We start from the raw sequence: 122,839 nt of genomic DNA, 5'->3' as shown, positions 1-122,839 counted from the left end.
AAATTAACTTTTTCTAAGCCCTACTAGAGAGGTAAAAATTATTTAAAATCTATATTTTTCAAAATTCTTATATAAGAAATAAAAGGCCATATATATATATATATATATATATATATATATATATTAGAAAAAAGTGACTAAGAAAATAAATGAAAAATACTAAAAAAATTACCTTCTCACTTTCCTTAAATAAATGTGAAAAAATGTAGAAAAAAAAATGCATTCTTTGATAATTTAATTTTTTTTTCTCCTTGATTTTTAATGAAAAATCAAATAACAAAAAAAATTATAATTTTTTTCTTTTATTTTCTTTTTCCTAAATCTTGAAGGAAACAAATATAGCATTAAAACTTTTTAAATTCTAAACTATAACTTGATACCCTTACATTTACTTAAGAATGAATATATCAGTAATTATGAATATATCAGTACTTCGATTTTACGAATATATTATAAATATATTGATGGGTATTTTGACACAAAATATTGGTAACATAAAAATTAATGAAAATTCTAAAAATCTTAAGAAAAACTCTAAAAAAATATAAGAAGTAATAATAGATATTTTAAAGTTTTTTTATTATAAAAAATTGATATATATATATATATATATATATATATATATATATTGATAATAATATCCGTGAATAAAAATATAATTTTATAAGTGAATATTTATTATTAAGTTGCATTATATATTATTTTATAATAATATTATAATAACATATCTAATTTTAAAATATATTTAATATTAAATTTATGATCCATTTTAATTTAAAATATTCAATGATATCAAATCAATTATAATTTTTTTATATTTATATTTAATAAATATATAGATTATACAAAAAACCTACTAAGAAAATTATATTTTTATATTTTTGATAATAAATTAAATCAAATGTAAAAATAAAATAATTATAATTAATTAATTTAATAATTTTTTTTGAAAAATCGATGAAATATTGGTGAAATATTGGTAAAATATATGAAAATATCAGTTAAATATCTATTGAAATGCGAAAAAAAAAAAAAAAAAATCGGTGAAATATTGGTAAAATATCCAAAAATATTGATTGATGGAAATATCTTTCCTAATTTCATATCAAGATCCATGTATATTGGATATATTGTGGATAAATCGACGCATTACGGATTATGCATTTGTTCAAATTCCATACATCATACCTATGAAAATTTAATGTGAATGTTAGAAAGTCTTCTTATCTTGATTCACGCAGTCATCTAAGGGGGTTCAATGATTTTTCTTTTTTCATCTTTTTTAGTTTTGTTAATCAATTCACAATATCCATGATAATATGAATAAATTAAAATCTAACCACACCATGCTATACGTACAAAATCACCTACAAAAATTCACAAAAACCCCCATACATATAAATATTAAAAACAAGAACACAATTGTATTTGAAACCAGATGCTACCTTCTCCAATGGAACTCGCACTGACCAAGTCTAACATATCTAGATTACTGACAGACATAATTAGGTTTTAAAACTTCAAATCTTAAATCTAACGATGAGCAATGTTGTAAGGGTGGTAATGGTTCCTGCTAAAATTAATGCTGTGGTTTGTTCTCCCTCCCTCAAAGTCTTTGTTGGAAACTAAACTTAATTTAAGAAAATTTTAAAAACTAGAATTAGATTTAGTTTAATTTAAAGAAAATATTTTATTTTGACGGGTTAATTTAGTTTTGTGGGGTACTCTATGGGCATATATATGGGCCAATTTTCATGCTCATGAACTTCCAACTTTTCCTTTCCATCTATTGGACCATATATTTTACCTTTCATCTGACCACAACATTTCTTTGTAATTTCTTATCCCATCTTGTCTTATTTATTTATTTATTTTAACATATATATATATATATATATATATATATATATATATATATATATATATATATATATATATATATATATATGTTGCATAAGCCAATATATACCTTGATGCAATTAGTAATTTCCTCCCAACAACGGTTTCTTTATCCATTTTTTAATGAAAAAAGAATAAGTTATTTGACAATATTTATGTATAATTTAGGATTGATGTTACTTAAAAAAAAAGTTTATAGTTGAATTAAAACATAAATGAAGGTATATCAATAGTTTTTATAATTTGCCCAAATATATGTAAACTTGTAAATAAATTTGATTTCAATGGAAATTTCTATTTTCCACATTCTTTTTCCTATCTCTTTTAATGAGCATATCAAAATTAACTTTTTCTAAGCCCTACTAGAGAGGTAAAAATTATTTAAAATCTATATTTTTCAAAATTCTTATATAAGAAATAAAAGGCCAAATATATATATATATATTAGGAAAAAGTGACAAAGAAAATACTAAGAAAATAAAGGAAAAATACTAAAAAAATTACCTTCTCACTTTTCCTTAAATAAATGTGAAAATATGTACAAAAAATGCATTCTTTGATAATTTATTTATTTTTTTCTCCTTGATTTTTAATGAAAAATAAAAAAAACTAAAAAAATTTATAATTTTTTTTCTTTTTTTTTCTTTTTCCTAAATCTTGAAGGAAACAAATATAGCCCTAAAACTTTTTAAATTCTAAACTATGGCTTGATATCCTTAAATATGCTGCTTAAGGATGAATATATCTGTAATCATGAATATATCAATACTTTAACTTTACAAATACATCGGATATATCAGAGATATATCGATGGGTATTTTGACACAAAATATTGGTGACGTAAAAATTAATGAAAATTCTGAAAATATTAAGAAAAACTCTAAAAATATATATATAAGAGGTAAAAATAGATATTTTAAAGTTTTTTTATTATAAAAAATTGATATATATATATAATTTGTCTTATTTGATAATAATATCTGCTACGTGAATAAAAAAAAATAATTTTATAAATGTATATTTATTATTAAGTTGCATTATATATTATTTTACAATAATATTATGATAACATGTCTAATTTTAATATTAAAATTATGATCCATTCTAATTTAAAGAATTCAATGATATCAAATCAATTATAATTTTTTTTATATTTATATTTATATTTTTTTTTATATTTAATAAATATATAGATTATATAAAAAAACCTACTTAGAAAATTATGTTTTTATATTTTTGGTAATAAATTAAATCAAATGTAAAAATAAAATAATTATAATTAATTAATTTAATAAGAATTTTTTTTTTTGAAAAATCGATGAAATATCGGTGAAATATTAGTAAAATATATGAAAATATCAATTAAATATCTATTGAAACAAAAAAAAGGTGAAATATAAGTAAAATATTAAAAAATATTGATTGATGGAAATATCTTTCATAATTTCATATTAGGATTCATGTATATTGGATATATTGACGATATATCCAGATAATTTATGCCTTGTATATACTATGACTATTCATCCACAATTCCAATTTATGCGTAACGTCTTATGGATTATGCCTTCATTCAAATTCCATACATACCTATAAAAATTTAAATATCAATGAAAATTTAATGTGAATGTTAGAAAGTCTTCTTATCTTGATTCTCGTCATCTAAGGAGGTTCAATGATTTTTATTTTATTTTATTTTATTTTATTTGTTAATCAATTCACAATATCCATGATAATATGAATAAATTAAAATATAACCACACCATGCTATACGTAGAAAATCACCTACAAAAATTCACAAGAACCCCATACATATAAATATCATGAGTCTAGCTAGTCAATTATGAAGCAAATGAACTAAATATTAAAAACAAGTAGACAATTGTATTTGAAACTAGATGCTACCTTCTCCAATGGAACTCGCACAGACCAAGTCTAACTTATCTAGATTACTGACAGACATAATTAGGTTTTAAAACTTCAAATCTTAAATCTAACGATGAGCAATGTTGTAAGGGTGGTAATGGTTCCTGCTAAAATTAATGCTGTGGTTTGTTCTCCCTCCCTCAGTCTTTGTTGGAAACTAAACTTAATTTAAGAAAATTTTAAAAACTAGACTTAGATTTAGTTTAATTTAAAGAAAATATTTTATTTTGACTGGTTAATTTAGTTTTTATATTTAAATAGTTAAAGTTTTCATACTTTAATAATTAGAAGTTTTTATATTTTTATTATTAGAAGTATTTACTTATACGAGAGTATCTATAAGTAAGAGATTATGTAATACTTAAACAAAGAGTAATTCTTAATTCTTCTTAATTATTTAAATTTCTTGATGTAATTATTTGTATGTTTCTTTCGACACCCATTACTCCAACAAACTTGTATCAAAATTGGGGAAAAAGATGAAAAATGGGATGTATTTGTTTTAAGTCCCTAAACTCTATAACGACAATTATGATAATCGGAGTATCAAGATGAAAGTTGTTTAGTTCATAAAATGCATTATAGGTTATAGAGAAAGATTATAAAAAGTTAGCAAAATAAAATCACTTGATTCAAAATCGAAAGGATTTTTTAAAAGATGCGAGGAAGAAAGACGAAAAAACTCATACTATGGTCTATCAAGAAATAATAAAACTACCTTTGAAAAGATTTCAAGTGCAACTACCTTCCAAAATTCTTCCTCTTGGTAAACGTTTTCAATATTTGCATTTTTCTTTCAACTCTATCACTCTCAGAATTCTCTACCTAGGAATTAGCCAAGAGCATTTTTCAGTGATTTTGGATAAATATTACTGCAAAAGTATTATTACTGTCATTCTTATTAAAGAGCAAAACCTCAACTCTCATTGTACATCATGCGGTACAAAATAAGCCAAGCATTATGACCTCTTATTATTCTCCGATACCAATGCAACGACCAAACCAAACACACATGATGCATTAAGCAGAAGCCCTATACTCTGACCTAGAACTTCCCGGAGGTGCTATAGTGCTCTCCTGCCTGTTATGCTTCAGTTGCCTAGCCTGGTTATTGGACACCTGGTAGGCGCTGGATATGACTTGCAATGGCATGGCCCGCAGAAGAGAAAGATTGCCTGCTAGAGTGTTAATCATGGCATTTTCATGAGTCTTGATTGCCACATACTCAAAGCCTGAATCCCTTGCTTTTATCAACGCGGCGAAGTTTTGTGGAATAATCAACACCTGACCCTGCTGGATTTCCTCATTGAACACGTTCTGGCCCTGCTGTTGGACTACCTGAATCCTGGCACTGCCTCTTATAGCGTAGAGTATACTGTGGGCATTCACGTTGTAGTATGGTAGCACCATTGCGCCCTACACATTTGGCACCGATATTTAAGATGAATCCTTTCTAATTTTCTAATTCGTCACCCGATATAATTTTTTCCCTTATTTAGAAAATCATACCTGATGAAGACGTCCCTGATGAGCACTTAATCTAACAACCTTTCTGAGAATTGGAAGATCATAGCCCGTGACGCTGCTCCTGTGTCCACCTCTAGGTGTGTAGACATCTGCTCTCCATGGATCACCGATGTTTTGTTTGAGCCTCAAGCTGCATATGGTCTCTTCATAGCCATTTCCGCGTGCATGGAGGTGATCTTGCTGTTGCTCTCCTCGCTCCTGTTGTCCCCTTGGTGGCAACACTGCCTGTAGGCCTCCCTCCACTCTCACTATGTTGCCCCTCCTGTCATTTTGGCCCTGAAGCTTCCTTATGATCTGGACATCCACGTTAAATGCCTCAGCCAACTGCTGTGCATCGAAACCACTGAAGATGTTGTTGCCGGAACTCTCTTGCCCTCTGCCCTCACTGCCGCCCCCTTCTTGCTGTTGCTGCTGGCCCTCACTTCCTTGTTGTTCTTGCTGTTGTTGCTGGAATTCATTTTGTGGGTTGCCTGCAAGATAGAACCTCTACAATACACATAATTAATCCCATCAGTCAGTATTCTGATCATTCACATGTGTTTTGATATTAATTTGTGTTAGTATTACTCTAGGTACATACTCTAGGCTGGAAATCAAGCTGGTTGGCGTCATTGCTGGTGTCGAGGACAGAAACTACAATAAGCCGTCTGTCACCGTTGTTGTAGATAAAATGCCCAGTTCCGACGGGCACTACAAAAACATCACCCTCTTCGACCTCTCGGATCTTCTGATGCTGGTCTCCACGGAATTGCTGGCCTTGTTGTCCTTGTTGTCCTTGCTGGCCTTGTTGTCCCTGTTGTCCTTGCTGGCCTTGTTCTCCTTGTTGTCCTTGTTCTTGACCTTGCTGAGATTCTTGGAATGACTGGAAAGTTTCGGGACAACCAGTGATCATGATTCCCTGCATACCTCTACCTGTATGATAACACCCCCATTCCAAATAAATGATCCCACATCAAAACAAAGTAGCACCCTAGATAAGTTCTCCGAAATAACTTAACAATTACTATGTTGCTAGTTAAGGGCTTTACCTTGGACGAAGTACATGAGTTGAGGCGCGTTGACGTAGGAGGGCAAAAGCAAGCCTCTGGGTTCAATAGTATAGCGAACAACAGCCACACCCGCGCACTGGAATTGCTCATTGTTATGATCAAAGACCTCGGTTACACCGGCTTCTGACTGGATGCGGTTGGACGGTCTCTGAGCATTGAGTCTGGAGATCCTACACTCCTTTTGCTGCCTAGACGTTTGCTGCCGGCCCATGCAGCACTGAAAGAGAACAAGAAAGCAAAGCAAAAGGCAGAGCCTCTTAGCCATTGTAACACTAATACTACTGATATGTAAGACTAGCGAAGCTGTTGTGGAGAAGCGGCGACTGGGAATGGTGGGTATAAATAGTAGAGGAAGTGTGCTTAGAGCTTGACACGCAGGTGATAGTTGGAGAAGCAGGCTTCAAACACTCTTCAATTTGCATGGCTACTATACCCTGTTTGCTTACACGTAATCCATTCAAATAGAGCATGCAGGTAGGCCTTTTGCTTTTACAGAAGGATACAAGTAGAGGATTTGTTTGTACACGAGACCCTTTTGGGGGGTTTTCAGGGTGGGCCACCAACCCAAACAGACACAATTAATGATGGGGAGTCGGGTTGGAAGCATTATGACAAGAAAGATGTTGTGGGTGTAGATTCAGCCCACAGTTTTGTGGAGCCTGTGGGCGGCTTTGTTTGTTCAAAATCTCCTCCCCAGATCAGTAGTACCATGACCATCTACTTGTTAATTTTTTCAAAAAATTATTTAGATAACAAATTACTTTAATATAATAAGCATCTATGCATGGTGATTTAAGAAAGACCTCCATAAAATTCAGTTAGGAAGCATAGATAGAACCTTTACTATGATTCATCGGCCTCTTAAAAGGAGTTATATTAGGAGAGCAATTAAGCTACTTTTTTACAAAGCAAAAAACTTTTTATTGAATTTCTAGTTTAAATATCCGTAGTTCTATGAAAAGAATTGAAGGGTTGCATGAATGTAATGTACATGTGGGGAAATTATTGGAAGGGTAAAGTATTAGAAGTACGTAGTTATTAGAGATGTTGAACAAGAGGATTGAAGAATTAAAACCAGGAGAAGGAAAATCCCGAGTAACGACAATATGAAAATTCTCTTACATATAGTCATATTAGCCCTCTTTCTCATATTAATTGCAATTTTTTCACGGCAATATGAAAATTTTCATCCATGTATAGAGTAGTCAACTTGAAATTTTCATCTACGTATAGAGTCTCCAAGTTCATCTACGTACAAAGTCTTCAAGTTCTCTTACAAATTTTCAATTATGCCTATGAACAACGCTGATTTGTTGTTCATATGATGTATGTTTCATTGTTTCTTGTAATGTCTAGTCATTAATCTTGCTTTATTTCTTTATTTCTTTTTACTTTTTCTTTTACAGCTTTCATAGTCTTATCTACATGTATTATTCTATTTACCTTTTTTTTTTTTCTTTTGGAAGAAATCTATGTTCTCATGTGTTATTTAGAATGACAATAAGGTGTGTTTTTTTTTTAATACTAATCCCGTCCTATCACTATTCATGAGACAAATTTGAAATTAAAATAAATAGGTTAAGAGTGAATTTGAGATTTTCTTTAAAACTTGAGATGGGTTCGAGTATTACTTTCCAGTTTCCCCCTTCTATTATATATAAAATTAATTTTTAAAAAATAACTTAATTTAATTTTTTATTTTCCCATTTTAGTACACATAAAACACAAAATAATAATTTTCAATTAAATAAGTTATAAAAAATTATAGTATTTTAATTATTTATAAAATATGTTTCTTTTAATGCATTTAAAAATAAATAAATTATTATTTTTTTTAAAAAAATTCAATTGTTTTTTTTTTATAAAAAAATAAATGGAATGGGGTAAAAGGAGTATGAGAAATTTGTATATTCAACCCATCCTACCTTGTCACACCTTGTTTAATTTTTTTATAAGAATGATGATGATAATTATTTTGAATAAATGAGATTGGGTAAGGATGGTGCAACCCTTCTTGAAAGTCCTATTATCATTCCTAATCCTTATTGCTTTTATTTACTCATCCACAACATTTTTCCATTTTTTTTAATCTTGAATTGCTTCTTCAAAACCAACTGGTTCGTAATTTATATATATAAAGCAAGGATAAGGAATATCATAATTACCTTTTTTGGGCACTTCAATCTCATGTTTCTTCTTCATTAAAACTGATATATCAATTAATAATAATATTTCTATTGATTGGATTGTATAATTTATGGTTTTTGAAGCTTGAGTTATAACCAATCAAAATATATTTTCTACTCTTATCATCTAACTTTGATTGCTTTTGATTTGGTACATGAACATATGTAATACTTCTAAATATTATTAAATGTAAAATACCCAACTTGCTTCCATTCCAAACTTATTATGATGTTTTATTTCATATACTTTGATTAGGAGAATGATTTGATAAATAAATTACAAAATTAATTGTTTCAACCCAAAATTCTCTAGGCATCTTCTTACTTTTCAACATACTTCATGTCATGTTAAGAATTGCTCTATTTTTTTTTCAACTATATCTTTTGGTTATAGATAATATAGAAATATTAAAACTGACAAATCCTATGACTTTTACAATATTCTTGAAATACTTTTTATGTGAATTTGTCTCCTCTATCGGATCTTGTTTCCTTTGTATTATAGTCACTTTCTTTTTCAATAGGTGATCTAAATTTCTTAAAAGTACAAAATACTTCATAATTTTCTTTAAAAAAAACTCATGTTTTTCTACTAAAATCATCAATAAAAAGCAAAAAAAAAAAAAAAATGAGCTCTAAAGATTTCTTTGCTCTTGTAATTTCTTCATTTGGAAAACTTTTTCTCACATGTTTTTCAAATAAGTATCTTTCACATAATTGATTCAACTGATTTATAGAAAGTAATCATTTTTAGAATTTTCTTCTTACTCAACAACTTTAATCCTCCAAAATTAGGACGTTCAAAGCTTAAGTGTCAAATTTAAAGGAATTATTGATACAAGATTTTAGACATTTCATAGCATCATTTTGAATACTCAACAAAAACATTCTATTTCTTGTTATGGACACATTAGCAATTAAATTGGCATGTCAATATTTTATTAAGAGACTTTGATTTTTAATATGAATATTGTAGTCTTTTTTTCGAGGCACATAGTAGATATTCGAGATAGATTGATGCCTTCTACTTTTCAAACAAATTAACATTGTACCTTTACCTTTTATTGAAATTTTAGGTGCAAGTGACCACTTTTTTATTTATCAAACTTCATAAACATATTTTTGAATCCATACATATGGATGATTGTCCTGGTCTTAAGATAACATGTATTTTTATCCTTATTTTCTCTTTCATCGCAAACAATAAAGTAGGTTTTTCTTTATCTTTCCTTTAACATAATTGGTTTATCTTTTTATATTGCTAGTGACACATTTGTATTCATAAACATAATACTTTTTATAATTATAACATTGAATTCGAGATTTATATTATATTTTCCCCTTGGCCTTGCGTTGATCCATCTTCCATATCCTCTTGGGAAATACGAGTTTTAGCTTGTTCCTTCATTGTTTAATTAATTAAAACCACTTTTCTCGATCATTATCCGTTGCTATCTCCACAAATTATTTTGATTTCTTTCCTTATTAAATTTTTTTATATTCTCCTTTAATGTAAGCTTTGTTTGAAAAACTTGTTCTAATTTTTTCCTTGTTTCTTCTTTTTTAATCTCTTCATGAGCTTGCAATGATCCTATAATTTGATTAATAGTCATAAAATCTAAATTTTTAGATTTTTCAATAGTCATAACAATATGATCAAATTTCAAATTTAAAAATTGAAATATTTTTTTCAATCAAACAAGTATCATTTAAACTTTTAGTAAATTCACAATAGCCAATACTTAAAATAAATAAATAAATAATTGAATATTGATTTTAATTCTTTCATATTCAAACTTTTAAATTCTTCTCCAAAAGTTTGAAGACATTTTTTATACTCTATCAACTTCGTTGTATATGTTTTGTAATATCTCCTAAGTTTCCTTGGTAATGTTTGTATTTAAAACCTTCTCAAAAGTACCTTTATCCATTGTTTGAAACACAAGACGGAAAAACTTTTTTTGTCTCTTTTCCTTATTCATTATATATTTCAAAAAATCTATTCAATTCAAGGACATAATAGTTTTATCTTCCAACTCTTTATAGCCTTTTTCTATAGGCTCTCATGTTGTAGCCTTTTTCTGTAACTTTTCATATCTGCATCTTGTAAATCAACAAAAACATTGATCTTGATCCTCCAATTATCATAATTGTTTTTATTGAATTATGAGATTTTAAATAAAAACATACTGCTTGTCATTTTTTCGTATGGTAATAGGATTGAAAGAAATATACAAATATTTGTATAAAGAAAGATATATAATGAAGAGAAAAAGAAAAATTATTGTCTTCCATGACTCTTATTCAAATATTACATAATTTTTTATTCATACACGCTCACATTTAATAAAATAAAAACTCTTAATAATAAAATATATAAACCTTTTAAGACTTAACCACTTAAATATATGGATGTTTGATAAATCAACTTACTGATTTAATAAAACTTAATGTCTAAATTTAAGTTTTCAAGCATATTAAGTATGTGTAAAACAACTTAATATTGTAACTTAAAACTAAAAATGACTTTTCTAAATCAACTTAATAACTTAATATTACTTAATAACATAATCATAAATAAATTTAAAGTCACAAGCCTCAAATATTAGGTTTTACCAAATGCCTATGAATCAATCCCTCAAAATAAAAAATTGTCTCTAACTTTTAGCTTCTGAATCAAGCAGATCGAACATTAAACATAAAAGAAAAAAGAAATGCATATATTTGTGAAGGAAAAGAAGCAATCACTTGAAATAGACATACATGGGAACAGTGGGTTTGCTTCTAAATCTATAGAGAACCCTCTTCCTCTTGTAGGTACCATTCTCAATGGTTATTACTATCTTTCCTGGTTCACTAATGTAAAATGAATTTCTCATACTTTGTCCCATTTTCTTATCCTTTTCAAGCAAAATTTTGTATGATCCTTCATCTTCTGGGATAAACTCCTCCTTGTAGTTCACGTCCCACCCCACTATAGTCATGTCCCAGACAACCGTCACCCCAGCCTATAACCATCTCAAAACAAGAACCAAATTAAGAATATTAGTACCATGAGTGTTTATAAATGAAGTAAAACATTCAATAATTTTATTTGTAAACATGTTTTATTTTATTACCTTTCAAGTAAAAAATTAGATAAGTTTGAAAGTCAATAAAAAAAAATTAAATACTACTTTCAATAATTTTTAGATAAAATTTTATATAATATATTTTATTTAAAATTTAATTTATAAAGTTTAACTAAAAAATTTTATTGACATTTTTCTTGTTGTGAGTCAAAATACTTTGCATTATTCTATCTAGATAAGAAAAATTATTAATATAATATTAAAACTTCATATCTTAGTTATTTTTTTCAATAAATTTATCTGTTTAAAAATTTAAAATAGTAACATTAAAAATTAAAAATTTAAAAGGATATATATATAATTATAATAAAGTAAAGTGATAGTCAATTTTAAAATTTTTTAAAATATGGTTAATGTAGAAAATATAAAATAATTAAAAATAAGAGAAAAATATAAATGAAAAGGTAATATAAATTTAAAATAAAAAATGAAAATTAAATTAAAAGATAAATACAAAAAGATAAAAAATATTTGGATGAAAAATGCCAAAAATTTTATCATTGCTTATAATAAGAGAAAAAAGATTCAATATCTTTAAAAATGAAAAATAAAAAAACATTATTGTTTTTTATTTGACATAAAATAGAAATACCGATTGGAAGAAAAAGAAAAAAAAAAGTTAGAAATGAGTAATACTTAATAGGGAATATAAAATGGAAAAAAAACACAAAAAAAATTGAAATTTACACTCACTTATGCCTGTGTAATGGGTTAAAGGTATTTTAAGGATTAATGAAAAATAATAATATCATTCATCTTAATTTTCATACCTTGTTTGGATCTTGGGCTTAAATATGCATGATATATGAACCAAATGTTAATTTTTGGGCTCTGCTATGCCCAAAACACAATTCTCCCGATTCTCCTATATATATATATATATATTAGGAAAAAGTGACAAAGAAAATGAAGCAAAAATACTAAAAAAAATTACCTTCTCACTTTCCTTAAATAAATGTGAAAAAAATGTACAAAAAATGCATTCTTTGATATTTATTTATTTTTTTCTCCTTGATTTTTAATGAAAAATCAAAATAACAAAAAAAATTTATAATTTTTTTTTTCCTTTTTCCTAAATCTTGAAGAAAACAAATATAGCCCTAAAACTTTTTAAATTCTAAACTATAGCTTGATATCCTTACATATGTTTAAGGATGAATATATCAGTACTTCAATTTTACGAATATATCGGATATATAAAAGATATATCAGCGGGTATTTTGACACAAAATATCGGTGACATAAAAATTAATGAAAATTATGAAAATATTAAGAAAAACTCTAAAAAAATATATAAGTAGTAAAAATAGATATTTTAAAGTTTTTTTATTATAAAAAATTGATATATATATATTATTTTACAATAATATTATGATAAAATGTCTAATTTTAAAATATATTTAATATTAAAATTATGATTCATTCTAATTTAAAGTATTCAATGATATCAAATCAATTATAATTTTTTTATATTTATATTTATATTTTTTATATTTAATAAATATATAGATTATATAAAAAAACCTACTTAGAAAATTATGTTTTTATATTTTTGGTAATAAATTAAATCAAATGTAAAAATAAAATAATTATAATTAATTAATTTAATAATATATATATATATATATATTTTTAAATCGATGAAATATCGGTGAAATATTAGTAAAATATATGAAAATATCAGTTAAATATCTATTGAAACGGGAAAAAAATAAAAATAAAAATCGTTGAAATATCAGTAAAATATTCAAAAATATTGATTGATGGAAATATCTTTCCTAATTTCATATCAGAATTCATGTATATTGAATATATTAACGATATATCCGGATATTTTAATCCTTACATATGCTATGACTATTCATCCACAATTTCAATTTATGTGTAACGCCTTATGGATTATGCCTTTGTTCAAATTCCATACATACCTGTGGAAATTTAAATATCGATGAAAATTTAATGTGAATGTTAGAAAGTCTTCTTATCTTGATTCCCGTCATCTAAGGGGGTTCAATGATTTTTATTTTATTTTATTTTATTTGTTAATCAATTCACAATATCCATGATAATATGAATAAATTAAAATCTAACCACACCATGCTATACGTAGAAAATCACCTACAAAAATTCACAAAAAAGCCCATACATATAAATATCACCAGTCTAGCTAGTCAATTATAATGAAGCAAATGAACTAAATATTAAAAACAAGTAGACAATTGTATTTGAAACCAGATGCTACCTTCTCCGATGGAACTCGCACTGACCAAGTCTAACTTATCTAGATTACTGACAGACATAATTAGGTTTTAAAACTTCAAATCTTAAATCTCACCATGAGCAATGTTGTAAGGGTGGTAATGGGTTCCTGCTAAAATTAATGCTGTGGTTTGTTCTCCCTCCCTCAAAGTCTTTGTTGGAAACTAAACTTAATTTAAGAAAATTTTAAAAACTAGAATTAGATTTAGTTTAATTTAAAGAAAATATTTTATTTTGACGGGTTAATTTAGTTTTTATATTTAAGTAGTTAAATTTTTCGTACTTTAATAATTAGAAGTTTTTATATTTTTATTATTAGAAGTATTTATTTATACGAGAGTATCTATAAATAAGAGGTTATGTAATATTTAAACAAGAGTAATTCTTAATTCTTCTTAATTATTTAAATTTCTTGATGAAATTATTTGTATGTTTCTTTCCACGCCCGTTACTCCAACAAACTTGTATCAAAATTGGGGAAAAAGATGAAAAATGGGATGTATTTGTTTTTTAAGTCCCTAAACTCTATAATGACAATTATGATAATTGAAGTATCAAGATGAAAGCTGTTTAGTTCATAAAATGCATTATAGGTTACAGAGAAAGATTATAAAAAGTCAGCAAAATAAAATCACTCAATTCAAAATCGAAAGGATTTCTTAAAAGATGCAAGGAAGAAAGACGAGAAAACTCATATTATGATCTATCAAGAAATAATAAAACTACCTTTGAAAAGATTTCAAGTGCAACTACCTTCCAAAATTCTTCCTCTTGGTAAACGTTTTCAATATTTGCATTTTTCTTTCAACTCTATCACTCTCAGAAATCTCTACCTAGGAATTAGCCAAGAGCATTTTCCAGTGGTTTTGGATAAATATTACTGCAAAAGTATTATTACTGTCATTCTTATTAAAGAGCAAAGCCTCAACTCTCATTGTACATCATGCGGTACAAAAAAAGCCAAGCATTATGACCTCTTATTATTCTCCGATACCAATGCAACAACCAAACCAAACACACGTGATGCATTAAGCAGAAGCCCTATACTCTGACCTAGAACTTCCCGGAGCTGCTATAGTGCTCTCCTGCCTGTTATGCTTCAGTTGCCTAGCCTGGTTATTGGACACCTGGTAGGCGCTGGATATGACTTGCAATGGCATGGCCCGCAGAAGAGAAAGATTGCCTGCTAGAGTGTTAATCATGGCATTTTCATGAGTCTTGATTGCCACATACTCAAAGCCTGAATCCCTTGCTTTTATGAACGCGGCGAAGTTCTGTGGAATAACCAACACCTGACCCTGCTGGACTTCCTCATTGAACACGTTCTGGCCCTGCTGTTGGACTACCTGAATCCTGGCACTGCCTCTTATAGCGTAGAGTATACTGTGGGCATTCACGTTGTAGTATGGTAGCACCATTGCGCCCTACACATTTAGGCACCGATATTTAAGATGAATCCTTTCTAATTTTCTAATTCGTCACCCGATATAATTTTTTCCCTTATTTAGAAAATCATACCTGATGAAGACGTCCCTGATGAGCACTTAATCTAACAACCTTTCTGAGAATTGGAAGATCATAGCCCGTGACGCTGCTCCTGTGTCCACCTCTAGGTGTGTAGACATCTGCTCTCCATGGATCACCGATGTTTTGTTTGAGCCTCAAGCTGCATATGGTCTCTTCATAGCCATTTCCGCGTGCATGGAGGTGATCTTGCTGTTGCTCTCCTCGCTCCTGTTGTCCCCTTGGTGGCAACACTGCCTGTAGGCCTCCCTCCACTCTCACTATGTTGCCCCTCCTGTCATTTTGGCCCTGAAGCTTCCTTATGAGCTGGACATCCACGTTAAATGCCTCAGCCAACTGCTGTGCATCGAAACCACTGAAGATGTTGTTGCCGGAACTCTCTTGCCCTTTGCCCTCACTGCCGCCCCCTTCTTGCTGTTGCTGCTGGCCCTCACTTCCTTGTTGTTGTTGCTGCTGTTGCTGGAATTCATTTTGTGGGTTGCCTGCAAGATAGAACCTCTACAATACACATAATTAATTCCATCAGTCAGTATTCTGATCATTCACATGTGTTTTGATATTACTTTGTGTTAGTATTACTCTAGGTACATACTCTAGGCTGGAAATCAAGCTGGTTGGCGTCATTGCTGGTGTCGAGGACAGAAACTACAATAAGCCGTCTGTCACCGTTGTTGTAGATAAAATGCCCAGTTCCGACGGGCACTGCAAAAACATCACCCTCTTCGACCTCTCGGATCTTCTGATGTTGGTCTCCACGGAATTGCTGGCCTTGTTGTCCTTGTTGTCCTTGCTGGCCTTGTTGTCCCTGTTGTCCTTGCTGGCCTTGTTGTCCCTGTCGTCCTTGCTGGCCTTGTTCTCCTTGTTGTCCTTGTTCTTGACCTTGCTGAGATTCTTGGAATGACTGGAAAGTTTCGGGACAACCAGTGATCATGATTCCCTGCAAACCTCTACCTGTATGATAACACCCCCATTCCAAATAAATGATCCCACATCAAAACAAAGTAGCACCCTAGATAAGTTCTCCAAATTATAACTTAACAATTACTATGTTGCTAGTTAAGGGCTTTACCTTGGACGAAGTACATGAGTTGAGGCGCGTTGACGTAGGAAGGCAAAAGCAAGCCTCTGGGTTCAATAGTATAGCGAACAACAGCCACACCCGCGCACTGGAATTGCTCATTGTTATGATCAAAGACCTCGGTTACACCGGCTTCTGACTGGATGCGGTTGGACGGTCTCTGAGCATTGAGTCTGGAGATCCTACACTCCTTCTGCTGCCTAGACGTTTGCTGCCGGCCCATGCAGCACTGAAAGAGAACAAGAAAGCAAAGCAAAAGGCAGAGCCTCTTAGCCATTGTAACACTAATTCTACTGATATGTAAGACTAGCGAAGCTGTTGTGGAGAAGCGGCGACTGGGAATGGTGGGTATAAATAGTAGAGGAAGTGTGCTTAGAGCTTGACACGCAGGTGATAGTTGGAGAAGCAGGCTTCAAACACTCTTCAATTTGCATGGCTACTATACCCTGTTTGCTTACACGTAATCCATTCAAATAGAGCATGCAGGTGGGCCTTTTGCTTTTACAGAAGGATACAAGTAGAGGATTTGTTTGTACACGAGACCCTTTTGGGGGGTTTTCAGGGTGGGCCACCAACCCAAACAGACACAATTAATGATGGGGAGTGGGGTTGGAAGCATTATGACAAGAAAGATGTTGTGGGTGTAGATTCAGCCCACAGTTTTGTGGAGCCTGTGGGCGGCTTTGTTTGTTCAAAATCTCCGCCCCAGATCTGTAGTACCATGACCATCTACTTGTTAATTTTTTCAAAAAATTCTTTAGATAACAAATTACTTTAATATAATAAGCATCTATGCATGGTGATTTAAGAAAGACCTCCATAAAATTCAGTCAGGAAGCATAGATAGAACCTTTACTATGATTCATCGGCCTCTTAAAAGGAGTTATATTAGGAGCAATTAAGCTACTTTTTTACAATGCAAAAAACTTTTTATTGAATTTCTAGTATAAATATCCGTAGTTCTATGAAAAGAATTGAAGGGTTGCATGAATGTAATGTACATGTGGGGAAATTATTGGAAGGGTAAAGTATTAGAAGTACGTAGTTATTAGAGACGTTGAACAAGAGGATTGAAGAATTAAAACCAGGAGAAGGAAAATCCTGAGTAACGACAATATGAAAATTTTCTTATATATAGTCATATTAGCCTTCTTTCTCTGCCGCATGCAAGAGATTTCTCATATTAATTGCAAATTTTTCATGACAATATGAAAATTTTCATCCATGTATAGAGTAGTCAACTTGAAATTTTCATCTACGTATAGAGTCTTCAAGTTCATCTACGTACAGAGTCTTCAAGTTCTCTTACAAATTTTCAGTTATGCCTATGAACAACGCTGATTTGTTGTTCATATGATGTATGTTTTATTTTTCCTTGTAACATCTAGTCATTAATCTTGCTTTATTTCTTTTTACTTTTTCTTTTACAGTTTTCATTGTCTTATCTACATATATTATTCTATTTACTTTTTTTTTTCTTTTGGAAGAAAACTATGTTTTCATGTGTTATTTATCCTTATTAGGAATGCTAAAGAGGTGTGTTTTTTTTTTCTAATACTAATCCCACCCTATCCCTATTAATGAGACAAATTTGAAATTAAAATAAATAAGTTAAGAATGAATTTGAGATTTTCTACTCTTATCATCTAACTTTGATTGTTTTTTATTCGGCACATGAACATATGTAATACTTCTAAACATTATTAAATGTAAAATACCCAACTTGCTTCCATTCCAAACTTATTATGATGTTTTATTTTATATACTTTGATTAGGAGAATGATTTGATAAATAAATTACAAAATTAATTGTTTCAACCCAAAATTCTCTAAGCATCTTCTTACTTTTCAACATACTTCATGTCATGTCAAGAATTGCCCAATTTTTTCTTTCAACTATATCATTTTGTTATAGATAATATAGAAATATTAAAACTAACAAATCTCATGATTTTTGCAATATTCTTGAAATACTTTTTATGTGAATTTGTCTCCTCTATCGGATCTTGTTTCCTTTGTATTATAGTCACTTTCTTTTTCAATAGGTGATCTAAATTTCTTAAAAGTATGAAATACTTCATAATTTTCTTTCAAAAAAACTCATGTTTTTCTACTAAAATCATCAATAAAAAGCAAAATAAAATATGAGCTCTAAAGATTTCTTTGCTCTTGTAATTTATTCATTTGGAAAACTTTTTCTCACATGTTTTTCAAATAAATATCTTTCACATAATTGATTCAACTAATTTATAGAAAGTAATCCTTTTTAGAATTTTCTTCTTGCTCAACAACTTTAATCCTCCAAAATTAGGTCGGTCAAAGCTTTTAAAGGAATTATTGATACAAGATTTTAGACATTTCATAGCATCATTTTGAATACTCAACAAAAACATTCTATTTCTTGTTATGGACACATTAGCAATTAAATTGGCATGTCAATATTTTATTAAGAGACTTTGATTTTTAATATGAATACTATAGTCTTTTTTTCTAGGCACATAGTAGATATTCGAGATAGATTGATGTCTTCTACTTTTCAAACAAATTAACATTGTACCTTTACCTTTTATTGAAATTTTAGGTGCAAGTGACCACTTTTTGATTTATCAAACTTCATAAACATATTTTTGAATCCATATATATGATTGATTGTCTTGGTTTTAAGACAACATGTATTTTTCTCCTAATTTTCTCTTTTATTGAAAACAATAAAGTAGGTTTTTCTTTATCTTTCCTTTAACATAGTTGGTTTGTCTTTTTATAGTGTTAGTGACACTTTTGTATTCATAAACATAATACTTTTTATAATTATAACATTGAATACGAGATTTATTATATTTTCCCCTTGGCCTTGCGTTGATCCATCTTCCATGTCCTCTTGGGAAATATGAGTTTTAGTTTGTTTCATCATTGTTTATTTAATTAAAACCACTTTTCTCGATCATATTTGTTGTTATCTCCACAGATTATATTGACTTCTTTTCTTACTAATTTTTTTTTTATATTCTCCTTTAATGTAAGCTTTGTTTGAAAAACTTGTTCTAATTTTTCTTGTTTCTTCTTTTTTGATCTCTTCATGAGCTTGCAATGATCCTATAATTTGATTAATAGTCATAAAATCTAAATTTTTAGATTTTTCAATAGTCATAGCAATATAATCAAATTTCAAATTTAAAAATTGAAATATTTTTTTCAATCACACAAGTATCATTTAAACTTTTAGTAAATTCATAATAGCCAATACTTAAAATAAATAAATAAGTAATTGAATATTGATTTTAATTCTTTCATATTCAAACTTTTAAATTCTTCTCTAAAAGTTTGAAGACATTTTATATACTCTATCAATTTTGTTGTATACGTTTTGTAATATCTCCTAAGTTTCCTTGGTGACGTTTGTATTTAAAACCTTCTCAAAAGTACCTTTATCCATTGTTTGAAACACAAGATGGAAAAACTTTTTGTCTCTTCTCCTTATTCCTTACATATTTCAAAAAATCTCTTCAATTCAAGGACATAATAGTTTTATCTTCCGACTCTTTATAGCCTTTTTCTGTAGGCTCTCACGTTGTAGCCTTTTTCTATAACTTTTCATGTCTGCATCTTGTAAATCAAGAAAAACATTGATCTTAATCCTCTAATTATCATAATTATCTTTATTGAATTATGAGACTTTAAATAAAAACATACTACTTGTCATTTTTTCGTATGGTAATAGGATTGAAAGAAATATACAAATAATTGTATAAAGAAAGATATATAATAAAGAGAAAAAGAAAAATTATTGTCTTCCGTGACTCTTATTCAAATATTACATAATTTTTTATTCATAGACACCCACATTTAATAAAATAAAAACTCTTAATAACAAAATATATAAACTTTTTAAGATTTAACCACTTAAATATATGGATGTTTGATAAATCAACTTATTGATTTAATAAAACTTAATGTCTAAATTTAAGTTTTCAAGCATATTAAGTATGTGTAAAGCAACTTAATATTGTAACTTAAAAGTAAAAATGATTTTGCTAAATCAACTTAATAACTTAATATTACTTAATAACTTAAATATAAATAAACTTAAAGTCACAAGCCTCAAATATTAGGTTTTACCAAATGGCAAATACCTATGAATCAATCCCTCAAAATAAAAAATTGTCTCTAACTTTTAGCTTCTGAATCAAGCAGACCGAATATTAAACACAATGAATAGTGAAAGTTACACAAAAGAAAAAAAGAAATGCATATATTTTTGAAGGAAAAGAGGCAATCACTTGAAATAGACATACATGGGAACAGTGGGTTTGCTTCTAAATCTATAGAGAACCCTCTTCCTCTTGTAGGTACCATTCTCAATGGTTATTACTATCTTTCCTGGTTCACTAATGTAAAATGAATTTCTCATACTTTGTCCCATTTTCTTATCCTTTTCAAGCAAAATTTTGTATGATCCTTCATCTTCTGGGATAAACTCCTCCTTGTAGTTCACGTCCCACCCCACTATAGTCATGTCCCAGACAACCGTCACCCCAGCCTATAATCATCTCAAAACAAGAACCAAATTAAGAATATCAGTACCATGAGTGTTTATAAATGAAGTAAAACATTCAGCTTTTAAATTTAGGACATTAGTTAATGTTTTGAACGTACCTCAGTGGCTGGAATTTCGATGCTTTCAATGGTACCTGCTTTGACAATTAGGTCTAGAGCTTTGTCTGCAGGCGAAAATTCAATGTCGTTCTCTCTTTTGAGGCCACCATATTGAACGGGAAGGTTTTCTGGGGCGATAAACCTTTGGGTTTTGAAGCAAATTTTGATCAAATTGGAGGGTTTAAAATCAACAGAACTCAGATAATGAAACTACAGTAAGTATTCTTACTTGAGAAGTGTGTCCGCAACTCCAGATGGTCTCGCCAAGATGAACTTGCTCTTTGTTCTTTGGCTTATGAATTTGGAAATTAGCGTATGGCTAGCATAGTACCAAAATGGAACATTTATGACGATCTACACGCATAAACTATCAAAGCTTTTCAGTACTAATTCATGATCATCATGGTGAGTTGTCATAATTATATGCTTACATGTCTGAAGATGAGCTCAGGATAATTGTCTTGAAGCAACGTTATGGCTTTCTTGGTAACCAAACGAAGCTCCTTGTTGCTTGGTCGCGGGGAGTTCTTCAAGTCCAGGATCTGAACCATGGAGTCCACTCCACCAGTCGTGAAGTTAAGATTCTGGATAACCTTTTCCATGGACTGAACCCTCCACCTCAAGAACTCTTCACATTTGGCTTCTGAACCAAATGTTTTCTTGTAAAAGTCTCTGTCCTTGAAAGCCCCACACACATTGTAACACAAAGGGTGACCTTCTTTATCAGTGCTGTTTATGTACACAACATTTTCAAGCTCAGGGCCGAAGTTTTCTTCGAGAATTCCTTCGGTTTTGAACTCTCTCCGCCATATCAAGGTTCTTCGGAGCATGTTGAAGGCCTCGCTGACCTTAAAATCTCTAGCTTTCAAGAACTTCAAGAGGATAATGTCCGTGCCTTCGTGGCCTTTACTAGGAAGTAAGGGCACACCCCAGAGGGAGATATCATGAAGATTTTCTTGAGTTTTCTTGCTTTCAGGGTCTTTTCCACGGGGTTTTCCGAGCATATAATTCCCAATAATAGCATCTTCCACTCTGCATCGGAGCTCTAACAAGGCTTTCTTCTTCGACTTTTTCATTTGGATGGAGGCCTTGTACTCCTGTTCAGGGCTCATGGGTATCTTCATTTCAGTATGGGAATTGCTTTCATCATCTGGGCTCATGGATTCAGCATCTTCTAGATGAATTTCTTGGTGTTTATGGGTGTTTTCATTCTCATTTGTCTCGTCAGAGATCTGGCTGCACTCTGCCATATTGGGGCTCTTTCCGGTGAGAATTCCGGCTGCCAAAGGGAGGTGTTGCCGGAAACCTGATGCCTGGAGAAAGTTTAGGGGTTCTATGATTTATTTAGAGACTGAGCGTGTGGAAGGAGAGGAGGAGAGAATTGGGTAAAAAGGAGCTCGGTTGGGGGGTGTCGCTAAGATTGAGATTTGAAATAGTGACCGTTAGTTGATAGCCAAATAAGGGGTTTTGATGAGGTGTTACCAACAAACTGTTGGACAAGAAAGAAAAATTTGTGGTTGCTAGGGGTTGGATTAAAAGGTGAAAGTTCATCCAAACCAACCCTTTTCCTTGAGATAATCCCACCGACCGCCTCCATAAGGGAGAGTTAAAGATAGATTACAAGACTAACAGATAAACTACTCAAAATTCAAATTTTGAAATAATATTTTAATTTAATATTTATGTCAATCATCCTCTTGAGGAAAGAAAAAGAAAATGGGTGGTTAAAAAAGAAATAAAATAAATTCTCTTAAATAAATGGCCCATTAATAAGAAATTGAAATTAGAAAAAAAACCATTTCATATCTCATTTATTACATGTTTGAATTACTAGTTAGTAATACAACAAAGAATAGGAAATTCATTTTTATGATGGTATTGTAGCTCACCTTTAGTTCCCTTCCTATTTCTGCCTTTGAATTGGAATAGAAAATCAACTGAGTGAAGGCATCCTTGGACGTATTTGGCATTGAGGGTTCAAGCCTCAATCCCTCACCAATACCCACCTTTAAGAAATGTGTATATAGCATATACTACCAACCATCATAGCATTTTGACAGACAGTTGAGGCATGATCATGGGGCTACAATAATGTTCATTTTAATGGTGAAGTGCATCAAATCTTACCAGCTCAGTTCGGCCATTATCATTCATTTTAGGAGTTGATGATTAGAGAGTGAACCCACTATGATTCTCTTGAGTATGACTTGAGGTTTTCAGCATCATCCCTATCACACAAATCTGTAGGCTCCACAGAGAAAGGCATAAAATGCAAGTTTCATTATTGCACTATTGTATTGCATATTGAGAGGATGGTGAGGTAGAATCAGTTCAATACAAATAAATCTAACATGTATTGCAAGAGAAACAGTATCCACTGCCCTACTGCTATAAGGATTATCTACTCATATTTACAGTAAAGCAATGTTAAGGGTACAAGCATCCTACCTATTAACATGACAAATAGTTTTAACCTGAAGCCCAGCCTCCAGCGAGGAGGCGTTCATGCTTCTCTATAATTGGTCAGGTCAAATGTCAGAGTTCTCGAGCAGCTGCAATTAAATATAGGTATTAGCATTGTCTCCGCTTAGCAGGTTAATTTGGTGGACATACTGGAAAACAACCCAGAAAGTAGCACCAAAATGAAAACGCATTAACTAAATATAATATCATGAAGAAACTTACCCCCTATCAGAGTCCCTGTAAACCCCAACCAGAGCTTCAGCCTTGTCATAAAAGCTATCCTTCAGTGATATCACGATACTCTGAAAACCACTGCCTCCCTCACCATCCTGATTACCCCTTGCTCCTTCACATGATTTTGATCGGATGAATCCAGCAACCTTAGCAACATTCAGATTGTCCAATGCAGCATCGACTTCATCCAATATAAAAAAAGGAGAAGGCCTATAACTGAAACCACCCATGGATAAAAATAATAATCCCATTAGCCAGTTATTGAACTTTTGCAGATCAAAAGAGCAATCTTTTTTTGAAGGCAAAAGGAAATATAAATTAATAGCATCTAAGCAAAAGGCTCATAAAGCACACAAATGTATACATTTGTCACCAAAACAGGCAAGCAAGAGGGAGAGAAAAAAACAAAAAACAAACCCCCTCTACTTTGAGCTAAGTTAATCTACAAAGTCTACCATAGTCAAAAGAGCAATCTTGTTCACTCCTCACATAAATATGCCAGCTTTTTCCTCCAAAATTTTATGCCACCATTAAAATTATCTTCACGAGCAAATAAACTTGTTCAAGTAAGCAACTTAAGTGTATGCCTAAAGAGCAATCTTTTTTACTCCTCACATAAATATGCCAGCTTTTTCCTCCAAAATTTTATGCCGCCATTAAAATAATCTTCGCAAGCAAATAAACTTATTCAAGTAAACTTAAATGTAAGCCTTTTATGATGCTCATAACAGCAAAAACACATTTGAGAGAATTAGCAAGTAAAGGGAAGTTAGAAAAGGTGTTAGATTGAATTGAGTGAGTTAATGATTATAGGCCCAAATCTAACCCCACTAGGTTATTAAACATGTTTTAGATAACCCTCACCCAGACCCAAGGACATGGATGGCAGCTTCTAAGAATTCTTCACAGAAATTCCCAGCCTTCTTTAGAAATTAAAATGAAACAAAAAAAGTGAAAAGGACAAAATATTTCAAGACATGTTATTCCTGCATCCAGTAAGGTTTGTCCAAAACATACAGAAAAAATGTTTCTTGTATTCCTTGACATACCTATGGATAGAGAAGAGCAATGCAAGTGCTGCAACAGTTTTCTCACCACCAGACAGCTGTTCCATATCACGGAAGCGCTTTGTTGGGGGCATAGCAGTGTACTTGATGCCATGTAAGAAAGGATCATCCTCATTTTCTAAGTTCAAATATGCCGTTCCGCCCAATGGGTGTGTGTTGCTTTTTGTTAGCTGTTTGTAGATCTTATCAATATTACCAGAAATATGACTAAATGCTTCCATAAAGAGTTCATACCTGTATTCACCACAAATAAATTCAGCAGTTTCATTGTTCAGAAACCATATAACACACATGCACAAAGATGCAAGACAATGAATGTCAGATTTCAAGGATGATTTGTTAAACAGGTAAAAATGATTGCCTTCACATGTATTGAACACATTAGTCTGTTTGAATGGAATAATAATAAACATGTAAAGACTAAATCTTGAACTATTGAGAAGCTAATAACCCAACTATAAGGTTTTTTCCTCACCAATCTACATATTTTTCCAGCTTGACATGCTAGAATTGGAAGATTCACTTGACAAATAATTTTTTACAAGAAATTTTTTATCAATCATTTCATGTATCTCTTGCTTTTGTCTTACAGTTTTAAGAAATAACAAGATGCATTCCCACTTTATTTGTTATTCACTAAGGGCGTGTTTTGAATGATGGAATAGATGATGGAATGAAACATCCATTCCATTCTCATTCATCACTATGGATTATCTATTAGAAATGGCACATGGTATTATGATTCACCTGCATCCTGTTCTAATTTGCATTCCTGTTCCCATATACAAAATGCATCCTAAAGGGTTTTCTGCCAAACAATAATCAGTACCTTCTCTGCTTAACGGAATTGTACTTATCAGTTATTTCCTTCTCTTCCTTTCTGGCTACTTCAAACTCTTCAGTTACATGTCTTTCCTTCTCTTGCAAAGCCTCATACTGGTCCAAGGCCTTCAAATTTGGAGCTGTTCTTTCTATTTCTGATATTAGGGCATCCATTTTTTGCTTAAATTCCACTTCAACCTTCTCTCTTTCAGAAGGTCTCATATCTACCTGATGAGATCTATTTAGCTGACTAAAATCAAAAACTGGACTTGGCATTGAGGATCCGATTTCCATTGCGTCTGAGACAGTAGGTAGGATTATATGCTCTACTTCACACTTCTCCAAGATCTCCTGCTTCTGCAATTTCAGTTGTTCACCCTGTGTTTCCTGTAAGTAACATGAACAAGCATAGCCACATTATAGTTCATCAATACAGCAATGACTAGTTCATAAGAATCTTGTGGTAAAAATAACATTTAATTCTGGAGAACAACCTTCAAACTTATCTGACGATTAAGTTTGCTTATGCTTCCTGCAGCAGTAGAAGCCCGCTTCTTCCACTTCTGGATTTCCTTCTCACACTCTTCGGACTTGGACTTCCACTCTATACAAATAGAAAGAGGAGAAAAAAGTTCCACAAAGATGGCATCAAATTATTTATATTATGAAAAGAAAAAATATTAAGGAAAAATTAACAATGGATCAGTTGCATAGTGCTTTGCTACGCTATGTTATAGATGCATATTTTCATATTTCAGGTACAATTCAGTAATACTAATGATAACATTTTTTTTTTAATGAGAATACTCATGATAACTTTTCCAAGATAGTCTTTTATGTATCAGAGTATAAATTTCAATATGGCCTCAGAAAGGTCAACACGACCAGGCAATGCCAGGTACCTAGCTACAAGCATATTTTCAGCACAAAATACAAGCTAAGAGTTGTTGACTCTCCAACTCCTTGAGTAGGGTCTCACATAGCTTATTTTTTCTACTGTCACAAATATGGTGCTCAATTAATAGTAAAGAAGAATAATCATGTACCTAGATAAGAGCATACTTACGGGACAAAATACAAGCTAAGAGTTATTGACTCTTCAACTCCTTAGAGTAGGGTCTCATATAGCTTTTTTTTTTCTACTGTCTCAAATATGGTGCTTGATCAATAGAAAAGAAGAATAATCATTTCTTCATGATTCGTGGCAATCCTACCCAGATCAATCTTGCCCAGAAGTTGAACAGGATAGCCACAATTAAGCTTTACATGCCTCTGGGAAAGGCTTCCAAAACACAGAACAATGCACACATCTATGAGAAGAAGCTGCACACCAATCCCTATAAATAGGACCCAAGGACCAACCTCCAAAACTTAAAACACTAACATCCAAAGAGAAGCCAAAAGGTTCATCCTATAACACAAAAGTCCCCTCAAGACATCGTCTAATGGCAATCCCTCATTATCAAGCTGAAATTGGATGAGATCGCCTAAATAACACACAGAGCTTGCACCAGAGAGCTTAACAACCTCAGCCCCACAGCAAGGAAAATTGAGTAATGAAGGAAACAACATTCCACTATCTCTTCTATATTATATATATATATATATATATATATGTATGTATATATATATATGTATGTATGTATGTATGTAACTGAAGAAAAAACCAAGGCAACCACAAATCTTCCGTAAACCTAATCCAGAACCCATCTGCCAATAGAAATTTGGTATGAGAAAGGAAAGATAACACATCTAGAGAAATGAACCTCTTGAGGACTGCACTAATTCTCTCTATCCACCACCATAGTATCCCACCCATCCTCTTGAAGGCCATACTTGCTTTTGACTAGTTACTACTGTAAGGAGTTTGGTTCAATAGAAAATCTCCCCAACAAGTTTGAAGTCATGGTGATATTCCTATGAATCAAATCATCAAGACTAAAATCACCTTTTATTCTTGGGACAGGAAACCACCTTCCAACAAATGAAATGATCCTTTCAATCCTCACTATGCCCTGCCAATGAAAACTCTCTAAATCTCTCAATTTTCTAGGTCATTTCATCGGCATCTTGAGTAAGGGCATGCAAGCAATCGTAATTGCAACATGAGTGAACAAAAGTGGATTGCCCCCTTTAGAAATAAAATTCTTTTTTTCCAAATAAAAAACTATATCACATTGGAAAAGCAATCCAATTAAATCAATAACAAGTTATAAAATATATAATCTACACCACAAGTGGATACCCTATACTAATCATTTTTAAATTCTTCAATAGATTACATTTTTCCTTCCTTTTATCTTTTCGAACTGTCTTCCAAATATATGGACGCTAGACCAATAGACCTAGTTAAAATCAACCAGTCTGCAACCAGTGAGTAAGGCAAATCCATGTCTTAAGAATTTCAGTTGCATGGTTATTTAGTTGTACTACTCGACATCTTAAAATAAATAATAAAAAGTAAAATTACAATTAAAAAGATAAAACATAAAATAAAATAAATCAGCACCATCCCAGATGCAAAAATTAGAAAATAGAAGCAAGAACAGATAAAATCAAATGTAGAACAAAGGAACCAAATATAATTTATGTTAAAGAAGTAACTCACACACACATGCTCCAAGATTTATTCTCCGAGCAACCATACAAACTTTGTATAAGAACATGAATTGAAATTGCACCTTGTACTTCATCTTTCAATTGATCAACATCACCAGTAGCTTTCTCCATTGTTAACTTGGCTTCAGCCTCTTTCTTCTGAACCTGTTTTAGATCATTTTCTAAAGAACTGATAGAAGATTCCAGCTTTGTAATTCGTGAGTCCATGTCCCTCCTTTGCTCATACTCCAACCTGGCAGAAAAGGGAAAAATAAAGGTCCAAAATCATATAAATCTGGGACTTAGGCAAACGAATAGTTGTTTACAACTCTGCTATACAGAAAAATAAAAATACAAAAATCATAGGTTGAAAACATTGGAATCCAACATAAAGACTCCTTTTGAAACTTTCAGAGATACATGATACTCTGAAACTGACCAAAGAAATGCAACCAAGAAAGATAACAAATTGAACTTAAAGTTTCAAGAACAAAGAGATTGGAGAAATCAACAAAAATGTTGCAGCAGTAAAGTTTCTCTTATGGAAGTTTTATGTTAAAGAATCTTGACAACAGCATTACAGCTCCTGCTGCTAACTAGAGACTACTGATCATACGGTTTACACTTTTATACTGAGAGTAAGGAAAAAAAACACAATAACACACTGATATTACTACAAATATAGCAGAAGAACTAATTTAAAGGAGAAAACATACTGGTATTTCAACTTTGCCATCTGGTTACTCAAACTAAGCTTTTCTTCAGCCACCTGTTGTGCTGCCATGAGTTGGTTTTCTTCATACTCACGAATGTTTTTCACCCCAACAGACTCACTGAAATCCTTGTAAATTCGGTCAACGATCTCATTGATCCTCTTCTCCAGCTTTCTGATTTCTGTGGCCCTCTTATCAATAACATCTTTCAACTGCAACCAGAACATAACTGTAAAAATCAGTTAAATGTGCATAGTTAGTGCCACAACATAGTAGAAAAATTGCATAGCCATCAAACCACCTTTCGAAGCTCAGGATTGATACGGCTAATTTCTTCTGAAATATTCCGCTTTTCCTGCCTCAGTTTTGCAAGTTTGTCATCTATACTTTTCTGCAAGAAACTTTTACAAGTGAACAACCATATTCCCAGTTGCATTATCAGCAAAAGCAGAGGAAAGAATTATGCAGTAATAAACATAGTAAGTATGACATATCTTGACAGCCAAAAACACTACAACTAAGAGGCATAGAGATGATTGGCAAGTTAATTACCCATTGCCGTCATATTAAAAACTTAAAAGAATGACAACTTATCAATTCAAACAATTAGACAAACTTTAGTTCAATTAAAAGTACAGAATTTAAATTACCTTCTCAATCTCTGCATACTGAATCTTTTTTTCAAGCCCACTAATTTTCCCAGATAATTCAGACACTTTTAGCTGCATCTCTCTTATTGATCCAAGCTGCTCCAACTCAGATTCATACTGTTCTTTTTGTTTTTTAAGTCCTACAGATTAGCAAAAGTTAATAGACTATAACAAGACATACAAACTCAAGGCAACCACTACACAAACCTTCAACTTTTTTATCATCCCACTGTTTTGATCTTGCTTCCATTCCACCACTGGTACCACCAGTCATTGTGCCAGATTTTGTGAGTAGAATCCCATCGACAGTTACAACTATTAAATGCACAAAAAACTCTTCATTAGCAATGATACAGAATATATAAGCTCCACATGAATGACACCAACAACACAAAGAAAATGAAGTAGATAAACATTAATTCACCTTTAAACCTCTCTCCACTCCAGCTAAGAACCTTAGCTTCCTCAAGGTCATCACATACTAAAGTATTGGCAACAGCAAATAGAATAGCCTTCTCCAAGGCTGGATCAAATCTGTGATGGTTAAGTTTACAAACTGAAGGATTTATTTGGATTTTCATGCTAATATATGGTTCTCTAACATACAACATGATGAAGACCAAAGTAAAAGCAACATCAATTCGGGAAAAAAGGATGGCTTAGAAATCATAAGAATGAACAACAATAAAAAATATTGCTGTCACTTTCCACCACACTCCTGGACCTAGTTGCAAGCATTCAACCAAGGACTTAAGTTAAACGCAGAACACTGAAGCTGGTACTGTAGAAGGCAGGACTTGTTGATTAAATTGCAAAGGAGACCTTCTAGTGGAAACTGGATTTGAAATTCATAGTAGCATGACCAAGGAAAATAACACTTTTTGGCATCTTGAAGACATTAAAGTCGATATAAAATATTTGCCTTATTTTGAATGAACTAAGCTAATACTTTTTAAGGACTCAGATCAACTTGAATTTGTCAGCAAACCATCTCAAGTTGATTGAATTTGTCAGCAAACCATCTAAAACCCTGTATAGTACTATGACCAATACTAATTACTGCAGAAGCACTTGATTTGATACCTTCCTTTTTCTTGATTCCACATTTAAGCATCAATGGCACATTAATGTAGTACATAAACATTGCTGTGAATGAACAAATCTAAAATTTGTTTGTTTTGGTGGAAAACTAAATCAGAAAAAGAGATGTCTCCATACTGAACCACTTAGATGCTAAAATTAATAAAATATTTTCAAGAGCTCCTTGTATATGATTGACATTTGCACCCCTTTGTGAGGAGCCAAGTCAACAATTTGGTTATCAAAAAGAATATTGAAGAATTTTTACATAGTATTTTCTTATGTGCAAATAAAATTTTACTAGAAAGGGGCCTACCATGAAAGGTGGGGTTGTGCTCCAAATATACAGAAAATATATAAAGGATGCAAAGGCAAGAGAACAAAACAAGAAAACCCAAAGCGCTAACACCTCACCAAACAATCAACAAAACTAAAAAAGGCATTTTAACATCCCCCAATGAGTTTTTAAACGACTGAAATAAAGAACAAAAAAATACTCTTTGAAAAGATCAAAGTGCTCCAACTCCCCAAAATTTTACAATCCTGCTCTTGCCAAATTGTCAAAAACAAGCATGATAGCACCGTCCTTCACACCTACTCTCGCCTCTTGCCCACAGCATGCCAACCAAACAAAACCTCTGTCACCAACTGAGGAAGCCCCAAAGAGTAGACAATAGGAGAGAGCAGGTAATGTCACAAAATACAAGCTTCTTGGCAATGGAGAAGGATGTGACTGAACGATTGAATAAAGTAGTTAGTTCAGCCTATTTCCAGAAATATGGCATCCCAAACAAGGAAACCATTTTCCATCGTTTTTAAGAAATAGAGTTTGTCATCAACAAAGTAATTAAACTGTTGTGTTGCAAGTACAAAGGTAATTGGGGATTTATTGATACCAGGTATATGCTTTCCCAGCACCAAATGGAGCATCTATAGACAAACACCATACCAAAATTGCAAAACAAAACAGAAAGGAAGAAAAGAAAGGAAAATTGTTTTACGATGGCAAACGAATAATTAGAAGTGCAAAAAATACCAAAAACAGCTATGTACAGTAAACGAAACCAAGGTGAAAAAGAAACAATATCAATTGAATACAAGCATGTCAGTGTAAAATTCTGTTCACAGCAAGCCTAGGTCAGACAATCCCAATCAAACAGGTGCAAAAAATTTACTTCCCTGCTGAAGAAAATGTTCTGCAGCATCTGCTATAAGATATATGGGGCATTTTAGTTTTTCAATGGTCTAGATAAAGCAGCAGGGACATATTAAATAATTAATGGGAGTATGCCAAAGAGAAACACCTAAAGCACTACAAGAAGACAAGTCAAATATCAGGCACCAAAGAAAAAGTAGCATCACCTTAAATAAAAGGCATAGAAAATTTCTTAAAAAATAATGCAAGCAATTAAAGATCCATATAATTGTACAAATGAGTCTTACAAGTTATTACAGATCACAGAAACAATTTGGTGTTCCTAATAATCACATGATCATTACAAGGACATGAATTATCTTCATTTCAAAAAACGCACAGCATGTGAAGCATGATACACAATTAAATTTGCATTAGTTCAATAGGAACAATATGCCCATAGCTAGAAAACTCAGTATGAAAAGTAAGATGCAGAATAAAATGAGTAATTTGAGAATAATTGTAGAAGTCGTCAAGTCATAGTTACGAGTAGAAGCAAAAAAAAATCATCAAGGTACATGCTGCAGACACAGATAACTTACAAAGGAAACAACTTATCACAGACAAGAGTTTTCCAAATTTGCAATTTAGATAACATACTTGAAGGATTTAAGTAAATGAGCATGATTGCCCAACAACATGTTTCACTACCATATTTCTAGGTGAAAAGCAATTAAAAACAATTAGGAAAGGATATTGGATAACATCAAAGACCAGCTTGGCAGTACCACCCAAGGTGCGTAATTTCTCCACAATTGGCTTTACCCGGACTGACTGAAGAGGTATAAATGTCTGAGGAGGAAGCCTTTGCTCTTTTAAATACTGTAAAGAGAAAGCAAGGGAATTAATATCTGCATTGCACTTAACAAAAAAAACTGGCAAGCTTAACTCCATGAAAGTTTCAAAGAGAAAAATCAAAGAAACAAAGATAAGATGGGTAAATCTAAAAGAAAAGGGTTAAAAGAGAAATTCCCTTTTTGGAAGGGACAATTTTTTTCCTTCATCTTGATTTTAGACATGCCGTTTCTTCAAAGAAGGTGAAAACCAGTCAAAAGTTTACAACAATACTTGTTTTGGGCAAGTGAAACATCATCACACAGCCAGGACAGGTTAGTAACTAATGTTGGAAGAAGAAATAAACTGAACTTGATACACCATCTGGTTCCATCAAAATAACATAAAAGCCAGACATCATCTTTCCAGCAAAGCAATAAATGCAACAACATTCAAAAAACCAGCATCCAAAAAGCTTTCAACATCTCAGCATTCCAACAAATATGTGAAATGTTGAACCTGTTATCTGACATTTAAGATGCCCAAAGTTAAATTATTTTTTGATAGGAAAAAATTGAGCAGTCTTTGATCCTTGGTGTTTTCTAGGTTTTTGTGGGTGCTCCCCTGTTTGGTCAAGGAGTAGTTGTTTGGTTCACAGAAGCTTTCTGAGGAAAAGTAGGAAGAGGTTTTGGAGGATTATACCTCTTTGCTTGTTTTGGTTCATCCAGAGAGAGTGAAATAGAGGATTATTTGAGGAAGTGGAGAGCTCAAGAGCGATATTGACAAAATCCCTTTGCCAATACATTCTTTTCTTGGTCTCATGTTGTGCTAGACTGTAACTTCAATTCCCTTTTATTTCTTCAACTGTATAGGAAGAAGTTGAGATGTTCTTTATATTTTGTCGCCTTTGGCATTCTTCATATAATCCTTATGTCTCTATGTCCATGGGATGCTTCTCCTTCTGGCCAGATGCTTTTGAATAAGGTTTTGCTTTGCCTTTTAGAAAAAGAGTGAGTGTATACCAGCAAAGGTGAAGTATATAAGGAACCCGAGAGCCAAAGAAGAAAACTTTATCTCCACCAACCTTAGACTGAAACCATTTAATCTATAAATTCAAAGAGTCTCTACCTACCCACAGATCTACCCGACCACACAAACAGAGAGCTACGGAATAAATCTCTCAGCTACAACTCTGATCAACCTTGACCTTCAAATATTCATCAGTTACATTACTTCCATAAGCACCTAAACACAACAGGTGTATTCTCTGTGTATTCCTCTTATCCTTCTATTTAAAACTTCCGTGCCAACCAGTAAAAATACCCTCTATTGACAAAGGCAACACCAAAGCCCCAAAAGCTGAAAATAACTACAACCTTAAACTCTGAGCCACTCCACATCGGATAAGCGACTAATCGATTCCTAATCCTGTTTACAAAATCAGTTTCATCAGCCCAGAGATATCAAAAGAACAAAAGATGGGTTTGTATATTCTGTAAAAGAATTTAATTCAATTGCATAATCATTAAAATCACTCATAAAGCGTTCACCCATTTTTTCCCTGCCAACAGCCACTTTGTCATATTCATCTTCCTCTTCCCTGTTATCAAGAGCACAGTTCGAGCCGATGGAGGACTAATTTCCCATTCTTCATCGTTGTAGCTATCTGGTTTAAAGATCGACTTGTTGAACCATGTCCTCATGTTTCTCCTTCAAGATCATCATCATCATCATCTAGGTCTTCAATGTCTTGTTCAAGCTGCTTGCAGAATTCTATGGAGCTCCATTGCTTCACGAAGAATCCATCCAATTTCAAAGGATAAGGTCTTACTTTAGTATCCTGGATGTCTTTCTCTTAATTCCATTCTCTCTTCTCCACCTCATCGTCAGTGAGTGACCAATGCTTGAAAGAGTTCCATAGCAACAGTTTTACATTGCATGAATGCAATCTTTGATTATATCTCAATGAAAATTTGATCATAGCAAATAATTAATCAAGGCTACTTTTCATGAGTTCTTTCTTTAATACTGATGCTTTGCAAAGCAAGAACAACATTTTCAAAAAGCACTGCTAAAAACAACCATTAATGCAAGTAAGACAGCCTGTCAAATGTCTAACCTGTTATTTGGAATCTAACAAGCCAGACGTTTAAGGGGCCAATAAAATATTGATTTGAAGTATGAACTACATGCAAACATTAGAATGCATAAAATCATATAAAAACTTATCTCCAGCCTTGTTGTGCCTTTAAGAACCCAACAGGATCTTAAATACAAGGCTGGAGGTCCTCCACTCTCAGCCCAGTACTGTTGAAAACAACTCTTAATGCATGTCAACCATCATCTCAAATGTCTAACCTCTCATTTGGATTCTAACAAGCTATATATTTAAGGTGTCAATATAGCATTGACATGAAACTACATTCAAACATTAAGACATATAAAATGCAGATATAATTTACTTCCAGCCTTGTTGCACCTTAAAGAAACCTACAGGATCCTAAATATAAGGCTAGAAGACCCCAATCTTAGCACAGCACCTTAATATGCTCTCAACACACTCCTCAATGGAGTGGAAAGTTCTAGTGTGAGTTACAATAGTGACCTTGACCATCTACTTTCAAAATTTAGTATCCAGAAGTCCATATGCACCAAATGCCAAGGAAAATGAACCTCCATAAAATCTGGAAAATAAAAAATAAAAAATTAAATAAGTATAAAAGCCCTCACCAATGAAAAAGATAGCTTTCCATCCCCCCTTCCACGTGGAAAATAAACTGTATTACAACTCCCACAAATACAACTAGGTTCCTGGAATCTAATTTTTCAAAGGCAAATCCTTTTCCTCTCCTCTGAAACCCTGTGCCTTCCTGGAAAAAACCCTCATACTAAAACCATCTTTCATGCCCAGACAAGAGACAAATTGAGTGTATTCACAGCACCTCCCTCACCTTCTCCACCATTCCCCTGTTCCCAAGACCAAAATGCCACCCAGTTGCCTCCTCTACTCCAAAACAAACCCATTCCAGAGATCTTCCACTGGTGACACTTTTAACCATCTTTTGCAGAAAGGCATCCATCTTTGTTTCTTGGAAGTACATCACTTCTGTCCTCCACTAATTGACCCCAATTCAACACCCCCTTCTCAGTATTATTAAGCCCATTCACATTCCAAGATAAAATTCTTATACTTCAGGAGGCATGTCTATCCTATAAACCCTGTACTTCAGAAAGGCATCTATCTTTGTTTCTTGGAAGTACATCACTTCCGTCCTCCACTAATTGACCCAATTCAACACCCCCTTCCCAGTATTATTAAGCCCATTCATATTCCAAGATAAAATTCTTATACTTCAAGAGGAATGTCTATCCTATAAACTGTGTACTTCAGGAGGCAAAATTGTGATCAAGTAAAGGAATTGATGCAAACCAAATAGTCTCCACAACCCTTAGGTCCCTATAACTTCTAGCATGTTGTCTCCTAGATAGTGTCAATGGAAAATCAGACAACAATCATCTCCCAGCAAGAAACACGTCTAATTGTTCCCAGACTTTTTTTATCAGAAACAAACATCTTTATTCATCAAGCAACTGATAAATACAAGAAGGACAAGTAATCCTTCAAGATGTACAAAGCTTTGGTTAGAAAGTAACCAAGAAACCTATCCACAAAACTAATCCAAACTCACAGAGAGAAAACCAACATTCATAGAGTAGAGAAACAATAGACCCTCAAGGTGGAAGGAAATCTCCAACAAAGGAGGCCAAATGTCTTGCTCCTTGATCGACAAACTGATCTACAACTTGGTTGGCTGAACAAGGAACCCAAGAGAAGGAACAACCAAACCCATTTGCAATATCTTTGATTTTGTACATCCAATTGTCAAACTTTCATGAACCTCTTTCACTATTAGTCACCCAAGATATTAGAATGGTGTAATCTGGTATAATCTCCCTCTACAAATAGATTGAATAGGCATGAAGCTTTGGCCTACAGAAAACCCTCCAATAATGCCAATATCTCTGCCTTGAAACCCAGCCCCTCTTCTGCATGTTTTGAATAAGCTCTCAACGCTTTACTAGAGTGATCTCTAATCACACCTCCAATACTTATCTGGCCAGGGTTACCCAAAGAGCAACCGTTAAAGTTCAACTTTATTGAACCTACTAGAGGAGGTAACCAATCAATCATAACTTTCTTCTTCTACCTAATAGAGTATCAAAGGACTCCTCCAATCTAGCATTAAGAGATATAGAGGAATATCAGCAAAAGACTTGGTTATTGAGGCCCGCAGGGAGGAGAAAAAGTAAATCCAGTCCAAGATGACATCCACAGATCTCTATCTATCCTAAAAAATATTCACATTCCTCTCCATCCATATAAACCATATCAAGGACAAACAGTCACCTGCCAAAGAATCTTCCCTTTTGTAGGCTTCCAAAGCCCTTAAAGAAGGCTATGCCCCTAGGAGGAACCCATTCAACTTTGGCTATGTAGAACAATCCATGCCAAAGTACTAACCATTTTACAATTTATATGATAGGCCTTTAAATGTATGTACACACAATGTGTCACATTTTTAATCACAACAGTCTTCCCATTTGGACACCAATTCAACCCATATTCTTTTCAAAAGGAACATGCCATCAAGAGACAATATATTTTTTGATGGGTGCCATCAAGAGACAATATATGCCATTTAACTACCAATCAACCAACATTTCCAAACTTTGTCCTAACCTTCCTGGCCAAAAGAACATTCGAAACTTTCTACTGCCTTCAACAAAATTTATTTGAACTTATTTGACTTTTTGATCACCAAATGGTTACCATAATATATGTATTTATACAATGAAGGGTTAAGAATATTAAGTAGAGGGCTAAAAAGGATCTGCCAAATCAGCAGCCAACACAGAACCTTGCAAATATATGATATTCCTTGGGGTGAAGAGGGAGAGCCAATCTTCCTTTTTACTCTAGCATGTCACAAACAAACAGAAAAGATAACTCAGAAAGTGTAGAAAGTTGTGTGGCATCTCCCGAATTAAGAGAGGATACTGGGTGGGCCTCAACTATATTTGGAGACTGTCTGCACAAAGGATGTGATCAAATGGAAATAATATAATAACATGTTATCAATAGTTCAGCAAAGATGGCCCACAGAAATCAATTATTCATGTAAGCAGTACCTTGATGCATTCCTTTCCAGTGTGTTCATCCTCAACTACTACAGCATCCATAAATTTACCCATAGCAACAGTAACAGCAAGGTTATACTTCTTCTGTGTTGGTCTACAAAGTTCAGTCATTCGACCATGGACTCCTGGAAAGAGGCGCTTGAGTGTCTCAACCGCTTGAGACAACCGGGCATCCCTCTCATTTTCATGTCTATCAGCCTTCAATTCCCGTAGTTGGTCTTCTATTTCACTAATTCTCAACTTATATTTTTGATGTTTTTTCCTGTATAAAAAAAATACTTCTCTTATTTGTACAGAAAATCTTAAATAGAAAACATCAATCTAATCAATATAAATGAAGCAGATAGCTCACAGATTAACCTACAAAAAAGAATATATCAGCTTTTAAGAAAGCAATAGTTAATCTACAATGCCAATAAGATGATTTACCTAGAAGCCCCAAGTTTATCTTGCATCTCACGTAGATCCTTTTTCTCTTGTGTGAGATCTTTCTTATGTTTGACAGATGCATCAAGAATATTTTTCAGTCTTGTTTGCATTTGTTCCTCCTGTGAATCTAGTTCTTCCTTCCTATTTGTCAGCTCTTGAAGATTTTCTTCCAAATTCTTTCGTGCTTCAGTATCAGCATGCTGTTGTCTATCTAGAAGCTCTTTCTCATCTCTGAGCTTTGCAGTTTTCATTCCAGCATCCTCCTTACTGCAACATCAAGAACAAATGACAATTTCAAGGCATTTTTTAGCCCACAAGCTTTAAATTTAAGTAATTTGATTAAGTCAAGAAATCCAGGAATATGATAAATGGATCAAAAGATGGGAGAGAGAGAGGTGGGTGGGCTGTTGTAGAACAAGCACATTGCACACATGTAACATATAGTTTAATAGAATATTATGTTTCTTTTTTACAAGACAAGCCCATTTTGAATTTTTTTTTTTTAGAAAAATGATTCCATGCATGTACTTTATGGTTAAACAGAATATTAATGTTCTCTACAACATAAGCCCATTTCAGTTTTTAGATAGCATAAATATTTGAATAATTTTTTGACTTCCCATGTGGAACAACCAAGCAACCCATGAAATTACAAATATCAAATTCCAGAGACATCAAATCTGTAATTTTGCATAATTTATTCACACAGGCATGCACGCATATATACAAATGAAAAGGTTGATATAGAAGCAACAAATAATAAATAAAAAAATAAACCAACACTCAGATTTTATCATTATCAGATAAGTAACACTAAATTATATGGTTTATACATGACAATGGATAGAACAGCCATGGACACCAGCACAATTACTAACTAATTGCTACCACTATTATAACCTCATTTACAATTATACGCAGTACAAATTATATGTAAATACAGACACATGAAAGTAGGCAAGGATGTATGACAATCAACAAGCAAACTGTCATACTTTGAAGACTCTACTTTCTCCAGAGTGTGAAAACCTTCCAGGAGGGAAAAGGAAGTATGAGAACAAATAAAAATTCTGAACAGGAAAAAGCCTCCCATAATAGTAGTAAAAAACGGAGCTGAAAGGTGAAAGAAATTCATCTAACCAACCCCAAGTAGCTGAAATTAAGGCTTTATCAAGCTGAATAAAAAGGAGATGATTTTAAAATCTAAGATACTAAAATTTCAAGGTTAACATTCGGCAGAAAAATAAGAAATAGAAAAATCCTCATCTTTGCACATCCAAGATGGAAATGGTAGAAGCATGCACCAGTCAACTGTCCATCATGCCAAAAAAAATGCCACAAGACATGTCATTATAGTTCATAAGAAAATTCATATAGCCCACCCCATTTAGGTTATGTTTGGTTCACGGAAAGTACCAAGGGAAGAAAAAAATGCTAAAGAAAATTATTTTCTCATGTTTGGTTATACTATGGAAAATACAAAGAAAATCAAATATAATTAAAATTATTTACAAACTTATACATTTTCAAATTATTTAATCTTTATAGTAAAGAGTTAAAATAAGTGAAAGAAGTTTGAAATAGCATATAAAAATAATTTATTGACTTTAAATCTATGTTTTATTTTCTTCACATTTTCTTTCCTTCTACTTTCCCTCTCTATTTTCTTTCCCTTGCATTTTCTCTCAAATTTTCCGAGAAACAAACATAGCCTTAAGATTCTGATGATGCATGCTGCCCATTTATCAGCCAGTTAAAACTTTTGTCATGAGCACAACAATTCTGAGTCAGACACAACTCTTTAATAGATACAGGCTTCACAATTAACCTCATGTTTTTCTCTTTCTATTGCATTATAATCCATATAATCAGATAAACTTTCAGATTATAGAGATGCACAATAGCCTTTTATAGCTAATAAGACTTAGGTGGTATTTGTTTTTTTTTTTACTTAATTCTAAATAAAACTTAAGACTAAATACTACTTAATAGTGTTAAGCATTAAGTTGTTTGTTTTTTTTTAATATTATATTTCTATTAAGTATTAAGAAGTAACAAAAAAAATCAATTGGTTCACTGTAGTTATGGTGATTTTTAGCATTTAAAAAATTTAAGAAAAAGTAAAAAGTAAAAAATAAAAAATAAACTACCTAAAGTCTAAAAGCAAGTTACTTTCAGCAAAAAGTTAAAAAAACAAACACCCTCTTAGCTTTTTCTTGCTAATAAGGCATAATTCTTATAAGGCCCACATCACATCCTTCATGAGGTCTTTGATAGATCCTCCAACACCCACCTGACCCAAGTTTCATAAGGACATTAAGGAGCATCTGTCAACATAAAGCTTAATGATGCCCATATTTAATGAGAGCCTTCACAGACAGAACAATCTCCTTTCCTCCCCCAGATGAACAAACCACCACTCAATCTCCGATATTGAGGCCCAGGAGGATGCCCCTGAATTATTTAAAAAGCAAAATTCAAATTCAAGTTGAGAAACAGACACGATCCTTCTACCAAAAGTCATGTTTTACACATCATGACAGAAAACTCAAGTATTTCTCTTCAACCAAATCACCCAAACAAACACTGAAAGTGCATAACCAGTACACAACACTATGGATGCTTTCCCAGTGCAGAATATCTTTCAGGACAACCCACAGAATGTCCTCCAGAAAATACAACCACAGCCAAAAGACCTATGAAAATTACAACAAAAAACACATGATCAGCTGTCTCCTGTATCAGAAAACACTAAAGACAGTCTAGACCAAGGGTTTTCTGATGCCTAATCCTTGAAGCAAACATTTCACTAATTACTACTATTCTAGATACATTGAGGTACGGGATTATTAGGGAACAAGATTTTTTCTCTGACTTTTGTTGGCAGTAGCTCCTTGGCATCAAAATTTAATTGGAAAAGACAAAATAATTGACTTCCTTAGAAACACATGCGAAGGACATGGATGTGTTTGCAATCAAAATACAAAAAATCTCATTGGAAGAGAAGCAAGCTCCAAATTTCAAGTGCTGTAAAGGTTTGTAAAGAATACCAACAGAAATGAGGGCATTCCAACTTCTTGAGAGTCTAAAAAGACATGGACAGAAAATATTAAAAAATTGGTTATCAAACTAAAGATCTTCCTAAAATCTAATATTTGGTTCATGGCTAACACTTACTCTCTCATGGCCTAAAAAATCCAGATAACCCTGAGAAATAGGCTTCCATGAACAACAGCGAGAGCACCTTCCAACATAATCAGCATCCCAACCACAATCCTACAAACTATACTTGTTTATAAAAATAAAGCAAGGAGCTGAATTACGCCCATTCCATGGAAACCACAAACATATATTGGTGATGGCTACACTTCTTAAAGATGCCATGAAAAGACTACCTTCTACTTAATCAAATGATCTAGAAACCTCCCAAACATCAGATCAGAGGATCGACATGAAATCCTACTATTCTAGCAAGTACACTAATTGGGACTGTAAAGATTGACATAAGGTAGGTAGATATGAGCTAAACAAGCTTTGGATCACAAGTCTTTCCCCCTCCCAAAGAAAGAAACACATTTTCACTTATCCAGCCCTTAGAAACTTTCTCAAGGGCCCCATGGTGTTGGGCTTCTGGGATGAGAGCCTAGGGAAAGATCTAAGTATTTCAAAGACAAATCGCAACACACACACCCCAAATGATCCAAGAATAAGCTTAACATCAGGAGTTTTGATTTCTTCTCCAGATGAGGAATAGAGGGAGTTATCAGCAAACTAGAGATAAAGACAAATTCTCTCTCCTAACTCCTGAACTTTTTACAATACCTAATCCTGGCACTCTGCTAAGTTCTAACAAAACCTACTAAGGACTTCCACAAACAAAAAAAGAAATGAAAAAAAGGACAGGATCCCCTTGCCTAATCCCCATATTGGCATCAATTAATCCTTTAGCTTCCTTAAAGAAAGAGAAGCCACCACTAATCTAACCATACTATCTCAATCCAGTAGCCTTTCTGACATATGGTATGGTCTAGAAATCTCAACCAACTCTGCCACCTAGAAGTCAGAACATGTGAGAGTACACAGGCTCAGGGGATATGAAAGCATACCAAGTCCACAATCATAAGACAAGTTAATGCATATATAAAATATTATGTCTTTAGGAGAACATGTTAAAACAATTTGGCTCTCAGTTAAATAGTCAACTTGTCATGCAATGGGACTTATTTGCAGAAAGGGTTTAACTTAACAATGGTCCAAATCATCAACTGTAACTGAAAACTTCTTGCAGGAAAGCAGTTCACCTCACAGAGCTCCAAATCTTAACTCAGTGTTGGAAAATACCTTAGTGTTTAAGCCCCAAAAAATTGATATCCCAGAAACAATGCAAATAGAGGAACATGTAATAGCATCATAGAAAAATTCAATGCTTCATAAATTGACAAAAACGAACTTACAGAAATTACTTACATTCGGTTATATTCCTTTAGTTGACTGTCAGCTAATTGAAGCTTTACCCCGCCATCTTGAACTTTTTCATTCACATCATCCAGGCTTTTAGCCACATCTTGCAAGTCATTCCGTAGCTTTTCAATATCATAGGCATGCTTCCTCCTTTCTTCTCTCTTTTTGTCAAGCTCCTTACGGCTGCTTTTGATTTTTGAATTTATGCGTGACATTTCCTCCTTTAATTTCAGAAGTTCTGGTTGCTGTGAAAAGGGATATACCAGGCAAATCATAAATAGAATTGCCACATTAGTTGCAATACGCCTCAATAATAATCTTGCACACTCCATGTAAAAGTTCAACAAAAAGAACACAAAACACACCTAGGGGCCTATTTGGCAAAAGCTTAAGCTTAGTCTATCATGGTATAAGAGCTCTGGTTCAGAGAGGTTTTGGGTTCAACACTCTCAGATGGTTTGTCCATTTGTCCTTGGGCTAGAGTTGCATGTGAGAAGGTTGTAAGCTTATACGTATTGTTGAACACATTTTTTAAGCTTTTGGAGCAAGTAGCAGTTCAACAAAAACAATTCATGAATAACAGTAATAGAGGCAAGATCTTTGTATACACCTTGTATACTTTTGTGCACTCTTTTGTTAGGCGCTTTTAATAGATTCAATCTTTGCCTATCAAAAAATTATTAATAGAGGCAAGATGTTAGCTTCAGTTTATTACCCATCCTAACACTGATTTGGAGCATAGGGAGAAGGAAAAAAGAATCCCTATTCTTGACTATGTAACAGAGAGTAGTGAAAGTCTTTCATTCAAACACAATATATGCACAGATAATAATTCAAATTTTTGCATATCAAATTGTGGCCTAAAATTATATGATATTCTGTAATGGATTAAAAAAATAAAGAAAAACAAATTAAAAAGAAGAATCCTGCTCTAAGAAACTACTGAATATCAACAATTATCATGCTATATATTTTATGAGGTGTCTGTCAAGATAACAAATTCTTCTTGTCATATCACATTTCCACAGAAATTATAGAAATTCATGCAAAACATTTTGAATAACAACCCTTTTTTTTTAGTCAGTGAAAGAACAAGGCTACTAAGGGAGTGCCCTCTAAAATACCTACTATGTAGATCCCACCACAAACATTTCAGCACCAATTTGAAATTAAACATGTCTCAATAAGTACTTCATCTCAATGAGTACTTCCTCCCCAAATAAAGTTGATCAATATCACAACATTAACCTTTTTTATAGAAAACAAACAATTTAATACCAAGTACCATGAAATAAGTACAAAGAAGGATGAGAAATCCTTCCTTCTTAATACCATCCACTACACACTTATGATCAAAAGTAGGACAAAACTACCTATTTAAAATAAATAAATAAATAAATAAATAAATAAGAGAAACAGGACACTGCTAAGCTAAAAGCGATCGCTAATACAAAATCAATACTCAGGGGTAGAAAATCCCCTACAAAGGGCATCAATTGTTTCGCTACCCACTTTGCTAGCATATCCACCATGTGATTGGCTGAACAAGGAATCCAACAAAAGGGGGCACCTCATCTCTGGAGCAATATCACAACATTAACTTATGCACAAGCAATTGCAAAATCCCAAATAGCAGTGCATCTGATGCAAATATTTTAGTTTTTTGGCCGACATCCTCCCAATCCCACCCCAATTGATATATAAACAAACAAATGAACTAATTTAGAAGGTTCTAGAAATATGTAGCCCTTATGCTATTGGATATACCAAACTATATTCCCAGCTTACAGTTGGTTAGAAGGTACTAGCAATATGTAGCTCTTGTGTAATTGGCTAAATGCATATTCAAGGCAATTTATCAACCATACTCTCTTCCCAGTGGGAGGCTGAATCTGTGTCTACTGGAACAAAGGAAATGGGTTCAAGGTTACAGTTTGTGGTAAGGCTATTACTAGTGGAAGAACAACTTTGTTTTACAACAGAAATTAATTTGATGTGGTGCATCTCATTCAACACATCATATTCCTACCATTTAAAAAGATTAACCACTAAAAAATCTATCGAGGATAGTGGACCATTTTGACTGTCAAATAGTAGATGCCCACCATACCACATGTACAAATTAGAAATGAGAGAGTCCTTAAGAGCTTGGTTACTTCATTGCACCCCTTCAAAGGTTCTTCAAATGCATTCTTTCCAATATTGTCCAAAAAAGACGAGGAGAGACTGTTCTCCAAGCCTTTCTTCTCTTCTTACCCAAAAAGCTCCCATTCCAACTAGTTAATAAATCCATCACCGCAAATAGGAGAACCCATGTAATGTCAAATAAAGAGAATAGCAAGTGTGTGTGTGTATATATATATATATAAGAATAGCTCTCTAGCTATCCCACTGTGGATGAATAGATGGTCTACTAATTTATCTGCATTTTTGCACATACATAATAACCCACCAAAAAACACCCTCTCCTTTTTAGATGGCCAGTGGCTATGATCCTTACCCAAGCCACTTCCCATATAAAAAATAAAAATAAAGCCTCGCTTTGGTAGGAGTTCAAGTGCCCTAAACTATTTTTGATGGGAAATATGCTTCACCCCAAACTAGTTGATCGTTGAGATTTATCTCATAAATTGTACTCAATTGTGCATATATATTTGATAGAATCCATCCCTAACTTTATCACAATGCACATACATAATAACCCACTAAAAACCACCATCTCCTTTTTAGTTGGTCAGTGATTATAATCCTTACCCAAGTCACTTCCCATATAACAAAATATAAATAAAAATAAAAAATAAAACCTCGCTTTGGTAGGAGTTCAAGAGCCCTGAACTATTTTTGAGGGGAAAGACGCTTAGCCCCAAACTAGTTGATCTTTGAGATTTATCTTATAAACTGTACTTAATTGTGCATATATATATATATTTGATCGAATCTATCCCTAAGTTTATCACAATGGCCGAGACTTGAGAGGGTTCGACAAGATACCACTAGATTCAGTGTGCAGAATATATGGGGGACACAATTTCAAATGGTTTACGTACACAAGCCAAGCATGCTTCTATGGTATTATTTCAGGAAGGATGCAGTGGCCCACAGGGCCAAGTACTCTTATCAGGTTAACACTTCAACCACAAATAACTTTGAGTGGTTTAGCATGATTAAATAGTATGGAATTAAAAGATGTACTTCATTTTGTTTGTATAGCTATTTCAAAATTTAATGTGGACCATGATTATATGACATGTTTCAAGACCTAATTCATATTCAACACTTGTTGACCACGAAAAATGCAATTAGTAAAAAAAAAAAACAAAAACAAACAAAAAAACAAAAAACAAAACAAAAAATGCCAAACAAAAAAGAAGAAAAAGGAAAGAAAGAAAAATCTTGACCTACTTGTTAAAAAAATTATATGAATTCATAGGCAGTTTTTATGGCCACCGAAAACTAGATTGTTAGTCTTAGTTGATTCCAATCTTCATTTAAGGCACATCCAAACAAGGTAATAAGAATCCCAGTAAGGCTCCCACTGCCAATCTTGCCATGGGAAGTAGAGTACCATTCTGAAGTTTCAATTCCACAAACCAAAAGCATGCTAATTGTTAGAACTCATGAGAGTTTGCCTCTGAAGTTTGAAAAAGACTTAGTTAGACTTAGTCTTTGTTATTGTTTCATATCAGACTCTTGCTCCATAATTTTCTGTTTTCAGTTAGTAGAAGTAGTGCCAATAAAATCTGAAAGTAGCTGAGATTTTTTTGCAATTTCCGTTTGGTTGTAAGCCTATAAATAGGCATTCTCATTTGTGAAATAGATGTGTGCCTTCCTTCAATTCTTAACTCTCAAATTATTTATTCTTTCTCTGCAAGTTCTAGTTTTTTTACAGATTGTTATTGTTTCATATCAGATTCTTGCTCCATAATTTTCTGTTTTCAGTTAGTAGAAGTAGTGCCAATAAAATTTGAAAGTATCTGAGATTTTTTTTGCAATTTCCGTTTGGTTGTAAGCCTATAAATAGGCATTCTCATTTGTGAAATAGATGTGTGCCTTCCTTCAATTCTCAACTCCCAAATTATTTATTTTTTCTCTGCAAGTTCTAGTTTTTTTACAGATTCTGACACTAATTGTTTCACATCCAATCTAACCAATGAAGTTCAAAGGTCCAAAGGTCCAAAGGTCCAAGCCCATTTTAACTTCCTAATTTCTGATCTAATACACCACGATCTTGGGTAGTCAAAAGTCAAAACTTCAACAAAACTCAACCTCAAACTGTGCATGACATATGAGATTATTTTACTACATACAATGTAGCTGTTCCATAATGAATTTTGTTCATTTAACATTTTGACAAGAAAACCATAGTTTCTATTAGCAATCTAAGCAAGAAACGTAAAGAATAGTTATTTTTTAATCATCTTTGTAGTTTTGGAAGGATTTCTCATCCTTTATTGTATTTAGGCTTTTTTTTTTTAATTATGGATAAAAAGTATATGAGTAAGTCCTCCCCACAATTACAAAAAAACTTGAACAAAAAATGAACGAACTTCTCCACTATACATGGAGACCTATACAAAATAATTAAGTCCACATAAGAAAATTCATAGATGTCATCTCGTCAATCCCATATTAAACTCCTCTCATTGCTATACAAACTTTTTTGATCTACACACTGAATGCTAATTGTCCTAAATAACATTGAGAGGAAGGCGAGAAATAGAATTGCCTTTGAGGGGGAAGAGCTCTCTATCCAAAGGCTAAAAAGTTCATTTATTTCTTATCTTTGGTCAGAAGCGAAGGGGTACTTAGATGATGTTCCTTTAACTCTTTTTTGCTTTCTAGATTGGTTGGGCCATTGGTGAGGGCGGGCTGGTTGTATTTCTTTTTTGCATCTTGGTGCTTTTGTGGTGGAGGCTGGTGGTAGCTGTATACTTTTTGTATACCTTGGGCTGCTTTTTTGGCAGCCCTTTTTAATATATCTTCCTTTTTATCTATCAAAAATAAATAAATAAATAACATTGAGAGTAAGGCCTTTAAAAGTATTAGTACAAGAAGCCCAGAAATATGGATAAAAGTGAAGAAGATCCCACATCATTATTGTATTTGACCTTTCAATGCAATGAAATGGAAAAACCAATTTAAACAAATTAAAAATAAAGAAATATAAACAGTAACCAAAAGGAACTCACATTCTTGTCAAGTTTATTATTTTTGTCTGAGATCTTCTTCTCAAATTGAGTAATCTCTTTCAGATATTTGGCTTGTTCTTTCTTCGCTTTACTTGCTTCACGCTCACAACTTTCTTGTTCTTGAATAACATCTTTACGGCTTTTGTTCTCAGCTTCAAGATCCTCATTTATCTTGGCAATATCCTTTTCTATGTTCAGTAACTTCCATAGAAAGTGTTCTTTCTTCAAGGATTTCTGCAGGAAAAATAATGAAAAAGTCATATCACAAAAGAGAGAGAGAGAGATAGATAGAGAGAGAGAGAGAGAAAGAGATTAATCTCCACACCATGAGCTACAAAGGAAAAAACTAAACCAATGTGCAGAAAATAACAATCGACTGTAATCTTGAGCTTCGATCAACTACTGAATTTTACATAAAAGAGTATGTAACAAGAAATAAATATAGACATATTTATAAATGTACAAAAGTTATATAACACAAGCATAACTCAAACCCTCAAGGAGAGGCGAGAGGGAGAGAAGAAGTGCATGCTCACACACACACACAGAGTGAGAGAGAGAGAGAGTATAAAATGAATCACCTTATTGAATAAATCCAAGATCCTCTAAAAACCCACCCTTGATTTTCTCAAGTTCAGATACACATACACAAAGAGAAAGAGAAGGAGCACGCACACACAGAACATGTGCTCATCCTCACACAGACAGACACACACAGAGATCACATATAAAATGTCTCATATTGTCAAATAAATCCAAGATCCTCTAAAAGTTCATCCCTGATATTCTCAAGTTCTCCAGAAGAGAATACCCTGGTTGCCCCCTCAAAAGTGATTTTTCTTGAAAGGAATCCTAAACATCGATCAACTCATGAAAAGTGGCAAGTTCAACTGGTGGAAGCAACAAGGAAGAGAACACTAACCACTGATCAACTCATAACAAGTGGGAATTTTATTGGAGTTGAATCTGCAAAAGAAAAGAGGAAATGGCCGATTGTTATCCCTTGTATTGCAGTTCATCTGCTATGATCTAGAGTGTTGCTTTTGTTTGGGAGATGTATGGATTATGCCAACGTTAGTGATCAAACCATTAAAAGGATGGCGCAGGAGATTTATTAGCAAGGGTATGAAGAAAGTGTGGAGAACTAGACCTACTCCTGTTATATGCTGAATCTGGAAGAAGAGGAACAAGGGCACACATTTTACAGGGACAATCTGTGACTCCAAACACCTTATTGTAAAGTCTTGACCTGTTGAGTGTCTGAGAAGCACTGATGCTTCCTCCTTACATTTTCATTGGAACTTTATTTTTTATATATATGTATATATTGAAGGATGGTTTTCTTTTTCTCTCCTCTTTTAGGCATAAGTTCTGTAGATCACTCATGATTGGTTGCACCGCCCCTGGTGCCTTCCAATGGATTTGCTTGTCCATAAAAAAGAAAAAGAATCTTTTGAAAAACAGAAATGAATAATGAGATAGTAGATACCAAATAAAACATTTGGTAACAGAAGAGTAAAACCTATGAGGGTACCTTCAACATTTTTAACCCCTTAAGCCACAAGAAAGGATATTAGAAAAGAATCCACCTCCATGCTGTACTACAATTTACATGGTGAATTACCACATAGCAAATGTTAGCAACTTGCAAAATTTAGTTGGTGTTAAAAAACTATAGATATATCAATACCTTCTTCTATTTTACTGAATGGCATGAACTTTGATTAATTGATGGGCTAACAACAATTAATCACATCCAAGAAAAGTCATGTACATGATAACTACTTAGCATATGAGAACAAAAAATTAAATGAACTTTAAGGAATAGATATAAGTATACAAGGAAAGAAATGAGAAAGAATTTGGGTATGTCCACTCCCCAACCGAAAGGCAATAACAAAGAAAAAATTCAAATGCAGTTAATCTTATGAGAAGCATATGGAATATTTTAATATTTAATAGCCATAGATGGCTCACTGCAGTGTAAGGAAGATATATAAGCTATGCTTTATATAATATATGGTCATTGGCATATAAATAAGTTGCAACATGTAGAAAGACATGAAAATAAAAATCTGCAAAAATCCTTATGATGCATACCAGTTGCTCTTGCAAGCGGAGATGTTTTTCAGCCTCTTCTTTCTGTTCTTTCTTCTGCTTTCTTTCCATCACTATTGTTCTTTTTTTCTGATAAACAAGTGCTGACTTTTCTTCAGCCCTGGCCTTTTGCTCTTCAAGATCCTCATAATCTTTCTTGAGATCCTCAGACCCAGAGATCTGCTCAAGAAGTCCTGTAAGTTCTTTGGGATTTTTAGATGCAATTGACTCCACATCACCCTGCATAACAAAGTTGATCAGTTGTCAGGAGTAATCTCCAACTTCCAACAAATTCAATTGTCCAAATTATCATACTAGTAGCAGAATAATGACAAATTAGAAGGCTAATGCAATATAGTAAACATTGTCTCAACAAGCATTATCTGTATTCCATCCCCTTGATAGTGTGACTCCATCAGGCCTTGCACCAAGATTGGTGTGACTCTATTCTCTGATTTAGGAGAAAAAAAAAAAAAAGACCCACATTTTAAGTATTGGTCTCAGTCACAAGTTCAGTTAGATCAATGCAACTCGGTATCAGCTGATACAATGTGATACACAAAAACAATCTATGGAAAAATATGTTATAACAACTTTTCCACTATGAGTTATAAATCTTTCTTCTCAAGCACATAAATTTTGTAGTCACTTTTTATTGGTAGATGTTGGAACCCACCACAGGAAATATTTTTTAACCTTTCCCCTAACTTCCCATTTAGGAGGCTACAGCAGCAAAATCTTATGTGACAATACTTTCTTGGCAGCGGTTTTGATTCTTGGGAAGATAGGAATAATAGGATCTTTGAGAAAAAATTGGCTTCATGGATCTATCCATAAGAAGGTGAAGGAATTTAAATGCTTTTCCATTTCTAACTATATGAAAGAATCGAAAGGAACTTCTTTGTAAAAATGATACCATAGTCAAGCCACTTGCTTTAATCCCAAGTACCTCAACCCACCAAACACATACAATATATAAATATTGGCATGTTTATCAAGATGGTGATGGATGTCTGCATATATGTTTTATCTTCTCTACACCATCTGATATCAAATAAAAGAATTCAAATAACATTTTGTTTTAAAGTGGAATATGAAAGGCAACAGGATTCCTCAAACATTTGTTGGAAGATAGCTAACATTTGTGGTGTTCTGTCTCAATATTCAGCCATAATCCTTTCCCTTTGCCTCTTCCCCTCTTCTTTTCCCCACCTACCACAAAGAGAGGGAGAGAGAGAGAGAGAGAGACAATCACTCAACATAGAAAAATGTTCAATACTTGATGCCCATACCATGATCTTACTGCAGAGAAGACTTCACAGTTTAGAGCAAATGCCAACAAAGAGTACAAAGTAATAAAACGGCATGTTTGTAATGAATAATTTGGTTCAGTTTGAATTGAATTGAATTGAATGCTAGAAAATGCCCACATGCATGTTAGTATACGCTATGCTTCCTTTTGATATCATGCAAGAGAGGATAAGAAAGAGGAAAAAGGGAAAAAAAAATACATGATAAGGAAAATTCTCAAAAAAAAAAAAAAAACTGTGAGCTCAATAATTGTTTTTTTGTTTCAGATAGCATAGGAAAGGTGGGACCTCATTCATGGTATGAGTTTACAAGCCACAGGGGAGGACAATTTAATGTGAAGGAAAAATTTCAAGCGAAAACTTCTAATAACTCCTTATGGAATTCAGAATTGTTTTGTGCTGAAGACGTTTGGGTTACATGAGCACCATTGAAGACCTGCTTTTTTGTCACAGAAACAATGTGGAGAAAGATCATAACCATTGATCTCCTTATGAGGAGAGGTGGATGATGGCGAACAATGTAGTCATTGTAAAGCTAGTGAAAACAAGCAAATCACATTCTAATGGAACCAATGTGTTGGGATGGGAAAGGTAGCTTTCCCACCAAGTAAACTGGGTATATAGTTGGGTGCACAGTTCAAGTCCTCATGAGTGTGGGATTCAGCTGAGGAAAAGTTGAAGAAAAGATTGGCTTCATGGAAATGTCAGCATCTCTCCAAAGGAGGAAAGCTAACATTGTTAAAAATATAAAAAATAAAAGCATACTCTAGCCTGTCAATTTATTTCTTATCAAATTTCTTCATTCCAAGAAAGGCGAGCATTGGATTTTAAAAATTCAGAGATGTTCTACAGGAGATGGGCTATTTGAAAAGAAAATTCATCTACTAAGATTTTTTTTTTTTTTTTTTTTTATAAGTAAACCAGAAATTCATTAAAGAAGAGGCAAAAAGCCACACAGCATACAGGTGGTATACAAGGCGGCTAAGGCCTCTAAAACAAAAAACCAAAAGAGACTCACCACCCCTTAAGTGGATGCTAACCACTCCAAAAAGCCTATAAGGGAGAGAGACTCCTCACCTATATACAATCTAGCCCAGCTTCATAAATCACAAACAAAAAAAATTCTTGAGTTTCTAGATATTCAACACCCCCCCCCCCCCCCCCTCCCCTAAAGGCTAATCTATTCCTCTCCTTCCAAACCGTCCAAAAAATACACAACGGGATGGATTTCCAAACCTTTTTCCTTTTCTTCCCCACAAAAGGGCCCCTCCAGCTAATTAAGACCTCCCTTACAGTTTCTAGAAAGACTCACTTAACATCTACTAACTCAAGAACAATATCCCACAGGACTCTGACCATTATACAGTGTATAAGAATATGATTTACATTTTCTTCTTCACAACCACACAAAAAACAGCAATTTAGGAGTTGTAACCCTCTTTTCTAGAGGCTATCTAGAGTAAGCACCTTCCCCCACGTTGCCTCCCAAGCGAAGAAAGCGACTTTGGGTGGAACTCTATTCACCCAGATACACCTTGAAGGGAAAGCGGTGTCATTAGGATTCGCCAACAAGCTATACGCTTCCTTGATCTTGAACTGTCCATTTCTTCCTCCTTTCCAAAAAACTGAGTCTTCCTCCAAAGAAGGCCTATGACCCCTCAAAACATAGATCAAATCCAACTCCCAATCATTAAAGTCCCTCAAAAAAATTAGATTCCAACCTCCTTGACCAGAATTTTGGTCCCACATTTCCTCCACCGTTGCATTCCCCATGAGCAGCCATGACAAAGAGGTGGGGGAAACAATGGGACGACGTTGTACCAGTACACCAAATATCTGTCCAGAATCTGATTTTGGTACCCTTCCCAGCTAAGAATGTCATATTATCCCAGCACCAAGCAGATTCTTTCAAGATCTCCTTCCAAACCCCTACTCCAACCGCCTCGTTGGCCTTCTTTGTCCTCCATCCAAGACCCTCTTGCCCATACTTCGTCATGATTACTTGTTTCCAAAGACTGTCTTGTTCACAAGCATACCTCCATATCCACTTACTTAGCAAGGCTTTGTTCAACAAGGTTAGCTTCCTTAGGCCTAGCCCCCCCTTATTCTTATCCGTACAAACCACCTCCCATTTAACTAGATGGGTTTTCCCCTCCAAGTTTCCCCTCCCCCACCCCCACCCCAGGAAGTCCCTTTGCACTTTCTCTAACCTTCTAGCAACAATCTTGGGCATCCGAAAAAGAGACATTTGATAGATTAGCATGCTAGCCAAAGTGCTTTTTATGAGGGTAATTCTCCCCCCTTTGGAAATATACTGTCGTTTCCAAAGCGCAAGTCTCCTCCTCACTCTCTCTTCCACCCCATCCCACACAGATGTGGCCCTATTAGGAGCCCCTAAGGGCAGCCCCAAGTATTGAGAGGGCAAGGATCCCACCCTGCATCCTAACTCCACTGCCAACTCTTCAAACTCATCCACCTCACCAACTGGGATGATTTCACTTTTGGCCAAGTTAATCCTTAGACCTGAAGTAGCTTCAAACCAGAATAGGATCCAACTTAAATGAGTTAGGTGCTCTTTGCTAGCCTCACATAACACAATTGTATCATCAGCAAAGAATAAATGGGAGATGTTCATAGGGGATCTTCTACCACCCCGTATGCTACATCCTGACAGGAATCCCCCCTCAACAACTCTCCTAATGAGAACATCCAACACTTCCATTTCCATCACAAAGAGGTAAGGAGATAGGGGATCTCCTTATCTAAGCCCCTTAGAACTTGGGAAAAAGCCAGCTGGAACCCCATTAACCAATACTGAAAATTTGGCTGACAATAAGCAACTCCACATCCACCCCAACCACTTTGACCAAAAGCCCATTTTTTGCAATACCTTCAACAAAAACTGTCAGTTAATGTTGTCATAAGCTTTCTCTATATCCAATTTGCAGATGAGCCCCTTCTCTTTTCTTTTCTGCCATGAGTCTATCACCTCATTTGCAATTAAGGAAGCATCAAGAATTTGTCTTCCCATCACAAAGGCATTCTGGGCAGGGGAAACCACCTTTCCTACCACTTTCTTGAGCCTATTAGATAGCACTTTAGCCAACAATTTATAGAGCCCCCCCAAAAGGCTAATAGGTTTAAAGTCTCCCAGGTCCTCAGCCCCACCTTTCTTAGGAATCAGGACCAGGAAAGTGTTATTGAGACTCTTAAGAAAAGAACTATGCTCGTGGAATTCCTTAAACATTTCCATAATCTCCTCTTTAGCGAAGTCCCAACAGCTTTGCCAAAAGGCCACAGTAAAGCCATCCGGCCTAGGGGCTTTGTCTTCATTCATCTCCATCAAGGCCGAATGGACCTCAGCCTCTGAAAAAGGAATCTCCAGATTCTCCGCTTCTTGCTGACTGATCTGATCTAGCTGAAGCCTCCCAATATCCGCCTTCCATCCCGTATCTTTTGAAAGCGACTACTGGAAAGCATTAACAACTCCTTCCCTAACTTCCTGCTCCTTTGAGAGCCACTCCCCATTAATCTTAACTCTGAACAAGGAGTTGTTTCTACGATGGGCATTTGCCATACGATGGAAAAAAGCCCGTATTTCTGTCCATTTCCCTTAGCCAGACCTCCCTTGAAAGTTGTCTCAAATGAATTTCTTCTAGAAGCACCCACTTTTTATAACTTTCTTTTACTTCCTTTTTTAACTATGTTTCCTCCACTATCAGACTTCTCTCACTTTCCACCCGGTCCCAGAAATCCACTTGTTGTAGAGCTGAAGATTTGTTACAATCCAGCCTCCCAAACACCTCTCTATTCCATACTTTCAAGTTCTGTTTGATTCCTTTCATCTTAACAGCCAGTCTAAAACTAGCACTACCCCTGACCTCCATCCCCCGCCACCAGCTTCGAATAAGGTCTTTGAAGCCCTCAACCTTGAGCCACATGTTTTCGAACCTGAAAGGAGAGGGACCTCTTCTTATCCCACCCCCCACAAAAAGGACAAGGAAGTGATCAGAAACAGGTCAGGGTAGCCTGCTTTGGAACACTCCACTGAAATGATCTAACCAGCTAGAGGACACAAGAAACTTGTCCAGTCTAGCCCAGGACTAGTTATTAGGACCCCCACTCCAGGTGAACTCTCCCCCCTATAACGGAAGATCCACCAGCCCTAATTCATCAACAATCTCAGCAAATCTCCTCATCTCTGAAGTTACTGATTGCTCCTTTCCCTTTGGAGGAAGGTGATGTTAAAATCCCCCCCTATGCACCAGGGGTCTTCCCAAAGACCTCTAATCGCCCCAAATTCTTCCCACAGACATTCCCTTTCCACTTTGGTGAACGGACCATAAACTCCCATGAACACCTAAACAGCCCCATCTTCTACATTCCTGAACCTGCAGGATAAAGAGAATTGGCCCTCCTCCCAGTCCAAAATGTCCAGCGACCTTTTGTCCCAGCAGATCAGGATACCTCCCACAACCCCCTCCACATCCAGAGCTCTCCAATCTAAAAATCTCCCCGAGCCTAAACTTCTCACAACACCCTCCGACATAGGTTGAATTTCTGTCTCCTGGATACATAGTAAATCAACCTTCTGATTCCTTATGGAAGTCTTGATAATTTTCCTTTTGGAGCTATCATTTGCTCCCCTCACATTCCAACTTAGAACCTTTAGCTTCATTGGACTACTGCGATTTGACCCCCTTTGCCCAATGAGAGGCCTTTCTACTTATTTCCCCCCTCATAATTTACAGAGCACTCCAACCTCTTTAACTCCCTTTCAAACTTTGACTTCTCCAGAAGCTCTTTGTTGTGCATCATCTCCCGTCTGTTTCTGATTTTAATCAAGAAGCTCAGGATTTCCTTTTCCAATCCCTCCGTCGAGAACCCCAGAAAGTGGTTGAACTTTGCCAGGCTACTTTCCTCCCATTTTTCCTCATTCTCATTTCTCACAACTTGGGTCTTGGGCATGCCACAATCCCCCTCCACACCCCTGGCCTTATCGCTGATTCTATTAGCTTCTCCCAAGTCCCAGCAACCATTACCATCCTCATTAGACCCCTCCTCCGCTGTCAACCACATTGTGTTCTCACTTCGGAATTCCTCCCCTATAACCCCAGAACGATCATAAAACTCCCTCTCCGGAGCCCGATCAAAAGAAAGAGAATTAAGATGAGAAGCCCCCAAAGCCCTTTTTCCCGTAGAATATAAAACCGACCCATGCCTCAGAGCTTCCTCTTTGAGAGCCCGATCTGTCGCTAAGTAGCTAACTTTCGATTTCTGCTTCCTGAAATCCTCGGTTTCCCAGGCAACTAGGGGCTCCGTCTCTGAGAAGTTCACATTTCTGGTAATATTGCAGTCCAGAAGACGGGCCTTCTCCTGAGGGCCTCTGCTTAATGCCTGGGCTAGGGGTGTGACTGGGTTGGCCCTTTCCAGGCCAACAAACCCAACCAGCTTTAGGCACTCCACCACTTCAGCCCGCCACCTAGTCGATGGGCCTGCCTCTGGCCCATCTGCGACAACCACCACTTCTTTTAACTTTAAGCCCAAAGATGTATTTCGCAAGATAGGCCCACCAGCCCTCCTCGCATCTTTTGAGCCTGCAGTCGGGCCTGATGCAGGAGGCCCAAGCGCCAACGCATCAAGGGAGGCCCGGTCCCGAATCGCAGAGTCTTGGACCCGGATTACAGATGCCTCCCGGCCCAACCCACTCTCCTGTGCACCCATCATTTCAGCTGGCAGAGTCAGCGTCTCAAGCCTCGCGCTCTCCGACTCTTCCTCCACGTGCGTGAATCGGCTTCACCCCTGACCTCACCACTTTTTTGCCCAGACGCTTCACCACAATCCACCAAGTTCTTCCTCAGCACCGGTCTGAGCTCCCACCAAAGAGTAAGGTAGTAGACGACCTCCTCAACTTTGATTTCTAACACACTCGGCATAATATCTCCTTTCGTTTTTACCAAGATTCGAGCCCACTGAAGCTCCCCCAACGTCTCCGTCTGAGGATCGATTGCAACGAAACCCCCACACTCTTCCCCCACTCTTCTCAAAATCGTTGGATTCCACAGCGAGATTGGGAGTCCAACGATTTTGACCCAGACTTCATTTCTTAACTCCTCCTCTACCCAGCAGTAAGTCCTAGGGTTACAGTGTTCCAACCCCAATTGGAGCCCTCCCAACAATCGTTTCCCTGAGGATAGAACACGTCTTGCTTCTTCCAGAGCTTCAAACTCCAGCAAGACACTATTCTTCTCCAGTCTTGCCAGCCCTAATTTTCCTTTCAGCCCCCAAGAGTTTGCCAATAATCTCCCCAGTTTCTCCAAGTCCTCTCCTCCCTTCTAACCTTCACTCTGACTGAATTATTAACCCTCCAACTTGGTCTCTTCACTACTTCCGCATACGATCTCTCCAAGGCAGATTTCTCCACAACCCTTGCTTCCTACTTATTTGCTTTTCTGCCCAAAGCTCCTTCCATTTGTAGTAGTTTCTCCGCCATAGTCACCCATCCCCCTTTGTCCCCTCTGCCTTTCGGAATGAATATACTAAAACTCTTCCTTTTCTGAATCTACAACCCCTAACCGGAGAAACCACTCCGCTCTGTTGATACCTCGCATCAGGGAGTACGATCTCCCCTTTTCCTTCCAACCCCTTCCCCATTTTCCCTCTTTCTCGTCCTTAATGCAATGGTTTAGACCCTCCACGAAGAACCCTAGGCTCTCCGGTCCCAATCGGACCCATGACGAGACCCTTCTCTTCTTCTCCACAATGATTACTTGGAGTTTTCCTTTTCTTTCTTCTAATACGATCTCAAACACCTTGGACTCCACTACGAAACTGCTCTCCTTCCTTCTTCTTCGATTCGCTGCACTATCTTCTCCCTCCTCATAGTCGCGCTCTCTCTCAAGATGGCTGATTGTTTTCAGAAAAGTCCATTGATTACTCTAAACAAATTGTTACGGGTACGTGGCTTGTAGATTTGCTATTGCATGTGATAGTTTTTAGAGAAAGGAGATGGTGGGAAAGTGCGTAAAAATGGAAGGGGAGCATTATAGTGAAGGTAGGAATGCTTACAGCTGAAGCCTATGGAGAGCCATAAGGAAGGGTGGGGTGATTTTCTCTTGAGGACATTTAAATGAATGACAAAAGGTTGTAAAGTTTGTTTGCATGTATTTTTTTGGGTTTTTGGTTCTTATGATGTCACTCTGATTAAACACAATCTTCATGTCACCAAAATAAGTTTCTTCCATCAATCATTTGATCAACCAACTTACACAATATTTTATCACTACTTGAGACAACTCAAATGATACATTGCTTTAATTTTGTATCACACTTCAAATAAGAACTATATACCAACACATGTGCAGTAAAAAATTCAAGTATTCCCCAACACTTCAAACAATGTGAAGATGCAAGTAATTCATCTAATATCAAATTTAGATTTGTTTTTTCTTAATTTTTTTCAGTCTGTATGCTCTTCTCAAACTGCAATGTTTTGATCAATCTAACTGCTAAAACTAGAAGGCTAGAAGCCCCAAACCTAACATTTTTTTTATGGGCAAAATATCAATTATATTAAAAGCACCCAACAAAGGGGCAGACAAAACGCATACACAGTGCATCCAAGATGACCAAAGGGCAAACAAAGCTAAGTAACATTAATGTTCACAAATTCCAGCATTTTTTACAAATAGCAGTTCATTAAAAAAGTCCCAGCAATCTGCATTCCCAAGTAAGACTTATTCATCTTGATATACACTAATGAAATTTGTTCAGGTTTGATGTTAATCAAAGAACTGAACTTTTCCCATCAAAATATCTATCTGACTTCTTTCCAAAATGCCAAGCAAAAGCCAATAGAGTAAACAAATCAGAAACAAACTCAAATGGGTAACAAAATGCTTCCAAAGTTGATTTCCATTCTGCCTCTCCCCAAGCCTTTCTTATTTGAAATTTCAAAATTCCCCCAAAAAAACCAGGCCTTTGCTAGGATGGTGACTAACAGAAAGGTAAAAACAAAACGATCTACTTCAGTTAGGAAGACTATAAATCTATCCAGATCATTGTGTCATGTGATCAAGGAGTGGGGTATTCACAAACCATCTGGTTTGGTAGGTAGGGGGGTTGAGAAGCTATGCTAACAACCCTGAAGTTTATTTGTTAAAAAAGCAATGACAGGATATTGAGGATAGGGAGAAATCAGTCATCAGTGTGAGTTGTGGAAATTCCCACATCTCTTTGGATATTGATTACCGAGGAGTTCCAACATTGTAACATCTATTAACATCTCTTTGGATATTTAGGCCTCCCATTGGGAGCCCCTTACAAGTCCTCTAGGGTTTGGGAAGAGGTGGAAGAACATTTGCAAAAAGGCTTGCTTTGTGAAAGAGATAATATCTATTAAAAGATGGAAGGCAAACACTGATAAAGAGTACCTATTCAGCTTGCCAATATATTGCATGTTCCTTTTGGTCATCCCTAAAAGGGTAGATGTTAGACTAAAAAAGATTCAAAGAGACTTGCTTTGAAAGTAGCTTTGGTTCAAAAGCCACATCGAGCTCTCGGTATGTAAACCTTAGGGTTGGGTTTACCTACTGAGGAGTTGAGCTAAGCTTTTGGAGTTGTATTTTTTATATAGTCAATTTATTCTTTTTGTACAAATCTCCTTCTAAAGCGAATGTTTTCTTGGATGTTTTGATTGGGTTTGTATTTCATGGGAAGGATTTATCATCTTTCTTATGTTTTTTTATCAGTAATTAATACATCTTTTGTTTCTGATCAAAAAAAGAAGCAAAAAAAAACCACATCTGGTGAATTGATTTGTTGTTTACTTGAAAAAACAGAAACAGGGCTTGGGCATCAAAAACTTATCCATCTTTAAGAAGGCTCTTTTGGGAAAATGGTCTTGGAGATTTGTGAGTGAAAGGATCCTCTTTGAAAAAGAGTTATTATAGGCAAATATGGGCAAGAACAAGCGGGATGGTGCACTAAAGAAGTGAGAGAGAGGTAAGGAGTGGGGGTGTGGATGGCAATCAGAGGTAGTTCGGAGGCTTTCAAAGATAAAACAAGCTTTAAGTTTGGTTCCGAGAACAAGGTGAAATTTTGGAAGGACAAGTGGTGTGGGGACATGCCATTGAGGAATTCGTTCCTGGATCCATATTCTATAGGCTCTTCAAAAGAAGTTTGGGTGGTTGGTGCCTAGGACGGTGATAAGTAGGGCCCTAAGTTTATTAGGCAATTACAAAAATTCCATGATTGGAAGTCGAAGGAGGTACATGTCTTTTTTAGGAGGTTGTATGACCACTCCATTTGTTTGGCACTAATGATATTATGGTGTGATTGGATACAAAGAACGGAAACTTTTCGGTTAAGTCTTTTTACTCCCCCTTGGCAAGCAAGAGAGCAGAGTCATTCCTTACAACACGGTATGAAATTCTTAGGTTCTTGTGAGAATTAGTTTCCTTATTTGGAAACCAACTTGAGAACCATGCCAACCCAGAAGGTTCCTTTTCACAGAGGAGTGCATCACCCATTACACCCCAAAAAGGGAGAAAATAAAAAGCCATAACATTTTGGCCTTCTCACAAAACAAAAGAAGGTGATCGATGGTTTCCTCCTCATTTTTACACAAAAAGCACCTGTTGGGAATGCTCCAACCAAATCTCTTCAGACGGTCAGTGGTGAGCATCCTGCTCCAAGCCGCCTCCCAACCAAAAAAGCTAGCTCTAATTGGGACCCAAGGCGTCTAAATAGTTCTGGCCGGGAAGGGGGGTTTGATGCCCCTTGAGAGAGAGCTATAAAATGATTTAACTAAAAAGGTTTCATTCTTGTTCTCTTTCCACCGGAGCGAATCATCCACACCTCTTCTAATGGTCATAGGAAGGAGCTTGCCTAACAAGCTTTCAACTTCTCCCACCTCCCAATCATTAAGGTGTCTATTAAAACGAGGCCCCCAGCTACCCCCAACTCTGTCTTCCTCCCAAGCCTCAGCAACCTAGCTTTCTTTGTTGACGGAGAGATTAAACAAGGTGGGGAAAGCTTCTTCCAAAGAATGATTTTCACACCACAAGTCCTTTCAAAACTTCACTCTAGTGTCATCCCCTACAATGAAGCGGGAGTGAGATCGGAAGTTCTCCCAACCATTTCTGATGACCTTCCAAACCCCCACCCCATAACGATCTCTTACACCTTTGGAGCACCATCCCCCATCTTGAAGGTCATACTTACTAGAGATAATTTGCTTCCATAGGGACTCATTCTCATTAGCAAATCTCCACAACCACTTCCCAAGAAGGGCCTTGTTAAAAATAGCTAGATTGCGAATGCCCAAGCCTCCATCCTTTTTAGCAGCACAAATAACCTTCCAACTTACTAAGTGAGGTTTGTTCTCTAAGGCACCATCGCCCCATAAGAAATCCCTTTGGATCTTTTCAAACCTTGCACACACCCGCTTAGGGATCACAAATAGAGAAAGGAAGTAGGTTGGGAGGCTGGAGAGGGTGCTTTTTAACAAGGTAAGACACCTTTGGAGAGGTATTGCCTTTTCCAGAGAGACAACATTTTCCTGAATCTTTCTTCCACTGCATCCTACACCCTGGTGGATTTGTAGGGGGCTCCAAGGGGGAGACCCAAGTAGTAGGAAAACTCCATATCTTACATCCCAGGACCGAGGCGAGGATCTCCATAGGAATGCCTTCGCCCGTTGGAAAGGCCTCGGTTTTGCTCATATTGACTTTTAATCCTGAAATCGCCTCAAACCACATGAAGGTCCAGCCAAGATATTGCAACTGATCTGCTTCGGCGTCACAGAAAATCAAGGTGTCATCGGCAAACAAGAGATGAGACACGATCAGCCCCTCTCTTCCTCTTCCTCCCACTCTGAAGCCAGAAATAAAGCCCCTGTTTCTTGCACAAGACAACAGTTGGCTAAGGGCTTCCATGGCAAAAAGGAAGAGATAGGGGGAAAGAGGGCCCCCCTGTCTCAATCCCCTAGAGCTACGAAAGAAGCCCGAAGGGCTCCTATTGATGAGGATTGAGAAGGTTGTCGTAGAGCAACACCATTTCATCCAATTAATCCATCTATGCCCAAATCCCATCTTGGCCATCACCTCCATGAGAAAGTCCCAATTGACATGGTCAAAAGCTTTCTCGATGTCCATCTTAAGAAGGAGGCCCGGCTTGTTGTCTTTCAATTTAGAATCAAGGGTTTCGTTAGCAATAAGAACGGCGTCCAGAAACTGTCTCCCTTGGACGAAAGCTTGCTAAGAATCAAAAATCACCTCCCCTATCATTGATTTCAGCCTATTAGCTAAGACTTTGGCCAGCAGTTTGTAGACACTCCCTACCAGGCTGATTGGTTTGAAATCTCTTAGGTCTTCGGCCCCCTCCTTTTTGGGAATGAGCAAGAGGAACGTGGAGTTTAAGCTACTCTGGAAGGTCCCATGGAGGTAAAACTCCCTAAAGAGACCCAAAATTTCTGGTTTAACAACGTCCCAACAAAACAACCAGAATGCCATTATGAAGTTGTCCGAGCCTGGGGCTTTGTCCCCACAGCAACTGCTAAGGGCTGCAAAGATTTCTTCCTCAGAGAACATAACTTCCAGGCTGCTGGCCACTCCTTCTCCCAGCTCCTTGAAATTAAGGCCATTGATACTAGGCCTCCAATCCTCAGATTCTGAGATGAGGGACTGGTAGGTTCTGCAAAACTATCTTTTATATCTTCAATGGAAGAGAGAGTCACCCCATTCACTCTAATTTTAGACAGGAAGTTCCTCCTTGCCCTAGCATTGGTCATTTTGTGAAAATATTTGGTATTTTTGTCGCCTTCTCTTAACCAGATTTCTCTTGACTTCTGCCTCCAAGAAGTTTCTTCCAGAAGGGCCCATTTCTTATAGTCCTCAATAGCCAGATTTTTAGCCTCCATATCTCCAGAAGTAAGAGGGTTCTCATTCTCCTTGGCTTCCCAACACTGCAGGCGGGAGAAGACCTCTGCTCTATTGGAAGAGACGTTGCCTACCACGTCCTTGTTCCAGATTTTCAGGTCCTTCTTAAGCGCTTTGAGTTTCTCAGCAATGTAGTGGTTGCTATAGCCTTTGACAGAATACCCATTCCACCAGCTTCTTACTAGGTCTTTGAAACCATCTATTTTCAGCCACATATTTTCAAAACGGAAGGGGCTTTTTCCTGAAGAGAAACCTCCAGCTTCTAGGACTATGGGGTTGTGATCGGAGACCATACGAGGTAGAGCAGAGTGTGTGATGGCAGAAATGTGGTCCTCCCATTGGTCCAAAATCAGGAAACAGTCTAACCTAGAGGCAGCTTGAGAGTTCAAACCCCCTATCCAAGTGAAAAGACCTCCAGTCAGTGGAGAATCCCTCAACCCCAGCTCCCCTATCACCTTTGAAAATCTCCTCATTTCAGCTGTGAGGCTAGGGGCATTCCTTCTTTTCTCTGGGAATCTTACAGAGTTAAAGTCCCCTCCTAAGCACCAAGGGTCATCCCAAAGGCCACGGATGGCTCCAAGCTCCTCCCAAAAATCTTCCTTTTCGCTGCCAATCACTGGCCCATACACTTCAGAGAAAATCCAAGAGAAGACATCAGCGCAATCTCTAAATCGAACAGAGATGGAGTACCCCTCGCTTTCAACCTCCAAATTCTCCAAGACTCTGTTATCCCAGAAGAGAAGGAGGCCTCCTGCCGCACCCCTAGCGTCCATTGACACCCAATTAAGAAATCTTCCTACACCCACACTTTTTACCATTTGCAGAGACATTTCTTTCACCTTCGTCTCTAAGAGGCAAACCAAATCTGGTTTTTGATTCCTCACCACTCCCTTTATTAGCTTTCTTTCTCAAAATCATTAAGCCCTCAAACATTCCAGCAGAGAATTTTAATTCTCATTAATCAACTGGAATCAAAACCCAGGAGCTCTGGCCTGATTTTTTAGTTATCCCTGATATCCCCCCATAGCTAACAAAGCATTCCAATCTTTTTAACTCTCTTTCGAAGCGAGTGGTGCAAGATTTTTTCTTCTTCCTTCTCTTGCTAAGGGTGTTACTTCCAATCCTCAGCTTCAATTTCTTGAGCAGGGCCAGGATTTCGACTTCATGCCCTTCGACAGGCATTCCCAAGACTTTACTGAAGTGGAATAGTTTGGAAAGCTCCTCTTCTGACATCCTTCTACGCACGGAGGAGCAACCAATAGGTCTCTCTGTTTCGCCACATCTTTTTCCAGATCAGAGTTCAGGACCACTGTCGACCCATCCTTCATCGGCGTCGCTTCCGCCTCTCTAAGCGTCGATTCCAGCAAACCAGGGCAAGATCCCCTTTCCCTCTTAAACCCCGTATCCCATAAAGGAGTAGAAGAAGAGGACTCCCCTCTCGGGGAGATCGGAGGTAAAGAGAGCATACCTTGAGGATTGCGAGCTTCGACCGGGGGGGAAGACTCATTTACAGGCGGCGGCACTTCCAATTGGGGCGACGCTTCCCTCTAGGGGGTCCTGAAGGTGATGGGAGATGGAGCAGGGGCAGGAGAAGGAGCGGGGGCTCCTCTCCTCCGGCGCGGCGAGCAGTTGGGGCTTCCATGCCTTAAGTCTATTGAAGGGGCTGGGCCGAGGAGATTAAAAGCTCCCAAAGTGGCTGAGACTTGGGCCTTCCCAAGCCCAGGCCCAAAAGAGTTAGCACAGGCCAAGCCCGAATGGGCCATGGCGTCCATACGCTGGCCTGTATCCACGTCGTAGGCATGGGAAGGGGGGGTTGCTGCACCAGTTATGTCCAAGGCAGGGGCACGACTTCCCAAGACCAACGGGGGCAGCTTTTCTGGCTGTAGAGAGACTGAGGGGGAGGGCTGGGAGCCTACGCTCCCCTTGGCGCGTAACGGGGCCACCTCGTCTTCCTCGAGCTTCCAAGCATCGGCCCCGTGGGAGGGGAGCACAGTGGAGATGCAGGCCTCGTCTTAGAGCTGCACAGCGAAGCAAAAGGGACCAGCTACTACCTGCAGCGAACTTGGGAGCTTCCACCCTCTGGTTTCGACGAGGATTCTGGCCCACTTGAGGTTCCGATGTTCGACTGTGTTTTCATCCACAGCCACGAACCTCCTGCAAGAGTCTCCAAACTTTCTAAAGAGACTTCTTCCCCAAAGATGCAGAGGGAGGCCTAAAATTCTAACCCAAACAAGGCGCGCGCCCCCTCTATCTCCTTTAAAGCATCCCACAGAAGGCTTCCATTTTTCTAGGCAGAAACTTCTTTCTCTGAAGCGTCTCACTCCTGAATTATACACCCTCTTTGCTTCGTCCGCAAATTCAAACTCCAGAAGCAGCAGATTTTCTCTCACATTTGACAACCAGGGGTTCCCTTCCAAGAACCAGGAGTTTTTTGCCCACGACCCGAAGGAAGCGAGGTCAGGGAGGCGGTCAAAGTCTCCCTCCCAAAAGCCCCCCTCCCAAAAGCCCACAAGACACCTACCCAGCAACTCCTCGTTTCTATCGAGCGTTTCTTTCTCAATTTCTATCCAGACAACATCACGAGGCACAGGACAATCCCATAGAGAAGAAAAGTCTCTGTTTACACTACTGCTAGGGGAAGCTTGAGCGGGAGTGTGGCTTTCCAACAAAGCTCCTTTCCACTGCAGGGGAAAGACTCCCAAGCTTCTCAGCTTACTAGTGAGAATTGTCCAGCCTCCTACAAGCCCTCTTCCTTCAAGAAAAGCCAAGGAGAATCTTTTGTTCTCTGCATCTCTTACAACGCAAAACAAGAATCTTCCTGCTCTATTCCTATGGAGCTCCAAACTGTAGTCTCTATTTCCTTCCGACCAAAACTTCCTAAAAGGAGTTCTTTCCTTTAGCCCACAACATGACTCAACCCCTTCTAATAGTAGGGACGGACCTTTCCCTCCAAATTTGATCCATGAAGAAAACTTAGGGCCTCTTTCACAGATCTTCCCATGCACTTTTCCTTTGTGCTCTTCTATGCTAATCTCAAACGTCTTCAACTTGACACCAAACCAACACCTACCTCCAGGGGAAGAAACCGGCATCTCTAACTGGATTCTTTCCAAATCAATAAATACTCATTTCACAAGATAATGAGGTGGCAGCAATGTAATTTCAGGAATCTAATAGTTTATCAAGAAAATGCGCACTTTGAAACCCTGGAATCATCTAAGTTCTGTTTACTCATTAATAAGATTATTACCATATTTTTTATATTTTGAATAATATATTAAATGGAATTTGAAAAATAAAATAATTTAATTTAGTTTAAAGGGACAAATAAGGTATAAATATAATTATATCCACCTATATCATAAATGGCTAAGTAGCATAATTGGTTAAGCACCCTCATGTGCATTCTAGAGGCCAAGGTTTGAATCCTCATCTTTGCCTTTTCCATTTTAAGCCCAATTTGACCAAATTGACTATTCAAGCTCGCATTGACTAGCCCAAAAAAACCTTCAAAAGGGATAAAATCGCCCAAAATCCCAATAAAATTACCCAAAAATCAAAATATTCGAGTAAATCCTAATAAAATAGGAAAAAAAATTGATCATAAGATATTTCTAACACATATATCCTATCAGTAAACTACGACATGCAATGTTTCTTTGAAAAATTACTAATAAAAATCAACATCTTTGTCCTTGCTCCCAATCATGGAACTGCTTTGAAAAGCATGGACTCCATTTTCCCCCCTTTCCAACCTACTCTCATGCCTCTACCACCCAGTCATCTTTGCCGACAGTTATTGAGAATAACATTACGAAATACTCTTCCAAAGACATGTCTCTACACCATCAACCTGTCCAAAATTTTACCCTTTTGTCATTGCCAACTGTGAAGCGAAACCTACTTGTAAAGGCCTCCACCTGTTTCTATTTGCCTTTCACACCCCTTTACCCATAAGCGCCATCCCTTACATCCCTCGAACACCATCCCCCTTCATCTTTCCCAAACTTTCTCACCATGACATGTTTTCACAAGGACTCTCTCTCAATTGCAAATCTCTAGCTCCATTTGTTAAGGTCTTATTTAAGGCGGATAAATTTCTAATATCAATGCATCCATTCTTTTTGTCCAAGCAAGTAATAAACCAATTACCAGATAAAGCCTTTTTTAAAACACTCCCACACCCATAGGAAGTCTCTTTAGATGTGATCTAGTTTAAAGCTCCTGTGAAATGACAAATTGAAACATGAACTAGATTGAAAGGCTAGGCAACGTGCTTTTAATCAAAGTAAGCTTCCTTCCTTTTGAGAGGTATTGCATCTTCCACACAATAAGTGTTCTCTAAAATATCTTCTCCATAGAGGAATTTGAGAATTAATTTAGACAAAAGTGAGCTTATTCCAGTGGGTAGTGTGGAAAATGCAGAAGAATTGGTTGTAGCTATTGGATGTAAGGTTGGAAGTCTTCCGACCACTTATTTGGGATTACCATTAGGTGCGCCTCATAGATCGTTGGCTGTTTGGGAGGGAGTGGAGGAGAGAATGAGGAAAAAACTGGCTAGATGGAAGAGCCAATACATTTCCAAAGGAGGTAGGATCACTTTGATTCGGAGTACTCTGGTGAGTATGTCCATTTACTATATGTCTATGCTCTCTATGCCCAGAAAAGTCAGATTGAGGTTAAAGCGAATTCAGAGGGATTTTTTGTGGGGAGGTGGGGCTCTTGAGAGGAAGCCTCATCTTGTTATGTGGGGTTTGGTTTGCCTTGAGAAGTGTAATGGGGGGTTGGGGGTAAGAAGTCTTTCTATCCTCAATAAGGCTCTTTTGTATAAATGGAGTTGGAGATTTGCTATTGAGAGAGAGGTTTTTTGGAATCAAGTAATTAGGGGAAAGTATGGGGAGGAGCAAGGGGGTTGGAGTTCAAAGGAAGCAAGGGGGGGTATGGTGTGGGGTTGTGAAAAACTCTTAGGAAGGAATGGGATGTTGTAAGAAGTAGGTTATTTTTTGTTGTGGGGAATGGGCAAAGGGTAAAGTTTTGGAAAGATATTTGGTGTGGGGATGAACCTCTTTGTGTTTCTTTTCCTTCCTTATTTGCTCTGGCTGTTTTCAAGGATGTTTGGGTCAAAGATGTGTGGAGATGCAATGAGGGTGAGGGAAGTTGGAGCCCGCTTTTTTCTAGATTGTTTAATGATTGGGAGTTGGATGAGGTTTGCAGATTTTTTTATGGCCTTAAACGGGAAGCGAATTTAGCAAGCAGTGGATGATAGGGTGATTTGGAGAGAGACTAAATGTGGGAAGTTTTCAGTTAAGTCTCTTTACAAATCATTAGTATCAGGCCATCCAGCCTCCTTCCCTTCGTCGGCTATATGGAAAGTCTCGGTGCAACCTAGAGTGAGTTTTTTTGGGTGGGAAGCAACTTGAGGGAAGGCCCTTACCTTGGATCAACTTCAAAAGAGAGGATGGGCTCTAGCGAACAGATGTTACCTTTGTCAAAGGCACGAAGAATCAATAGATCACATTCTCCTCCACTGTGAAAAGGCAAGAACTCTTTGGGCATTGCTTTACTCTATGTTCGGGGTGCAGTGGGTATTGCCAACCACTATTAAGGAGACGCTTTTGGGGTGGAATGGGACTTTTGTGGGAAAGAAGAGGAAGGGTGTTTGGAGAGCAAGTCATTTGTGTCTTTTTTGGACAGTTTGGAAGGCAAGGAACAAAGTTTCTTTTGAGGAAGAAGAGTTGTCAATTCAAAGGTTTAAGTTTTCTTTTGTTTATTTTCTTTGGTCGGAGACAAAATTGTCTATAAAAGATGGTCCCTCGACCTTAGTTGATTTTGTTGGTTGGGTGGCAACCCATTAAGGGTGTGGGTTGGGTTGCTCCTCTGGCCTTGGCGTTCAGCTAGGGTGTGAGGGGTGTTTTCTTTCTTGTAAATTTAAGCCACTACTTTGGTGGTTTTTTAATACAATCCCTTTACTTGTCAAAAAAAATATATATATATATATATATATATATATATATATATATATTTTCCACATCCCAGGAGGGAGAAGATTCACAGCAAAGAACTCTTGGAGAAGTCCAAATTTGAAAGGGAACTAAAGAGGCTGGAATGCTCTGTCAATTATGAGGGGGGGAATAAGCAGAAAGGTCCTTCACAGGGCATAGGGAATCAGTTGATAGTTGCCCAATGAAGCTGAAGATTATAAGTTGGAATGTGAGGGGAGCTAATGACAGCTCTAAGAGGAAAATTATTAAGAACTATATAAGGAGCCAGAGGGTGGATCTATTGTGTATTCAGGAAACCAAGATTCGGGAGATGTCGGAAGGTATTGTGAGAAGCTTGGGCACGGGGAGATTTATAGATTGGAGAGCCCTAAATGCGGAGGGGGCTGCGGGTGGCATTTTGATATGTTGGGACAAGAGGGTCTTGGATATTTTGGATTGGGAGGAGGGTCATTTTACATTGTCTTGTAGATTCAAGACTATAGAAAATGGGGCTACTTGGGTTTTTACGGGAGTGTATGGTCCTCTTACTAAAGTGGAAAGGGAGGGTATGTGGGAGGAATTTGGGGCGATAAGAGGTCTTTGGGATGATCCCTGGTGCCTTGGTGGGGATTTCAATGTCATTCTGTTTCAACAAGAAAGGAGCAGCCGAAGAAGAATCAGTTCAGCCATGAGGAGATTTGCAGAGACTGTGGATGATCTAGAGCTGGTGGACCTGCCTCTTCAGGGGGGAGAGTTCACCTGGAATGGGGGCTTAACAATCAGGCGTAGGCGAGACTAGACAGATTTTTAGTTTCCCCTAGCTGGTTAGATCAATTTAGTAGAGTCACTCAGATCAGGTTATCTCGACCAATTTCTGATCATTTCCTAATCGTGTTAGAGGGGGTGGAATTAGAAGAGGCCCAACCCCGTTTAGATTCGAAAATATGTGGCTGAAGGTTGAGAGGTTTAAAGACATTGTGAGAACATGGTGGCAGGGGATTGAAGTCAGGGGCAGCGCTAGCTACAGATTGGCTGTTAAAATGAAGGAAATTAAAAAGAAACTGAAAGTTTGAAACAAAGAGGTTTTTAGGAGGCTGGAGACCAATAAAGCTGCAGCCTTAGAACAAGTAGACTTTTGGGATCGGGTGGAAAGTGAGAGAAATTTGACTGTGGAGGAAGCTGATTTAAAAAAGGAAGCTAAAGACTCCTTTAAGAAATGGGTCCTGTTGGAGGAAGCCCATTGGAGACAGCACTCAAGGGAGATTTGGTTAAGGGAGGGGGATAGAAACACGGGGTTCTTCCATAGAATGGCAAGTGCTCACCGAAGAAATAACACTATGGGCAGAATTAAGGTTAATGAGGAGTGGCTGGTAGAGGAGCAGGAGGTGAGAGAAGGAGTTGTGAATTCGTTTCAGCAGATGCTTTCTGAAGATATGGTTTGGCAGGCGGATATTGGTAGCATTCAGGTGGGTTGCATCAGCCAGCAAGAAGCAGAGAGTCTGGAAATCCCATTTGCAGAGATTGAGATTCACTCGGCATTGATGGAGATGAATGGGGATAAAGCCCCAGGCCCGGATGGTTTTACTGTACCTTTTTGGCAAAACGCATGGGATTTTACCAAAGAGGAGATTATGGAGATGTTTAAAGAATTTCATGGGCATAATTCCTTTGTTAGGAGCCTCAACAATACTTTTTTGGTGTTGATACCTAAGAAAAGCGGGGTGGAGGATCTGGGAGACTTTAGACCTATTAGCCTGTTAGGGGGGCTCTATAAACTTTTGGCTAAAGTCTTAGCTAATAGGCTCAAAAAAGTGATTGGTAAGGTGGTCTCTAGTGCTCAAAATGCCTTTGTAATGGGAAGACAAATTCTGGATGCGTCCTTAATTGCTAATGAGGTGATAGATTCGTGGCAAAAGAGAAAAGAAAAGGGCATTATTTGCAAATTGGATATAGAAAAAGCGTATGACAGCATCAATTGGAATTTCTTAATGAAGGTCCTTCAAAAAATGGGCTTTGGGACCAAGTGGGTGGGATGGATGTGGAGTTGTGTGTCTTCTGCTAAATTCTCTATTCTTGTTAATGGAGTGCCAGCTGGGTTTTTCCCTAGCACTAGAGGGCTTCGTCAAGGGGATCCTCTATCCCCTTACCTCTTTGTTATGGGAATGGAGATTCTGGACGTTCTTATCAGGAGAGCGGTGGAGGAGGGATATCTATCAGGGTGCAACATTCGGGGTGGTAGTAGAACTTCATTGAATATCTCCCACCTATTTTTTGTTGATGATACAATTGTGTTTTGTGAGGCGAACAAAGAGCAAGTTTCTCATCTAAGCTGGATTCTCTTTTGGTTTGAAGCGGCTTCAGGTCTTCGAATTAATCTAGCCTAAAGCGAAATCATCCCAGTTGGAGAAATGGAGGAGATTCTTGAGCTGGCAGCTGAGCTTGGGTGCAGGGTGGGATCTCTGCCCTCCCACTATTTGGGTCTCCCTTTAGGGGTCCCCAATAGGGCTTCTACTATGTGGGATGGAGTAGAAGAGAGGGTCAGGAGGAGACTTGCGCTTTGGAAAAGACAGTATATCTCCAAAGGGGGGAGGATCACTCTCATAAAAAGTACCTTGGCTAGTATGCCAATTTACCAAATGTCTATCTTCCGTATGCCCAAGTCCGTTACTAAAAGAGTAGAGAAAACCCAAAGAGATTTCCTATGGGGGGGTGGAAACTTGGAGGGAAAAGTTCATCTAGTTAAATGGGATGTGGTCTGTACAGAAAAACTCAATGGAGGGCTAGGATTAAGGAGAATAGCCACTCTGAATAGAGCCTTGCTGGGCAAGTGGACTTGGAGGTTTGCTTGTGAAAAGGATAACCTTTGGAAACAAGTGATTTCTACGAAATATAGGCAAGAGGAATATGGCTGGAGGTCTAAGAAGGCTAATGGGGCGGCTGGAGTAGGGGTCTGGAAGGAGATTATGAAAGAATCTGAATGGTGCTGGGAGAATTTGGCTTTTCTAGTTGGGAAGGGTTCCAAAATCAAATTTTGGAAAGATAGTTGGTGCACTGATACTCCGTTGTCCCAATGTTTCAACCATCTTTTTGTCCTTGCCGTGCATAGAGACGCCACGATTGAGGAGATGTGGGACCAAGATTCGGGCCAAGGAGATTGGAATCTTGTTTTTGTGAGGGACTTCAATGACTGGGAGATGGATATGGTTGGTGATTTGCTCCATACTTTGAGGGGTCATAAGCCTTCCCTGAAGGATGACTCTATTAAATGGAGGCAAGGAAGAAATGGTCTTTTCAGGGTTAAAGAAGCTTATAGGTTGTTGGACAAGCCTAATGATACAGTGTTTCCCGCAAAGAGAATATGGGTGGATAGGGTGCCAACTAAGTCTGCTTTTTTGCTTGGGAGGCTACGTGGGGGAAGGTGCTCACTCTGGATAGGCTCCAGATAAGAGGGGTGCAACTTCCAAATTGTTGTTTCTTGTGTGGTTGTGAAGAAGAGAATGTAAATCATATTCTTTTACACTGTATAGTGACTAGAGTCCTTTGGGATATTATTTTTGGGTTGATAGATATTAAGTGGATCCTCCCAGAAACTGTAAAGGAGACTTTAATCTCCTGAAGGGGTTCATTTGTAGGGAAGAAAAGGAAAAAGATTTGGAAATCCATTCCGTTGTGTATTTTTTGGACGGTCTGGAAGGAGAGGAATAGGTTAGCCTTTAGGGGGGGTGCGTTGAATATTCAGAGATTAAAGAATTCTTTTGTCTGTAACTTATGGAATTCGGCCAAAGTGTATTTAGGTGAGGAGTCTTTCTCCCTTATAGGTTTCTTGGAGTGGATAGCTTCCACTTGAGGGGAGGTAGTTCTTTTTGGTCCTTTTTCTCTTTTTGAGGCTGTAGCCGTCTTGTATACTCCTGTATGCTTTGTAAAGTTTAGCCTTTTCTAATGCATATCCTGTTTACTTATCCAAACAAAAAAAAAATCCCACATCCTTGATGTTTGGTGAAGAGCTTCCAAAGGGAGGCATACATAGTGAGTAGATTCTCCACCCTAGAACTCAACACAAAAGTAAACCCCTCCAAATTAGCAACTCCCCCAATCAATATCAACTCAATTTTCTCAAATTTTATTTTTAATCCAGAAATTGCCTCAAACAACATGAAAGCCAACCCTTCTAACCTCTGTTTCTCCACCTAAAAGGATTGCTTCTCTCTCCTCAAAATCCCAAACGCTGATAGAATTTAAGACCTTAGAATTTTTTGTTGCAACTTTCCTAAAAATCTCTTCATTCCCCAATTTTAGATCATTTTTAAGGCCTTTAACTTCATTGCTAGAGCTAGAATAAGACTATATGAACCACTAACATTATAACCCAACCACTAGCCCCTTACTAATCAATCACACAAATTTTAGATGAAGTTGTTCATTCTCATGGAAGCCTAGATCAAATGATCAAGACACAAATATGTTCACCAAGAGAGAAGCCTCCTCTGTTGTTGATTTTGTTGGGGATCTGATGCCCCTGAGTCTTTTGATGCTTTGTTTCCTTAGGGAGTAGGAAGCCAAAGGCTTTCTATTGCAAGAACTTTAGTCTTGCTTTTTCTCATTTTACACTGTTGCACATGTTTTCATTTTTCTTAAGGATTTCTTATCCTTCTTTCTATAGGAAATTTACTTAATTTCTTCTAATACAACACAAGCTGTATTAACAACAACACAAAAACAGTAATAATAATAACAACAACAACAACAACAATAATAATAATAATAATAATAAATATTAGTGAGGATAAGTGCTAATCAGTCTCATTTATTTGTTATTTTAACCATAGAACAATGCTTTAACACCCCTAAACCTGGTGCTACCTTCCACCTTCATTTTTTTTTTTTTTTAATAGACAAAGATAAAAGGAGCTCCAGGCTAATGCCAAAAATAAAAGGAGAGATTTTCAAATTCCATATGGTGGGAATTCCAACCCAAATCCAATTTGGCACAACAGGACACAACCCTCGGTTCATGTATTCATCTTATCCATAATCAATCCTCACTTTCCCTCCATTTTTCTCACCAACCAAAAACTACAAACAAAATTACCTGAAAAACAAGAAAATTCCGCGCTTTGACGAGAATCCCCAGCGACTTCAGTTTCCCATTATACTCATCCCACGAAACCATTTTTCCATCGATTCGGTACTCACTGCCGCCGGAACTGGTGATGGCCCGTGTGAATTGGAGCTCCGACCCATTACCCAGCTGGTACACAAGCCTCACAAAAGCCCTTCGACCCTTTTGTTCCTTCTCTTTGTCGTCAAAGGCGTAGATCAAGTCCTTCAATTGTGCTCCGCGAAGCTGGCCCGTACGAACACCGAGAACAAAGCTTATGGCGTCCATGAGATTGGACTTTCCCGCGCCGTTTGGACCAATAATCGCCGTGAAGTCATAGAATGGACCGATGGTCTGGAATCCCTTGTAGGACTTGAAATTTTCCAGCTCTAAGCGGTGGATTTTGCCCTGGGAGATTAGTGACGGCATTTTTTATGCCTTTACTGGGAATGTGCAGGTGGAATTTTCTCGAGAAAGTGGGAGCTAGGGTTCAAGGAGTGTGGTTTTGACATTCATTTTTCCAAACGAGAAAGGAAGAAAGAGCTTCATGGTCTCTCAAAGTGCGAATTTCTGGATTATATCTAATGAAAACGACGACGTTTTAAGGATGCCGTGCAGGGTACGCTGTACGCACAAAAAAAATTTAAAATGTATCTTTCCGATCAAAACGCAGCGTTTCACTTAAACGTCGCCGTTTCGATAACCGGTAACCCACGAATTTAGGTGATGTATTAGCCTTTTTTTTTTTCTTTTTTTTTTTTGCTTTTTTATACTTTTTATTTGTTCTTTTAATAAAAATAATAATAATTACATTTAAAACATGAAAAATAATGTTTCAAAAGAGCAAATTTTATGACAACCATCACAAATATATTTATTTCTCATCCTTAAACATGAAAGAAAATTTAAAATGTAATATATATATTTTAATAATTTAAAAATGTAATATATATTATTTCTAACAGTTATATTAAATATATATAACACATTTTTTTATCTCGATCTTCTTGTCTTTCCAATTATTCTTCCTTTTTGTAAATACACAAAATAACAAAAATAAAATTAAAAGGGAAATGGAAAAAAAATCATAATATCGTGTAAATCTCTTTTTCCCTCTCTTTATTATCTCTATTTTGATTGATTCACTTCTTTCTTCATGCAAGCACCTGGTTTGCCCCTTGTCGTGTTGCATTTTGCGATCCTCTACTTACATTTGCGTTTTTCAAATAGTCGAAATCCAATGTTGATTTCCAATTGAAACGCTAGTTCCAAGATTTGGACAACCCATCTATTTAATTCAACTATCACTACTAGAAGTCCCAACCTCACTCTATTTAAGTATACATATTATATCGGTGAAAACTTTATGTGAAGTATTGAAGATAAATTTTCTTATTTTAAAATTTTTATTGAACAATCACTTTAAAAAACAATTCAAATACATCAATAAATAAGAATTAAATTAAATTCTCATTTTTTATTCCAACATCGCAATATGAACATCGGTGATATTCTTGTCCAAAAACATATTTTGATATTTGTAAATTTTAAATCTTTCACACATGCATGCAATTCTAAATTTTCATCCATGTTTGACTAACCCAATAATTATCATTTTATTTTTCTTGGCTAGCTTTAGAGACTCAATCAATATTTCTCAACATGCAAATGGAATGGATGGCATAATTAAATCATCTTAAGAAATAATAGTATTTAAAATTACTTTTAAAATATATTTAGTAGGGGTTTGGTAAACCAACTTAATAATTTAATTTAAATCATTAAGTAAATTAAATATGTTTAATAAAACAACTTAATAATATGACTTAAAGTAAAAAAACAACTTTAAGTTATAAGTAAAAATAATAATAATTTATTCTTAAATCCATATATTCATTTTACTTTTTTTTACCTCAATGTACCCTAGTTACTTACATGAATTTTTTTGTTATTCCACAACCTTCATTATTACTCGATCTCATTTACCCTAATAATAATTTACGAGGATAAATATGTCAATGTGATGGTTTAGAATAAATTTTAAGTTACTTATATCAAACAAAGTAAAAATCAAGTAATAAGTTTTAAGTTAATATTTTTAAGTATAATTTGATTTAAAGTCCACTTAAAGTATTAAGTAATAAGTGTTAAGTTTTATTAAACACCTCTTTAAAAAAATATTTAAAAAAAGTAAAAAAAAATGTAAAAAAAAATTATTAAAAAATTATAACATAATTAAAATTAGTTATAAATTCATTCACTTTTAAATGGTTTAGTTTTCAAGTATAAGTGGAAAAATAAATTAAATGAGTTTGTAGTAACATATAAACATAATTTATTAATTTTAAATTTTTTGTAACCTTTTTTTTTACTTGGGCCTTTTCTTTTTATTTTTTTCTTTCTATTTTTATTGAAAATTTTTAAGAATCAAATTAGCTGATTAAGGTTTTGTTTGGCTTAACTTTTAAGAAATCAAAAACTCTTTTTTAAAACTCAATAAAAGATTTTATGTTTGTTCAGCTGATTTTGGTTCAAAAAGTTTAATATAAAAGTTAGAAAAATATTAATTCTTATAAAAGCTCTATCTTACTTTATATATATATATAATAAAATATTTATAATATTAATATTATTATTTAAGAATTATAATTTTGACTTTAACTTTAATTTATAACTAACACAAAACAACGTAAAGTTATCCCGAACAAGATTGAAATAAAATAAGGGTTGTGCAAATTATGAACTGTATAACCTTTAGTTTGGGATTATTGATATTTATTGGTTTGGGCTCTAAACACGACTTAACTTAATTGGGCAAGTTCAAAAATGGTTGTCTTTGACGGGCTTTTATTAATTTTCTGCATAGGCCTATGTATGCTAATTAAACAATTCTTTTTGGGAGTCAAAATAAGTTCATACAAAACGATGAGCAAGACAACAATCATATCCATATCAATAAAGGTTTTTTCTTTCTCAAAATAGTAACCGTTTTTCGAAAATAATTTTAAAAAATGGCTTTTAAAAAAAGTTTTTGAAAATTGTTTTATGATATTTTATAAAACAAAAATTTGTTTGGAAATTAAATTTTTTTTTAACCTATTTAAATTTTTTTAAATATATTTAAAAATTATTTTTTATTTATTATGTTTTATTTTTAATCATTCTACATGTTTGTATAATTATTTTTTAAAATAGTCTTTATAAAATAAATAAAAATAACATAAAATAATTAAAAGATGTTATAAAAAAAATCATAAAGAATTTTGTTCTTACAAACAAAAAACAGAAAACAATTTTTAGTTAGGAAACAAGTTTTCATGTTTTTTTTGTTATAAAGAATAGAAAACTATTTTCGAAAACAATTAATAAATAGACCCTTTATGCTTTGGTCCATCTTAAATCAATTCTTACATTTTTTACCTTCTAAGAATTTTGGATATAAGTTTTAATCTTTACTTTATAGGAAAGGACGTTTAAATTTCAATAAAAGCATTAGATTGAATCTTGAAAATAAGACAATTAATTAAAACTCCAACAATGATGAAACATACATAAAGATACAAAATTACTATATTTTAATTATAATCTTGATATAAAAGATTCACTAAAGTCCATATGCTTTTAGACTAGACTATAATTGTGGATTTATGAAAATATAAGACAATAATTTTATAAAACTACATGAAAGCGTGATATTGTTGAATAGTATCTTAAATTTTATTTTAATCTATTGGTGAGTTATTAATACTTTCCTAATAGGATTAATTATTGTACAAGGTTTCTTGTTAATATAAGGGGAACATCAAAGATCTTATTTCCCCTCTCTCTCTCTCTCTCTCCCTCTCTCTCTCTCTCTATATATATATATATATTGATATAGAGAGAGTCCCTTTTTTTTTTGGGTGTAATTGGAACTTTGGGATTTGAAAATTCTAAAATTATAATATCCTTTAGGCTACGTTTGATTCCCAAAAAGTACAAAAGAAAGAAAAAAAATGCTAAGGAAAATTATTTTCTCATGTTTAGTTGTCCTATAAAAAATATCAAAGAAAATAAAATATAATTAAAACTAATTAAAAACTTATGTATTTTTAAATTATTTAATCTTTATATTGATAAGTTAAAATAAATAAAATGAGTTCGAAGTAACAAAAAAAATAATTTATCAACTTTTAATCTATTTTTTTTATTTTCCTTCACTTTTTCTTTCCTTCTACTTTTCCTTTGTATTTTCTTTCCCTCGCATTTTCCCTCAAATTTTTCGGGAACCAAACATAACCTTAACAAAAGTAGAAGTTCTTCGCATCTATAGATTTTGATGTAGAGAGAATCTTTTTTTTTTTTGGTGTAGTTGGGACTTTGGGATTTGAGAACTCTAAGATTATAATCTCCTTCAACAATAGTAGTTCTTTATCTTTGTTCGTAGATGTAGGCTTAAGGCTAAACCACAAAAATTATTGCGTGTTTTGTGTATTTTTTATTGTCATTCTATCATTTTCTTTCCCTGTTATCATTCTTTGTCATGGTTTTTTTACAACAATTCGGTATCAAAACTTTGATTATTAGACCCCAAATCATACGGTTAGAACCCAGAATTTTTCCCATTTATATTTGTTGCCTTAAGAGGGTGAGACAAAAGGAGGAGCTGGTTGTGCCCATAACACATGCCAATTACCAGGTCTCCAAAAAGATTATATTACAATAAAAGGATTGTATGTTGGCTTAACCCCCCTAACCAAATGTAGGTAAACCCCTGTTAACTAATTACAAGAGCATGATAGTAAAATTATTGAACCATAAGTGGCAAAGGATTCAGATATTCCACGAAACATACATACGGTACTGTGCCCATTTACCTGCATCAAGTGCTTTTCTGATCATTGCTGGCTTCACCGCTTTCTCCCTTGGGAGATTCTGCTGATTTTGCTTCATTAAGCTCGACTGGCTCAGCTGAATTGCCCCCTGCTGTATTAGGGTTTTCAGGCAGTTGTGCAGTGGACTTGGCTTCCATTTCTTCATATTTGGAAATGACTTGTTGGAGTTCATCATGAAGATATAGAGCCTCAAAGAGCATCCCCTCGTCGTTAATCGTGCTTTCTACAATCCTCTGTACAACAGGTTGTGACTGCTTGCACTTCTCAACCATGCTCACTGTCAGATCATCCTGCAACCAAATAACCTTTTTGATTGATAAACTTTTTTCTGCTGAGTCTATATATGCTTTGATTTCAAATGAGAAGCCATGGACCAACTAGAAAAGCAGGAAAATATTCAACACTTTGCAGCACAGCTATGATCATGCATTCCAATTGGTTCATATGGACTTGACAATAACTGATTTTGGGGGTTTTGTGGCAGATTGGGGCACAGCAGGTAGGCGGAGGTGGGTCTGCTGGAAGGGTGGCTGATGATCCCATGTATAGTGGCATAGCTCCAACAAAATTAGCAGCATATTTATTTATAAATATTATCTCCATGGTAGAAGTAAATGAATTACCTTGATGGGTTTTGGTTCTGTTTCAGAGTCCAAAATGCTGGAGAGCAGTTCAAGGCTATTTCTAGTGATAAGAAGAAATTCTTTCTTTTCTTTCATTGATAGGATGCCATAGTTATAGGAAAAAGCAGTGCTATCCGCACGATGCAAACCTGCATCAGGGATAGGATATGATCCAGGGGGAGACAGCGGCTGTTGATGGACATATGATTCCAGGGAGTATGGAATGGAGGGAGAACTCCCGTCTTGTACTGGTGGAGGTGTGCCGCTTCTCTTCACACCCTGTCGACGACAATTAAATAGTACATGCGTGAGGTTTAATTAACATTTTTAAGTGCCAGGGCACCCAGTATTTGAAGTTCTTTTAGGCAACAATGATAAAAATTGGCACCAACAACAAATTAATTTATAAATGAGGATTAGATTCTTATGATAGCATCAAATGAAACAATATAACATACAAAATAGGGAGCAAATCAGTGCATGCATGTATGATAGGGACCAAGTTATAAACAGGAAAGGATTACAACAAACACATTGACAACTGAACAAACAAAACAGAGAAAATAATGAAGAAAACTTACAAGCTATTACAAAAACTGTACTGACAGAATGTTATTACACAAGATTTTCTTTTTGTTATTTTATTTTGGTAAAATGTAAATCCACTACCCATGCTTTGCATGGAAAACCATGGATACATAACTCCTCCCCCTAGAACCATCTATTAAGTAGGCCCATCACTTGAACCTGAGACCTCTCAACGGAGTGAGAGCATCTACTAACCCAGCTGCCTGAGGGGGCTTCAGGTAAATCTCCACTACTTCTCACTAAACCACATTAGTCATAAAAATTTTGCAGTTCAAAAAACAAAAAGAACAGAGAGACACATGGTTGAACACCAGCCCTCATGGACACAAGCCACTGCAAGATCACAGGTACTAGAAACAGACAAGATTTACTTTTGGCCAAGTTGGAGTGTCAGTGATTTTCAATTCATGAAACCAAGCATGCAATTAGCTCAAAAGACTCTAGACAGCCTTAAATGTTCCAAACTTGGAGCCACCTTAACTAGGTAAGGGCTAACCTTCAACATAACATAGAAACATGAATGCAACAAAAAGAGAGAAAATATTCCTTCCAGAATCTTCCCTTGCTATTTCTGGATTGCTAACTCAACACCCAAACAAGTTTATTACTTGATTCATTCAAGTTTAGGTAAAATGCAAGTTTTAAGAACTCAATTCATGGAACATATAGCATCTAACTCCTTCACTTACGAAAAATAAACCATTAATTAAATATGAGAAAAATCTGGAGCTAATTCAAAAAAGAAAAAAATCAATAGAAGACACAAAAATTAATGAAAAAACACAAAGACATAAAAGTAATTAAACAGGTGTATATTTATCAAAAAAATTATAGACATAATCCAATCAACAAGGCCATAGGCATGCCCACATAAGAGTAAGAGAAAGAGACCCTCAGGTCATTTTCATAGTTACATAAAGGGAAATAAATAATTATCAGTTATCAAGTTATAAAAGTGCATATTAGAAATCATGGTATCAATTCTCATAAAATGATCAAACAGAAGCAAGAATAAAACTAACCGTGATTGATGGATACCAACCTTTAGGATGTTTATCAGCTAAACAGTCAATGATAGATAAGAGGTGGGAGTCACAAAAACTGAGCTATGAAAAGTGGCTTCCAAACCACTGGATGTTTATCAGAGATATCATCAATGACAAAGGGAGGTTCATCATATATATGCTCAAATTTCATGAAAAGCTTATCTGTAGTTAATGCATGAAGAATGTGCCTTCAACATATGATAAACCTCAGGGTGGAATGCATAAGCCACAAGGGGTTTGACAGTACTAGCACCTAATATCCTGTCAAGAGATAGCTAAGAAATGTAAATGTGAATATTACCTATAATGTCATCCAATCTGGTAAATACCCCATAGTATTAGGAATTCGATAACCATCCTCAGAAGTTTACATAGATCTGCCATATGTCCTGGCAAAATCCTACTCTTCTCTTACAACTTCCCTTTTAACCATCCTGAGAATTTCTTTTCCTTCCATCTCCATTCAAAAGTTGTTCCCATCCTCTCCTTCCACACCCACCCGCCACACACACACATAAAATGCTCCAAAGGGACCATAATATGTCAAGCAATGAGCTCCTCCAAAGCATGTGGCTTTTTGCATTCCAAAAACTAAACACCCCCCTGTCCATAAGGGTTTGAAGAGTTTGATGCAACTTTTGGACTGGCTAAAAGCTAAAGCATTTTCTAGTTTATTTGGTTATACACTAAGGCCAGTGTGGTTTGGCTTCTTGGAAATCAAAAGCTCTTCCTTAAGCTGAAGAGTTTCCATCCATGTTTAGATGATATTAGTGAAAATGCTTCTGACTTTAAAATGAACTTAGTAGGGAAGCAATACCAATGTTACTCCACATGAAAGCCCTTTTCTTAACTTATGTAAGAAGGTTTTTTTTTTTTTTGATAAGTATGTAAGAAGTTATTTTATGTTTAACAAATTTTTATAATATCAAAATTACCCTCTTCAAATCATGGCTTTAGCTTCAGCTTTAACTTTTAGCTAAAGCCAAAAGTAAAAGGCTTTCCCAAACCAGGCCTAAAGAAATTCAAAGAAGGAAAAGGTTTGGGCTCAAAGGCTCTTTCTAATGAAGCTAGGGACTAGATGCTTTTTCAGAAGAGCTTAAATTGAAAGGTTTTATGATTTTTTATTTTTTTTTTCAAATATTAAACAACACTCTTCTTTGCACAGAAATTTCTAGTGAAGCAGACCACTAGAAGCCACAACCATGCCAAACAAGACCCAAGGTAATTCCTGAAAGATTCCATATAGAGGAACAAAATGGAGAAAGGATGAAATATTTATTCACATATTATTAATTTGACCTAAATAGTGAACGATGGTTTGGAATTGCAAAGTTTCAAGTGCTCAACTTCAGAATGCAGAGATGTTTATATTATGAATTTCATCAAGATGGGCATCTCTTTGATTTTGCAATGAGGGGTGTTCATAATTGCAACGAGGGGTTCATAAAGCATCATTTCCATTTTTTTGTTGTTTTTGTCTTCTACATGATATTTTCATAAAAAATTAAAGTAAAATTGTCTTTTAGATTTTCCCATTTGAACTAGTGTAATTGGCTTTGTGTTCATATTTGCTACTCAATATTGATACTTATAAGAAGATTCAACCTAGAATACAGATGAATGCTAGCATCCAAATCATGTTTGGCATCCTCTAAAGTGTGAAATATGTGGCCATCACAGTGATGCCATACAATGTACTGTTCCAAAGTGAATTGGGCAGCTATGTGGGAACATTTGGGATACTTAGTACTATCCAGAATTCAATTAATTAAATAAAAATCTATAACTTGGAGAATTCATAAGTGTAATTGTATCAAAACTTCATAATAGGTTCTATTTGGAGGCTTAGCACGTCTCATCACTCTCTGGGAGCTTCAGACATGATATAGCATGCAACAACAGGGACATAGTTAACTTTCAATTTAAGAACCTAGTAGAAGACCTATTATACCTATTATGGATTTCACAGCCTAAAAGGTTTTAAAATATCACCAAGTCTCAAACAGAAAACATCAGAAGAACAATAAGAGTGGCATAACACAAGATAAGAAAGATTACTAACATGAGAGGGAGATGTAGAGGGCTCACCATATAAGTTTGGCGAAATACCGGCAAGTATGCAAGATCCTCAGACTCACCCCAAGCCTGGATTAACTGCAGAGCTCTTTCCTTATTAGTGTGATCTGTCTGTGGGTTATCAATCATCCTAACCATATCGTCCAATAGCTTCTCAGAAGCCACCTCTGAAAACACCTTCTCACAGTTCATGCTACAAACCTCCAATAAATCAAGACTCAACCTCTGGCTCATAACATTCTTACTGGATATCTTCTTCTTTATAGCCCTCACAATCTCTGCACCACTGAACTCTTCGCTATTGATCATTGCACATATCCTCAAATTCATACCCCAATTAGGATCCGACAAGCTTTCGGAAGTAGCCTCATCAACCATCTTGGATTCTGGAGTTGGGGTTTGCAATATCTCCTTCACTTTTCCACTCACCATTCTTCCCATTTGTGCACCTCCAGTTTTTAATCTCTCACCCAATGAAGCCAGTTTCAATCTATCCATCTTTTCCTGAACATAGTCACCAATTTAATCAAAATCAAAACCCTACTCTAGCTTCTCCGAACCATGAATTTGCTAAAACCAAAGAAAAATGAACACTAAAAACAAAATACCCCCGCGTTGTTGCAGTGAAAAATTAGGAAAACACATGGACAAAAAATAAAAACCCGCAAAAAATACACTTGAATTTAAAACAGTGGCAATCAAAAGAAAATCCGAAACATAAATTGTACCAGAACAAAAAGAGGCTCTGCTTGGTCCCTGAAATTTTTGAAGCATATATAAAAAAAAAATATGTATCTGCAGTTCCTACCCTTGTTTCCTTTTGCTTCCCAGTACACAAAAGGACAAAAGTATCGATCTAATTGAGCCAAACAGTTGCAAAGTTGCAAACAACGAATCTTTCCTCAGGAACAAAATAGTCCAGATCAATGTTTTCGACAAAAAAAAAAAAAAAAAAAACCTCGCTTTAGTTTCCCGATAAAATTTGCCGGAAAAACAAACGGAAAACAGATCCGAACTGCTTTATCGTCCTAATCAAGAAACCAACATTCAGTTGAGTCGATTACTTCCGTTTTCTAAGGGAAGAACAACCCACAACACACACCACTACCACCCCACCACCCCCCCACTCCGGGAAAGAAAGAAAAAAGAAAAAAAAAAAAAAAAAACAGTGCAACGTCTGTTTCCCTCCAAATTCTAAGCAAACAAGCAGAAAATATGCAGAAAAATGCAACGAACCTGGGGCGGGGAGTTTGAGAAAAGAAACCCTAGTCGGAACAGATCTTGTGTTTGGTTGTTTTGAGTTGAAAAGTGGAGATGAGAGCTTTGAATTGGCCCTCTTTGAAGACGAATGTGGCCAATTGTGAGATACGTGCAACGCGTGGCTTGTTCTGCGGCCCCGTCAATTCTGGTTTGAGTCTTTGGTCTTCACCTCCGACTTTCCATCACTTTTATTTCCATTTATAATTGTGTGCAAGACACCTCTCACAACTACTTTTGTCTCTCTTTACAAATTTCAAACCCTAAATCAAAGAATTTGGTAAAATTCACAAAGGTAGTGAGGAGGTAGTTTAAGAAAGAAAAATAATTCCCACTACTCCATGATATTATGCCACATATGCATTTTAGTCTCATTACATTATACTTAAATTCGTCTCATAGCACCTTAGTTTCAATCTTTTCTACTTTTGTCGTAGATATTTGTATCATATCTCATTTGTTTATACTTGCATCCAATGACTCAAATTTCATCGTACATATTTAATAATCGAGATTTCGAGTTTGAAAAGTCTGCCTTTGGTATTCTAAAATTAAAAAGATTGCCAAATAACTATTTTTACAATTATTTTATGTTTAGCAAAAGTAAGGATCATAATTTGTATTGGTAAGTTGTGTTCGTGTTGTATCAAATTTTAGGTATTTTACTATATAGCTCAACCCAAACTTGACACGAATAATAATTGTGTCAAATACATAAATTCAAATACCACCTAATTATTAAACAGGTAACCTGCCGTATAACTCATTTAATAATTAAGTTTTCTTATTTAATAATCGGGTTGAGTTAAGTCTTATACATGTTTATATGATTAATGTCTCAATCAAATATGTTTATAAATTAATTGACTTTTTTTTTATTTAAAAACAAATTTAAAATGAGTCAAATACGACTTAAATAGTTTAAAGATATAATGAAGTTGATAGTGAAATTGTTAGATAGGTCAATTCGGGTTAAATAAAACATTATCAGATTATGCAGGTCAATACGAATTTGATCCTTATCCATTTATACTTGATCCAAACTCGTGAAAAGCATGTTGGGTTCATGTCGTATTTGCAAATCATGTCAAACTTTGCCACCCCTAAATAAAATATTTATAATTCTAATATTCTTCCTTCAATTAGAAGGGTCTTTGGACTAAACTTTTGATTAGTATTAAAAATAGAAAAATATTTCAAACATTATAAATGTATATTATTTTACCTAGAATTGGACCTGCACTACAACAACAAAGAGGTATTTATGAAATATGATTATTGTGTAAGACTGAAATTGACTCTTTTGAATCATGAGGTAGTGGGCCTAGGTTGGAATAAAATGGAAAGGATAACTATATAATATGTCACATAGTCATCATGACTAAAGTTACACTACATCAAGAAGTACCCCATGGTCTTTGTCCAAATTAGACTAATACTAAAATTGTTCCTTTAAAATCAAGAAGTCAATATTGCCTAACACTTAAATCAATTCTTTTGAATCATAGGATTTAGTCCCAAATCTGAATGAAATAGAAAAGAAAAAAGTACACATGTGACACGAAATCATAATAATGAATTTTCATGTGCAACAAAAGTAGTTGGATTAAGGATTGAATTTATACCACATTGAAGGCATTGTTATTGTTATTGTTAATGTACCTAACACTAAAATTTGTTAGGGTGGTGAGATTCAAATTTGAATAAAATTCAAAATGTAAATATACATGTGTCATAAAATCATTAAAATGAATTTTTAAATCAAATAAAAACAATTTAGTGTATGATTTGACCTACACTATAACGAAGGAGTGCTCATAGGCATTATTGATGTTTTTAATTTTTTAATATAAAATTTGGTTCTTTTAAATTATGGAATAATGAACATTAGTGTATACTTGAATTTCTCTTAATGAAAAATTAGTGGTCAAATTGAAATTTGTTTAATAGGAATGAGATAGAATATGTATTTTGCTCATTCTGAAAAAAGTAATTTGACTTGGGTGTTAGCTTATGAAATGTTTGGTAAAACTTAATACTTATTATTTAATAACTTAAATTGATTTTAAGTTAAATATTCTTAAGTTGTTAACTTAAAACTAATTACTTAATTCTTACTTTAAATATTAAGGTTGTTTGACAAAATTAACTTAAAATATATTTTAAATCATTAAATTGATATATTTATCCTCATAAATTATAATTTGGGTAAAAGAAGTTGAATAATAATGGAGGTCATGGGGTAGCAAAAATGATCGTGAAGGTAATTAGGACAAATAAAGGTAAAAAAAAAGTAAAATAAAGATGTTGACTTAAGATTAAGTTAATTATTTTTATTTATAACGTAAAGTTGTTTTTTACTTTAAGGCATATTGTTAAGTTACTTTACCAAACGTACTTAATTTATTTAATGACTTAAATTAAGTTATTATAAGTTATTAAGTTGGTTTACCAAATATCCATTTAATTTGGACCTTAATGTGACTTGTGTTTTAGCTTGTCTTGAATCTAAGCTTGCACTTTGGCTTAGGTCACATTCATCTAAGGCACGATATTTGATCTAAAAACTCCTTAAACTTGATCTTTAAATCTTCAAACTTGATTTCCAAATTTGGTCTTAGAATAGTCGAGTTTGAGCTTGATCTTTAAATCTTCGCACTTGTTATTCAAAATTTTAAAGGGTTTTGAAGAACTTTCTAATCCTTATCTCCAATTCTTCTAAAGCGTGGATGTCTTATATCTATTGATATAATTTTAAAAGCTAAAGAAATATGGTATTCATAAGGGTGAAGGACATATTTGGATAATTTGATTAGGTTTCTTATAAATACTATTCCTTAATTAAAGTTAAAATTTAGAGAACTTTTTAATACATATTTGAATACTTTTGACCTTTAAAATATTATTCTTTAACTAAAAATTAATATTTAGGAAAGTTAAAAATATATTTTGATATTTTTTAATTTATTTATTTTAATGAGAATTAATATTTACCATTTCACTTATTAAATTTACCATTTTTATTTATACTAATAATTATATTTTAATTACCGAAAAAGGTATTTCTTTCAAAGGGGCCCATATGATATGTGTTAGATTTGAGCGAATTTCTGGGATTTTTTTTATAAGAGTACAGTATTTTTAAAAAATAATTCATAAACTACAAACAAATTCAAAATTTATAAATTTTGTCAAGTAAAAAAGAGAAAAATAAAAATCTTTATTTCTTTTGAAAATCGTCTCTTCAAAATATAATTTATTTTCTAGAAAAAAAATTATAAGAAAAAAATAATCTTGAGACGATTTCTAAAATTCTTTTAAAAAAAATATTATTATTTTTTAAAAAGAGATTATTTAAGAGAGAGAGAGAGAAAAAAAAGAAATGATTTTCAAAAATTCATTTTCTCGTTTTTTTTTAAATAAGAGTTTAACTAATAATATATTTATACAATAATATGATTATTATAAATATATGTGTTATAAAATTAATTAATTTATTTACTAAATTTAATATATATATAAATAATTATAATTATTGAGATATTTATCAACAATAATATTTATAAAAATATAAATTATGTTTAATATCCAATATTTAAAATGATATTTTATATTAAGTTAGATATTGATTTAAAAATTATTTTGGCATTTATCTTTAAATTAATTCAATTAATTATGACTATAAATAGAAACTAATTTAGTTTTATATTTTTTTTATAAGATGAATAATATTTATCTATTACTTTTTGTTTATTTCACTTTCAGATAAAAAAAAATTATTATCCATTTTATGAGAAAATTGATTTTATAAAAAACAAATTTATTAAATAATTATTTAATAAATAAATATATTTTTTGTTTTAATTTTAAAATTAATTTTATTAGAAAAATTTTAAAATTAAAAATTAATTTATTATTTATACACTGTTAGTATTTTTTTGTTATATTATATAAATATAAATATTCATTTAAATAAATCAAATAACATTTTAGTTTTATTTCTACTTTTATTTGTATTTTTATTTTTAGATCTCAATATTTTACAAGATTTTTTTTTCAATAATTTAAGACTAATATTAATTTTTAAAAATATATAGGATAAATTATTCTATTATTTCAAATAATGTTATATTTCTATTTTTTTAGATTTTAGTATTTTTTTTAAATCATATTCTATGCAAATATATAGATATATAATTATTCTATTATTATTATTTTCCACTATCATTTTGCTAATATATTTTATTTTATTTTTAATTTTTAATTTTAATATTTTATTAAAAAAATATTATTTAATTGATAAAGATAAACAATACTACTATTATTTCATATTATTTGAATAAATTAATATCACTTTTATTTTTTGAATAATTTAATCCGTTCATTTCTATAAAATGATAATTTACAATAAATAGTATTCTAAAAAAATTAACATAAATCCAATAAATTAAAAAAATATATATAACAATAAATATCTATCATGCATTACAAAAATAAAAATGAAACAAAATAGATCAAAAATATTAACTAGGAATAAAATAATATAAAATTTAATTTTTGAATGATTTAATTTATTTAAAATGATAATTTCTAACAATTATTATTACATAATCCAATTAAATTAAAAACGTATATAATAATAAAAATCATATATATTACAAAATGACATGAAATAAAAATAAAGTAAAAATAACAAAAATATTACCTGTCAAGATAGTGGCGAATTGTCCCAATAAATAAAGAGAGAGCATATACAAAAAAGTTCTAGATAGGAAATGAGGGATATGGAAAAAAAAACTATGAATTCAAATGGGGAAGGATAAAAAAATGAGGATGGAGATTGAAACAAATTTTATTTTGTAAGTGAAGGTGACAAATAAGGAGTTTTTAATGTAGGATGGGTGTAGTTTGTAGGAATGGGGGTGTGTTTTAAAAAATAAAAATCTTTAAATGTTTTAAAATATGTTCTTGAAACAGTCAAATTGTGTTAAATAGTAGTGTTTAAATGTTTAAGAAAAAGTGACAATACTTAAAATGGTCAAATAGCGTGAAATGGTAGTGTTTAAATGTTTCATAAAAAATGACAATATTTGAAACAATCAAATTGTGTGAAAATGTAAAATTGGTTTAGTGTTGCAATGGTATTTTAGTGCAATAGTGTGTATAAGTGATGGAGTGGAATGGTGTAGTGCATTGTTGGACTAATGTGTGAAGTAATGGAAAGCCTTGTGATAGAACAAGATTCTCCTAAAACGATGTGATTTTATATTTTTATTGTGAAATTTTAAATTAAAGAATAACATTTTTAATTTTAAAACTTATCTAATAAAATTAATTTAAAAATTAAAACAAAACAAAATGATTATTTTGTAAATAATTATTTAATAAATTACAAAAATAAATTAATAATAAATTTGTTTTTTATAAACTCAATTTTCATATAAAATTGATAATAATTTTTTTTAATTCGAAAGTGAAATAAAAAAAGTAATAGATAAATAATATTTATCTTATAAATAAAAAGCAATAAAAAACTAAATTAATCTCTATTTATAGTTATAATTAATTGAATTAATTTAAAGATAAAATTAAAGATATATACCAAAAATTTTCATGTGCAACAAAAGTAGTTGAATTAAGGATTGAATTTATACCACATTGAAGGCATTGTTATTGTTATTGTTAATGTACCTAACACTAAAATTTGTTAGGGTGGTGAGATTCAAATTTGAATAAAATTCAAAATGTAAATATACATGTGTCATAAAATCATTAAAATGAATTTTTAAATCAAATAAAAACAATTTAGTGTATGATTTGACCTACACTATAATGAAGGAGTGCTCATAGGCATTATTGATGTTTTTAATTTTTTAATATAAAATTTGGTTCTTTTAAATTATGGAATAATGAACATTAGTGTATACGTGAATTTCTCTTAATGAAAAATTAGTGGTCAAATTGAAATTTGATTAATAGGAATGAGATAGAATATGTATTTTGCTCATTCTGAAAAAAGTAATTTGACTTGGGTGTTAGCTTATGGAATGTTTGGTAAAACTTAATACTTATTATTTAATAACTTAAATTGATTTTAAGTTAAATTATTCTTAAGTTGTTAACTTAAAACTTATTACTTAATTCTTACTTTAAATATTAAGGTTGTTTGATAAAATTAACTTAAAATTTATTTTAAATCATTAAATTGATATATTTATCCTCATAAATTATAATTTGGGTAAAAGAAGTTGAATAATAATGGAGGTTGCGGGGTAGCAAAAATGATCGTGAAGGTAATTAGGACAAATAAAGGTAAAAAAAAAAAAAGTAAAATAAAGATGTGGACTTAAAGAATAAGTTAATTATTTTTATTTATAATTTAAAGTTGTTTTTTACTTTAAGGCATATTATTAAGTTATTTTATCAAATATATTTAATTTATTTAATGACTTAAATTAAGTTATTATAAGTTATTAAGTTGGTTTACCAAATATTCATTTATTTTGGACCTTAATGTGACTTGTGTTTTGGCTCGTCTTGAATCTAAGCTTGCAATTGCTGATTTCCCCATTATACAGGCTCCTACAACTACCCCAGTAGGGGCATCTAGAAGAAGCAAAGGTGAAATCCAGAGAGAACTCTTAGGATTGAAAAGAAAGGCCCTTGCTCTGAGACGTCAAGGAGAGACTGAGGAAACTTTCACATTGGTTACGCTACTAAATAATTGAATGGCATGGATGGAGAGATGTATATCTTTTTGTGACTTTCATTGCTTTGCGGCTTTGCCCCACTTGTACTCCATATTTGAAAATGAAACTTCATTTATTACCGAATTTGAGTTGAACGAGAAGAATATTTCACTGCTGGCCAAATTCCACCTAACCAAAGAAAGCAATTTTTTCCATTTTCTTCTTTTTCCTAGTCTCCTTCACAACGACAAACCAAACATGAAAATCTTTTGCTTTGTTGTTCTCTTCCTGAAAGTCTCTGCCATCCACTTAGACCAGCTTAGCTGAGTACGAATCTTATTCCACATGGAACCCAACAGATTAATTTAATATGATTCTTATGATGATAGTTTAAATTGCATAGGATCACATGTTGACAATTAAGCATGCATTTAATAGCAAAATTCAGTCCGTTACCTTGGTTCGTGCTTTGGGAAGCCATTTCTGCTCCCTTTGATGTCCAATGATCTGCTTTCCGGGTGCGTGATGCTCCGAGGATGAACGATCAATGAGCTCTTCCCTTGTCTCCCAAAATTCAGTCCAAAGTGGAGTGTGTGCGTGTGTTGCCGGGAGTGCTCTTCAAAAAGAAGAAAGAGAGTAGCTACTCCAAAAAGGCACACACTTCTCTATATATGTATATACAAATAAATACATATATTATATATATATATTGCACATTACACACTTTAGTTGGACGACTTGACTTAATGGGCCAGTCAAGTGAATTAGGGTGAGCCCATAAAAAATCAAGCAACAGTATGTGTCCAGTCCCATTATGGACCACAATGCAAAAATAAATTAACACTGATTTATGATATTATCAAATTAATTATGTAAGTCCACACATAAAAATTCCAACAATTCTCCCACTTGGACTACATAATTAAATATCACAACATATACATAATCATAAATCAATGTCCCATAGAATCTCATCATAAATAAATAATCAAAAGCAATCATATATGCTTCATTGCTTGATTCATAGGGAAATATACAATAATAGCAATCCTTTCAACAATAACACAGTATTACAATACCAAAAAATGGCTCCCACTAACTTAATACAACCTAGGCTTCCAACAACCCCATTTGAGATACATGTTCCTGAAATGCAATTATGGGTAAGCCTTTTGTTAATGGATCCGCCAACATACTTTTTGTGGATATGTGTTCAATATCAACAAGAGACTCTGCCACTTTCTCCTTAACAAAATAGAATTTTACATCAATATGTTTGGAGCGAGAAATACTCCTAGTGTTCTTGGAGAAAGCAACAGCTGCGGAATTATCACAAAATAATTTCAGCGGTCTAGAAATGGAGTCAACAACTCCCAAAGCTGAAATAAAATTCCGCATCCACATAGCATGACAACAAGCCTCATAACATGCCACATACTCTGCCTCCATAGTTGAGGATGCTGTAAGTGTCTGCTTGACACTTTTCCAAGATACAGCTCCTCCTGCCATCATAAAAATATACCCCGTAGTGGATTTCTTATCATCTATGCAGCCAGCAAAATCAGCATCACAAAACCCAACTACATCAAGTAAGCTGGTGCGCTGATATGTCAACATTAAGTCCTTAGTTCCTTGCAAATACCTAAGGACCTTCTTAGCTGCTTTCCAATGTTGACTCCCAGGATTGCTCAAGTACCTTCCCAATATGCCCACAACAAAAGCAATATCAGGGCGTGTACATACTTGAGCATACATAAGGCTGCCCACCACAGATGAATAAGGAATGGTCTTCATTTCTTCTCTCTCATCATCATTTTGAGGACACTGAGTCTTTGAAAATTTATCACCCTTCACAATTGGCGCTTTAGTAGATTTACAGTTGTGCATATTGAACCTCTTCAATATCTTTTCAATATAGGCTCTTTGAGACAATTTAAGCACTCCATTAGCCCCATCACGAATAATCTTTATGCCCAAGACATAAGAAGCCTCACCAAGATCCTTCATGTCAAAATGGGTTGACAACATGTGCTTTGTCTCAATCAACAAGTCAGGATCATTTGATGCGAGTAGTATATCATCAACATATAAAACAAGAAATATGTAACTACTCCCACTGACCCTCAAATATATGCATCTGTCAACTGTATTCTCATTAAAGCCATTTTGGGTGATAATCTTATCAAACTTCAGATACCACTGCCTCGAAGCCTGTTTAAGACCATAAATGGACTTATTGAGCTTGCAAACTAAATCTTCCTTTCCAACTTCTACAAAACCAGTAGGTTGCTCCATATATACCTCCTCATCCAAATCACCATTCAAGAAAGCTGTCTTGACATCCATCTGATGTAACTCCAAATCAAAATGAGCTACTATGGCCATAATCACTCTAAAAGAGTCCTTGGTCGATACAGGTGAGAAGGTTTCTTTGAAATCAATTCCTTCTCTCTGACTATAACCTTTAACCACAAGTCTAGCTTTATATCTCTCTATTTTCCCGCTAGAATCACGTTTGGTCTTAAAGACCCACTTACACCCAACTGGTTTACAACCATGTGGCAATTCAACCAAGTCCCAAACACCATTCATATACATATAATTCATTTCATCATCCATGGCTTCTTTCCAAGATATGAATTGAGGACATTGAATTGCTTCTTGGTAAGTGACTGGATCAAAAGTATCATAACCATCATACTCATGCTCATGCAAATAAACCATATAATCATCTGAAATAGCCGGCCTACGAACCCTCTGTGATCTTCTCAAAGGAACCTCATTAACAACAGTATCATCTACAGGAAGCCCGGATTCCACTTGATCACTATGTTCTCCTTGATTAGCGGCTGGCTGTTGGACAATAGGAACATCCATATTTGGAATATGAGATATGGGAAAAGGAATCACAACATGCTCTTCTCCAAAAGGTATCTCACGAGGCACAAAATTTGGATCAGCATTAACTTCATCCTCAAAATATACAGCCCTGTCTGATTCAATGATCCTGGTGGTATGAGATGGACAATAGAATCTGGAACCCCTTGATCCAATGCAATAGCCAACAAAGAAACCACTAATGGTTTTAGGATCAAGTTTCTTTGACTGTGGGTTATAGGGCCTAACCTCAGCCTTACATCCCCAAACATGGAAATGGTGAAGGCTAGGTTTCTTTCCTGACCATAGCTCATAAGGTGTCTTAGGCACAGACTTACTGGGCACTTGATTCAAAATATATGCCGCAGTCCTTAAGGCTTCACCCCACAGAAATTCTGGTAAAGAGGAATTGGACAACATGCACCTCACCATATCTAACAATGTGCGATTCCTCCTTTCTGCAACCCCATTCTGTTGAGGAGTGTCTGGCATTGTATATCTCGCATCAATGCCACATTCCAACAGAAACTTAGCAAAAAGTCCAGGATTCCGTCCAGTCTCATCATATCTCCCATAATACTCACCACCTCTATCAGATTTCACAGCTTTAATGGGCTTTCCTAACTGCAACTCCACCTTAGCCTTAAAGGCTTTGAACACATTCAGGGAGTCAGATTTCTCATGGATTAGTTCAACATAACCAAATCTAAAGAAATCATCAATAAAAGTGATGAAATATTTATAACCCCCTAAAGCAGTTGGTGACAAAGGACCACATATATCTGTGTGGATTAAGTCTAAAGTACTTCCACACCTATCAATCTTCTCCTTTCTGGTCTTTGCTGTCATCTTCCCCTTTAAGCAAACAACACAAGTTTCGAAGTCTGAGAAATCAAGATTAGAAAGCACACCATCTTTCACCAATCTCTCTAATCTTTGCCTAGAAATATGACCTAGGCGCTTGTGCCACAACATGGAAGAACTCAAATTCACTCTAGCACGCTTGCAACCAACAACAGAATTAACAGAAGATGAATCACATAATAAACCATGATGCAAACTGAGACTATATAGATTTCCAAACAAAACACCATTGCCAATTAAGACTGAGTTGCAAAAAATATCCACTTTTCCACCTCCAAAGTGAAAAGAATAACCATGTCTATCCAAAGAAGATACAGAAATCAGATTCCTCCTAAGTGAGGGTATGAAAGCCACATTGTGTAACAACAAAAAACTTTCTGTGATCAACTTCAGCTTTATCATGCCAAAAAATTCCACTTTCACTTTGCTTCCGTCACCCATATACACACATTCTTCATGCTTTGACGGCTTCCTTCTGTTTGTCATCTCCTGCAAAGAATTAGTGACATGAATAGTGGCACCAGTATCTAACCACCAAGAATTGGCATGAACATCAACAATATTTGTCTCAATCATGTTTGCATTCAAATTAACCACAACCACAATTTCACCTTTCTTTTTCTTCTCTAGCCAATTTTTAAATTTGAAGCAATCAGCTTGCTTGTGGCCAATCTTATGGCAAAAGTTGCACTTCCCTTTGAATTTCTCCCTCTTTGCAGTATTAGAAGAAGCTGATGCATTGGAGGTTCCTTGATTTGAATTCCCTTTTCTCTTGAACTGCTTAGAGCCTCCAGAATTCTTGTGTGGAGGTTTTTTCTTTATATTACTGGCTTGATCAGTTACAAGAGCAAGGGAGTGAGTCTCATGTTTCTTCAGTGAGACTTCATGTTGCACTACAATGGACATCAACTCCTCCAGAGTCCATTCTTCCTTCAAGGCATTGTAAGTCAACTTCACTGCATCAAAGGAAACAGGAAGAGACTCAAGTATCAACCATTTCAGAAAATTTTCACCCAACTCCACTTTCATCTCATTTGCCTTGTTGAAATAGTGCCTTAGCTTGATGATATGATCTCTAACCCCACTGACTCCGTCATATACAGTAGTTGTGAGAAGCTTCAAATGAGTTGCCATTTCTGCCTTATCAACTTTGGTATAAGTGGCCTTCACATATTCCAAGAAGTCTTTGGCCCTTTCCGTCTTTGGCCCGCATTCTTTGATAGATTTTTCCATAGTGTATTTCATCACCATCAAACAACTCCTGTTGGAGTGCTCCCATCTTTCATAAAATAATCTTTCATCTGCAGAGCTCACATCAGTGGGCTTACTTGGCTCATCAACCCTTAAAGCCAAGTCCAGATTTTGCAGAGTCATATGCACGTTAAAGGACTCATACCATTCTTCAAAATTATTTCCAGTAAGAGGTTTGATGGCAGATAATTGCAGAGAAATACCAGGATTGCTGGTAGCTGGAAAATAGCAAAATTCAACATTATGCATGTTATTACAATATCATGCATTTGCTAGTTTCCATAATTTCTCAATTTAGCAATAGCTTGGAATTTTGAAAATTCCACGGCGGTAAGGACAACTAATTAAATATTACAACCAAGATGTACTAATTTTATTACCGAAAGGGCAAAGAAAATTAGTACGGTTCATAATATACAATTAATTTCCTTCACCAATCTAAGCATCCTATCAAGCATTGTTATCATCGATAGGACAATTACAATACCCGTATGGATCTTAGTAATCACAATAATAAAGCGACTAAATGTGGGAGTTAAAATAACTCAGCAAAGACAATTTGACACATATAGGGTCACGATAGGCAACCACCTATATGTTCACTATTGTCATGATAAACTAAAATATTCAATTTGCGCAACTTGACACACTTGGAATTGCGATAGGCAATCACACAAGTGTTATAAATTGCCACAATAAATTCAAATAGTTAACAAAATTGACCTTGGACAACATTATTAGTACAAAATAAAAAATTATACCATAAAACCAATAATTATAATAATTGTCCCAATAAAGTCAATTTTAACAATTGCATAATAATTCTAACACATGCATAATCAATCCAAGAATACCAAGGCAAACAAAAAAAAAAAAAAAAAAAATTTGTTTTTTTTTTTTTTTTTTAATGACGTCATGATGACGTCAGCATGCTACTATTCATCTTCTCCCCCGCTGAGCACGACCTGGTTCTGGAGAGGAGGAAAAAAAAATTTTTTCGCCCAAAATTTCACGCATTTTTCGACAAAAATACTCAGATTTCCTTCCTCAAACATCAATTCTTCAATCCAAACCCAAAAAATGCACAAAAACCGCATAAAAGCAAGAACCAAACAAGCCCTAATTTTCGTAATATCATCAAATGAGCTCCAAAAATCACAAAAATTGATGGGTTTTGCTCCAAACAATATTCTCTACAAGTTTCCAACCTCAATCGGGCTTGAAAACCAAGAATTAACACCAAACGAAAAAACCCCCAAAAAATTGTCTTCCGCAACCAGAAAACGGGAAAACAAAAATTAATCCAAAATTGCAGCTCAAATGTCAATCATGCACGCTCTGATACCAATTGATGATAGTTTAAATTGCATAGGATCACATGTTGACAATTAAGCATGCATTTAATAGCAAAATTCAGTCCGTTACCTTGGTTCGTGCTTTGGGAAGCCATTTCTGCTCCCTTTGATGTCCAATGATCTGCTTTCCGGGTGCGTGATGCTCCGAGGATGAACGATCAATGAGCTCTTCCCTTGTCTCCCAAAATTCAGTCCAAAGTGGAGTGTGTGCGTGTGTTGCCGGGAGTGCTCTTCAAAAAGAAGAAAGAGAGTAGCTACTCCAAAAAGGCACACACTTCTCTATATATATATATATACAAATAAATACATATATTATATATATATATATTGCACATTACACACTTTAGTTGGACGACTTGACTTAATGGGCCAGTCAAGTGAATTAGGGTGAGCCCATAAAAAATCAAGCAACAGTATGTGTCCAGTCCCATTATGGACCACAATGCAAAAATAAATTAACACTGATTTATGATATTATCAAATTAATTATGTAAGTCCACACATAAAAATTCCAACATCTTATTCCATACGCAAAACAAAGGGCGGGACATTGTATAAATTTGAGAGGCCTGTGAATGGGTTTGGTGCATTAGCTTCAAGTCCCTAACGAATCGGATGGCCATTAAGACGTATTATCGCTGCCTCTCAGGCAATGGAGAGCGTGAAATGACCATGCAGGAGTTCAAAAAGTGGCTAAAGAAATATGATGCTGACAAGGATGGGAGAATAAGCAAGGACGAACTCCGGGACGCGATTCGGGCCACTGGCGGGTGGTTCACCAGGTGGAAGAGCAGGAAAGGGGTGCAGTCCGCGGATGTGAATGGCGACGGCTTCATCGACGTCCACGAGATTGAAAACCTTGTGGAGTTTGCGAAGACGCATTTGCGTGTTAAGATCGTGGAATTCTAAAAATATTAAATTAAGTTTAAATCTTCGTGGGAGAACAGACTAAAAAGCATGGAATGGCATCTAAGTCAAGGCCCCGACTCATGCTTGGGAATTCTTGCTTTGAGCTATAGTGACTTGCCTTATTTCTTGAGGTCTTGCTTTCTCTATTGGGGTATTTTTCCAGAAGATTGTGAAATTAAGGCAGACAAATTGCTCCAAATGTGGATTATGGAGGGATTTGTACAAAAGGGTGAAGAAATGGTGGAAGACGTTGCTGAGGATTATTTAGAAGAGTTGATTCATAGAAGCATGATTCAGGTGGCCAGAAGAAAATGGGATGGAAGAGTCAAGTGTTGTCGTATCCATGATCTCCTTTGCGATCTTGCTATTTCAAAAGCCAAAGATTCAAAAAATTTTGAGGTACGCCGAAACATCATCCTTGCATGCCCTTTTAACCCTCCTCGACTTATTGCTCATGACTCAAAAAATATTTCTCAAACATTTGCATACCTGCTGCCTCCTCTGATCTTTGATTTGTTCTATTGATCTGAACAAAATTGCTGACAGTGTTAGACCTAACACTACCTGAAGTGAGAAAAGATCTAGACTTACCAAATGAAATTGGGGAATTCATCCACTTGAAATATTTTTCTGTCCAGAGTGCACGCGCTACTAAAAGTTTTTCATGGTCTACCTCAAGTAAATGTTCTCCCACGAAGATTTCCTAGTCAAGAATTCCCACGAACATTTAAATATTTATTTGATCATAGTCTAATAATAAGGAATTACTTAATTTAATAAAGTCTACATAATATATAATGATAAATATAAAAAACTCATTAAATAATGAATAGTTATAAATCACAAGAGATAAAAAGTTTTAGGCTAGTTTAGTTTAGTTTTTATTGACTAGGAAACAAGGAAACTAAATTAAAATTGAACTAATAAAGTCAATTTTTAAAATTCTCAAATCGAACTCATTTGATCAATTTTTGGTTGGATTGGATTGATTTTATCGATTTTTAAGTTCTCACTCAAACTCCTAGTTATGAGATTGACCAAGTTGAAAGAGCTTGAAAATTACAATCAAGAGCACGATATCATGATTAATGCATTTTTCTACAAACTTGGACTCTTTGTAGAACCAACAAATGACACCACACATCCATATCTCAAGATAACCTTGAAATTTGCTCCATGGAAAAAAAAATCACAGAAAGCATTTAAGTCTTTTCTAATGAGTTTTTCTCTACAAATAAATTAAAAAACCTCATCTTAGAGATAATAAACAAAACATTAAATGGTAGGTTTCACATGCTTCTTTCACATATGCAAAATCATATATACAAAGAATTGAGTTAATGCATAAATTTTAATATTTTGATGGAGAGGGAAACCTAAAGCAACATGTTGCTCACTTTTTGGAAACATGCAACAACAATGGAACAAAGGGAGTCCTTTTAGTCAAGAAATTTATTAGCTCATTAAAAGGATATACCTTCCATTAGTACACAAATCTTGAAGTTAATTTTATAGATAATTGGAAGCAAATAAAAGGAGAGCTCCTTAATCACTTTTATGGTTAGTAATCATACCGTCAGCATGTTTGAACTCAACCAATACTACATAACAAAAAGTGAACCAATGAATGTCTTGGGAACTCCATTACATCTTGCACTGTATGAATCCAAAAATGTTTGAACAATTAGCTATACAAATGCATGATATAGAATTCAGCATAAAAAAAGAATTGCAAGTAAAAACATGTCCATCCAAGAACTTTAACATAACACTATTAGGGACAAAAACATCATTGGTGAAGATAGAGCGAGTGCAGTTTGAAATGCTCAAAAAAAAAAAAAAGGGGGCTTTGCTTTCAAGAAAAAGGACAAATGCAAGATAGTAACAAATTAAAGTTTAGTTCATTAATTTGAATAAGTCATTCCGCAATGTGATCTCATAGTCATCTACCTAAATGAAAGATCTCAAAAATTCATCTTTAAATCATGGGTCATAAAAGATGAACAACACGTAGATATATAGAATCCAGAAATCCATGGTTTATTTGAAGGATTATGTTGTTATTTTCCCTCTTTTTCTCTTTTTTTTTTCACTTAATTTGATCTAATTTAAAGGAATGAATAGAAATATGGACAGTTAAGACCATAGTTGATAACTGTTTTTAAAAATTGTTTTTTAATGTTTTGTAAAACAAAAGTTTATTTGAAAACTTTAAATATTTTTAATTTATTTTAATATTTTAAAATATATTTTAAAACTCATTTTAATATTTAATATTTTATTTTTAATTATTTTATAATGGTAAATTGATATTAGGTTATAATGAAGCCATGATTAATGTGGAAATCTAATTCCAAATGGAATTTTCAATAAAAACAGCTAACTACTTGACTAATCAACCATGATTTTGTTTTTGTTAGGCCAGTTAAGGAGACATCTTTGCTTCTTGAAACAAGAAGGTTCAAAGACTGCTTCAACCATCTAAATGAAAGATCTCAAAAATTCATCTTTAAATCATGGGTCATAAAAGATTAATAGCACGTAAATATACAAAATTAAGAAATCCATGGTTTATTTGAAGGATTATGTTGTTATTTTCTCTCTTATTCTTTTTTTTTTTTTTCACTTAATTTGATCTAATTTAAAGGAATGGGTAGAAATATAGATAGTTAAGACCATGGTTGATAACTGTTTTTAAAAACCGTTTTTAAAAATTTATTTCTAATGTTTTGTAAAATAGAAGTTTATTTGAAGACTTTAAATATTTTTAATATTTTTAAATATATTTTAAAACTCATTTTTAATATTTAATATTTTATTTTTAATTATTTTATATGTTTATATAATTATTTTCAAAAGTAATATTTTTAAAATAAAATAAAAATTATTAAAAAAATAGTTTATTAAAATACTTTATTTTCTATTTTTTAATAATATAAAATAAAAAAATTTAATTATCAAACATATTTTTTCTACCTCAAATAAATCTTAAACGTGTGGCATCGTAAGGATCACACAATAGGAATCTGTACATCGGTACAAAAGCCTTCGACCCCCTTGTCTTGGAGTTCGTCGAGGTTTGATTAATGAATCACTTATAACGACTTTTAAAGAATGCACAACTACTAATGATTTGACATTTGACGGGTAGCAATCATAGTACTGCAAAAGATATTAGTCACGACACAATTTAGTTTTGCATCGAGTTGGGCTCAAAAATTAAGTTTTGGTCCATATAAGTTGCATAATTGATGGGAATTATATAAAATATGAAGAGATGAATAAATCTTTCAAAACTATTTTCTACTACAATGTTTGACAAACTTTTTAATGTTAAATATTTTTTAAATAATTATTCTGAAAATTTATTATTTTTAGAAAACTAATTTTAAAATTTTTTTCTAAAAATATATCATTTTTTTTTTAATATTTAACATATTTTTAGTTATTTTTTATATACACAATTTTAAAAATATATATTTTCCAAAATGTTTGATTTTTAAATAATAATAATAGGAATTTATTTTTATTTTGTTGGAAAATGGTGTATTTTTTTTTCAAATCACTAAATTATATTAAATTTTATTAAGGTTTACAAAAGGAATGAAATTTAAATTAATATTTTTCTACTTTTTTTTTTTCATAATGAGCAAATGTTATTTCTGGAAAGATAAAAAATTTATATCATTCTTCCCAATTTTTACACTTTCTCTGGGTATTGGGCTTAAATGATGAATTTATATGGATTAAAGCTTAATTTTTGAGTCCAAGTGGATCCAAAACACAATTGTCCAAAAAAAAAAAAATGGTTTTTTAAAATACTTTATTTTTGTTGTAAAACAAAGTGAGAGAAGAAGAAAGCAAGTAAGAGAAAATAAAATGCATAAGAAAACTCTCTTGAATTTCATTAGGGGTCTCTCCTTTTTATAAGGAGTTACAAAAGATATTTATGGATGATCATCCACAAGTTACCATAGTGGTATAGAATCTCATATTTTATAACACTCCCTCTTGGATGATCATAAGAATATGCCTCATTAAAACCTTATTAGGAAAAACCCTATGGGAAAAACCCTAGTGAAGGAAAAATAGTACAATATTATTTTGGATTATTATAACTGCCTCTTAAAAACCTTGCTAGTAAAACCCAGTGGGACAAAATCTGGACGAAGGAAAAAAAAAGTGCAGTATATTCATATTATCATTCTCCTCCTCATGTAAACATGATTATGATTTCTTCAATATTTTAAATAGTAGATCTCTCAATCTTCGTATTCCATGCGCGATCCTGTAGGGATGCTTGATTTTCTTCTTTGATCATAGCTCCAAGATTCATTGACAATTTTGTTTTGAATAACTTCTGGTTATACAAGAGAATTATAAATTGTATGCATAGCTTCTAGCTATGAAACTATTGTTAATAAAAATTGTTTTCCATAATTCCTATTGTGAAAAATAAGTGAGTACAAAATAAAAAATTAAAAGCCAATAACTTTGAATTATGATCATTTTGTCATAACAAGAAAATATGTAAATTTGTACATAGCTTTAGGCTATGAACTATTTATGTATAACTTCTAGTTACACAATATAATTAAAAGAAATTAAAGAAATTAAATCTTAATATCTTTCATAGCTTCAGGCCATGATTATTTTGTCAAAACAAGAAAATATTTAAATTTGTATATAGCTTCAGACTATGAACTATTTTTTATATAAATTTATATATAGCTTCAGGCTATGAACATTTATTTATTTATTTATTTTATAGCTTCTGACTATAATATTGTTTGGTATAACTTCTAGTTATACCATATAATTAAAAATAAATAATTAGGGATCATATACATAACTTTTGGTCATGTATCTGTAATTTTGTAATTTCCCCCCATAATTTCTGGTTATAGGAATTGCACATATTTTTCATAACTTCTGGTTATGAATTTACCCCATAATTTATAATTTACCTCATAACTTCTGGTTATAGGGATTATACATATTTATGTATTCAAATAAAATAAATGAAAATAAATATCAAAGGGTAATAAAATAGAAAACCATGATATAAGTTTATCACATACCTTTTGTGAGAAAGAAGAGAGGAGAGTCTTTTTATTTCTCTTGTAGAGACTATTTGTGCTGATAACGTGTTGTAAAATTATAAAGTGAAAGGGAAAGAAAACAAGAGAAATCAGAATGTAGGAAGAGAATAGAATGCACGAGAAAATTCTATATTAAATTTCATTAGGGGTTTTTCCCTTTTATAGGGAGTTACAAAAGATATTTATGGATGATCATCCACAAGTGACCATAGTGATATAGAATCTCATATTTTCGAACAATTTTCTATTTTTTAATAATATAACTTTTTTTTTTTTAATAATCAAACATATTTTTTCTACCTCAAATAGATCTTAAACGTGTGGCACCGTAAGGATCACACAATAGGAATTTGTACGTTGGTACAAAAGCCTTCGATCCCCTTGTCTTGAAGTTTGTCGAAATTTGATTAATGAATCACTTATAACGACTTTTAAAGAATGCACAACTGCTAATGATTTGACATTTGGTGAGTAGCAATCATAGTACTGCAAAAGATATTAGTCACGACACAATTTAGTTTTGCATCGAGTTGTGCTCAAAAATTAAGTTTTGGTCCATATAAGTTGCATAATTGATGGGAATTATATAAAATATGAAGAGATGAATAAATCCTTCAAAACTATTTTCTACCACAATGTTTGACAAACTTTTTAATGTTAAATATTTTTTAAATAATTATTCTGAAAATTTATTATTTTTAGAAAACTAATTTTTTAAAAATATATTCTAAAAATATATCATTTAAAAAAAAATTGACATATTTTTAGTTATTTTTTATATACACAATTTTAAAAATATATATTTTTCAAGATGTTTGATTTTTAAATAATAATAATAATAATAATTTATTTTTATTTTTTTGGAAAATGGTGTATTTTTTTTCAAATCACTAAATTATATTAAATTTTATTGAGTTTTACAAAAGGAATGAAATTTAAATTAATATTTTTCTATTTTTTTTTCATAGTGGGCAAATGTCATTTTTGGAAATATAAAAATTTCATATCATTATTTCCAAGTTTCACACTTTCTCTAGATTTTGGGGTTGAATGATAAATTTATATGGATCAAAACTTAATTTTTGAGTTCAAGTGGATCCAAAACACAATTATATAAAAAAAAATTCAAAATACTTTATTTTTTATTTTTTAATAATATAAAAAAGAATTTTTAATAATCAAACATATTTTTTCTACCTCAAATAAATCTTAAATGTGTGGCACCGTAATGATCATATAATAGGAATCTGTAACAAAAGCCTCCGGCCCTTTATGTTGGAGTTCGTCCATATTTGATTAATGAAACGCTTATAACGTTTTTTAAAGAGTGTACAACTCCTAATGATTTGACATTTGACGGGTAGCAAACATAGAAGTGCAAAAGATATCAGCCACATGTACAACCTTTTTGGTCCTGCCTATAGTGGTTGGCTAGAAGAGTCACCACCAATAAAGTGAATTGGCGTGTCACTTACTCATTGTGTGTAACTTAAATACTTAAATTCTCTCCCTTCACGTTCAACCTTTCGAATTTAGAATTGAAGGCACCTACTCAAAATCTCAACATTTTTTCCTACGTTTAGTCATCAAATTGGGGTTATACTCCAAACCTAAAATATTATCCTCCTAAAAATATTTTTTTGATACCATCATACCTTCTAAAAGTGGAAAGCATATAAAACCTGTCTTTTAAAAAATAAATTTGATATGATAAAATAAATTATTTTTACAATGAATTCGTCTGATGAGTCTCATGTGACATTATTTATCATATAGTTCTTAATATTTTGCATACTACCATATTTAAATAATATTATTTTAAATAATATTTAAAAAAAATCCTCAATGATAAAGCATGCTTTGTAATTCTAATATTAAAGAATGTTTGATAAATCAACATAATAATTTAATATAACTTAGTAACTCAATTTAACTCATTAAATAGACTAAACTTATTTGATAGAATAACATAATATTATAACTTAAATTTAAAAATATTGAGTAAAAATAATTAATTTATTTTGAATTTTAAGTCTTTTTCACTTAAGTTATCATTCATATATTTGGTGAGAATATCTTTCACATCTATGATTAATTTTAATAGTAAACATTTTATAGTTATGTTATATGTTTATAATACTTTTAATATAAATGCTTAAAAAATAAATTTATTGCTTATGATTAATGCAAATAAATGTTAGTTAAATTTAATTAGGGTAATTAGGTTAATTTGATTATTTAGAAAAACTTTAAGTTAGAAATATGTATTAAGTTTTACTAAACACGCTTTAAATTTGGAGCAAATTTTTATAGGGTTTTATTTTTATGAAAAATAGTCATTTTAAAAATTATTTTTAAATCTATGCTAGGTTGTGTCATATAAAAATGGTGCAAAAATAAAATCATGTGTTGAATATGATTTAAATTTTTATTTACGAATGTTACATGAAGTGTCACATATTTTTTAATATGTTTTCATAGTCATTGGTTTTTATTTTTTATTTTAAAAAAAATCGCTATAAATTAATCCAATTATTAGGATTCTAACTATACCAACATAAGGTAAAGATTCAAGAGAATAAATTAGGAGTTAGTCTTTCTTTTACAAATTACACAAATATAAAATATGATAAATGTAAAAGAAAAATAAGCAACAATATAATAAAAAATAATAATAATTGCATATAAATAAAGAGAATAAAAAAGAGAAAAATGCAAACTCAATATTTTAATGTGATTCCACACTACCTAACCTATATCCAGTACCTTCTCGAGCTTCAAACCAAGTCAAGGATTCCACTATGAACAAAGACTTCCAACATAAGCCTCCAAGTATATAATTAGATTATACTTCCAGTTAATCCTGGTGGACTTGTGAGTCTGAGTATCCTGTTGAATTTTAGTTTCAAGGATCCTCTACGTACATCTCAAGAGAAATACTATTGAATCCTTGTTAGATTTCTAATGTCTATCTTGTTAAATTTCTTCTCAATGGGCCAGGTGTTGGTTGGCAATTTTTTCAGTAAGAGAACAGACAAGTGGTTAATTGATGCGAATTCAAGGAGGTCCATGGGTTTTGGCTACTTGGTTAGGTAGTAGCTAGGCCGAGGAGAATCTATATATTCCCCTACCCACGCGAAAAACGTTTCTAATTATTGAACCAAAATGATAAATTTCCACCGATCTTCTGAACACATTGACTTCTATGTACGAAAATATTTTGAGGTTATGAAATAATGTAGAAAAATATTTTGATTTCTTTATATTTTATTTTCATAAACTAAATAAGCCAGAGAGCTTAAATGAATTGAAGGTAGCGAGGGCATACAAGGAACGTGAAAAGATTGTGGTAGGAAGAGACCCATTCACGTTTGCCACTATTGTGATAAAGAATGATATTTTCCAATCAAGCCAATTCTATAAATTGGGTCCCGTGCTGTACGTAGCACCATCCACACAAATACCACCTATTCCGTTCATCAAACTCTCCCTCATTCCCAATCGCCTGCTGAATGCAAACTTAACTTCACCAACATCTTCAATATGCCAAGCGCTCACGCATGGAGCATTGCTAAGGATCTGAACTTGGTTTCTATCCCCTCAGAAAAGGATAATCATCCATCCACAGAATATCCCAGCCTCACTGTTAAGCCTCAGTCCCCATTTTCCATATATATTTTTTGCTCTTAGTTCTTATGGCGGTTTTTCACTTTTCAACTTCCTACTGTTGACAATCTTCCTTTGGCAGAATGAATTTTACATGGAACATGCACAAAAACTGGAGGAAGTTAGGAGTGTACTCAAGGAGGTAGGAGAAGATACATTGGAAGCTTTGCTCATGATTGATGCCATCCAACGCCTAGGCATTGACTACCATTTTCATGGAGAGATTGAAGTGGTACTACAGAGACTACATACGAAATTTAACACTCTGAGTGATTGCCATAACAATCTCTACGAACTAGCACTTGGCTTCCGGCTATTGAGACAAGAAGGTTACTATGTGAGTGCAGGTGGGATTTTCTTTTTCTGTTTTCTTTTTTTTTTTTCATTTTTTTCTTTTGGGTTTTCCCTTTTATTTATTTATTTTTTTAAATATTCTAAGTTTCGACTATTAAATCATTTGTTCTAGAAGAGTAAGTTATTTAATGATTATCGTGTATGAACAGATGTCTTTAACAATCTCAAGGACACAGAGGGAAAGCTTCAAGAAAAACTAAGCGAAGATATCAAGGGATTAATGGGTTTGTATGAAGCTTCGCAGCTATGTATGAAGGGGGAAGATATACTCGAGGAAATCGGAAACTTCAGTAGCCAGCTTCTTAATGCATGGAACACGCACAATGATCACAGTCAAGCAAGAATTGTTAGGAACACATTAGGCCATCCCCATCATAAGAGCTTGGCAAGGTTCATGGCCAAAAGCTTTCTTAGCGATTTTCAAGGCAACGATGGATGGGTAAATGTCTTTAGAGAACTAGCAAAAATGGATTTCAATGTAGTTAAATCCATACACCAGAAGGAGATGCTGCAGGTTTCCAAGTTAGTTTCACTGACCTTGAATTAAGTTAATTTGTCGTTCTCCAAAGATTATTCCCTGACGTACCTTTCATGTAAATAATTTTTTTTTCTCTTTTTACCTAATTAGATGGTGGAAAGATCTAGGTTTGGCCAAGGAGTTGAAGTTTGCAAGAAACCAACCACTGAAATGGTACATGTGGCCCTTGGCGGTCCTCCCAGATCCAAGCTTGTCGGAGCAGAGGGTTGAGCTCACAAAACCCATCTCGCTAGTCTACATAATAGATGACATTTTTGATGTTCATGGAACACTTGATGAACTCACTCTCTTCACAGAAGCTGTCAACAGGTAGGCATATAACAACAATACAATTCATCAGAATGCTTCTACAAATCTCAAAAATCATCATTTAATCACTAATTGCATGTAGATGGGAATATGCGGCTGTTGAACAACTACCAGACTACATGAAGATATGTTTCAATGCTCTTAATGGAATCACCAATGAAATAAGTTCCAAGGTCTACAATGATCATGGGTGGAACCCCATGGAATCTCTTCGAAAGGCAGTATGTCAAATAACATTTACCATACTAGATTAATATTCATTTTAATTGCAAATGCAAAAGAGTTGGAAGTGCCTCTGCAATTTTTTGATAGTTTATTTTATTTTTTGCAAACAGTGGGCATGTTTATGCAATGCATTTCTAGTAGAAGCAAAATGGTTTGCTGATGGACACGTGCCAAAGGCTGATGAGTACTTGAAGAATGGGGTCATTAGCTCCGGAGTACATGTGGTGCTAGTTCATGTGTTTTTTCTCCTGGGTCATGGCATAACCAAGAGAAATGTAGACATTGTGGATGATTTTCCTGAGATTATATCTTCGGTCGCAAAAATTCTTCGCCTCTGGGATGACTTGGGAAGCGCCAAGGTAAATCTCAAGAAACATAAAGAAAAATGACCTCTAGCCTCCAGTTCTAGTCTGTTTTATACATACCTACCCCTGATAGCGATCTCACTGAAAATTCCTCAACATATAAACCACACCCACGCCAGCTCATTAATGGTTGTGGTCACTTCTGGTGGGAACCGCATCATGTGGTAGATGTCTGGTTTCCCACTATACATTCATAAATTGCTTCCGAGAACGGGAATGATGTGTTGTATTCATAGTTGGCCACTAACACATATAAGCATTAACACTTTTACAGGACGAGAATCAGGACGGGCACGACGGATCATACCTGGAGTGCTACATGAAAGAAAAACCAGGGACTTCCATAGAAAATGCCCGATGCCATGTCATGCATACCATTTCAGAGACATGGAAGAGCCTCAACAATGAATGCCTTGCTCCAAATCCATTTTCAACGTGTTTTACCAAGGCTTGTCTCAATGTTGCAAGGATGGTTCCTTTGATGTATAGTTATGATGATAATCGGTGCCTCCCAAGCCTTGAAGAGCACATGAAGTCGCTTGTCTATGAAAGTGTTTCCTCATAAAGTATTCTGTAGTCGATGACAATGCTAAATTTTCAAGACTTATATAGTTGACAAATATCACATATAAATAAATAAAGTGTATATGGTATTGTCAACCTTCTGGAGAATTGCATTTTTCTTGAAAATCGGTCTTCAAATGGTAAATATTGTTGGGGCATTTTGAATAGTGGAAAATGTGATGGGTCGGATGTAAAATACAATGGACAAGTACAGGTTGCAATTTTAGTGGATCTCCGAAACTAATAGAAGTAAAAGATAATTAACTTGAGAAGTCCACCATAGTGCCTTTCAAATTAATGGATAACCGAAAGAATTTCAATAAATAAAATTGTGTTATTGTGTTCTTAGAGAATATTTTTAAAACATGATGTGTTTAAAAAATAATTTTTAATTGCTTTCACTTAATTTTTTTAGGATTGTTTTGAAATATATACAGATAATGAATGAATAAAAATAAAGTATTATAAATAAAATTTATTTATAAAAATATTTAAATTAATATATAAAATTAAGAATATTTCAAAATTTTAAATACACATTTGTTTTACAACACACCGTAAAACAAAGTTCAAGAACTTTCTAGAAGAATATTTTTAAAACTATTTTATAAAATATTTCTTTAACATAGCCTACTTTTCCCACCTATAATCATTTTTATAACATCACACGGGTTTTGATAATAGGAAATTAGATATCGAATTCTAACGATTGACCCTTCGTTTTCTTACTTTGTTTTACATGTAAATGTGTATTGGAATTCATCTAACACTTTTCTAGTATTGAATTATATAGGGCATTTTTTTTTTTTTTCTGAAGTTTTTACTTAGGTGTGAAGGACTAGTTTGAATCAGTGGTGGATAGAGAATCAAATCCTTTCACTTTATTTACCTGAGATTCGTTCCTTAAGAACATACAGAAATCTACTGTGTCTTCTGGGGATCTACCACAGGTTTTCATTCTGGCAAGGCCACCAAACCCAAACCAACCAATGCTCTTTCAAAGTTCAAACAAACATTAATTGTAATGAATTAATAATTGGTGGCATTGAAGCAGGACAATGGAATATTTGAATAATCGTTACATCAATAATTCAGCAATAACTTGAACGTCAAATGGCCCTTCTTTCTTCCTCCAAAAGTATCTGAAAGGAACTGTTATTGTTGCGGTGGAAATACTGATGAAAGTACGGGATGGAGATGTGTGGATCCAAATGCAACCAAGGGACTTCTTCCAAAGGAGAGAGGGCCGACCCCGTGCAGAAATTTGACAAGGACCCAGATAACTGCCAAGTCCTTGTACGTAAGCTATGCGAGCAATATCCAATTATACATGTGAATACCAGCTTTTTCTGTGGATCAAAATTCTCAGCCTTTGCAATATCTATATGCGAGCAATTACTAGGCATAGAGTGTTTATCTAACCATATGGGAAATATATTTCATTCTAAAATTTAATACTTCCAAGGTGATAGAAAGAGAGAATTTGATGGTACTACGAGGAAGAGTGTAGAAGCACATTATTGGACATACAACAAATCAGTCTTCTAGGATGATAACTCAAGAAATGTCTCCATAATGTGTGTAAGTTTTAAGATGATTAATTATAAATCTTATAAAGTTTCAAAATGAGTGTATGTTAACTAGTCCTTATTGTAAGCCTTGAGATAGAAACAGTCCATAGAATTAGTGTCTTGTGAGATGGTTAAGTTGCACTTTAAGTGTGAGTGCAACTCAACCAAGCAAAATAAAGCTAATAAGGTACCCAAATTGACAGGTGATCCAAGTTAAACTCATACATGAAACTTATTTGTCTAAATTTAACTCATTTTTTTTTTTTAATATGATTGGGATTAAATAGGATTAAACTTGAATTAGTAAATATAAGTTTAAATTAGTTATATTTATTAGCTTAACATTAATTTTTTAAATAATATTTAAATAGTAAATATTTGTTGTTATAAATAAAATAAGTATTAGTGGAACATTATTACATAATATATATTTATAATTTAAGTTTTATATAAATATATAATGTCTTGGGTCCAAAAAGTAGTATCAAGCCCCCACGCGATGGGTTAATGACCCCACGATGGTTGCAAATCATTGTTGATAAATGGGTGGTTGATGATAAGCCTTAGAAGTGGTACCTATTAGCAAGAATTATTCATTCTTTTGAGTGTAACCACTTAAAGACCAACTATATGATGTTCAACGCTACATAGCCTTGGGACTGATTGTAAGATGACCAACGCTAAAGCGAATATCACACCTTCAAAAGATAGCTAAACGATTTTAAATTGAAGTGATTAATGGGTGGTTACGCTCCATTGTAAACAAATGGGTGGTTGATAAATAATGATAATAAACCTTGGAAGTGGTCAAATGGGTGGTTGATAGTAAGCCTTGGAAGTGGCACCAACTAGCAGGAATTAATTATTTTTTGAAGTGTAACCACTTTAAGGCCAACCGTATGAAAGAGAGCTTAAAATGACATAAAATATAGGAATAAAAACTTGTATTTTTCAAAACCCAAAAGGTCAATCGAAACATTGAATGGCTGCTCGATTCATATTCGTATGGACTAGCAAATTGGAGGCTTAATGGAGACTTTCCATACTCCTGACATATCACAAGAACCACAAATGTTTGTTTGGAGGAGTCAGGTCAACAAATCTAGCGCCTGAGTTTGCACAGTACAGGACATTAGTCCCGGCTATGTAAAATGTCATCAGGTGGTCCTGCCCTCCACTCTGAATATTGAAATAGTCTAAAAAATCTTTGCCTATCATAAAGAGGTTGTTTGAGACTTTGAGTTTGTTTGGATTTAAAAAGTACAGTTTTTTTTTTTTCCTGAGAATGAAATATTATTTTTAAACTTTATGAGCTGTGATTTTACTTAATTTCTGATTAAAAATTTATACTATTGTTTGGCAATTGTTCTCTCAATTGTTCTCTCAAAATAGGTTTTAAACACAAGATCACATAGATAACAATTTTAGGATCCGCGTGTTTCACTTTTTTTTTAAAAATATACATATATATATATATATATAAATTAAAAAATCATAAAAAGCAAATAAAATAAAATACAATATTTCTCATTTTATTGTATTCCACCTATCAATATAAAAAATCAATGTTTTCAGAACCGGACCGGTGATCGAACCGGAAAAGTTACCGGTTCACGGTTCACTGGTCGGACCGGCGGTCGAACCGCTATTGAACCGGTGACGTCATAAATATATAATTTATATATTATTAAAATTAAAAATAATTATAAAAATTTTAAAATATATATGAATAAATTAAACATCAATAATATTATTTTATATCTTTGATATTATCAAATTAAATCATATTTATATTTTAAATTTTATTAAATGAAATATGTATAATATTTAAATGTGAATATATAAAAAAATGAAAATTTAAACTAATTTCATAATTTTTAAAAATATTATATTATTTTTATTTAATATTATAAAAAAATTTAAAATCTAATATATATTGTTTTGTTTGGCATATTAGTAAATTAAACGCATGTAGCCGAGTGGAGTCCAAGTTTGGTAGAGGAATTTGAGGTCCAAGGTTCAAACCTTCTTGTTGGGTTGGAGATTTGTTATTTTTTTTTCATTGATGATAATGTTAGCAATCCCACATCGGATTTGGAGAAGAATAAAGATGCAATACCCGCCTATAAAAGCTATCCACAATAAGGACAAAAAAGCATCACCTTGACTTGTGGGCTAAGGACTTAGCCCATTAAATGGTTGGGTAGGTGGGGGCCTTCTCATATAATGAGATAGGGCCCAGCATCGGAAGACCCTTTGCCCAGTGCCCAGTGCAACTCTTCCATTCTTCCAAAATGAGGAGTTAATTTGAGCCGTTCGGTTCGTTTAGAACCGTCCGGTTCCACCGGTTTACCGGTCCGACCGCTGGTTTAGGCGGTTTGTGACCGGTCCAATAGTTAAACGGTTCAATAGGGTGGTCCGGTTTGTGACCGGTCCAATAGTTAAACGGTTCAATAGGGTGGTCCGGTCCGGTTTTTAAAACATTGTAAAAAATCTTCAAATATAAAATTTATCTTAATTACATGTAATTTTTTAAACTTCTTTTAACTTTACTAAATTTGTTTCATTATATATATAAATTCTAAATCAAATAATATAGAAGGTATATATATATATATATTCACTGGACAAATAGATTAAAAAGTCATGCAAAACTTCAAGTGTTAGAGTTTTTTAATAAGACAATTAATTTAAAATTAAAAAATAACTCATTTGCTAGTAAATTTTATGAATTAAAATCAGTTTAAAATGGTTTTATTGTTTTTCCTTTTCATATAATTATTATAGACTTTAAAACTTGTCCAAAATATTTTTTTTACATCAATTTTTGTGTCCATTCACGCCCTTTGAAACCTATCATTTATTTTATTTATTTATCTATTTATTTTTTGTTTCTTTTTCTTTATTTTCCTTTTCCTTTTTCTCTTACTTCATTTTTTTTTTCCTTTTTTATTCTTTTATTCTCCTCCTTTGCTCCCACTAAAGTGCACCACCGGTGACCAGACCACCCCCTTCCCCATTTTTTTTTTCTCCACCTAACCCCTAACCCAAGCCCATCTCCAACCATCATCTTCTAAGTCTTTTAAGCTTAAAACTTATATTCAATTCTTAGTCCACCTCTTAATCCTAGTTTTCTTGTATTTTTTAGCAAAAATTTGTAAAGTAGAAATATTTATTGAGAAACACATTTCTTGTAAATCTTGTGAGATAAGCTAAAATATGGGGTATTATTTGAGGGAAAAAAAATACAAGTGTAAGATATTACTTAAGGTTTCTCAAGTATAGGTGGTGTTAGGGAGTTTAGGATTAAGACATCTTTTGAGAAATATTGTAAGTGTCCATTGGAACCGATTGGTCCAAGTGTTTTTTAAAACCACTTGCCAAACACAATTTGGTTTTAGAAAATAGAAAAAATTTATTTTTTAACTTAAAAACAATTTTTAAAACAATTTTAAGAAAACATGACTAAATAGGCCATTATCAGCATTTTTGGGGTTTTTTTTTTATAAAAAATAATAATAATAAGTGACTTGAACTATAGAATATGTATCAAGATAGGAAATTAAGATCACCTATATTAATTATATGAAGGATGCTTTCTTAGAAGGCATTTTTGGAAAAGTTCTACAAAAGAAGCAACTACAACTTTCAAAATTCATTATGACACATGCAGATCAATTCATCTCAATTCTTTCGGTAAAAACAATTGCTTCTTACTCTTTATTAATGATTTCAATGAAAAAAAAATGCCTAGGTCTTAGAGTGGAGTTCTAGGAGTTTGCAACACTGGCATCAAATATTTCAATACCTCCTCAATGGTGTTGAAATGGATTTCAACAAATACCCAAACCTTCTAAACTTATGACGTGCTTCTAATATGGTATCAAAAAGCATGATTTTGTATCAAAATAATATCACAATGTATTGAATTGCATTTCGATATATGAGGTTGGGAACCTCCACTTTATAGTTGTATTGACATGGTCTGAAAACTCCTTAAACTTGATATTTAAATCTTCAAACTTGATTTCCAAATTTGGTCTTAGAATAGTCGAGTTTGAGCTTAATCTTTAAATCTTTGCACTTGTTATTCAAAATTTTAAAGGGTTTTGAAGAACTTTCTAATCCTTATCTCCAATTTTTCTAAAGTGTGAATGTCGTCTTATATCTATTGATATAATTTTAAAAGCTAAAGAAATCTGGTATTCATAAGGGTTAAGGACATATTTGGATAATTTTATTAGGTTTCTTATAAATACTATTCCTTAATTAAAGTTAAAATTTAGAGGACTTTTTAATACATATTTGAATACTTTTGACCTTTAAAATATTATTCTTTAACTAAAAATTAATATTTAGGAAAGTTAAAAATATATTTTGATATTTTTTAATTTATTTATTTTAATGAGAATTACTATTTACCATTTCACTTATTAAATTTACCATTTTTATTTACACTAATAATTATATTTTAATTACCGAAAAAGGTCTTTCTTTCAAAGGGGCCCATATGATATGTGTTAGATTTGAGCGAATTTCTGGGATTTTTTTTATAAGAGTACGGTATTTTTAAAAAATAATTCATAAACTACAAAAAAATTCAAAATCTATAAAGTTTGTCAAGTAAAAAAGAAAAAAATAAAAATCTTTATTTTTTTTTTAAACCGTCTCTTCAAAAGATAATTTATTTTCTAAAAAAAAAATTATAAGAAAAAAATAATCTTGAGATGATTTCTAAAATTCTTTAAAAAAAAATATTATTATTTTTTAAAAAGAGATGATTTAAGAGAGAAAAAAAAATGATTTTCAAAAATTCATTTTCTCATTTTTTTTAAATACGAGTTTAACTAATAATATATTTATACAATAATATGATTATTATAAATATATGTGTTATAAAATTAATTAATTAATTTACTAAATTTGATATATAAAAATAATTATAATTATTGAGATATTTATCAACAATAATATTTATAAAAATATAAATTATGTTTAATATCCAATATTTAAAATGATATTTTATATTAAGTTAGATATTGATTTAAAAAATATTTTGGCCTTTATCTTCAATTTTATCTTTAAATTAATTCAATTAATTATGACTATAAATATAAACTAATTTAGTTTTATATTTTTTTTATAAGATGAATAATATTTATCTATTACTTTTTGTTTCTTTCACTTTCAGATAAAAAAAAAAAATTATTATCCATTTTATGAGAAAACTGATTTTATAAAAAAAAAAAATTATTATTAATTTATTTTTTAAATTTATTAAATAATTATTTAATAAATAAATATATTTTTTGTTTTAATTTTTAAATTAATTTTATTAGAAAAATTTTATAATTAAAAATTAATTTATTATTTCTACACTGTTAGTATTTTTTTGTTATATTATATAAATATAAATATTCATTTAAATAAATCAAATAACATTTTAGTTTTATTTCTACTTTTATTTGTATTTTTATTTTTAGATCTCAATATTTTACAAGATTTTTTTTTTCAATAATTTAAGACTAATATTAATTTTTAAAAATATATAGGATAAATTATTCTATTATTTCGAATAATGTTATATTTCTATTTTTTAGATTTTAATATTTTTTTTAAATCATATTCTATGAAAATATATAGATATATAATTATTCTATTATTATTATTTTCCACTATCATTTTGCTAATATATTTTATTTAATTTTTAATTTTAATATTTTATAAAAAAATATTATTTAATTGATAAAGATAAACAATACTACTATTATTTCATATTATTTAAATAAATTAATATCACTTTTATTTTTTGAATAATTTAATCTGTTCATTTCTATAGAATGATAATTTACAATAAATAGTATTCTAAAAAATTAACATAAATCCAATAAATTAAAAAATATATATATATAACAATAAATATCTATCAGGCATTACAAAAATAAAAAAAGTCATGAATAGTAGTGAATAGTAGAATTTGTCTACTTTTGACTACTACTTTACTTTGTAAGCAACGTGCAGAATGGGAAAGCAAAAAGAAATTTGAGAAATTTTTCTCTTCTCAAGTCTCTGACAAAGAAAAGAAAATATTCTCTCTTTGCAAACTTCATTGCCCCATGTCTTTACACGTGATGGATGTCAAAAATTTTCAAGATTGAAGATTCAATAGAATTTCAAGTCCGAATCCTCGCCTATAAATAGAACCTCAATGTTCTTTATCAGGCAGAGCTTGGAAAGAGTTCAAGAGAGCTTAGAGAGAGCTTGAGATAGTGAGAAATTGAGAGTTCAAAAAATTTTCTCTTGTAATTTTCCTCTTTCAATCTGTTGTATTCATCTCAATCTGAATCATCCATCTGCTGTCAATCAGCCTGTACTCATCAACTCTATGTAATCAAGGTATATTTTCAATAAATTTAAATCTATTTATAGTTATAATTAATTGAATTAATTTAAAGATAAAATTAAAGATATATACCAAAATATTTTTTTAAATCAATATCTAACTTAATATAAAATAACATTTTTTAATATAAATGTTAAACATAATTTATATTTTTATAAATATTATTGTTGATAAATATCCAATAATTATAATTATTTTTATATTACCGTACTCTTATCAAAAATCCAAATTTTGGATATTGTTGATGATTTTTAAATTTGACCATTAGTGAATACATGCCATGTTGTGATTTGTTTCAATGAATAATTGAAAGTGTAAAATATCCCGTGCTACTACACATATTTGAAAATTGAAAGTGTAAAATTGGACCAATTTTAAATATATTTGATTTTTTTTTTAAATTACCATATATTATTTGAATTAGATAAATAACAAAAAAAAACAAATTTGTCAAAGCTTCTAAAAACCTATGATTTTTTTTTAGTCTAAAAATTTAATTTTCCTTGGAAAAAAATTGGGATTTCAATTTAAAAACAATTTCCTTTTATTTGAAAGAAATTGACTTTTGTAATGGGTCATTGATTTAAATTGCTAAAAGTTTTCTTGTTCTTTTCTATTTTTTTTTTCATTTTTAGGAGACATTTTATAGACGAATTAATCTTTTGAAAAAAATATTTTGACTTTATTTTCTATTAAAAAAATGCATATCCCAATAAAATAAAATTTTATATCCATTTTTATAGTAAATTTTTAATATTTTTTTTGCCCTTTTGTCGATAACATTATGATGATTGATGACATCGTGATGCATCTTATTTTTTGGAACCCGTTTCATTATGAATGCTACCAACTATATATATATATATATAAATCATTCATGACTTTGTACTAATTATTTAATAGTATTTTCATAGTTGAATGCTACCAACTATGTTTTCTTCCTTAATGATGCAACTTTGAATTCTTGGGAGACGAGTGACGATTTAATGGGAGGGACTTGTTTGTTAGTATATAAGCCTTTGAGTGGTCCACTTGTCGTTCATCATGGTACCCTTGATGATCCATCTCACTTACATGAGTGGAGCTCAAGATCTAATCAAGAATTATTTTACCCTAAATTAGACAATATTCCGAGATCTCCAATATTATTGCAATGTTCACTTCATATAAATAAAGCTTCTCTTAATTTTTCTTTTTTATTGGTTTATTGAATGAATAAAAAGGAGGTTACTTAGGACTCCTCTCTTATTAGTTTAAACAAGTTAATATTATTGAGAATGGTTAGAAGATGTGTTTGGTTGAACAAGATACTTCACATAAAGTCCTATCTTTATAACATAGTTTTGGCTACTCTTTTCTCTTATGACCTCAATAAGAACATTGTTCGAGCGTTCTCTAAGCTATGGTATCCATTTATGAACACACTTTATATATATATATATATATTGTGATTGGACTTAGAATGAATTCTAAGTTGCCAATATACTTACAAAAGGATAAAGCCATTATATAATTCACAAAGGTGTAAATGTGTGTTTTTGCCAATACTTTTTTTTTCTCTTTTTATTTATTTTTTAAATCTTGTGAATATTTCCCAAATTTTACCTAAGTCTTTCTTCCAAGTTTTCAACTTAATGGACATTTTTTTTTAATACCGTACATAGTTTAAGCTCATACGAGTTAGGACCAATTTGTAGTTTAGTCTAATGCAATAGGCAGTAAAAATGAATCTTCAAGCATAATAATGCTTCAAAAAATTTTCATTGATTGCCCAAATTCTAGAACCATCTTCTACAATAATTTAGTATGCTCCATCAGCGTAGAGTTATTGTACAAGATATGAATCACCCCATTTTGGAGTGAACTTTTTCCTAATTTTGTGAGTGGTGACAATTGGCCTTTGAATAGCCAATACTTGGAATGAGCGAATTTGAACCCTTTTATTGAAAGGTTTAGGGCAACAAACTTCGTAACATTCTATTCATGATTGTGCTTCTATCATCTTTTCATTTAATGTCTCAAGTTTTGTTAGTTATAAACAAATGAAAATTTACATTTATAGCAAAAAATTAAAATTCTCTTTTAGATTGTGTTCTTCCTTTTCCGATCGTGTCTAGCCTCTTATCTAGTCATTTTCTCCCTTTAAAGAGTTTTTGACATTCTAAAATAAAATTCAACATGTGAAAATCTCTTTTCTAAAAATTCTACAACCTTTTAGATTTGAAAGTAAGAAAGAGAATCTTCCTCATTTTTGTTTTTCCTTTTTTATTGTTTATTCTTTCATTCTATCATTTTCTACAACCAAAAGAAGATTTTCTTTTGTTTATTTCTACCTTCTGTGGTTTATTTTTTCTGAACTTAATATTTCTTTTCTTTGTTTTGTTGGTAGTCTCTGTGACCCCTAAAATTGCATACTAGATATTGACAATCCATGATTTAAAATGTAAATAATAAACTATACAATTTAGCTTTAAATTCTATTAGAATTATAAAATTATTATTCGAATAAAATTATTTTCAATTTTATAAATTTTAAAAATAATAACGCTTCCTATTTAACATTTGTCCTAAATATTTTATAAAACACATCTCAAAAACCCGAAAGATTTAAATAAAATTTAGAAAATTTATTCTATTTTAATTTATGCATACAATTTGAAATAAAATATTTAATAAAATTTAAACATAACAAATACACAACATAGTTTCTTTACTGAAAAAGGCTATTCTTGTTTTAAAATTTCAAATTAATTTTAAATATTTTATTATGAATTTAATATTGATCTTTATGATATTGATATTTCTCCCCATCAAATAATCTATATATATATATATATATATATAGGATTTGATGAATAGAACAAAGAAACACTTTTCCCAATTTATAATATATATTTATTTTTCTCCTCATCAAATAATTTTTATAATAACAAATTGGGAACTTGAATATGCCTTTTGGATTTCAAAATGAGGGGTTTGACAAAAAAGAAAAAAAAAAGTTGTGGTATTGAAATTGTTATTGATCATCCATCAAACAATACTCACTTTTGTATGGTATATGCTTTTCATATGCATGCATTTGTAGAAAAAAAATGGATCATTAGTATGTGATTTTTTCAACAATTTGAACACCTATATAGTTTGGTTTATGAGAGTAATATAATGTGAGTGACACAATTAAGAATGGACGGATTTACATTTTAAAAATTGTGTCACATTCTCATTACTAAAAAATAGGAGGGACACATAATATCTTCATAGAGGAGGTAGTTGCAATGTTTGTATATATTTTAGCATACAATATTTAGAATTGTGTTACAAACTTCAATTTTAAGAGGTTTAGACGAATTATCACTAAATATTCTCATAAGCTTTTGAAAACAGTGGTTCAATGCCAACAAGATTTTGATAAAAACTTGACTAGTTCTTGAAAACTCAATGGAATCAAAATAGAAACTAGTCATGGTATGTAAAATTTAACAGGTATAATTATTTTATGAATAATTCAATGATTAAATTTGTATACTAATGTTTTCCAACTTTATTATATATAATTGTTTAATTAAGTGCTTTATATAGAACATGTATTTAACGTACATGTGTTTGGATAAATCCAAATACCAAATAAGGAAAAATGAAATTGTTATCCATGAATAAGGTGTTTGCTCTCATGACATAAAATTCATCTGTGTTACCTTGATGGGAGGGCTCAACTAACGATGATCAAGTGCTTAAAGACGTAATGTTGATAAGAAATTAGATACACAAACATTGTTGGACATCCAAGGAGGATGTTGCCTTAGTTGAATCATTATAAGAGTTATATCGAAACTCTAGGTGGCATGCCAACACTAAATTTAAAAATGGATACCTATCTAAATAAAGGTTATGATGAAATAAAAAATGCCCATATGTGGTCCTCACATATAGAATCAAGGATGAAAACATTGAAAGCTAAATATTATGCTAAGACATGATCTCAAATTGGACTTGGTTGGGATGAAGACCAAATGATGTACATGTGTGAAAAACTGTATTTGAAGAATGAGTGAAGGTCATTTTATGATAACATTTTCTATTGTTTTATGTTTTGTAGACTTTACTTTTTAGTTTTTCATATGTTTTATCTCGATGAACTTGTAGATGCATGAAGACTCAAGTAGTTATATAGTAAACCATTTCCATACTACTATGCATAGAGTGAAATAAGTGGAAAAGATTTGTGTCATTGGTGTCAATATTGGTAATGCTCTTGATGATGAGATAAGAAAGAAGGATGCAAGCATGGATGAGGAAATGAACATAGAAAGCCAAGACATGGGATGCAAGACTTTATTGAATCATTCATCCAAGAACCAAATGTGTTAAATCATGGTCATAAAATAAAAGATAAAAGATAAAAACATGGAAGCAATGAACTAAAATATTAGAAGTTTGACAACTACTGTAGCATTAATGGTGCCTAAAATTGATGGATTGATTAACGTGCTCTTAAATGATCAAGAGGTTGCTAAACTACAAGCTTGACTTGAGGGCGAGTTAAGAAAAATTGATAAAAATTGACGATTTCAAAAGAATCCAACTTTCCTAAAGACACTAACATATTAGCAACTAAACATAACGGGTTGAAAGTGTTCTTCACCATGAGTGATGAAGAGGAGAGGGAATGTCATAAATCTTTTAGAACATGAAATGTGTACAATATGGCATGGTTGACTTGTCTATGTTAAGTGATTTGGTTATTTTCTTTTTGGAACACATTTAATAAAATCTAAAATTACTGATTCTACTTGCTAGAATTGC

At 33.6% G+C, this 122,839-nt stretch overlaps 6 protein-coding genes across 7 annotated transcripts; 1 reads left to right on the top strand and 5 right to left on the bottom strand.

The window, feature by feature from the left end:
• Nucleotides 1-4,845: 4,845 nt before the first annotated feature.
• Nucleotides 4,846-6,666, bottom strand: LOC117918180 (prunin 1 Pru du 6.0101-like). The gene is made up of 4 exons (XM_034834692.1): nt 6,381-6,666; nt 5,933-6,264; nt 5,335-5,838; nt 4,846-5,241 (listed from the first exon to the last, which is right to left on the bottom strand). Exons 1-4 carry the CDS (start codon nt 6,664-6,666, stop codon nt 4,846-4,848), a joined length of 1,518 nt encoding a protein of 505 aa, XP_034690583.1.
• Nucleotides 6,667-15,005: 8,339 nt separating this feature from the next.
• LOC117918179 (prunin 1 Pru du 6.0101-like) lies at nt 15,006-16,856 on the bottom strand. The gene is made up of 4 exons (XM_034834691.1): nt 16,571-16,856; nt 16,094-16,452; nt 15,496-15,999; nt 15,006-15,401 (listed from the first exon to the last, which is right to left on the bottom strand). Exons 1-4 carry the CDS (start codon nt 16,854-16,856, stop codon nt 15,006-15,008), a joined length of 1,545 nt encoding a protein of 514 aa, XP_034690582.1.
• A 3,869-nt stretch (nt 16,857-20,725) lies between these two features.
• Nucleotides 20,726-23,287, bottom strand: LOC117918596 (patellin-4-like). Its single transcript, XM_034835349.1, has 5 exons — nt 23,121-23,287; nt 21,663-22,544; nt 21,461-21,585; nt 21,232-21,373; nt 20,726-21,115 (listed from the first exon to the last, which is right to left on the bottom strand). Exons 1-5 carry the CDS (start codon nt 23,259-23,261, stop codon nt 20,852-20,854), a joined length of 1,554 nt encoding a protein of 517 aa, XP_034691240.1. The 5' UTR covers nt 23,262-23,287; the 3' UTR covers nt 20,726-20,851.
• Nucleotides 23,015-75,076, bottom strand: LOC117918595 (structural maintenance of chromosomes protein 1). 2 transcript variants are annotated; one of them, XR_004651895.1, is made up of 19 exons: nt 74,522-75,076; nt 50,206-50,442; nt 48,106-48,339; nt 42,923-43,161; nt 38,456-38,722; nt 38,018-38,288; nt 32,751-32,875; nt 30,203-30,312; nt 29,986-30,093; nt 29,779-29,918; nt 29,430-29,519; nt 29,132-29,340; nt 28,499-28,668; nt 26,312-26,421; nt 25,825-26,204; nt 24,978-25,229; nt 23,917-24,144; nt 23,680-23,783; nt 23,015-23,472 (listed from the first exon to the last, which is right to left on the bottom strand). XR_004651895.1 is itself a non-coding variant. In XM_034835348.1 (18 exons), the coding sequence occupies exons 1-18, from the start codon at nt 74,957-74,959 to the stop codon at nt 23,735-23,737; spliced, it is 3,657 nt and encodes a 1,218-aa protein (XP_034691239.1). In that variant the 5' UTR covers nt 74,960-75,076; the 3' UTR covers nt 23,489-23,734. The 2 variants fall into 2 exon arrangements, 1 of the variants encoding a protein (XP_034691239.1); XM_034835348.1 differs by lacking the exon at nt 23,015-23,472 and having other exon boundaries at nt 23,489-23,783.
• Nucleotides 75,077-79,107: 4,031 nt separating this feature from the next.
• LOC117918962 (TOM1-like protein 2) lies at nt 79,108-85,195 on the bottom strand. Its single transcript, XM_034835959.1, has 4 exons — nt 84,974-85,195; nt 83,750-84,241; nt 80,028-80,306; nt 79,108-79,694 (listed from the first exon to the last, which is right to left on the bottom strand). The coding sequence occupies exons 2-4, from the start codon at nt 84,233-84,235 to the stop codon at nt 79,392-79,394; spliced, it is 1,068 nt and encodes a 355-aa protein (XP_034691850.1). The 5' UTR covers nt 84,236-84,241; nt 84,974-85,195; the 3' UTR covers nt 79,108-79,391.
• A 22,374-nt stretch (nt 85,196-107,569) lies between these two features.
• LOC117918890 ((3S,6E)-nerolidol synthase 1-like) lies at nt 107,570-110,162 on the top strand. The gene is made up of 7 exons (XM_034835857.1): nt 107,570-107,686; nt 107,790-108,054; nt 108,211-108,583; nt 108,690-108,908; nt 108,991-109,129; nt 109,244-109,492; nt 109,773-110,162. Exons 1-7 carry the CDS (start codon nt 107,585-107,587, stop codon nt 110,061-110,063), a joined length of 1,638 nt encoding a protein of 545 aa, XP_034691748.1. The 5' UTR covers nt 107,570-107,584; the 3' UTR covers nt 110,064-110,162.
• The last annotated feature ends 12,677 nt before the right edge of the window (nt 110,163-122,839 follow it).

Source organism: Vitis riparia, chromosome 7 (genome assembly GCF_004353265.1).
Source record: "Vitis riparia cultivar Riparia Gloire de Montpellier isolate 1030 chromosome 7, EGFV_Vit.rip_1.0, whole genome shotgun sequence".
Lineage (NCBI taxonomy): Eukaryota > Viridiplantae > Streptophyta > Magnoliopsida > Vitales > Vitaceae > Vitis > Vitis riparia.
This window is presented reverse-complemented; position numbering and strand designations above follow the sequence as displayed.

Excerpts from the sequence above, each read along its gene's own strand:
- LOC117918180 (XM_034834692.1), bottom strand. The coding sequence starts at position 6,666 with ATGGCTAAGAGGCTCTGCCTTTTGCTTTGCTTTCTTGTTCTCTTTCAG. Across the intron at positions 6,265-6,380 it reads ACTCATGTACTTCGTCCAAG|GTAGAGGTATGCAGGGAATC; the intron begins GTAAAGCCCTTA and ends GTTATCATACAG. Across the intron at positions 5,242-5,334 it reads ATCAGGGACGTCTTCATCAG|GGCGCAATGGTGCTACCATA; the intron begins GTATGATTTTCT and ends CCAAATGTGTAG.
- LOC117918890 (XM_034835857.1), top strand. The coding sequence starts at position 107,585 with ATGCCAAGCGCTCACGCATGGAGCATTGCTAAGGATCTGAACTTGGTT. Across the intron at positions 108,909-108,990 it reads TTCACAGAAGCTGTCAACAG|ATGGGAATATGCGGCTGTTG; the intron begins GTAGGCATATAA and ends AATTGCATGTAG. Across the intron at positions 109,130-109,243 it reads TGGAATCTCTTCGAAAGGCA|TGGGCATGTTTATGCAATGC; the intron begins GTATGTCAAATA and ends TTTTGCAAACAG.
- LOC117918596 (XM_034835349.1), bottom strand. The coding sequence starts at position 23,261 with ATGCTATATACACATTTCTTAAAGGTGGGTATTGGTGAGGGATTGAGG. Across the intron at positions 22,545-23,120 it reads AAATAGGAAGGGAACTAAAG|GCATCAGGTTTCCGGCAACA; the intron begins GTGAGCTACAAT and ends AACTTTCTCCAG. Across the intron at positions 21,374-21,460 it reads GTTGCGGACACACTTCTCAA|GTTTATCGCCCCAGAAAACC; the intron begins GTAAGAATACTT and ends CAAAACCCAAAG.
- LOC117918962 (XM_034835959.1), bottom strand. The coding sequence starts at position 84,235 with ATGGATAGATTGAAACTGGCTTCATTGGGTGAGAGATTAAAAACTGGA. Across the intron at positions 80,307-83,749 it reads TATTTCGCCAAACTTATATG|GGTGTGAAGAGAAGCGGCAC; the intron begins GTGAGCCCTCTA and ends TGTCGTCGACAG. Across the intron at positions 79,695-80,027 it reads CAGAACCAAAACCCATCAAG|GATGATCTGACAGTGAGCAT; the intron begins GTAATTCATTTA and ends ATTTGGTTGCAG.
- LOC117918179 (XM_034834691.1), bottom strand. The coding sequence starts at position 16,856 with ATGGCTAAGAGGCTCTGCCTTTTGCTTTGCTTTCTTGTTCTCTTTCAG. Across the intron at positions 16,453-16,570 it reads ACTCATGTACTTCGTCCAAG|GTAGAGGTTTGCAGGGAATC; the intron begins GTAAAGCCCTTA and ends GTTATCATACAG. Across the intron at positions 16,000-16,093 it reads AGCTTGATTTCCAGCCTAGA|AGGTTCTATCTTGCAGGCAA; the intron begins GTATGTACCTAG and ends TGTGTATTGTAG.
- LOC117918595 (XM_034835348.1), bottom strand. The coding sequence starts at position 74,959 with ATGCCGTCACTAATCTCCCAGGGCAAAATCCACCGCTTAGAGCTGGAA. Across the intron at positions 48,340-50,205 it reads TCCGCTTGCAAGAGCAACTG|AAATCCTTGAAGAAAGAACA; the intron begins GTATGCATCATA and ends TTTTTCCTGCAG. Across the intron at positions 25,230-25,824 it reads AATTCCGTTAAGCAGAGAAG|GTATGAACTCTTTATGGAAG; the intron begins GTACTGATTATT and ends TGGTGAATACAG.